A 141,148-nucleotide genomic window follows, 5' to 3' on the forward strand; every position below is an offset into this window, starting at 1 on the left:
AGAGAACTTGGGAAGGTTGAACACCAGACGGGCTGCGGCGTTCTGGATGAGTTGTAGGGGTTTAATGGCACAGGCAGGGAGCCCAGCCAACAGCGAGTTGCAGTAATCCAGACGGGAGATGACAAGTGCCTGGATTAGGACCTGCGCCGCTTCCTGTATGAGGCAGGGTCGTACTCTGCGAATGTTGTAGAGCATGAACCTACAGGATCGGGTCACCGCCTTGATGTTAGTGGAGAACGACAGGGTGTTGTCCAGGATCACGCCAAGGTTCTTAGCACTCTGGGAGGAGGACACAAGGGAGTTGTCAACCGTGATGGCGAGATCATGGAACGGGCAGTTCTTCCCCGGGAGGAAGAGCAGCTCCGTCTTGCCGAGGTTCAGCTTGAGGTGGTGATCCGTCATCCACACTGATATGTCTGACAGACATGCAGAGATGCGATTCACCGCCTGGTTATTAGAAGGGGGAAAGGAGAAGATTAATTGTGTGTCGTCTGCATAGCAATGATAGGAGAGACCATGTGAGGATATGACAGAGCCAAGTGACTTGGTGTATAGCGAGAATAGGAGAGGGCCTAGAACAGAGCCCTGGGGGACACCAGTGGTGAGAGCGCATGGTGCGGAGACAGATTCTCGCCACGCCACCTGGTAGGAGCGACCTGTCAGGTAGGACGCAATCCAAGCGTGGGCCGCGCCGGAGATGCCCAACCCGGAGAGGGTGGAGAGGAGGATCTGATGGTTCACAGTATCAAAGGCAGCAGATAGGTCTAGAAGGATGAGAGCAGAGGAGAGAGAGTTAGCTTTATATATTTTAATATTTAATTTACTTTAATATTCGATGAGGGTTGTTGACGTCAACCGCCTGTATTCAAAGGAGACAGATGCTATGCTACTAGCCTCATGCCATGAATATGCATAGACATTTTTTTCTCTCAAAGTTGTCGGGATGTCACATAACACAATTTATTTGATCAAATAAACATCACGTAGCAAATAAGCCATTCATTTGTTTGTTGACCAAATTTGAGACGGTCACTGACCTCCATACAAAAACTCATTGCTTTGGTGGGAGAAACAACAAAACGCCACCTGCTGGAGGGAGACAGATTTTCTGCCGAATTGAGCCTCTTTATTTTTCTCTCTGGTGTAGTGTAGAGATGAGGCGGTCTGGTTATAACCAATATTTTAAACTGGGTGGTTTTAGCCCTGAATGCTGATTGGCTGACAGCGGTGGTATATCAGACCGTATCCCATGGGTACAACAATACATTTATTTTCACTGCTCTAATTGCGTTGGCAACCAGTTTATAATAGCAATAAGGCACCTTGGGGGTTTGTGATATCTGGCCAATATATCACGGCTAAGGGCTGCGTCCAGGTACTCGGCGTTGTGTCGTGTTTAAGAACAGCCTTTAGCTGTGGTATATTGGCCATATACCGCCTCGGGCCTTATTGCTAAAATAACCCCTCTTTTTAGTATTGTCAGAGGGGAGGAGAGGCTCAACTCGGCAGAAAACCTGTCTCCCTCCAGCAGGTGGTCTTTTTTTTCCTCGTTTCGCCCACCAAGCCATGAGTTTTTGCATGGAGGTCAATGAGTGTTGAATTTGGTCAACAAAAAATGTATGGCTTATATGCTACGTCAGTTTTATTTGATCGAATAGAAGTTTTGTAACGCTTAAGTTGTTACGAGTGTACTTAGAAGCAAGACACGTGACATCCCGGCAACTTTGAGGAAACAATATATATCGGAGTTATAAAAGTTGGGTGCATTTTGGCCCATTCCTCCTGACAGAGCTGGTGTAACTGAGTCAGGTTTGTAGGCCTTCTTGCTCAAACACGCTTTTTCAGTTCTACCCACAAATTTTCTATAGGATTGAGGTTAGGTCTTTGTGATGGCCACTCCAATACCTTGAGATGGCTGTGCATATTCATGCCATGAAGCTAGTAGCATAGCATCTCTCCATTGAAAACCGTTGGTTGACGTCAACAACCCTCATTGCAAATTCAAAGTAGATTGCAAAAATGTCCAGAATTCTATTCCCAAAATTAGATATCCATAGTGAATAAAAAAAAGAACATCTTCCTGAATCATTAATGAGTGAATACGATTGAACTAGAATTTTAATTTCAAGAAATATGACAGAAATTAGAAATATATATATACACACTGCTCAAAAAAATAAAGGGAACACTAAAATAACACATCCTAGATCTGAATGAATGAAATAATCTTATTAAATACTTTTTTCTTTACATAGTTGAATGTGCTGACAACAAAATCACACAAAAATAATCAATGGAAATCCAATTTATCAACCCATGGAGGTCTGGATTTGGAGTCACACTCAAAATTAAAGTGGAAAACCACACTACAAGCTGATTCAACTTTGATGTAATGTCCTTAAAACAAGTCAAAATGAGGCTCAGTAGTGTGTGTGGCCTCCACGTGCCTGTATGACCTCCCTACAACGGCTGGGCATGCTCCTGATGAGGTGGCGGATGGTCTCCTGAGCGATCTCCTCCCAGACCTGGACTAAAGCATCCGCCAACTCCTGGACAGTCTGTGGTGCAACGTGGCGTTGTTGGATGGAGCGAGACATGATGTCCCAGATGTGCTCAATTGGATTAAGGTCTGGGGAACGGGCGGGCCAGTCCATAGCATCAATGCCTTCCTCTTGCAGGAACTGCTGACACACTCCAGCCACATGAGGTCTAGCATTGTCTTGCATTAGGAGGAACCCAGGGCCAACCGCACCAGCATATGGTCTCACAAGGGGTCTGAGGATCTCATCTCGGTACCTAATGGCAGTCAGGCTACCTCTGGCGAGCACATGGAGGGCTGTGTGGCCCCCCCAAAGAAATGCCACCCCACACCATGACTGACCCACCACCAAACCGGTCATGCTGGAGGATGTTGCAGGCAGCAGAACGTTCTCCACGGCGTCTCCAGACTCTGTCACGTCTGTCACGTGCTCAGTGTGAACCTGCTTTCATCTGTGAAGAGCACAGAGCGCCAGTGGCGAATTTGCCAATCTTGGTGTTCTCTGGCAAATGCCAAACGTCCTGCACGGTGTTGGGCTGTAAGCACAACCCCCACTTGTGGACGTCGGGCCCTCATACCACCCGCATGGAGTCTGTTTCTGACTGTTTGAGCAGACACATGCACATTTGTGGCCTGCTGGAGGTCATTTTGCAGGGCTCTGGCAGTGCTCCTCCTGCTCCTCCTTGCGCAAAGGCGGAGGTAGCGGTCCTGCTGCTGGGTTGTTGCCCTCCTACGGCCTCCTCCACGTCTCCTGATGCACTGGCCTGTCTCCTGGTAGCGCTTCCATGCTCTGGACACTACGCTGACAGACACAGCAAACCTTCTTGCCACAGCTCGCATTGATGTGCCATCCTGGATGAGCTGCACTACCTGAGCCACTTGTGTGGGTTGTAGACTCCGTCTCATGCTACCACTAGAGTGAAAGCACCGCCAGCATTCAAAAGTGACCAAAACATCAGCCAGGAAGCATAGGAACTGAGAAGTGGTCTGTGGTCCCCACCTTCAGAACCACTTCTTTATTGGGGGTGTCTTGCTAATTGCCTAAAATTTCCACCTGTTGTCTATTCCATTTGCACAACAGCATGTGAAATGTATTGTCAATCAGTATTGCTTCCTAAGTGGACAGTTTGATTTCACAGAAGTGTGATTGACTTGGAGTTACATTGTGTTGTTTAAGTGTTCCCTTTATTTTTTTGAGCAATGTATATTTTTTTATGTTATATTTTGTTGTACGTATTTTGTAATTTCTTGTTTATAAATTGTTGTATTTTTTATTTATTTAACGAGGCAAGTCATTTAAGAACAAATTCTTATTTACAATGACGGCCTACTGTTAGACATGTTTGATGTAGGGATGTAAGTTGATAATTGTATATAATTAAACAATTGATTGCAATAATGAAATGCATCCACCAAGCGGGAAAGGCGGTAGCGAGACAGCCCGTCGGTCCGCTAGAGGATAGAGGTGTATTTGTCAGTATATCCATAATCTTTGGTATTGTACTATCATGAACATATTTAGAAATATCAGTCATATTTATATATTCACGCGTTTCTTCACCTCATTGCTTGCGAGTAAGTTTTGTTTATTTCAGGTTTGTTAACATTTTACCTTCAGGCATTTGGTTAGACTGCTCGTGAACTTTTGTCGCATAGTTCTGACGTCATAGCAGGGTCCTTCAGAACCGCCGACCCCACGTGAGTTTATCGGATTGATGGCAGCATGTAAACTAAACTAAACTAACTGCTTCCAGAGTTTTGTCGTATTTTCATCTACATTCATTCGTTTTATTAGGATTAAACACTGGTGGGTTTATCAACTACGTCAGGTAAGAACGATATCTTAAACCAGAGAGTTGTATACCTGCTAGCTAGAAAAATAAATCATAACATAAATAATCTGTAGGATTTAAGGGATGTGAACAGCTAATTGATGAACTACTGTTGTGCCGCTGCCATGTTGTACCCATATGCCCATTGACAAAACTGTCTAGCTTTACATCATAAATAGTCCCCACCCTTACTGGAGCAGCCTTACTCCTTTTCGCCCTCAGGGACCACCATGGCAACATTTCGGAAGAAGATAGACAACAGGATCCGTGTCCAGATAGATAATGGCGTTTCCGAGCAACACCGCACCATGTTCGTGGTGGTCGGGGACCATGGCAGAGACCAGGTAAAAATGTCTACTTTAACATGTACATGATTAAGACATTGATATCAGCCCAGAAGTGTTTCTCATCTGTAATCCATGTTCAATTTAACTTCATCCAGGTAGTCATCCTGCACCACATGCTGTCCAAAGCCGCAGTCAGAGCCAGACCATCTGTCCTCTGGTGCTATAAGAAAGAGCTGGGCTTCAGCAGGTAAATAATACCCTACACGATGCCTTGAGTTATGTTTACTTGTCTTTTTAAGGATTATTAACCTGGTCCCCGATCGTATCATGCTCTATTTAGGCTATAAAACAGAAGGCAGTGCTGTGTCATTAATTAGTGTTGTTACTTTGATACTCGAGCTTCGAGGCATGCAGCTAACTTCGACGCAGTGTATCACATCAGAAGTACGTCGATGCTTCGTTTGATCACATGCATTTTCAACCCGTGTGTCTATGGAACGCTGTTTGGGTCTTTGCATGTCAAAAAAAGATACACGTCAAATAACACTATTTGACGCGTTAACACGGTTCTATTATATAATGTTGTGTGTTCTGAATTTGCACGTGCAGGCCAGGCGCCATCAGTAACACTGTCAAAGCTGGACGAACAATATCTGCAAACACCGGCCACGAACTGTGTGTTTACAATCCCACCTTGGTAATAAGTAATTTGTTCGACCACAACTTCTGGGGTAGCTAGCTTTGTCTTGGCACCTAGCCAGCACCAATACAACCAGCCTGAAAACAATGACCAGTAGAAACTGCAGTCATTTTCATTATTCTTAGCAGTGATTTAGGAATCATTGTAAGTATTAGCTGTTCACCTCTTGAAATTGAACTTCAGTTCATGAAAATAAATAGCTAGCCTGCTACTTAACCCTGTTGCCCAATAGCCTCATCTGGCTAGTGATGCTCGACCGGACCAGGTTTGGGGCGGCAGGTAGGATAGTGGTTGGAGCGTTGGGCCAGTAACAGAAAAAGGTTGCTGCATCGAATCTCCGAGCTGACAAGGTAAAAATCTTTATTTCTGCTCCTGAACAAGGCAGTTAACCCACTGTTCCCGGTAGGCCATCATTGTAAATAAGAATTTGTTAAATAAGTTAGTTAAATAAACGATAAATAAAAATGTGTTGTAATACATATAAGGATTAGGCACAACAGTGGAATTTGTATCATTTTCGAAGTGATCCAGAAGGTAACAATTGGTGGAATCATGCCATATTTAGACTAGATAATGTTAAACAAGGTTGGAATGTGAAGCAATGAAATGGGGTATCAGCTCTTATCGTGGGACTGTGACTCTGTGAAATCACTTCCCCAGTCAGCTTATTGTGTGTATTGACATTCATATTGTACTGTACAGCTTTAGCTAAGGATTGGGTATCAGTCTACTCAATAACCAAGACATTTTTCCCCAATGTCCTCCTCAGAGTTATCAGACTCCAAAACATCCACGCAGTATTGTTTTCCTCGGGAATAGTGTTCAATACACATAGGTTGACAATAAATGTGGCTCAATTCAGTTGTTTCAGAGTCCCGTAATAAGAGCGACAATGTTATTGTTTTCTGGGTGTCACTGAGAAGACTGATACCCCATGTCATTGATCCACAATCCATAGGTAAGGCTGTACAGTGAAATAAAAATAAGTATGCCCCAATGCAATTCTAAAGTATAATACATCCAGTGTGATTTCAACAGATTTTTGTCTTTTGATTTATATAACAACATTCCAACCTCGTTTAGCACGATCTATTCAATTATGGCATAATTCTACTATTTGTATTCATTTGCATTGCTGGTCAATGACATAATTTTATTTTGAAGGCTAACCACAAAGTCCACAAAGTGCTTAATCCCTATTTTGGCTAGCTTCACAACACATGAATTTAAAATGATTTGAAATTATTGATATGAATCGGCTCATGAACATATGAACTTTGCAATTATCAAGGGATAGGTTAAATGAAGGCTAAGTCTGGCATAAGCTTATTACCACATTTTACAATAACTCTGTTCCGTGGTCTTAGGTAGTCTCCGTATAGGCCCTCAATCGTGACACTGCTGCCCAGTCGAAGCGCTTGTGATCACCATGCGCCTTCGGAAAAGCACCCCCCCCCCCCCCCCCCCCCCCATGCCTCCAGAAGATGCTCTTCTGGAGGCATGCAGCCACAGGCCAACATTAGGGTATAATGACTATTTGCCTACTAGCCAAATAAAGTGCAGAACATGCAACTCATCATTCCAACATATTCTTACATTTAATTAATCCTTCATTCAGTTCAGTCAGTATGTCATCCATTCAGTCATTTGTCTGCGTTGCAGTAGGAACTAAATCAAAGACAATAGGACAGTCTAATCCAAAAAAAATAATGTGCGACTCAAAATTATCGAGCTTCTCCAATGTTCTTTAGCCTATGACTTTAAAAATGAAATGTATAATTTAGGCCTATCCAAATAAAAAAACAGCTTGTAGGCTATCATTTAGGGTACTGGTGTCTTACGGAATAATTTTGTAAGTCTATTTATTTGTGTTTGAAACTTTTTATTATAGGCCTCCTCCTCGCTCATAGGCCTCAAAATACATTTGAATGAAAATAGTTGGCTGATAGGGAAAACAGATCTGGCAATAAGAATAGGATATAGATAGTCTTGACCGTTTGGTACCCCTTGGCTATTTGGCTCAGGACCGGTTATAGCCAAGACTTTATCAATATTTAGTTTTGTCTCATTTATGGATATGGCCTCTGCGTGATGGGGTTGTGCAACGCAAATAGCTAAAACAAGCCTACATACAGAGTGGAATTGGCAAATACAAAAGTCAAAATGCCTAATATAAGGCCTACAGTCCGTGCTCCCAAATAGTGGGAAAGTGTGATTAATTAAGTTACATGATCACCACAGTAGCCCCGTGTGGCTATACAAATAAATTATGCAATTATATGGCCATTAAATAACTCAACAGCATGGCATATTTAGATGGTAAATATGATTTAGGCTTACTCTGCTATCTATTTTGCAGCTCAGGCGGTTATTCTAGACAAGGCTCTTCTGTGTCTTATAATAGCATTCTCACACAAGTCATTTGCCTTGGGCCCTATCTTGGCAGCTATTTGGCTTCATAGTGGTGACCAGTGCTCTGGTGTTGTGCCTGCTGACTTGAAGCGCTCCTAATTGGTATCGTGGTTGTGTAGCCGGCAGGAGCTACGCATCATCAATTGTTTCCCTCAGATAATTTTTTTTTAGAGTAGGATAGCAGCCTACACAAGAAATAACTAATATTGATGACCATCTAGATGTCACCATTACTTACTTAGATACATACAGTCAACTACTCAATGAGGAGGGCGTAAACGGCAACAACACTGGGACACAGTGCCCTTCACTCCCGCTTGACAAGCACTACTGTCCGGCAATGATGTGGGAAGCCAATATCAGTGACCGTCTCAGTAAGCACACTCATGCAACAGTACACCCATCCTCATCAATACTTTAATCAAATATACACAATCGGCAGTTTTTTATAACTGAAAATTCGAGAAGTATTTGTTGTGAAATACGACTCAGACTTATCCTCTGGCTTAAAAACAACAAGTCCAAACTCTTGCGTTACATTTAGCTCAATTCAACACAGCTCAATCAACCCTCTAACCACAGAGCTACCCCCTTCTCCCGTGTGTTGCAAAATGCGTCATCCCACTGATTTCGCTGTGGTTCCGGAGCTTTTCTTCGATTTAAGCTGCTTTCAAACACCGACCTCTACTGGTAGCTTAGCAGGTAGAGTTGGTAACTATGGAACGTTCAGGGGTATGAGGTCGAATCCTGTTAAAGGCACACTATTTTCAATACAGTTGTGTGAAACCACACCTTCTGCACTGCTGTTCAAATAATTAGTTTGATTTAATATAGTATAAGCTTCTGTCTTAAGCATTCAAAATTACGCCGTAGATTCAGTTTTTTGAAAGATAGGTACTGATAATCACATGTTGCTATTTATTGCTGACCAGTAGATGTCATTAATGTGCATTGTAAACTAGTGGCGCACCGATATTTTCCTTGCAAAAAAAAACCGATGCCGATATTTAATTTTTGCGGCCTTTTAAGCATTCTAGTACAGTTAAATAGTTACACACACAGACACACATGGACGCAGCGGTCTAAGGCACTGTATCTCAGTGCAAGAGGCGTAAAAACAGTCCCTGGTTCGAATCCAGGCTGTATCACATCCGGCTGTGATTGGGAGTCCCATAGGGTGGTGCACAATTGGCCCAGCGTCATCTGGGCCATCATTGTAAATAAGAATTTGTTCTTAACTGACGTGCTTAGTTAAATAAAGGTTACACACACACACACACACACACCACACTGACCAAAAAGTTATTTTGTTGGCATTTACGTATGTCCCCATTACCAGTAAAACATAATCAAAACCTATTTCTTTCACTTACTTGCTGTGCTGTTTCATTGTTCATTTGTTCAGCCGTTTCATTCTCAACCAGGATTGACAACAATATTTGACGTCAAATAAGCTTGTTGACCAATCAGGGCCTGAATATGACTGCACGTCACATAATTTAACGTGTTCATTATTTTTTAGCGTAGTTATTACACTATCACTCGTATTTCATATGTCGCAACGATTCATCGATACGTATGCTATGATGCTGTAAAGTTGTCACGCGCACCTACAGTGCTGGTCATTAAAAAAAAAGCTGGCTGGCTCATGGATGCAAACAATGTTCTTCCCCAAAAACATAGCAAAACGACAATCTGTTTCAGTAGCTATAGTTAGCTAGCTAGCTAACTATATAGCTAGGTGTCATCTAAAATAACCCAAATTTATAAGACGATTCTTATTTGATTAATGGTGGTCGGACCCATCTGTGAAGCTATCCACAATAAGGATTAGCCACAATAGTGGAATTTGCGGTTAGCCTTAAAAATAAAATGATGGTATAATTCTATTTGTATTAACCTCTCTGGGCTAGGTGGGACGAAATCGTCCCACCTACACAACAGCCAGTGTAATCCCGTGGCGCGATATTCAAATACCTTAGAAATGCTATTACTTCAATTTCTCAAACATATGACTATTTTACACCATTTTAAAGACAAGACTCTCGTTAATCTAACCACACTGTCCGATTTCAAAAAGGCTTTACAACGAAAGCAAAACATTAGATTATGTCAGCAGAGTACCCAGCCAGAAATAATCAGACACCCATTTTTCAAGCTAGCATATAATGTCACATAAACCCAAACCACAGCTAAATGCAGCACTAACCTTTGATGATCTTCATCAGATGACAATCCTAGGACATTATGTTATACAATACATGCATGTTTTGTTCAATCAAGTTCATATTTATATCAAAAACCAGCTTTTTACATTAGCATGTGACGTTCAGAACTAGCATACCCACCGCAAACTTCCGGTGAATTTACTAAATTACTCACGATAAACGTTCACAAAAAACAACAATTATTTTAAGAATTATAGATACAGAACTCCTTTATGCACTCGATATGTCCGATTTTAAAATAGCTTTTCGGTGAAAGCACATTTTGCAATATTCTGAGTAGATAGCCCAGCCATCACGGCTAGCTATTTAGACACCCACCAAGTTTAGCCCTCACCAAAGTCAGATTTACTATAAGAAAAATGTTATTACCTTTGCTGTTCTTCGTCAGAATGCACTCCCAGGACTTCTACTTCAATAACAAATGTTGGTTTGGTTAAAAATAATCCATAGTTATGTTCAAATATCCTCTGTTTTGTTTGTGCGTTCAAGACACTATCCGAAGGGTAAATAAGGGTGATGCGCCCGACGCGTTTCGTGACCAAAAAATTCTAAATATTCCATTACTGTACTTCGAAGCATGTCAACTGCTGTTTAAAATCAATTTTTATGCCATTTTTTCTCGTAAAAAAAAGCGATAATATTCCGACCGGGAGTCGTTGTTTTAGTTCAAAGACAGAGAAAATAAAAACATGGGGTTGCCTCGTGCACGCGCCTCAGTCTCATTGTCCTCTGATAGACCACTTACCAAAGGCGCTAATGTTTTTCAGCCAGGGGCTGCAAAGACATCATTCAGCTTTTTCCCGGGTTCTGAGAGCCTATGGGAGCCGTAGGAAGTGTCACGTTACAGCAAAGATCCTAAGTTTTCAATAAAGAGAGTCAAGAAGCCCAAGGAATGGTCAGAGAGGGCACTTCCTGTACAGAATCTTCTCAGGTTTTTGCCTGCCATATGAGTTCTGTTATACTCACAGACACCATTCAAACAGTTTTAGAAACTTTAGGGTGTTTTCTATCCAAAGCCAATAATTATATGCATATTCTAGTTTCTGGGCAGTAGTAATAACCAGATTAAATCGGTACGTTTTTTTATCCGGCCGTGTAAATACTGCCCCCTAGCCCTAACAGGTTAATTTGCATCACTGTTAGTGACATACTTTTATTTGGAAGGAAACCGCAAATTCCATTATTGTGGCTAGAGGTCGACCAATTAATCTGAATGGCTGATTTAATTTGGGCCGATTTCAAGTTTTTATAACAATTGGTAATCGGTATTTTTGGATGTCGATTTGTATTATTTTTTAAACACTTTTTTTTTATTTTACACCTTTATTTAACTAGGCAAGTCAGATTAAAAACACATTCTTATTTTCAATGATGGCCTGGGAACGGGGGTTAACTGCCTTGTTCAGGGGCAGAACAGCTTTTTACCTTGTCACCTCGGGGATTCGTTTTTGCAACCTTCCGGTTACTAGTCCGACGCTCTAACCACCTGCCTTACATTGCACTCCACGAGGAGCCTGCATGGCAGGCTGACTACCTGTTATGCGAGGGCAGCAAGAAGCCTAGGTAAGTTGCTAGCTAGCATTAAACTTATCTTATTAAAAAACTATCAATCTTAACATAATCACTAGTTAAACTAGTAATATCATCAACCATGTGTAGTTATCTAACGTGTCCTGCGTTGCATATAATCGATGCGGTGACTGTTAATTTCTCATCGAATCACAGCTTACTTCGACAAACGGGGGATGATTTAACAAGCGCATTTGTGAAAAAAGCACTGTCGTTGCACCAATGTAAACATCAATGCCTTTCTTTAAAATCAATACACAAGTATATATTTTTAAACCTGCATATTTAGTTAATATTGCCTGCTAACATGAATTTCTTATAACTAGGGATGTGACGTTGTGTTACTTCTCTTGCATTCCGTGCAAGCAGTCAGGGTATATACAGCAGTTTGGGCTGCCTGTCTCATTGCGAACTGTGTGAAGTCCATTTATTCCTAACAAAGGCTGTAATTAATTTGCCAGAATTGTACATAATTATGAGAACATTGAAGGTTGTTCAATGTAACAGGAATATTTAGACTTAGGGACGCCACCCGTTAGATAAAATACGGAACGGTTCCGTATTTCACTGAAATAATAAACGTTTCGTTTTCGAAATGATAGTTTCCGGATTCGACCATATTAATGACCAAAGGCTCGTATTTCTCTGTTATGTTATAATTAAGTCTATGATTTGATATTTGATAGAGCAGTCTGACTGAGCGATGGTAGGCAGCAGCAGGCTCGTAAGCTTTCCTTCAAACAGCACCTTCGTGCGTTTGCCAGCAGCTCTTCGCAATTCTTCAAGCATTGCGCTGTTTGTGACTTCAACCCCCGAGATTAGGCTGGTGTAACCGATGTGAAATGGCTAGCTAGTTAGCGGGGTGCGCGCTAATAGCGTTTCAAACGTCACTCGCTCTGAGACTTGGGAGTGGTTGTTCCCCTTGCTCTACATGGGTAACGCTGCTTCGAGGGTGGCTGTTGTCGATGTGTTCCTGGTTCGAGCCCAGGTAGGAGCGAGGAGAGGGACGGAAGCTATACTGTTACACTGGCAATACTAAAGTGCCTATAAGAACATCCAATAGTGAAAGGTATATGAAATACAAATCATATAGAGAGAAATAGTCCTATAAATCCTATAATAACTACAACCTAAAACTTCTTACCTGGGAATATTGAAGTCTCATGTTAAAAGGAACCACCAGCTTTCATATGTTCTCATGTTCTGAGCAAGGAAGTTAAATGTTAGCTTTTTTACATGGCACATATTGCACTTTTACTTTCTTCTCCAACACTTTGTTTTTGCATTATTTAAACCAAATTGAACACGTTTCATTATTTATTTGAGGCCAAATTGATGTATTGATTAAGTTAAAATAAGTGTTCATTCAGTATTGTTGTAATTGTCATTATTACAACAACAACAAAAATCGGCAGATTTAATCGGCAGCGGCTTTTATTTGGTCCTCCAATAATCGGTATCCGCGTTGAAAAATCATAATCGGTCAGCCTCTAATGCAACATGAGCTCATGAAGTGTTTGATTAGATTTTCCATCACATTTGCATTGACGTCAAAGTGATTAGAGGGACAATAGAGTGCTGAGTACCAGGCAGTTAGCAAGTTTTGTAGGCTCCTAATGACCATCAGTAGCATCAGAGCTTGGAGAAACCTAATTACCTTGACTTAATGGTCATGTGAAATTTGACTGCCTTCATGACTTGTGACCGGCGGTGTGGCGGTAATACTGTCACCGTAACAGCCCTAGCTGTAACGTAACAAAATGTGGAAGAAGTTAAGGATTCTGAATACTTTCCGAATACTTTCCGTAGCTTATATTCAACACTGTCCAAAAATGCTTACAAAAATGCAATGCCCTCATTGCGTTTTATTTTTTATTTAAGACAAGTTGGCAAATTTCACATACCAATTTTGCTGGTGTAATAAGGCTAAGTTAAATAAATAGTAGTATGGGGAATAACACTAGTGTTCTTGCGGAGATGAGCACACTAGTAGCGTTCTTCCCCATCATTTTATTAATGTCAATATTTTTGCCCGTTGTTGCATGTTTTTTTTTCTAATGACTTACATTAGCTATTGTGAAAGTCAAAATAATTTAAACAGAAAATCTCCTGAAGACAAGATGACAACCTAAATCTGCCCCTACACCAACCCAAATTGTCTTTCAAAGTATTGTCCCCCGACTAGAATCAGTTCCAAACTTGGGTTCACAATCTGTTTGGGCAAAATAATGTTCCTAGTTAGACAAATCAGTTCACCCTTCCAAAGTTCCTCCTGAATGCGGCCTTTTCACTCTTACAGCCTAATAAATCTATTGCTAAATTGTCAATGTCCAAACGAGGTGAATAATGTATCCTATGGATCTGGGCTCATGCAAGTGGTGGATTAAATCACTAGTATCACATGCTGTGAAGTACACTGACGAAACAAAAGTAATAGGCCAGATTTACCAACAACGAAGAGACTGCCTACAGGGAGGAGGTGTGGGGCCAGGTAAATAACCTCTCCCTCAACGTCAGCAAAATAAAAAAGCTGATTGTGGACTTCGAGGAACCAGGCATCCTCGTCAACAGGGCTCTGACATTCAAAAAAGGCGTACACATCTCAGAGGAGCTGAAATGGTCAAACTACACGGACACCGTGGTGAAGAAGGCACGACAGCGACTCTTCAACCTCAGGAGGCTGAATAAATTTGGCCTGTCCCCGAGGGCCCTCAGTGTTCTACAGGAGCACCATCGAGAGCGTACTGTCGGGCTGCATTACAGCCTGGTACGGCAACTCCACCGCTGACCCCAAGGCACTACTACAGAGGGTGGTACACTCAGCCGAACGTACCATTGGGTTCACGTTGCCTGCCCTCCAGGACACCTACAACACAAGAAGATCATCAGGTACCTCAGCCCCCCCCAAGCCACGGTCTGTTCTCCCGCTTCCATCCCTCAGATGTAGAATTGCAGGCCCATATGCTCTGATTTCAAAATGATTTAGAGGCACAGCTGAGAAGTTAACACACTGAATATGAACTGGGTTCATTAGAAAATAAAAGCAGTACTTGTTTCAATGCATGAGAAATAAGAGGTGTGAGAAGGTCAAATGCGCGTGTCTTACGCCCAATGTGTGAGAGTTTGCAGCACTAATTGTCATGGCCAGATGGTACACGACCAGGCTAGAGAGGGAAGTCTTGCAGTAGGAATGTTTTTGAAGGGAGTTAATTCATTTTGCTCTTTCGTCTTTTAAACAGCAACCGGAAGAAGCGCATGCGTCAGCTCCAGAAGAAGATCAAGACGGGCACTCTGAACATTAAGCAAGATGACCCCTTTGAGCTGTTTGTTGCTGCCACTAACATCCGCTACTGCTACTACAACGAGACACACAAGATTCTTGGAAACACTTACGGCATGTGCATCCTGCAGGTGAGACATGCTTGTTGTTCTTCTTCTTGTTGTCCTGGCTGTCAACACCCGACATCTAACAATCCTTGTGTTCAACTCTCCAGATTTGCACTGAACATTTTTGTTGTTGTTGTCTCTCGTTCTCTCTCACACAGGACTTTGAGGCTCTCACTCCCAATCTCCTGGCTCGAACTGTGGAGACTGTGGAAGGAGGAGGGATCGTGGTAATTCTTCTCAGGACGGTCAACTCACTCAAGCAGCTGTACACAATGACTATGGTAAGGCCCCATAGATGTTTTCAGTGAACTGTGTACTCATGTATTCTTTAATCCTTGCTGGGTTAGAGCCAGTTTAAGACTACTGTTGTCTAAATATTGCTGTTTTACAGTGCATCTGGCAAGTATTCAGAACCCTTGACTTTTTCCTCATTTTGTTATGTTAGTCTTATTCTAAAATGGATGAAATCGTTTTTTCCCCCCACATCAATCTACACACGATACCCCATAATGATAAAGCTAAAGCACGTTTGTAGACATTCTTCTAATTTATTACAAAATAAAAACTGAAATCACATTAAAATGTTTATTTAATTAGGCAAGTCAGTTATTAAGAACTGACTTGGGGCTCCCAAGTGGCGCAGTGGTCTAAGGCACTGCATCTCAGTGCTTGAGGCGTCAATACAGACACCCTGGTTCCACGCTGTATTACAACCGGCCGTGATTGGAGTCCCATTGGGCAGCACGCAATTGGCCCAGCGCTGTCCAGGTTTGGCCGGTGTAAATAAGAATTTGTTAAATGACTTGCCTAGTTAAATAAAATTAAACGTATTTACAATGACGGCCTACCAAAAGGCCTCCAGCGGGGGATGGGATTAAAAATAAAATATAGGACCAAACTTACCACGACGAGAGACACCAGTACAGTACATAGAGACCTAAGACGACAACAGCATGGCAGCAACACATGACAACACAGCATGGCAGCAACACAACGTGACAACGAGGGTGGGGCCTAGGATCGACCCTCTGGGTACTCCCTTGGTGACAGGAAGTGGCTGAGACAGCAGGTGTTCTGACTTTATACACTGTATTCAGTACTTTGTTGAAGCACCTTTGGCAGCGATTAGACTCGGGTCTTCTTGGGTATGACGCTACAAGCTTGGCACACGTGTATTTGGGCAGTGTCTCCCATTCTTGGAGTCCACCAACAGGTGGACTCCAATGAAGTTGTAGAAACATCTCAAGGATGATCAATGGAAACAGGATGCACCTGAGCTCAATTTAGTCTCATAGCAAAGGGTATGAATACTTATGTCAGTAATTTCTATTTTATAGATTTGCAAACGTTTCTAAAAACCTGGTTATTGTGTGTAGATTGAGAACAGAATTGAATCCATTTTAGAATAAGGCTGTAATGTTACAAAATGTCAAAGTCTAGTCTTAGTCTTTATCCTTTCCTGAATGCACTGTATGTTTCTTCCCCAGGATGTTCATTCTCGCTACAGGACTGAGGCCCATCAGGACGTGGTGGGAAGGTTCAATGAGAGGTCAGTGGTCTTCAAATACACTGAACAAAAATATAAACGCAACAATTTTACTGAGTTACAGTTCATATAAGGAAGTCAGTTAATTTAAATAAATAAATTAGGTCAAAAAAAAGTAGGGTCCTCATGCATCGCAATCAGGCTTTTGATTGTGTCCTGTGACATGTTGTGCCACTCCTCTTCAATGGCTGTGCGACGTTACTGGATATTGGCGGGACCTGGAAGACATTGTCGTAAACGTCGATCCAGAGCATGTCTGGTGAGTATGCAGGCCATGGAAGAACTGGGACTTTGTCAGCTTCCAGGAATTGTGTACAGATCCTTGTGACATGGGGCCGTGCATTATCATGCTGAAGCATTAAATGATGGCGGCGGATGAATGGCATGACAATGGGCCTCAAGATCTCATCACGGTATCTCTGTGCTTTCAAAAATGCAATTATGTTCGTTGTCTGTAGCTTATGCCTGCCCATAACAACCCTACCTCCACCATAGGGCACTCTGTTCACAACGTAAACATCAGCAAATTGCTCGCCCACACGACGCCATATACGCTGTCTTCCATCTACCCGGTACAGTTGAAACCGGGATTCATCTGTGAAGAGCACACTTCTCCAGCGTGCCAGTGGCCACCAAAGTTAAGCATTTGCTCACTGTAGTCAGGCCAAGACCCTAGTGAGGACCACGAGCAAGCAGATGAGCTTCCCTGAGATGGTTTCTGACAGTTTGTGCAGAAATTCTTAGGTTGTGCAAATACACAATTTAATCAGCTGTCCAGGCGTCTGGTCTCAGACGATGTCTCTGGTGAAGAAGCCGGATTTGGAGGGCTTTGGCTGGTGTGGTCACATGGTCTACGGTTGTGAGGCCGGTTGGACGTACTGCCGAATTCTCTGAAATTACGTTGGAGGCGGCTAATAGTAGAGAAATGAACAGTCAATTCTCTGTCAACAGCTCTGGTGGACATTCCTGCAGTCAGCATGCCAATTGCACGGTCCTTTAAAACTTGACATCTGTGGCATTGTGTTGTGACAAAACTGCACATTTTAGTGGCCTTTCATTGTCCCCAGCACAAGATGCACCAGTGTAATGAGCATGCTGTTTAATCAGCTTCATGATATGTATGCCACACCTGTCAGGTGGATGGATTATCTTGGTAAAGGAGAAATGCTCTGTCAACAAATTTGAGAGACACAAGCTTTTTGTGTGTATGGAACATTTCTGGCATCTTCTATTTCAGCTCATGAAACATGGGACCAACACTTTACATTTTGCGCTTTTTGCTTTTGTTCAGTGTAGTTTAAATATGGCCGCCCAATTACAACTCGAGGACTATTCAAACAAGGGCTTCCTTGTTCTTTTTAACCTCTCTAGGGTACGTGGGACGCTAGCGTCCCACCTGACCAACATCCAGTGAAATTGCAGAGCGCCAAATTCAAAAACAGAAATACTGATTATAAAAATTCAGAAAACATACAAGTGTTATAGATAGGTTTAAAGATGAACTTCTTTTGAATCCAACCACTGTCAAATTTCAAAAAGGCTTTACGGCGAAAGCATACCATGCGATTATTTGAGAACATAGCCCAGCAGACAAATCATTACAAACAGTAACCAGCCAAGTAGAAGTTACAAGTCAGAAATAGAGAAAATGAATCACTTAACTTTGTTGATCTTCATATGGTTGCACTCAGAAGACATTCATTTACTCATTAAATGTTTGTTTTGTTCGATAAAGTCTCTTTATATCCAAAACCTCCGTTTTTTTGTTTGCGTTTTCTTCAGTAATCCACAGGCTCAAACGCAGTCACAACAGGCAGACAAAAAATCCAAATTGTATCTGTAAAGTTCATAGAAACATGTCAAACGATGTTTATATTCAAACCTCAGGTTGTTTTTAGCCTAAATAATTGCTATTTCAACCGGACAATAACGTCGTCAATATAAAAGGTAAACAAGAAAGGCGCGCTCTCGGGATTGCGAATGAAAAAGCTCTGAGACTTTAGGGTCCAGTCATTCAGACTGGTCTTACTCCCTAATTTTTCAGAATACAAGCCTGAAACAATTTCTAAAGACTGTTGACATCTAGTGGAAGGCATAGGAACTGCAATTTGAGTCTTAAGTCAATGGATACTATAATGGCATTGAATAGAAAACTACAAAAAATAAAAAAAAGTCCTACTTCCTGGATGGATTTTTCTCAGGTTTTCGCCTGCAAAATCAATTCTGTTATACACACAGACATTATTTTAACAGTTTTGGAAACTTTAGAGTATTTTCTATCCAAATCTACCAATTAGATGCATATCCTAGCTTCTGGGTCTGGGTAGCAGGCAGTTTACTTTGGACACGCTTTTCATCCGGAGGTGAAAATAGTGCCCCCTACCCTAGAGAAGTTAAATGACTGACAAGCCATATAACCCTTACTGATACCATATCCATGGTAACTAACTGCCCTCCCCTCCAGGTTCATCCTATCTCTGTCGTCCTGTAAGACGTGCGTTGTCATTGACGACCAGCTCAACGTCCTGCCCATCTCCAGCCACATTGCCAACATCAAGCCTGTTCCTCCCAAGACTCAGGTAAGCACACAATCCCATGCTCCACAGCAATCCTGGGTCGTGTTGATTAGAGCACACTGTAGCAAGGTTCCTTCAGTTTCGTGCCTAGTGAACTTGACTTAAGCCAAAAACTCCATTCATTGACTTCTGGGTTATAACCTGACTAACCCTTTGACCAATCATTTGTCTCCTTCCTGCAGGAGGACAGTCTGTCGCCACGGGAACAGGAGCTGAATGAGTTAAAGGAGTCTCTACAGGACACGCAGCCTGTTGGTGTGCTGGTGGACAGCTGCAAGACCATGGACCAGGTCAGGACATACTCTCATATATAAATCAAGGGGATAGGATATTGTCTTACATCAGATAGCGTGAATCCATCTGCTCTGGATGAGACTGGCATCACATGATAATAGTAGTAATGCCACCTGTCAGAAGACAATTGGGTAAATGGGTGTAGGACAGCATTTATTGACTAGTTGATATCCAAGCTTTGCACCTCTCAGTGGAGATCCTGTTATTCATAGTGTGTGTTTCTTAGCTTATGGTTTGTTGCGGTCTCTCCCTCCAAGGCCAAGGCGGTGCTGAAGTTCATCGAGGCCATCTCAGAGAAGACCCTGCGGAGCACTGTGGCTCTGACTGCAGCTAGAGGCAGGGGCAAGTCTGCAGCACTGGGACTGGCTGTGGCTGGGGCTGTGGCATTTGGGTACGGTTTACTGCTGATTAACCTACCTCATCTCTCACACAAACACTCATGAGTCTTTACACTTTTGGATTGATCTACGTAAGTGTGCTTGTCCCTATGTTGGAGGAGACGCATTTGCAAACAGTGATCTGTGTGGAGTCCCTTAACTCACACTCCATACTGTGACATACTGCTGCTCATAGTGTCCTGTTGTCTTTCTCCACAGCTACTCCAACATCTTCATCACCTCCCCCAGCCCAGACAACCTGCACACTCTGTTTGAATTCATCTTCAAAGGCTTCGATGCCCTTCAATACCAGGTGACCCTTCTCTTTCTTTGTCTCTATAGTCTGTCTGTTTGTGAGTCAACTATATGTTAGACAATGGAAGCTTTATTAAATATATTCCTAACTTAAACATCCCATTCCCAGGAGCACCTGGACTATGAGATCATCCAGTCTCTGAACCCTGAGTTCAGCAAGGCTGTGGTTAGAGTCAACATCTTTAAGGAGCATAGACAGACTATTCAGTACATCCACCCAGCTGATTCAGTGAAGCTGGGTCAGGCTGAGCTGCTGGTGATAGATGAGGCTGCAGCCATCCCCCTTCCTCTGGTCAAGAAGCTGCTTGGACCATACCTGGTCTTCATGGCCTCCACCATCAACGGGTCAGTGGCATGTGTGTATGTGATTCTGGATCCCCCCCCCCCCCCCGGTGCACCATAGCACAAACTGTCTGTGTTCCTGATTTTCCCCTTTTTATCCCGAAAGGTATGAGGGCACAGGTCGTTCTCTCTCCCTGAAGTTGATCCAGCAGTTGAGGCAGCAGAGTTCAGAGAGCCAGCAGAGTCTGTCAGCAGAGAACAGGAGCACCAACACAGCCAGGCTAAATGCAGGTGACCAAGACACCCTTACTACATTTTACATGTACCTTTTAGTCATGTAGCAGACCCTAGGCTTATCCAGACTCGCACTCAATGCGTTCAACTACTGTAGGTAAAACCAACGATCACAGTAATTGCTAATCAAGTTTTCTACAAAATAACTATCTGCAAAGTCAGTGCTAGTATTGAAAGACTAATGCGGTTGTAAGAAAGATTAACAAAAAATACATTACGTTGCATCTGTACCTGTAATGTGTTTTAATTATTGTGTTCCTCCTCTCCCAGCTCGCTCCCTCCAAGAGGTGTCCCTCCATGAGTCCATCCGTTATGCCATGGGAGACCCTGTAGAGAGGTGGCTCAACGAGCTGCTGTGTCTGGACTGTCTAAACATCCCCAGAGTCATCTCTGGCTGCCCCCTGCCACAGACCTGCGACCTGTATCCTTTCATGGTGCAATAGATAATGCTGTTCAGTGGTTATTTCTCAAGCTCCATTCCTCAGCTTTACAGGGCTGCTGTTTGGCTCTAAAACAAATTCAGTATTGTGGTCTTTAGTGGCACGCTATATGATTGTCTTAGTCGTTGCTGCTGCTCTTGTCATCCTTAACCTGTGTTGTACAGATACTATGTGAACAGAGACACACTGTTCTGCTACCACAAGGCATCTGAAGCCTTCCTACAGAGGCTCATGGCTCTCTATGTGGCTTCGCACTACAAGGTGAGCCTGAGCATTGCACACACTAGTAAAAAGTACACAAATACAAAGCATTGATCATCAGGATCATACCGCAGATCCAAAAAGTAACACCTCCCCACATCTCTATCTTTAGATTATGGTAAGTAATATTAACAGAACATGCAAGTCGAGGATGCACTTTGAAGATATTAGGATAACTGTCCAAATGTTACTTTTCCTCTACAAACAAGACGAGTAACGTACAGCAAAATCACTAGCCTATGTCAATCTACTATCCCCCATAGTAGAGAAGTTGACCTATTGTATTGGTCAGCTTGTTGAGAAATAGCCTATTCCAAACAGACTCTGGGACAGTTGTGTGTGACGCTTAAAAGCAATGAGTGATGCAACAAATCAGAGTGTTTAGCTTAACATGTTGATAAACTACTATTTCTTCAAGGCAGTAGGCTACGCCCGAATGTGCTTTCTATAATGCATTTAGTGGGAAAACACTTGTCAGAAGCGCACCACACATGGGAGCGGTTTCATCTGACAGATGAAAATGTCTGTTAGATCTCCTCTTTCTACATTTCTAATATGCAACAACTAGCATGGGTTGCTAATATGACTAGGATTGTGCCTTTGGATACTGGACAATTAAAGAACGTTTATATTAAATAATTGCCTCCATGGATATGGTCTGATTTTGGCTAGGCTACTTTGAAGATATGTAGTAAAACGTTCAGGTGTCAAACAATTAAGTATATGTTTTCAAAATGCATACTGCCTCCAGCTCACCCCTCACTACATATTCGGCGCCAAACCCACTGGCTCCAGGTCATCTATAAGTCTTTGCTAGGTAAAGCCCTGCCTTATCTCAGCTCACTGGTCACCATAGCAACACCCACCCGCGCTCCAGCAGGTATATTTCACTGCTCATCCCCCAAAGTCAACACTTCCTTTGGCTGCCTTTCCTTCCAGTTCTCTGCTGCCAATGACTGGAACGAATTGCAAAAATCTCTGAAGCTGGAATCTTATATCTCCTTCTCTAACTTTAAGCATCAGCTGTCAGAGCAGCTTACCGATCACTGTACCTGTACACAGCCAATCTGTAAATAGTACACCCAACTACCTCATCCCTATAGTATTACTTACCCTTTTGCTCTTTTGCACCCAAGTATCTCTACTTGCGCATCATCATCTGCACATCTATCACTCCAGTGTTAATGCTAAATTGTAATTATTTTTGCCTCTTGGGCCTATTTATTGCCTACCTCCCTACTCTTCTACATTTGCACACACTGTACATGAATAGAAAAATCTTTATTTTCTTTTGTGTGATTAACTGTACGTTTGTTTATTCCATGTGTAACTCTGTTTTTGTTGCACTGCTTTGCTTTATCTTGGCCAGGTCGCAGTTGTAAATGAGAACTTGTTCTCAACTGGCTTACCTGGTAAAGTAAAATAAATAAAGTGGTGTGCTATGCGCTGATGATGCCTGCTTTCTGTTGCCTATGATTTTGCTATTTGAGATGCTGTAGCAGCAGCATTGTGCTCTCTGACAGCGCAAGGCTCTGTAGGTCTATGTATGCTGTACACGTGTGATAAATAAGATGCATAACAAATATACTGTACAAGTTGGCCTATAAACTGATAAGCATGACCAGTCAAATATATTTCCATCAATTAATAGGCTAAAAGCACAATTTCACAATGGGATTTTTTGTTCTCCTGGGTAATTGGCCGGTGCCAATGTTATTTATAGCTGACCTGAATTGTAAATTTACAAAAAAGGAGTTGCCTGGTAATGTTCGTCTTTAAAATCTTGGAACGTTCTCAAACCATTTCTGTCCGTGATATCAGCAACGGTACAGATTCCACATTTGGCCATTGGGGGGGAGCAAAAGTCTGCATTATTGTGAAATAATGGAGTATGGGCATGCCATTTTGATTCTGAAATGCACTGTTTTAAAATATTGCACCAAATAGAGATTGTGTGTGCAATAATGGGTTCAAAGCATAGTTTACGGGATATATCAGTGAAGACCACCTCTCCCTGGAAATAGGAGACACCATATGTCTCTATATACAGTGGCTTGCGAAAGTATTCACCCCAGTGGCATTTTTCCTATTTTGTTGCCACACAACCTGGAATTAAAAAATGTTTTTGTGGGGTTTGACTCATTTGATTTACACAACATGCCTATCACTTTGAAGATGCAAAATATGTTTTATTGTGAAACAAACAAGAAATAAGACAAAAAAACAGAACTTGAGTGTGCCTAACTATTCACCCCCCCCCCCCCCCCAAGTCAATACTTTGTAGAGCCACCTCTTGCAGTAATTACAGCTGCAAGTATCTTGGGGTATGTCTCCATAAGCTTGGCACATCTAGCCACTGGGATTTTTGCCCATTCTTCAAGGCAAAACTGCTCCAGCTCCTTCAAGTTGGATGGTTTCTGCTGGTGTACAGCAATCTTTAAGTCATACCACAGATTCTCAATTGGATTGAGGTCTGGGCTTTGACTAGGCCATTCCAACACATTTAAATGTTTCCCCTTAAACCACTGGAGTGTTGCTTTAGCAGTATGCTTAGGGTCATTGTCCTGCTGGAAGGAGAACCTCCGTCCCGGTCTCAAATCTCTGGAAGACTGAAACAGGTTTCCCACAAGAATTTCCCTGTATTTAGCGCCATCCATCATTCCTTAAATTCTGACCAGTTTCCCAGTCCCTGCCAATGGAAAAACATCCCCACAGCATGATGCTGCCACCACCATGCTTCACTGTGGGGATGAGGTTCTAGGGGTTATGAGAGGTGTTGTGTTTGTGCCAGACGTAGCATTTTCCTTGATGGCAAAAAAAGCTCAATTTTAGTCCCATCTCACCAGAGTACCTTCTTCCGTATGTTTGGGGAGTCTCCCACATGCCTTTTGGCGAACACCAAGCATGTTTGCTTTTTTTTATTTTTTTTAAGCAATGGCTTTTTTTCTGGCTACTCTTCCATAAAGCCCAGCTCTGTGGAGCTTAAAGAGCTTAAACCTTAAAGTGGTCCTATAGACAGATACTCCAATCTCTGCAGCGACGCTTTGCAGCTCCTTCAGGGTCCTTTTTGGTCTCTTTGTTGCCTCTCTGATTAATGCCCTCCTTGCCTGGTCTGTGAGTGTTGGTGGGCGGCCCTCTCTTGGCAGGTTAGTTGTGGTGCATATTCTTTCCATTTTTTATAATGGATTTAATGGTGATCCGTGGGATGTTCAGTTATGGATATTTTTTTATAACCCAACTCTGATCTGTACTTCTCCACAACTTTGTCCCTGACCTTTTTGGAGAGCTCCTTGGTCTTCATGGTGCCGCTTGCTTGGTGGTGTCCCTTGCTTAGTGGTGTTGCAGACTCTGGGGGGCCTTTCAGAACGTTTGTGTGTGTGTGTGTGTGTATATATATATATATATATATATATATATATATATATATATATATATATATATATATATATATATATATATATATATATATATATATATATATATATATATACTGCTCAAAAAAATAAAGGGAACACTGTGTGAAAAAAATACATCACACAGCAACATTTTCTACAATGGTCACCTCTATCATTATTGCACAGTGATGAGCAGCAGAGAGCTGAAACAGTATGACTGTCTCAGAGGGCACCCTATTCCCTATATAGTGCGCTACTTTAGACCAGGGTCAATAGAGTACTGTGACAGCCAGGGTCAGCAGTCTCAGCCTAAATACATCACACAGCTATACTGAGATCATGTGACACTTAGATTGCAAACAGGTGGACTTTATTTAACTAGTTATGTGACTTCTAAAGGTAATTGGTTGCACCAGATCTTATTTAGGAGCTTCATAGCAAAGGGGGTGAATACATGTGCACGCACCAGTTTTCTGTTTTGTAGTTTTTTTAAATTTTTGAAACAAGTTATTTTTTCCACTTCAATTTTTTTTTTTACTTTTTGTGTATTTCCATTACATGAAATCCAAGTAAAAATCCATTAAAATGACAGGTTGTAATTTAAATTGTAAAAACGGAGATGAGGATAAATACTTTATCCAGACAATGAACATTGCCTTACAAAAGTAAGATATCGTCGGCGTATAATGAGAAGACATGATCCGTAGTATGAGCCGAGACATTCTTGTAATTTCTTTCGATTGTCAAATCGCCTGGGCCAGGTGTGCCATAGACAATAAAATTGATCACCTTGCCTGCTACTTCTAGTTATTCTGAACAGAACAGACAGGCATTGCCTCATTACTATGGCTGAGGGGTTGACATAGTATTTTAATCATATTAATGAAATTGGAGCCGAGTCCCATATGTTCCAAAACTGACCAAAGATACACTACATGACCAAAACTATGTGGACACCTGCTCGTCAACCATCTCATTCCACTTGATGTTGGAACATTGCTGCAGGGTTTCCTTTCAGCCACGAGCAATCATTAGTGAGGTCGGGCACTGATGTTGGGCGATTAGGCCTGGCTCACAGTCAGCATTCCAATTAATCTTAAAGGTGTTCGATGGGGTTGAGGTCAGGGCTCTGTGCAGGCCAGTCAAGTTCTTCCACAGCGATCTCGACAAACCATTTCTGTATGGACCTCGCTTTGTGCGAGGGGGCGTTATCATGCTGAAACAGGAGAAAGCCTTCCCTAAACTGTTGCCACAAAGTTGAAAGCGCAGAATCGTCTATAATTCCATTGAATGCTGTAGTGTTAAGATTTCCCTTCACTGGAACTAAGGGGCCTAGCTCAAAACATGAAAAACAGCCCCAGACCATTATTCCTCCACCAAACTTTACTGTTGGCACAATGCATTCGTCCGTCGGACTGCCAGAGGGTGAAGCATGATTCATCACTCCAGAGAACGTGTTTTCATTGCTCTTGAGTCCAATGGTAGCGAGCTTTACACCACTCCAGCCGACACTTGGCAATGACCCAAAACACACCTCTAGGCTGTGTAATAGCTATTTGACCAAGAAGGAGAGTGATGGAGTGCTGCATCAGATTACCTGGCCTCCACAATCACCTTACCTCAACCCAATTGAGATGGTTTGGGATGAGTTGGACCGCAGAGTGAAGGAAAAGCAGCCAAGAAGTGCTCGGCATATGTGGGAACTCCTTCAAGACTGTTGGAAAAGCATTTCAGGTGAAGCTTGTTGAGAGAATGCCAAGAGTGTGCAAAGCTGCCAAGGCAAAGGGTGGCTACTTTGAACAATCTCAAATATAAAATATTTGTATTTGTTTAACACTTTTTTGGTCACTACATGATTCCATATGTTATTTCATAGTTTTTATGTCTTCACTCTTATTCTACAATGTAGAAAATAGTATAAATAAAGAAAAACCCTTGAATTAGTAGGGGTCTAAACTTTTGACTGGTACTGTGTGTGTGTGTGTGTGTGTGTGTGTGTGTGTGTATGACCATTCTAATCAAAAGCTTTTTCTGCATCGAAAGAGAACTGCCCAAGGAGCTTGGGTTTGTGATGAAGCATGTGAGATATGTAATTGATGACGGATGTTATTTGAGGATTACACACCCACTTTGGTCCAGATGTACCAATTTGGCTAAGTGAGTTTCGAGACGGGATAACAGAATTTTTGAAAATGGTATATCTCTATTTATCAAAGATAGGGGGGGCGATTGTGAGAACACATAACGACAAAATAAGTGCTGTATGAACATTTGAACAGTGGACCTAATTGGTTCCAAAATGTTAAATAGACCTCAGGAGAAATACCATCCCGACCAGGTGATTTGCCTTTATTCATGTTATCCAATGCCATGTTGAGTTCATGGAGAGAGAGAAAGCCGACTTTCTCAGCTGAGAGAATACCTTTATTTATTTATTTTTAATGACTCCATCTGACTTGGTGTGGATTTATAATCAGAGGTGTACAATAGTTGTTTTTTTAATACAAACTTGAAAATCTTTGGTTGATTTTAATTTGGGTTTGATAGTAATTCACCTGATTCAGATTCAATAGTTGCTTATTTATCATTACTGATACCTGGTCTGAAAAAACACTTTGAACACCATCATTGTTTACACCTTTTCCAATTCTGATTATCTTTTAATTGTGAACTATTCAGTCCAGATGCAAATGCAGCGTCCTTGTTTTTAATAAAACCTTCGATGGCATCCCATAAAATCAGGATCATTGACAGTTTTTGTTGATCATTATGAATTCATTCAATTCGGTTTCAAATTGTTCACAGAAAGTAGGATTTTGTTGTAAGGAAAAATTAAAGAGCCATCTTGTGACTCTTTTAGGAACTTCTTAAATGTGTATCTGTCAGTAGTAAGCATAATGATCAGAGACTCATATGTAGAATTTCAGTTTTCTTAATTATAAAGAAAATTGAGGTAGATAACAGCGCGAAATCGATTCTGGAGAATGTTTTGTCTGGAGAATGTTTGTTTTTTCCAGCGTTATGAACTCACCAGGCATCAATGAGGTTGTAATAAGAGAATATATGTTGGAGCCTTGGTTGCCTGTGAATTACATGTCTGTCCCAATAACCTGGTGGCTCCTCTATAGACAAACCTTCCTCCTGTCTATATCTGTTTTCTTACCGATTTTGCCCTCTGCTGGTTCCAGAACTCTCCCAACGACCTGCAGATGTTGTCAGACGCCCCGGCACATCACCTCTTCTGCCTACTGCCTCCTGTTCCTCCCACACAGAACTCACTGCCAGAGGTCCTGGCTGTCATACAGGTGAATAAACTGTGTGTGTGTGTGTGTTCGTTCGCTCGCTCGCTCGCTCAGGTGAGAGACTTCAAAGGGTTCAAACTCCTGAATGCCAACTTTTACTCTGGCTACCATCCCTTCATGGAACTCAGGCAGTTTGTTCACACATTTCCCAGGGCAGCCATACTGCAGGAGGACCTTCCAAAGGAGTTCACGGTGTACTGTGTTGACGGCCTTGGAGAGGTCCACAAAGGCCATGAACGTGTCGTTTCTATTCACAGCACTTTTCTTGCAGTTGGTGTCGACTGAAAATTATGTCCACCATGCTTCTGCTTTTTCTGAAGCGGCACTGGGACTCCGGTAGCAGGTCTTCAGTGATGTGTCGATGAATTTGGTGACAATATTTTCATGTCTCCACATCTCAGAGATGAACAGGAGAACTGCACTGGTACAGAGAGAGCCCCCCCCCCTTTTTTCCCCCCAGTGACCTGATGGCGGCGCAGACCTCAGAAAAGTTGGGTTGGAGATGAAGTAGTCAACTGCATTCGGTTGGCTTAAGAGAGCTACAAAGTGTTCACCCCACCTCTGGAATATCTTAGTTTATTTTATCAGAGTGGACCCATCTGCACTTCTGAGGGGACAGCGAACGCAACTTCTTGGGCTGCGGGTGGTCTTCAGGGCATCTTAAAAGTTGTGCATGTCATATTTGTCAGCACAAGATTGGATTTCTTGTGCTTTGGAGATACACCAATCAATTGTAGATGTAGGCTACTGTGGCTATTTGATCATAATGTAGGCCTACCAGAGTGGCCTACCATCAAAAACAATGGAGAACGACGCATCCCATAACATTTTAACATGGAAATAGCTGTTCTGTCATTCATAACCTGGTTACGGTGTCCACCCACAGTGCTCAGAATGACAAATCACATTTAGATTATGGTAATTCATGTTAACATAACATGCAAGTCGAGGATGCAACGATGTGCGGTCCTTCTTACCGAAATTCTATTGCACACTTTGAAGATGTTAGAATGAATGTGCTTTTCCTCAGCCCACAAGACGAGTAACGAACAGCAAAATCACTAGCCCATGTCAATCTACTGTCCCCACAGTAGAAAATTTAACTCTTCTATTGGTCGGCTTGTCAAGGAAAAAAATTGCCTATTCCAAACAGTCTCTGGGACCGTTGTGGGATGATGGTTCCCAAATGCATAAAACGAGTAGGCCTAGGCTACATACATTTTTTTTTTTTTTTTAAGATTAAAGCAATGAGTCTGACGCATCAGATCAGAACATTTAGCTTAACATTTTTATAAACTATGATTTCTTCACATTATAACCCATTAGTCTAAACCCTGTATAAGCTGGAGGTGGGGTTCTACTAAGCTATATGGAGTTGTTATAAGACGTTCATACCAAGAATAATTTTGGTATTTGATTTAGAATTTTAAGACACCTTGACGTTTCCCCCAAACGTTTTTTGATGCGATTGTATTTGGCCTTACTGCTATTAGCCCATACAAACACATTGACTAACAGATTCACTACATGGAACAACAGTCCCGTCCACCCCCACCCAAGTAAATCTAAAGGAAGTTTGTTCTGAAGTGTCTCATATTAGTGTGTAGACCAAATTGTTTGGACGTTACAGCCAGAAGTTGGCAGATCGACTGTACCAACTATAAACGAGACCCAAGGCGCTTATGGGGGTCGTAGAGCGAAACGAAGAACATCGTGTTTGAGAGAGTCATATTTCTTTAGAAGGGTCTTAATAGTTTGCAGACCAAAACATTCGGCTGCTACAGATGTTTTTGTGAGAAGACCAATTTTTTGGGATGTCTCATGGTCTGAGAAACGCCGCTCTAACGTTCTGCTTTCACCGCAGATGCAGAAGTGCGACATCGGCGGATGCAGTGAATAGAGAGTCATCCAATGCACCAAAAAACCCATCTCTAGCTTAAACTGACCCATTTTTATGGGGGTTTTGTATTATGCTAATTTGATTTCAGTGGTGGCGCAGACATAGACTCTAGGGGGCTAATCGCAGTAATGTGCGCAAGTTACATGCTGACCAAACCGGACGCATGCACATTGATTTTGTTCACCCACACCAGAAGCGATCGGAACACGCAGGTTGAAATCTCAAAACAAACGGAACCGGTTGAAATCTCAAAACAAACGGAACCAATTATATTAATTTGTGGATGGGTTGAAAAGCATTAAACAGTTATGGCAATTTAGCTAGCTAGCTTGCTGTTGCTAGCTCATTTATCCTGGTGTATATAAACATTGGGTTGTTATTTTACCTGAAATACACAAGGTCCTCTACTCTGACAATCCACAGATAAAACGGTAAACCCGAATTTGTTTCTCGTCATCTCTCCTTCCAACAGGCTTCTTTTTCTTCTTTCTTCACGAGCAGTGTGGGTGCAATGATTGAATAACATGTATGTGCACATTTATTTTGAACCAATGCACGCGAGCGGTGTGGCCAGTATGTGACATGCGAGCGGCTTCATGTGACAGACGTGAAAATATCCGTTGGACATTTAGAGAAAGGGGATAACTAATGTGCAACAACTAGCATGGATTGCTGATATGACAAGGATTGTGCCGTTGGCTACTGGACAATGAAAGAAAGTTGATATAAAATAATTGCCTCCACAAATATGGTCTGATTTTGGCTAGGCTACTTTGAAGGTAAGATATGCCTCATGTAGTAAAATGTTCAGGTTTCAAACAATTAAGTATATGTTTTCAAAATTCTTATGGTCTCCGGCTCATTGCAAAGTGGTGGGTGACGCGCTGATGAAGCCTGCTTTCTGTTGCCTAAAGGATTTGCTTTTTTAGGTGCTGTAGCAGCAGCTCTTTCACTGTCTGACAGATTTTCAGCTCAAAGGCTCTATATCTCTATGCTGTACTCATGATAAATAAGATGCATAATGAATATACTGGGCAAGCGGCAATTTAATTCCACAAAATTATGCAAATTAACCAGTAGACCGATGAGCATAACCAGTCGAATGTACTGTATTTCCATCAATGAATAGGCTTAATAGCATTATTTTGCAATGTGATCATTTTTTCCCCTTCTCCTGGACGGTTAGCCGCTCACACCACTTTAAATGATCTGCTTTGAATAATAAATATTGGTCAAAAGCTGGCTATTACTGGCTAATGAAAACCCTGCTCCTCACTTGCCGTTCTACCACACTTTAAATATTGGAAGATTGCAACATCGACCAGGATATCCAGAATCAAGAATTTAACAGCGACCTGCACCTACACACCAAAGTTGCAGTCTATCAGGCAGTGTATCTACCCTCCTTTCTGGATGTGAACCATGAACACTTAACAGCCGCACTTAAAACAGCTGGAGTCCTTTCACACCTCTCTGGGGTATGTGGAACGCTAGCGTCCCACCTGCGGGACACACTATTCAACAGCCAGTGAAGTAGCAGGGCGCCAAATTCAAAACAACAAAAATCTCATAATTCAAATTTCTCAAACACACAACTATTATATCCCATTTTAAAGATGCACTTCTCGTTAATCCAACCACATTGTTCGATTTCAGAAACGCTTTACGGCGAAAGCATAACATTAGATTATATTAGGACAGCGCCTAGACAAGAAAAACCACAACCATTTTCCAAGCAAGGAAAGGCAAAAACCAGAAATCCAGCTAAAATTAATCACTAACCTTTGATCTTCATCAGATGGCACTCATAGGACTTCATGTTACACAATACATGTATGTTTTGCTCGATAAAGTTCATATTTATATTCAAAAACCCAATTTTTACATTGGCGTGTAATGTTCAGAAATGTTTTGCCTCCCAAAAACTTCCGCTGAATGAGCACATCTTTTTACAGAAATACTCAAACGTTGATAAAATATTCAACTGTTATTCAAAGAATTATAGATACACTTCTCCTTAATGCAACCGCTGTCAGATTTCAAAAAAGCTTTACGGCGAAAGCACATTTTGCAATAATCTGAGTACAGAGCTCATATCAAAACAAGCCATACAGATACCCGCCATTTTGGAGTCAACAGAAATGACAAAAATGACATAAATATTCACTTACCTTTGATCTTCATCGGAATGCACTCCCAGGAATCCCAGTTCCAGAATAAATGTTTGTTTTGTTCGATAAAGTTCATCTTTATGTCCAAATACCTCCATTTTTGTTTGTGCGTTCAGTCGAGTAATCTAAATCCACTGTGCTCGCGCAGTGAGTTCAGACAAAGTCAAAGTTATATTACAGTTAGTAGAAACATGTCAAACGATGTATAGAATCAATGTTTAGGATGTTTTTATCATAAATCTTCCATAATATTCTAACCGTACGATTCCTTTGTCTTCAGAAATGAAAAGGAACACAGCTAACTCTCTAGTGAGCGCACGCGATTGAGCTCATGTCATTTTCTCAGTCATCTTATTCCAATGGCTCATTCTCTCCCCATTCACAATAGAAGAATGAAACAACGTTCTAAAGACTGACATCTGGTGGAAGCCTTAGGAAGTGCAAAATGACCCCATTGACACTGGATAGGGAATCACTTGAAAAACTACAAACCTCAGATTTCCACACTTCCTGGTTGGATTTTTTTCTCAGGTTTTTGCCTGCCATATGAGTTTGGTTATACTCAGACATCATTCAAACAGTTTTAGAAACTTCAGAGTGTTTTCTCCAAATCTACTAATAATATGCATATCCTACCTTCTGGGCCTGAGAAGCAGGCAGTTTACTACGGGCACGCTTTAAATCCGGACGTCAAAATACTGCCCCCTTCCCCGATTAAGTTAAATGCTTCCAACGCATATTGAAAGTGACCTGGCAGGACTGTGTTCCGCACTGAGATCCTACATTGAACCAACTGCAAGAGCATTGAGGCGTCCATCGCACACCGCCAGCTTAAATGGCTCGGACATGCCATCCGGATCGCATAGGATCGCCTGCCACGGAAGCTGCTGTATGGACAGCTACAACTTGGCCATTGCTATGCAGGTGGGCAGAAAAGGCGGCTAAAGGACCAACTGAAGACATCACCAAAGAAGTGTGGGATAGACCCTGCCTCCCTCCAGACGGTTACTGCGGACCGTTCCACCTGGCGCGGCCTCCGCCATCAAGGAGTGCAGTTGGTTGAGGGGAAAAAGGACTGAACGTAGCCTGGCAAAGCAACTGGCATATGACAATGCCTGCACCGGCCTTTGTGTCCTCTGTCTGGCAGACAGTGTGCATGTGGCATCGGATTCTACAGTCAGCAAACTCACAAGCAGTAGTAGAAATCATCATCATCATCATCATCGGATACGATGGACTACCTTAAGTTTTGTTTATGTATGTGCGCGTAATGTTCCCCTCAGGTGTGTCTGGAAGGAGAGATCTCTCGTCAGTCCATCCTCAACAGTCTGTCCAGAGGAAAGAAGGCTTCCGGTGACCTCATCCCCTGGACCGTGTCAGAGCAGGTATTGAGAATACAGGCCTAAAGCCTGGAGCCATATGGTTTCCCACTGATAATCTCACACTATTGTCATTGAAAAGTTCTAACGTTGTGCTCTCTGCAGTTCCAAGACCCAGAGTTTGGCAGTCTGTCTGGAGGCAGGGTGGTGCGCATCGCTGTCAACCCTGACTATCAGGGGGTAAGTTCTGTTTTTCCCCCATGTATTTCGTGGTTTGTTAGTTGTGCTTGTGCAGCTCTCTAAACAGACATATTTTGGTTCTGACTTTCCAAAGCGATTGAGTTGTATGTAGGTGTGTTGACTATGTGGGGCTACAGTGTGATTTTCAATTCGATCATAAAGGCCTGATTCACACAGTCTCCTCTGAACAGTTGAAGTTGAGATGTGTGTTACTTGAACTCTGTGAAGCATTTATTGAGGCTGCAATCTGAGATGCAGTTAACTCTAATGAAATTAACCTCTGCAGCAGAGGTAACTCTTGGTCTTCCTTTCCTGTGGCAGTCCTCATTAGAGCCAGCTTGATGGTTTTTGAGACTACACTTGAAGAAACGTTCAAAGTTCTTGAAACTTTCCAGATTGAATGACCTTCATGTCTTAAAGTAATGGACTGTCATTTCTCTGAGCTGTTCTTGCCATAATATGGATTTGGTTTTTCCCCAAATAGGGCTATCTTCTGTATACCACCCCTACCTTGTCACAACACAAGTGATTGGCTCAAACGTATTAAAGGAAAGAAATTCCACAAATTTACTTTTAACAAGGCACACCTGTTAATTGAAATGCATTCCAGGTGACTACTTCAAGAAGCTGGTTGAGAGAATGCCAAGAGTGCAAAGTTGTTATCAAGGCAAAGTGTGGCTACTTTGAACAATTTAAAATATAAAATATATTTTGATTTGTTTAACACTTTCTTGCTTACTACATGACTCCATGTGTTATTTCATAGTTTTGATGTCTTCACTATTATTCTACAATGTAGAAAATAGTGAAAATAAAGAAAAACCCTTGAATTAGTATGTGTCTAAACTTTTGACTGGTAATGTAGTTCCCCAGAGTCAGATGAACTCATGGATACTGATTTTTTTTATGCCTTTGTATCCAGTCTGAAGGAAGTTAACATTGGCTTGCAAAACTACTTCTAACATTAGTGCAATGACTGGAAGTCTATTGGCATCTGCTAGCTAGCAGATACCCATAGACTTCCAGTCATTGCGCTAATACTTGTCAGCAACTTCCTTCAAACTGCACCCCAGACTCTGGGGAAGTCGATAAAAGACCTCATTGCCAAAATCCAGAAGTATCCCTTTAACTGGTTATTTCCCTGTCTGTCCTGGAGATGGGTTATGGCTCCAGAGCACTGCAACAGTTACAGCTGTACTACGAGGGTCAGTTCCCCTACATGGATGAGAACGCACAGACCGCTAACAGCCAGATCACCTCTGTCACCAGCGAGGTAATGCCTCACTCAAACGCCTGGAAACACTTGCACTCACCAACAGAAAAACCGTCCCCTGAACATACACATTCCATGAGTATAAATCACATCCACAGGGAGCAAAGTCATCCAGACTCCTGTCTTTTGTTGTCACTCACATTGACTCCAAAAAGCAGCATTGAGACGGAGTTGATTGTTGTCACACTGTTGGAGGAGGTGCTTTGCTAAGTCTTGTTAATTTATAGGCGGTGAGCCTCCTAGAAGAGGTGTTACACCCTAGGAAGGACCTCCCTCCTCTGCTTCTGAAGCTGAGTGAGAGGAGGGCTGAGAGACTAGAATACCTGGGAGTATCCTATGGCCTCACACCTCCGCTGCTCAAGTAAGCATTATTTACCATAGATTTATATACATAATTGGTGTTTACTGACACTGGGGAAACTCTGCATTTGGCTCTACCATCACCTCTGTTTTTCCAAGTATTACTCATTACTTTTTTTTGTTACTGCACAGGTTTTGGAAGAAAGCTGGTTTTGTCCCTGTCTATTTGCGGCAAACCCCTGTAAGTGGAAAATGTCTACAATTTACTACTTTACATCATTGTGCTGAAATTGGAGTATTCCTTATTGTAATGCTTGGTTTTGTCTTTTGACCCATGGTGTGGTGTTGTCATTCCCAGAATGACCTGACGGGGGAGCACTCATTGGTGATGTTGAAGGAGCTCAACACAGTGGAGGCTCCTGAACAGGGCCAGTGGCTGTCTGCCTTCTGGAAAGGTGAGGCTTGTGTGTGCTGTGTTCTGTCTCTTAGTGGAAAATAAAGTATCATCTGATGTTCTACTCTATTCTCCCTCTGCATTACAACTCACCTTGTCTTTGTTTCTTCCAGATTTCCGTCGGCGCTTCCTGTCTCTGCTCTCCTACCAGTTCAGCAGCTTCTCTCCCAGTATGGCCCTCAACATCCTGCAGAACAAGAGCACCACCAAGACGGATGCCAGCCCCGGTAAGTTCCCCTTCGCTCCCTCCTTCCCTCCCCACAAGTCAAAAATCCGACCACCACTGTCCCTGAGATTATCTAACTAGACCAAAATGGGTGTCCCCACCTGTTGACCGTCTACCCTAACCTTTGAATGTTTTGGGCCAGTACTTTTGAATGATTTGGGCTACAGATGAGTGGTTTTCAATGTCTCACATGCTTTCTCTACCCCAGCCCTGAGCAGTTCTGAGCTGTCTGGTCAGTTCAGCCCCTATGATCTGAAGCGTCTGGAGATGTACTCTAGGAACATGGTGGACTACCACCTCATCATGGACCTCATCCCTGCCGTGGCACGCATGTTCTTCCTCAAACAGCTGGGAGACGTGACCCTGTCCGCCGCACAGTGTGTGAGTAGGACGTTACGTGTGCACACAGACATGCACATACACTCGCTCATTCTCTCCCTCTTTCTCAATGTAGTGTAACTCTTGTCTATCCCCCTCTTTTTATTTTTACTAGTCTATAACCCTGTCTGTTCATCTCCAGGCTCTGTTGCTAGGTGTGGGGCTGCAGCATAAATCAGTGGACCAGCTGGAGAAGGAGATTGACCTGCCCAGCTCTCAGCTCATGGGACTGTTCAACCGCCTCATCAGGAAAGTAGTGCAGGTGAGAAGACACATTTAGTACCCATGAGGGGAAATGTAATTAACCTGTTGGGGCTAGGGGGCAGTATTTGCACGGCCGGATAAAGAACGTACCCGATATAAACTGGTTACTACTCTTGCCCAGAAATGAGAATATGCATATAATTAGTAGATTTGGATAGAAAACACTCTACAGTTTCTAAAACTGTTTGAATGGTGTCTGTGAGTATAACAGAACTCAAATGGCAGGCCAAAACCTGAGAAGATTCCATACAGGAAGTGCCCTGTCTGACAATTTGTTCTCCTTCTGTGGCATCTCTATCGAAAATACAGCATCTCTGCTGTAACGTGACATTTTCTAAGGCTTCCATTGGCTCTCAGAAGGCGCCAGAAAGTGGAATGACGTCTCTCCTGTCGCTGGGCGAAAAACAGCAGGAGATTTTGTGAGTGGTCAGGCTGAGAACAGTGACACTGGAGATGCGCGTTCATGTGAATTCTCAATTTTTTTCTTTCAGCCTTTGAATGAATACAACGTCGCCCCGTTGGAATATTAGCGCTATTTTACAAGACAAATCGCATAAAAATTGATTTTAAACAGCGTTTGACATGCTTTGAAGTACGGTAATGAAATATTTTTAATTTTTTTGTCACGAAATGCACTCGCGCGTCACCCTTCGGATACTGACCTGAACGCACGAACAAAACGGAGGTATTTGAATATAACTATGGATTATTTGGTACCACAACATTTGTTGTTGAAGTAGAAGTCCTGGGAGTGCATTCTGACGAAGAACAGCAAAGGTAATCCAATTTTTCTTATAGTAAATCTGAGTTTGGTGAGGGCCAAACTTGGTGGGTGTCAAATTAGCTAGCCGTGATGGCCGGGCTATGTACTCAGAATATTGCAAAATGTGCTTTCGCCGAAAAGCTATTTTAAAATCTGACACCGCGATTGCATAAAGGAGTTCTGTATCTATAATTCTTAAAATAATTTATGTATTTTGTGAACGTTAACCTCTCTAGGGTCGGTGGGACGAAATCGTCCCACCTACGTAACAGCCAGTGGAATCCTGTGGCGCGTTATTCAAATACCTTAGAAATGCTATTACTTCAATTTCTCAAACATATGACTATTTTACACCATTTTAAAGACAAGACTCTCGTTAATCTAACCACACTGTCCGATTTCAAAAAGGCTTTACAACGAAAGCAAAACATTAGATTGTCAGCAGAGTACCCAGCCAGATATAATCAGACACCCATTTTTCAAGCTAGCATATAATGTCACATAAACCCAAACCACAGCTAAATGCAGCACTAACCTTTGATGATCTTCATCAGATGACAATCTTAGGACATTGTTATACAATACATGCATGTTTTGTTCAATCAAGTTCATATTTATATCATAAACCAGCTTTTTACATTAGCATGTGACGTTCAGAACTAGCATACCCCCCGCAAACTTCCGGTGAATTTACTAAATTACTCACGATAAACGTTCACAAAAAAACAACAATTATTTTAAGAATTATAGATACAGAACTCCTCTATGCACTCGCTATGTCCGATTTTAAAATAGCTTTTCGGTGAAAGCACATTTTGCAATATTCTAAGTAGATAGCCCGGCATCACAGGGCTAGCTATTTAGACACCCACCAAGTTTAGCCCTCACCAAAGTCAGATTTACTATAAGAAAAATGTTATTACCTTTGCTGTTCTTCATCAGAATGCACTCCCAGGACTTCTACTTCAATAACAAATGTTGGTTTGGTTCAAAATAATCCATAGTTACGTTCAAATATCCTCTGTTTTGTTCGTGCGTTCAAGACACTATCCGAAGTGTAAAGAAGGATGACGCGCACGACGCGTTTCGTGGCAAAAAAATTCTAAATATACCATTACCATACTTCGAAGCATGTCAACCGCTGTTTAAAATCAATTTTTATGCCATTTTTCTCGTAAAAAAGCGATAATATTCCGACCGGGAGTCGTTGTTTTAGTTCAAAGACAGAGAAAATAAAAACATGGGGTCGCCTCGTGCACGCGCCTCAGTGTCATTGTCCTCTGATAGACCACTTACCAAAGGCGCTAATGTTTTTCAGCCAGGGGCTGGAATTACATCATTCATCTTTTTCCCGGGTTCTGAGAGCCTATGGGAGCCGTAGGAAGTGTCACGTTACAGCAAAGATCCTCAGTTTTCAATAAAGAGAGTCAAGAAGAACAAGAACTTGTCAGACAGGCCACTTCCTGTAAGGAATCTTCTCAGGTTTTTGCCTGCCATATGAGTTCTGTTATACTCACAGACACCATTCAAACAGTTTTAGAAACTTTAGGGTGTTTTCTATCCAAAGCCAATAATTATATGCATATTCTAGTTTCTGGGCAGTAGTAATAACCAGATTAAATCGGGTACATTTTTTATCTGGCTGTGTAAATACTGCCACCGAGCCCTAACAGGTTAATCGTGAGTAATTTAGTAAATTCACCGGAAGTTTGCGGTGGGTATGCTAGTTCTGAACATCACATGCTAATGTAAAAAGCTGGTTTTTGATATAAATATGAACTTGATTGAACAAAACATGCATGTATTGTATAACATAATGTCCTAGGAGTGTCATCTGATGAAGATCATCAAAGGTTAGTGCTGCATTTAGCTGTGGTTTTGGTTTTTGTGACATATATGCTTGCTTTGAAAATGGCTGTGTGATTATTTTTGGCAGGATACTCTCCTGACATAATCTGTTTTGCTTTCGCTGTAAAGCCTTTTTGAAATCGGACAATGTGGTTAGATTAACGAGAGTCTTGTCTTTTAAAATGGTGTAAAATAGTCATATGTTTGAGAAATTGAAGTTATAGCATTTTTGAGGTATTTGTATTTCGCGCCACGCGATTCCACTGGCTGTTAACTAGCTGGGACGCAAACGTCCCACCTTGCCCGGGGAGGTTAACCTCTTGGGGCTAGGTGGGACGCTAGCGTGCCACCCGTGGTGCACTCCATCAACAGCAGGTGCATTTCAAGAGCGGCAAATTTGAATCCAAATAAATGTCAAAATTCAAATTTTTCAAAAATACAACTATGTTACACCATTTGAAAGATAAACATCTCCTTAATCTAACCACGTTTTACGATTTCAAAAAGGTTTTACGGCGAAAGCATAAATTTAGAGTATGTTAGGACAGTACATTTACAAGAGTTGTGTGTAATGTTTTGTCAAGTCAAAGACAGGGTCACCAAAACCATAAAACCAGCTAAAATGATGCACTAACCTTTTACAATCTCCATCAGATGACACTCCTAGGACATTATGTTAGACAATGCATGCATTTTTAGTTCTATCAAGTTCATATTTATATACAAAAACAGCGTTTTACTATGGCATTGATGTTGAGGAAATCGTTTCCCTCCAATAACCGGCAGTCAAGTCAGCGTCAGAAATTAAATAATTAAAATTAGAAAACATTGGTAAAATATTATATTGTCATTTAAAGAATTATAGATTTACATCTCTTGAACGCAATCAACTTGCCAGATTTAAAAATAACCTTACTGGGAAATCACACTTTGCAATAATCTGAGCACTGCGCCCAGAAAAATACGCGTTGCGATACAGACTAGACGTCATGTTGGGGAGATCTAAAATCGAAAATACTATGTAAATAATCCATTACCTTTGATTCTCTTCATCAGATGTCACTTCCAGGTATCACAGGTCCATAACGAATGTAGTTTTGTTCAAAAAAGCTCATTTATGTCCAAAAATCTCCGTCTCGTTAGCACATGATGTAAGCCAGCCGGACTTCTCGTCATGAACGAGGGGAAAAAATATATTTCCGTTCGTTCAAACATGTCAAACGTTGTATAGCATAAATCATTAGGGCCTTTTTTAACCAGAACATGAATAATATTCAAGGTGGACGAATGCATACTCTTTTATAACGTATTGGAACGAGGGTACCCAACATGAAGTAGCGCGCCAGGTGTCTAATGGGACATCACCGTTCCATGGCTCTTGTTCGGTCAGATCTCCCTCCAGAAGACTCAAAACACTTTGTAAAGGCTGGTGACATCTAGTGGAAGCAATAGGAAGTGCCAAAATATTCCTAAACCCCTGTGTTTTTCAATGGGATAGGTTTAAAGTCAATACAACACATCAGGTATCCACTTCCTGTCAGAAAATGTCTCAGGGTTTTGCCTGCCAAATGAGTTCTGTTATACTCACAGACACCATTCAAACAGTTTTGGAAACTTTAGAGTGTTTTCTATCCATATATAATAAGTATATGCATATTCTAGTTACTGGGTAGGATTAGTAACCAGATTAAATCGGGTACATTTTTTTTATCCAGACGTGCAAATGCTGCCCCCTAGACCCAACAGGTTAATTAAGATTTTAAATGTTTTATTTCTTACTCTACCATTCTATCCATCCTGCTTAGCTATAAGTAGCGAACCAAGAAAAGCTATTGTATGATGAAATGTCCTAAAGTTTTTCATGTCTCATACTTACTGTGTCTCAGACAATGACAGCTTGTTGACTCATTATTACCTGTTTAGTTTTTTTCACCATGTTTGTGTGCTGTTTTAGTTCTTCAACAGAATCCAGGAGAAGGCCATTGAGGCAGAGATGGTTGTATCTAAAGACATCTCCATGGAGCCCACGGTCAAAACCCTCAATGATGATCTAGTACGGAACTCTCCTCCGTTTTATGAATGGCATAGATAGACCATAATATGCAATGGTACAGTGAGTATATGAATGCAACATAGATTAAATGGGGTTTTTTTCTCCCCAGGATGAGGCAGCCAAAGAGTTCCAGGAGAAACACAAACAGGACATGGAGAAGGTCAAGGAGATGGACCTGCAACAGTACCTGATCCGAGGAGATGACGAGGAATGGGACCAGGTGTTGAAGAAAGCAGGAGAGACAGCTGTTGTCAGCATAAAGAGGTAAGAGGAGAAACATATAGAATCCTTGCTGTAACAATGTAATATGCTACCTTCCGCTCGGCCCCGAAGGGGCTGGATGGGTATTAGCAGTGACTTAGTAGAATTACACCATATTGCTTACGCCTTACAGATCTGCAAACATAAAAGGGTTAGGGCTATGGGGAAGGGCTAAGATTTTTATGGTGGGGCCACCCATATGAAAATGTTTGCATGGGCTACTGTGAATTGCTTTGTTATAAAAGCATTTTCTAAATGGCATTTATTATTTTGGCTCATGTAACAATGTCTGTTCTCCAACAGTGACAAGAAGAGGAAGTATGAGCAGCCGAGGCCAGACAAAAACCAGGGAGGAGATACACGACACGGCAAACTGAAGAAGGCAAAGAAGGGAGGAGGCAAGGAGAAGAACAAGTTTGAAAAGAGGCCGTTATAGTGTAAATTATAGTTTTTATATTAGCTTTTAAGATTTTTATTAGAAATTGTTTTTTTTTTCAGATCCACTTTACTAGTTAGTTTCATTAAAAACATTTCTATTTCGTTTTTATATAATTTAGTTTGTCTTATGGACAGAAAGAAGCCTTTGCATGGAAGGCTGGGAGACGTGTTGTATAGTGTTTGTGTTTTTTGGGATGTCACTTCTTGTCACTGGGGCAGCAATGCACAAGCTGCTGGGTCAGGTCTTAGGTTGGGTTTAAAGGTAGATTCACGAAGTAAACCATGGTAATGGGTCAATTTCCGCAACAACCAGGAGCGCTGAAGCGTGAGGCTTCTCCGCTGTATTGTTCCCGTAGTTACCCGTGCGAATGCCACACATACTCTGTTCGACTGTGAGAGCAGTCTTGCATCATACTCGTCTGAATGGGCACGTTCGAGCAGCCGCTTTAAAAAAAAAAAAGTTTTGCATTCCGGGATAGAAGTTGTCCGACTTGCACCTAATTGTTGATTGCATGAACTTTACAAAAATCATGTGTTGAAAGGTCATGGAGTTTTGACTGCAAGTTTCTGCAGTTTCTCTAACTGCTGCCTGCATTGTGGGACGTTCTATTGTCAACCAATCATTAGGGTGTTTTTGTTTGACCAATGATGTGAATGAAACAAACCAATTTGCCAATAGTAGAGCGAGAGATGAAATATATACATTATATTCCCCAAAATGTTTTATTTAAGGCTCACTAATTGATTGTACAATGTGTACACACACTCTGTGTGTGATATGGGGGTTCAAAATGTGTTCATCTCGACATTATAAAGAAAGCCTTTTATAAACACTGCAATGTTGATCAGACCTTGCTGTTGGAAAACCACAGTGTCTGACTTTAGGCTGTCGCAGGTGCACCTCCCCCGTCTAGTCGGTTGCTTCTGCCTCACTGCCCAATATCTGCGGTGCTGCTCGTGGCAGCTTCATCACGCTGAATCTACTTTTAAAATTTAAAGTCAGTCTCAATATGACCTGCCAGATCCAGACACTTAAAAACCACTTTAGAAAAGAACAAAACATTAGCACCCCATTAGATATTTCCCCCAAAAACAAACTGAACATAATTCATAATGGTTTGTTTGTTTTGGAGTTCAAATAGGTTTCATTATTTCAGTTTACTATAACAACCTTAGAATACAGCAGTAGGACTGTGCTTTGACCAATGGCAGTGTCACCTTTCTCTGTGCATAGCCCTGTACCCAAGGGTTAGATGGAATGGGACAGAGTTCCATCCATAGAATGAAAATTAGAATCATTCTAGACTTTCTTGTGTACCCACCACCTGAGGATAGGAGACAGCATACAGTGGTGACAGTTCCACCCATAGAAATATAATAATTATTTGGTTATGGTTCCACCGCCTAGTCCAAATCAATTTATCACCTGCCTTTTCCTGTACCTACTGTAACCGGCTCATTTAATCCAGTACCAACAATATATTGAGTTGCTTACATTCAGATGAGTTGGAGTCTGCAAGGATCAACATACTTAAAGATGATTCATTGAATGATGAGCATACGTTTTACATAATATGACCCAGATCTGATTCTTTTGACCGTTATGTCACCTTGCCTCAATCTTCAGTGAATGGAAAACGTACCTGCCTTCTGTTCTAGTATTTGTTTGCGGAGAATAAGTTTCGCATGGAAAGTAAAGTAGCCTACATGATACCTTTATACTTACTGGAAGACAAGTAAAAGCAACTTATTAAAGCAGCATGATGTATGTTTTATTGATAAACTACTTTACTAATACAAAATGTCTCCCTTTTGTAAATGACTCATGGTCCTGCATTCTTCATCTATTCTGAGAAGCACGTGGGGGGGGGGGGGGGCTCTGCTGGAATCACTAATCTACATCTCATAACTACTCAAATGGTCAAGATTGGTTATTCTGATCCCATAGATGTCAAGCAGCGCGTCATAACTGGAACAGCGTTGGCCGTAGCTCGAGCCACTTCTGGTGTAGCTGCTGCTTTAGGTCTGGGGCGAAGGTGCAGTCTATCGCCTTCTGGGACAGAGTCCACATGTCCTCCTGACTGAGGTTGAAGGTAGAGGCTGCCAACTGGTACTCCTGAGACAGGTCCGTGCAGAACACCCCCTTGTCGTCTGTCTGAAAACAAGAGTACTGTCACACTCCCACAAAATAAGTGTGCAACTCTGACTTGCAAGTTAAACAGAAGTGTTGAATTAATAGTTAAACGTTTATGCATCAGACACATTTCGGGCAAACACTTACACAGATCACACTAGGGTGTCCCATTTGGTACCAGTACAGGAAGTGATGTTGAGAATACGATGACACTGTCTGACCCTTGACATTAGAGGTTAGGCATAGTTCTGCGAGGAAAGGTTTAGGAAAAGTACAGTATATGAAAGCTTGGACAGAGGCAACATTAGCTACCACAAGATCAATACTAAACAGTTTATATATATACACTTTAGCCTTGATCATTTAAAAAATATATTTAGATCAACAACAAAAAATCTAGCTTTACAGTGGACAATAAATAACCCTTTTAGAGCAATCACTAGACTGTCCTTCCTGCCCTGAACATACTATTCTTACCCAGAGGTGTGTTATGCTTCCGTACTGTATCAACCAGGCTTTGTGACCCACCCACTTCAGGGTGTAAGTAAGTCCCATGACCAATCCTGTCAGGTGGAATGTTTAGCAGCAGCTCTGATTCGTCTGCCTGAGATGGCACCTGGAACATTGCATTTGTCAAAACTAATGAAAAACTTATCCATACATCATTTGGAATTGCTTGAATCAGTTAAGTTTTGATGCTACCTACCTCGGACAGGTGTAGAGAGAGTTTTAGTCCACAGTTCTTGGCTTTTTGCAAGGCGGGAAGGAGATCTCTGCCATGGCCCACCTTGGAAATAAGAAACATTTTACATTTCAGTAATTTAGCAGAAGCTCCTATTCAGAGTGACTTAGAATCAGTGCATTTATGTCATCTTGAGAAACGTGTCAACCATAAGCAAGCAAGGCACTGATCCACTACTGACCGTAGGATCTCCACTGAGGTCCAGCCCCACCACCAGACCATCGGTAGACAGCATGAAGTCCTCTGCCAGTTTAACGGTCTCCATAGCAACCTCGGCCCCATTCCTACGGTCAACAGCTACCAGGAACCTAAATGGGGGAAAATATATTATGTTACTTAAGGTATCAATGTTTTCATTGTAAGTTACTATAACTTTTTATAGCTATTACCATACCAATTTCTACCAATATTTACATTTGAGTCATTTAGCATTCGCTCTTATCCAGATAATTAATACATTTTCATCGTTTTTTTTGTACTGGTCCCCTGTGGGAATCAAACCCACAACCCCAGCATTGCAAGCGCTATGCTCTTAACCGCCACACGAGGCTCTGTCCTTGATTGTTTGGAAACAGTACTTCAGCATTCATAAGTAAAGCAAGCATTACAAATGCATTGAAAACATACCTGACTTCAATGTCAACTCCCTCATTTTTACATTGACGGATGGCCTCGATGACTGTTTCCACATACCTTCTCTTTGTCATTCCTAAGTTATACAAAACAAATGTAAGCGAAGCCCTGCATATAAGCAATCCAATCCAGTGTGTCTAGCATGTGGCCTTGCCTGTGGTCTTCTCCTTTCGTGGGGTACTTCTCAGTTCTAGATATTTTACTCCATCAGCTGCAAATTCCCTGATGACATCTTTGGCAACCTAGAAACAAGGACAGATTTTTTTTTAAACGTGTTCAATGCTAGATTGGCTCCAGGCTCCATCGAGTCAATAGTGTTAGGTTTATGGGTGAGATTGTTTAAGTTAGTGAAGCTGCAAATAAGTGACCATAGACAATGGAATTTACCATAAGAATGTCCTCCTCTGTATCTACTAACTGATGGATGACTTTGAAGACCTGGAAACACCTGGAGAGACAAGATGACAGGTTGTTGTGAGAGTAAAATTACAGGTCATCATTGTCCATAAAATTACTTCTTATTTGTATTAAAATGTCAGCTGGTATATACCCAACTTGATACATTTCTGAATGTAAAGGTGTAAATAAATTGTTAAATTCCTGCATAAAATGGGGAATACGCCAACTCTTGGCACATTAGTGTGCTTACATTGTCTAATGCACTCAGTGGTAAGGGTATGGAATTCTGGGTAATCCACAGCAGATCTATGGAAAATTGTTGTGGACGAGTTAAGAATTGAATGCCCTGGGATAAAAACTGACATTATGTTGTTATAATGTCTTAATTCACATTTGTATCATACTGATAACAACTACTGTTGACTTGGTGTCAAATAAGACATTTTACAGGGCTCCAGACTAACGTTCTCCCCTGGTGGCACTTGTGCCACAAACTTTTTCAGTTGGTGCACCAGCCCATGAAACATGAAAAAAGAGAAACAGGCCGAAAAGATTCTCATCCATCTCAGGCACAGAACAAAAGATGTAGTCTAAATTGGAATCAGAAACAGTGACATTCATACTAGCCCAGATGCCATTAATGGTCTCCTAAGGAAGCATTTCAGCTGCAGTCAATACTCATATATATCCCACTCGAAGATTTCTGCACAATTCTACTCAAAGAACAGGAGGATCCATATGAATACTGGTTGAGACTGAATCGAGCAACAGACACTGCTACAGAAGGCCTGAAGGAGCAGGGTAAGGCAAAGGATGATCTCAACACAGACATTACTCACATGTTCATCATGAACTGTCCAAGCAAAGAACTAGCCTTCACATTCAGAGCCAGGACTATTGACAAGTGGTCTGCACAGTACAAGATGTGCTAAACGACTACCACGTTGAGATGAGCTTCAAAGCAAATGCAAAAGTGCATAGAGAAACGAGTGAGAGAATCCCAGTGAACAGAATCAAGGTTACTTTTACTTCAGTCTGATTCGCAGATAAACAGGAGCCACAGCCACAACAAGAGCTCAGATCACTGTTCTAGAGCAGGAGTTCCCAAACATTTTCACTCAGGCCCCCCTTCCAGCATTGGGGAACATTCTGTGTGCGCGCACGCCACGTCTAGCACTGTTCATGACACAAACTGTTAAGACCCTTCTTATTGGCGAAGAGAACATTTTGCAGGTTTAAAGCTTATTTCCTGCAATTCTACACATTTTGTCATGGGGTGCAGAGTAAATTATTGCAGTTTTAAAACCAATTTCCTAGAATTCTACACATTTTACCATGTTTTATGTGAGCTCATGGGATATTTGAGTGGGCTAAAAAACCTCGCTAAAAAACAGCTGACATGGGCTAGTTGATCTGGACATTTCTGCCAAGTTATAAATAGCTCTCGAAGGTATGCAATGACTGACATGACGAGGTAAACTGATGATGCACTACCCCTCGCACACCTCACCGTTACTCTAGAGAGTAATTGATATGCTAGAGAATGTCTTGCTGCCTGGCCCAGCTCAGTCTAACTCGGAAAAGGACTGCTAGTAAACTACACAAGATGAACGCCTGAATGCCACACCATGCTCTGTGTGCCATAATGCTACTCTGCCGTGAGAACAGGCGGTGTTTCAGGTGTCATTCAGCTGACCATTCAAGGCGCAACTGCCCGGGAGATGAAGAGAACCACGACTCCGTTGGAGCAGGGAAATTAACTGGTCTGCGCTCAGGAGAGGACAGTGCAAATCATAAGATTGAGACTCCCATCACCACCATTGATGATATGGAAGATCGTGAGTCACTATACCAGCTTGACAGCAACAGTATCCCAGACCACAAAACTGTCATTTTTCAAGGGGCAGAGGGAATTCAGAGGACTGACAGTTTATTTTACACACCTGTCTCTGTCGAAAATGGCCCTACGCTAAAGTGGATCAATGGCATGCACTCTGAGTGAGGCAACCGAAGCAAGCCTGTTACAATCCAGTCATTCCATGAAAATATATTTGACTGATGGTGTCATTGATGGCTGTGGTGGTCATCAAGTTACCCCTAAAGCAATGTATGACCTTGACGTATCATTCCTGCACTTGTTGTACCAGGTCAAGCTGATGAGATGATACTAGGGAGCAACGGCAAAAAGAAACAGTTACTGGAGACTCATGTCCTTGCCTGACAATAATTAAAGTGAAGAACACTGTCAGTTTGTCACTTCTTTCCAATTCAGAGAGGTTGAGATGTGAGTCTGTGTCAGACAGAGTAGGTATAGTCAAGCTCAAGCAAAGGGTTACATTACAGCCACAGAGTGAACATCTTGTTTAGGGCAATTTACCTGCGTCTGCAGTTATATCATTAAGCAGCACAGTGATCATTGAACCCACTCAATCCAAGTCCAGACCAAAACACATACTGGTAGGAAGGGTTATCACTCCATTATGGGTAGATGGTTCTATCCAATTGAAAATAGTCAATCTTACAAACGAGACAATCATTCTGAGGAGAAATGCAAAAATCGCTGATGTGTCTCCTTGCATTACAGTAGAGGACTTACCAGAGTCTGACAGTATCCAGTCTAATGTGCACTGCACACAGAGCTACGACACCCCATCAAGAACAAAGGAAGAGATGCACACCTAGCTGCACTCAGTGGAAATGTTTGCTACTCGACAATCGATCTCACGACAATCGATCTCATTAAGGTTCCTTTACACAAATAAGACAAAAGGTACACAGGGTTTTCATCACCCTTTGGACTCAGTAGGTTACCGCAGGACCTTTTGAACAGTCCAGCGAGGTTCATGCACATGATGATGTCCATATTCGGTGATGAGAACTTCACAAGCCTACTGTGCTACCTTGATGACCCAATGGTCTTTGCCCCTACTGAGCAGCTAGCTCTTGAATGCCTCCAGATGGTGTTCTCTGTCAACACACAACCTGAAGCTGACTCTCAAAGAGTACCACTTTTTTAGAAGATCTGTCAAGTTTCATGGCCACCTCTGTGAATTTGGTGTGCAAACAGATCTCAAAGCACACTGTTTTACAATCAAGATATCTGATATGGCTTTGAAATACGAAGAGCGTGAAATTCGGTATCGGCCATCGTGAGTGCACCAGGCCTCATTGCAAAGTTTTTTAGGACATTACATTTACTGTTAGATTAATACATGGCTGCTAGCAGTAGATGTTATATTTAGAATTAGTGATCTAGCTCATGTGTTTTGAGTTTTTCACTTACACAGGTGGTGAATTAGGCCTACAGTGAGGGGGAAAAGTATTTGATCCCCTGTTGATTTTGTACGTTTGCCCACTGACAAAGAAATTATCAGTCTATAATTTTAATGGTAGGTTTATTTGAACAGTGAGAGACAGAATAACAACAACAAAAATCCAGGAAAACACATGTAAAAAATGTTATAAAATGATTTGCATTTTAATGAGGGAAATAAGTATTTGACCCCTCTGCAAAACATTACATTTTTTACATTTTAGTCATTTAGCAGACGCTCTTATCCAGAGCGACTTACAGTAGTGAATGCATACATTTCATACATTTAATTTTTTATTCATTTTTTGTACTGACCCCCGTGGGAATTGAACCCACAACCCTGGCGTTGCAAACACCATGCTCTACCAACTGAGCCACACGGGACACATGACTTAGTACTTGGTGGCAAAACCCTTGTTGTTGGTAATCAGAGGTCAGACGTTTCTTGTAGTTGGCCACCAGGTTTGCACACATCTCAGGAGGGATTTTGTCCCACTACTCTTTGCAGGTCTTCTCCAAGTCATTAAGGTTTCGAGGCTGACGTTTGGCAACTCGAACCTTCAGCTCCCTCCACAGATTTTCTATGGGATTAAGGTCTGGAGACTGGCTAGGCCACTCCAGGACCTTAATGTGCTCCTTCTTGAGCCACTCCTTTGTTGCCTTGGCCGTGTGTTTTGGGTCATTGTCATGCTGGAATACCGATCCACGACCCATTTTCAATGCCCTGGCTGAGGGAAGGAGGTTCTCACCCAAGATTTGACGGTACATGGCCCCGTCCATCGTCCCTTTGATATGGTGAAGTTGTCCTGTCCCCTTAGCAGAAAAACACCCACAAAGCATAATGTTTCCACCTCCATGTTTGACGGTGGGGATGGTGTTCTTGGGGTCATAGGCAGCATTCCTCCTCCTCCAAACACAGCAAGTTGAGTTGATGCCAAAGAGCTCCATTTTGGTCTCATCTGACCACAACACTTTCACCCAGTTGTCCTCTGAATCATTCAGATGTTCATTGGCAAACTTCAGACAGGCATGTATATGTGCTTTCTTGAGCAGGGGGACCTTGCGGGCGCTGCAGGATTTCACTCCTTCACGGCGTAGTGTGTTACCAATTGTTTTCTTGGTGACTATGGTCCCAGCTGCCTTGAGATCATTGACAAGATCTTCCCGTGTAGTTCTGGGCTGATTCCTCACCGTTTTCATGATCATTGCAACTCCACGAGGTGAGATCTTGCATGCAGCCCCAGGCCGATTGAGATTGACAGTTATTTTGTGTTTCTTCCATTTGCGAATAATCGCACCAACTGTTGTCACCTTCTCACCAAGCTGCTTGGCGATGGTCTTGTAGCCTTGTGTAGGTCTACAATCTTGTCCCTTACATCCTTGATCTTTGGTCTTGGCCATGGTGGAGAGTTTGGAATCTGATTGATTTGATTGCTTCTGTGGACAGGTGTCTTTCATACAGGTAACAAACTGAGATTAGGAGCACTCCCTTTTAGAGTGTGCTCCTAATCTCAGCTCGTTACCTGAAGAAAAGACACCTGGGAGCCAGAAATCTTTCTGATCGAGAGGGGGTCAAATACTTACCGTAATTTCCAGACTATTGAGCGCACCCACTGAATAAAAAAAAAAAGTATTATTTTGAACATAAATAAGCCGCACATGTCTATAAGCCGCAGGTGCCTACCGGTACATTGAAACAAATTAACTTTACACAGGCTTTAACGAAACACGGCTTGTAACAAAAATAAATAGGCTTTAACGAAACACGGCTTGTAACAAAAAATGTAATATTAGCAGTAAGCTTTAGTTGTCTTTTTGCACTGAGTCAATTCCTCACGCTGCTGTTTCCAACGTCTTATCATCGACTCATTAAGACCAAGCTCCCGTGCAGCAGCTCTATTTCCTTTTCCAACAGCCAGATCAATCGCCTTCAACTTGAATGCTGCATCATATGCATTTCTCCGTGTCTTTGCCATGATGAGGGTGACAAAATGACTACCGTAATCAGAATGATGGGAAGTTTGAGAGCGCTCGATTTAATCTAAACAGTAAATAAAAAAGTTGTTTGACCTTAACCCGTTAGGCAATTTCAATGGTCTAATGAAAGCTTCATGCCGCCAAAAAACTGAGCACGTCACACAATTTTTTTTAAATTGAAAGCGGGAAAAATCCATATATTAGCCGCGTCATTGTTTAAGCCGCGAGGTTCAAAGCGTGGGAAAAAAGTTGCGGCTTATAGTCCGGAAATTACGGTATTTCTCTCATTAAAATGCAAATCAATTTATAACATTTTTGACATGCGTTTTTCTGGATTTTGGGGTTGTTATTCTGTCTCGCACTGTTCAAATAAACCTACCATTAAAATTATAGACTGATCATTTCTTTGTCAGTGGGCAAACGTACAAAATCAGCAGGGGATCAAATATTTTATCCCCTCACTGTAGATGAAACAACTTATTTATTGAATACGATCTCAGTAGTCTATTAGACCGCTTAATAAAGCATTGTGAATGACCTTGTAATGACTTGATAAGATAATGACTCAAATGTATTCTATAGTGTGAAACTGCGGAAATTTATTTTTGGGTGCCACCAAATCATGGGCTGCTGCCACCAACTGAAAAAGTGAGTGGCACCAGTGCCACCAGGGGAAAATCTAAGTCTGGAGCCCTGCTATGATGGAATAACACTTTCAAAAGAAGATCCAAGTTTAGCCACTGGCTAAAGCGACGACACTTCACAGCCTGAGCTAACAATAACCAGCTAACATACAATACCAGTCAAAAGTTGGGACACACCTACTCATTCAAGGGTTTTTCTTTATTTTTACTATTTTCTACATTGTAGAATAATAGTGAAGACATCAAAACTATGAAATAACACATATGGAATCATGTAGTAACCAAACAAAGTGTTCGTTTATAAGTAGCCACCCTTTGCCTTGATGACAGCTTTGCACACTCTTGGCATTCTCTCAACCAGCTTCATGAGGAATTATTTTCCAACAGTCTTGAACGAGTTCCCACATATGCTGAGCACTTGTTCGCTGCTTTTCCTTCACTCTGAGGTACAACTCATCCCAAACCATCTCAATTGGGTTGAGGTCGGGTGATTGTGGAGGCCAGGTCATCTGATGCAGCACTCCATCACTCTTCTTCTTGGTCAAATAGCCCTTACACAGCCTGGAGGTGTGTTTTGGGTCATTTTCCTGTTGAAAAACAAATGATAGTCCCACTAAACGCAAACCTGATGGGATGGTGTATCACTGCAGAATGCTGTGGTAGTCATAATGGCTGTGCCTTGAATTCTAAGAACATCACAGAGTGTCACCAGCAAAGCACCTCCACACAATCACACCTCCTCCTCCATGCTTCACCGTGGGAACCACACATGCAGAGATCATTCATTCACCTACTCTGCGTCTCACAAAGACACAGCGGTTGGAACCAAAAATCACACAGGGTTAATGTCCATTGCTCATGTTTCTTGGCCCAAGCAAGTCTCTTTTTCTTATTGGTGTACTTTAGTAGTGGTTTCTTTGCAGCAATTCAACCATGAAGTCCTGATTCATGCAGTCTCCTCTGAACAGTTGATATTGAGATGTCTGTTACTTGAACTCTGTGAAGCATTCATTTGGTCTGCAATTTCTGAGGCTGGTAACTATAATGAACTTATCCTCTGGGTTAACTCTGGGTCTTCCTTTCCTGTGGCGGTCCTCATGAGAGCCAGTTTTATCATAGCGCTTGATGGTTTTTGCGGCTGCACAACATTTTTCAGATTGACTGACCTTCATGTCTTAAAGTAATGATCGTCTGTCATTTCTCTTTGAGCTGTTCTTGCCATAATATGGATTTGGTCTTGTACCAAATAGGGCTATATTCTGTATACTACGCCTACCTTGTCACAACACAACTGATTGGCTCAAACGCATTAAGAAGGAAATAAATTCACAAATTAACTTTAAACAAGGCACACCTGTTAATTTAAATGCATTCCAGGTGACAACCTCATGAAGCTGGTTGAGAGTACGCCAAGAGTGCATAGTTGTCATCAAGGCAAAGGGTGGCTACTTGAAGAATCTCAAATATAAAATATATTTTGATTTAACACTTTTTTGGTTACTTCATGATTCCATATGTGTTATTTCATAGTTTTGATGTCTTCACTATTATTTTACAATGTAGAAAATAGTAAAAATAAAGAAAAACCCTTGAATGAGTAGGTGTCCAAACTTTTGACTGGTAGTGTACACACTGACGAAACCTGACTCTGTCACGCCCCGATCTGTTTCACCTGTTCCTATGATTGTCTCCACCCCCTCCAGGTGTCGCTTATTTTCCACTGTGTATTTATCCTTGTGTTTCCTGTCTCTCTGTGCCAGTTCATCTTGTTTGTTTTCCAAGTCAACCAGCGTTTTCCCCATTCTTCTGCTTTTTGCTATTTTTCCTGTCCTCCCCGGTTTTGACCCTTGCCTGTTTCTGGACTATGATCTGGTTTTGACCTTTTGCCTGTCCACGACCATTCTCTTGCCTACTCCTTTTGGATTAATAAACATTGTAAAACTCCAATCATCTGCCTCCTGTGTCTGCATCTGGGTCTCACCTTGCGTCATGGTAGTACGAACTGCCCATGACAGACCCAGCAGACTTGGACCAGCTCTGCCACGCTGTCTCCCTGCATGGAGCCACCATTGGGAGACATTGAGTTGTTACAGGGCCTTTTGGAAGGGCTCAGTTCCTTGACGGAACGCCACGACCATGGGTTAAAGGATATTATTGAGCAAATCAGGGAGTTAGCTCAAAGGCTGACTGCCACCCTTGAAAAACCCCAATCACTCAGTAATTTTGTTCCTCTCTGTGGTGAGTTTGTACAGCCTATCCCGGAGAACCCCGCATACCTCCTCCGGAGCGTTATTTGGGGAATCCTGGTACCTGCCGGGGTTTTCTTTCTCAGTGCTCGCTTATTTTTGAGCTACAGCCATTTTCGTTTCCCTCAGACCGATCGAAGATAGCGTATATTATTACGCTAATGTCGGGAAGGGCGCTCTCCTGGGCTACGGCAGTTTGGGAGCAACAATCTGCCATTTGTGGTCATCTGGAGGAATTTATGGCAGAGGTGAGAAAGGTATTTGAGTCTCCGGTATCCGGGAGAAAGGCGGCCAGTAAACTGCTGGACTTACGTCAAAACTCCCGTAGTGTGGCAGGCTACGTGGTTGATTTTCGCACGTTGGCCGCCGAGAGTGCCTGGAATCCAGAGTCTCTTTTCGATACTTTTCTACACGGATTATCTGAGGAGGTAAAGGATGAGCTAGCTGCTCGGGAATTGCCGGTGGACCTCGACTCCCTTATCGCCCTAACCATCAAAATCAATGGACACCTAAGGGAACGTAGGAGTGAGAGGAGGTCTGGTCTCGGGCACTCTCGTGCACCCGCTATGGCTCGTTCACCTTCGGGGGAATCCGGAAGTTTCCAAAGGCAGCTTTTCAGAGAGGATTCGAAGCCACCCGAGTGCTCTCGGGAATCTACGATGGGTGAGTTGGATACTCCTGAGCCTATGCAGTTGGGAAGAGCTAGGTTATCAGTTGGGGAATGCTCACGGAGGACGAACAGTAACGGTTGTCTATACTGTGGAGGGGCAAGACATTTTATAGCTACCTGCCCTATTAGGAAACCCTTGTCTCTAGTGGGTACCAGCACTATGGTGAGTCAGACTGGGAGTTCCCTAATTCCCATCACCCACACACCCTTTTTTGGGCTTGTGCTGTGGGGAGCCTCTCTCTCTGTTCCCATAGATGCTAGGACACTGGACGGCCGCTCTATAGGGGAAGTCACCCATAGTACTGTGCTCGTTCAATTACGGGTTGCTGGTATGACCTCCTGGATGTGTTCAGTAAGGCACATGCTACTTCCCTTCCCCCGCACCGTCCTTATCACTGTGCCATTGATCTTCTCCCAGGCACTACACCACCTTGGGGTCGGTTGTATTCTCTGTCCGGACCAGAGACCAAAGCTATGGAGGAACACATAGAGGAGTCTCTGGCCACTGGCCCCGTCCATCCGTCTGCATCTCCTGCTGGCGCAAGGTTTTTCTTTGTGGAGAAGAAGGACAAGACCCTGCATGCTAAACCGTTTTGTGTTCATTTACCTTGACGACATTGTGTTTTTTTCCCGATCTGCCCAAGAATATGTACTTCATGTCAGACAGGTCCTTCAGCGCCTCCTGGAGAACCAATAGTTTGCGAAAGCCGAGAAGTGTGAGTTCCACCGCTCTACTATCACCTTTCTGGGATGTGTCATTGCTGAGAGAAATATTCAGATGGCTCCTGGAAAGGAGAAAGCAGTGGTGGATTAACCTCAACCAACGTCCAGGGTGCAGTTGCAACGGTTGCTTGGTTTTGTTAACTTCTACCGCTGTTTCATTCGGGATTACAGCAACTTGGCGGCCCCCCTCTCGGCACTCACCTCTCCCAAGGTACCGTTCAAATGGTCTCCAGCTGTCGACAAAGCCTTTGTTGACCTAAAGCATCGGTTCACATCGGTTCCTCATCCATCCGGACCCCTCGTGTCAATTTGTGGTGGAAGTTGATGCTATGGATGTTGGAGTGGGGGCCATCCTGTCCCAGCGATCTGCCCAGGACCAAAAGCTTCATCCCTATGCCTTCCTGTCTCAATCCTGCAGAGAGGAACTACGATGTAGGCAACCCAGAACTCCTGGTGGTTAAGATGGCGTTGGAAGAGTGGAGGCACTGGCTGGAAGGAGCAGAACAGCCATTCTTGGTCTGGACCGAACATAAAAACTTGGAATATCTCCGTACAGCCAAGCGCCTCAAATCCAGGCAGGCCCGGTGGGCCCTCTTGTTTACCAGATTCAACTTCACCATTTCCTACCGCCTATACAGTTCCTCTGCCACACTCTCAACCTCCAAAACATTCTTCCTACCTCATGCCTTGCTGCCACTGTGGATTGGGGTATTGAGAACATGGTTTGCGAGGCGCAACGCTCCCAGCCTGGACCTGAAGGGGGTCCAGCTAACCGGCAGTTTGTCCCTAACCCAGTCCGGTCCCGGGTCCTGGAATGGGCTCATTCCTCCAGGCTGACCTGTCATCCAGGGTCCCATCGTACACTAGCCTTCCTCCGACAACGTTTATGGTGGCCTACAATGGTTCCTGACGTCTCTGCCTTCGTCGCCGCATGCACTGTGTGTGCTCAGAACAAGACTACATGGCAAGCTCCTTCTGGCCTCCTTCAGCCACTACCAGTCCCTCATCATCCCTGGTCTCATATCTCTGGGCTCCCTCCGTCTGATAGCAACACTGTCATTCTGACGGTAATCGATCGGTTCTCCAAGGCCGCCCATTTCATCCCTCTCCCCAAACTACCTTCTGCCAAGGAGACGGCCCAGCTTATGGTGCAGCATGTCTTCCGGATCCATGGACTCCCGGTAGACATGGTCTCCGATCGGGATCCTCAGTTCTGGTCTCAGTTCTGGAAGGCATTCTGCACCCTTATTGGGTCGTCGGCTAGCCTGTCATCCGGATTCCATCCCCAAAACAATGGTCAGTCGGAGCGAGCCAACCAAGACCTGGAAACCACCTTGAGATGCCTGGTCTCAACCAACCCCACTACCTGGAGCCGTCAACAGGTCTGGGTGGAGTATGCCCGGCACACCCTTCCCTGTTCTGCCACGGGACTCTCCCCTTTCGAGTGCTCCATGGGGTATCAGCCTCCAGTCTTCCTGGAACAAGAGCAGGAGGTCAGCGTACCCTCGGCCCAGATGTTTGTCTGCCGCTGTCGACGTACCTGGAGAATAGCCAGGGCGGCTATTCTCAAGACCTACTCCAGGTATCGTCGACAAGCAGACCGTCGCCGAACCCCAGCTCCCCGTTACCGCATTGGGCAGAGGGTATGGCTTTCCACTCGGGACCTGCCCCTGCGGGTAGAGTCCCTCCCCCCCAGGTAATCGATGGCCAGCCAGCATATACGGTGAGATGCCTCCTGAGGGTTCGACCATGGGGCAGGGGTTTCCAGTACCTGGTTGACTGAAGGGTTATGGCCCGGAGGAGAGGTGCTGGGTTCCTGCTAAAGACATCTTGGACCCAGCCCTCATCGCCCATTTCCACCGACACCCCGGTCAGCCAGGTATGCGCCCAGGTAGAACGCCAGGCGTCCTGGGGGGTCACGCCCTGATCTGTTTCACCTGTCCCTGTGATTGTCTCCACCCCCTCCAGGTGTTGCTTATTTTTCCCAGTGTATTTATCCCTGTGTTTCCTGTCTCTCTGTGCCAGTTTGTCCTTTTGCCTGTCCACGACCATTCTCTTGCCTACTCCTTTTGGATTAATAAACATTGTAAGACTCCAACCATCTGCCTCCTGTGTCTGCATCTGGGTCACGCCTGGTGTCATGAAAGACTCTATGCATGTGAACAACGTTGGATGTCCAAGCTTTGACATGAAGTATGTTCCTAATACAAAGAATGTAGTATCCGACCCATTGAGCAGAGAGCATTTCGTCCACTCATGTATCAGCCATCTCCTTGTGGCAGAGCCTTCTGTCTCTCCTAGATCAAGTCAACGGAGTAGTAAATAGAACTGTACAAGACACCTTCAGAGTCAGCAACAACTGCCAAGCCGTGTTGAGCCCACCAGATGAAGACTCAATTCAAAAGGACCGTTGAGGGCACCTCACCTTCATCACATGGTTTCCTCACCTGTCAAGAACTCTCTGCTGTCTTGGATGCACACTGCACTGATGGCCTGAGTCAAGCACTGGGAACAGGGGCATCCATCCCTCAGCTACAGCAGGAGGACCACACCACTGCTCTACCTCAGAGTAAGCTTTTAAGCCTGCAAGAGCAAGACAGAACTGTGAGTAGAGCCATATACTACGTTAAGAAACATCAAAGACACTACCAGACATGAGCGTGTAGCTGAGCCCCGCAGAGTGATTAAACTACTGAAGCACTTGAACAAGCTCAACATTCGTGATGGCATACTGCACAAGGAGAACAGAGACCATAAAATTGACAAAAAGCTCTTCCAATATCTAATTCGCTGAAGCAGCAAGTTCTCAATGGCCTCCATGATACAGTTGGTCACCAAGGGCACTCTCAAACACTATATCCCTAGCAAGACAACAATTATTTTGGACTGGGCTGGAGTGTGACATTGTGAATCATGTGAAGAACTGCCATCGATGCATTGTTGGAAAGACTCCTGAGCCCCATGCTCGTGCGCCACTTGAAAACATCCACACTTCAGAACCAGTGGAATTAGTTTGCATTGACTTTAGGACCACAAAACAGTGACAACAAGTCTATAGACACTTTAGTTGTAACCAACCACTTCTCAAAAATGGCCCATGCATTCCCATGCAAGAACCAGACTGCAAAGCAAGTTGCTCGTCGCCTGTGGAAGGACTTCTTCTACATATCTAGATTTCCAAAGCATATCCACTCCAACAAAGGGACCGATTGTTCAAAGCAGACTGATAAAAGAACAGTTGGAGATGGCTGACAGAGAAATAACACACTACACCCCATCATCCTATAAGAAACGGGGTTACGGAGTGTTTAAAGAGAACCCTCTGTGGTATGGTCAGAGCTCTGCCTTGAAGTCCAAAGCCAAGTGGCCGCAAATGCTACAAATGCTGAACAACTGCACAGAGCATGAGACGACTGGTTTCATGCTGTTTTATCTCATGTTTGGGAGAATCCTACAACTTACCGTCAACGTCATGTTTCAGCATGTCCTCGCAGACAAACAGTGGAGTTTGTGTCCCACTTGAAGAGAGACCTGAATGAAGCAGCCCAGATCGCTCAAAAGCACAACCTCTGTGAACAGACACGTCATGCCAAGCTCTACAACCACAAGGTAAAATGATCACCGTTGACAGTAGTAGACAGAGTGATACTAGCCAACAGAGGTGAAAGGAAGATTGCAGACAAATGGGACTCAACCCTATATGAAGTGATATCAGTGAAACCAGACATCAATGTGTACAGAATCAAGGATCTACAGACAGCCAAAGAGAATGTTGTTCACAGGAATCTCATCCTCTCTGTAAGCTTCTTTCCACCGGATGGAGAATTCAACTAAAACTCTGAGGGCAATGAAGCCAGAGGAAGACTCCACCTGCCTGGACTCTTCCTCTGATTGCTAGCCTCCTTGTTCCCTAAGCCACCTCTGGATTATTGCCTTTGATTTCCCTCACCATACCTCCCTCTGGAATACCTATCGGATTTGACTCACCTGTGGCCCGGTGTAGCTCCCGCCTCCCCCTTGCTTATTCGCCAGATACAGTGAGGGAAAAAAGTATTTGATCCCCTGCTGATTTTGTACGTTTGCCCACTGACAAAGAAATGATCAGTCTATAATTTTAATGGTAGGTTTATTTGAACAGTGAGAGACAGAATAACAACAAAAAAATCCAGAAAAACACATGTCAAAATTTTTATAAATTGATTTGCATTTGCTGTGCTGGTTATGGCTACCTGTATCACCCCCTCCACCTACAAATCATCTTGCTCTATGGCCACTATACTTGTGTACTGTCCCCCTAAAGCCAATGAATCACAGGGTGTCCCCCAGGGCTCTGTTTTTTACTCATCATCATCTACATCCTCCCCCTTGGTCAGATCCTCGTCACTTTGACCAATGCTATGCTGATGACACCCAGATATACCTCAGCACCAAATCCCTCCTCAATCCACCTCTGACCCACATTGAATCCTGCCTCTCTGCAATAAAAACATGGATGCAACAAAACTTCCTCAAGCTCAACAGTGATACAACGGAACTCCTCAATGGCACCAAATTCACTCTCACCAAAGCTGGCAACCACACCCTCACCATTGGCAACACCACTGTTTCTCTCTCCATGCACACATCCTTGGCATCATCCTGGACTTCACCCTCCTCTGCTTTCACCACCACATCAGACACTGTCAAACCCTCATTCTTCATTGCCAAATTCAGGTCCTCCCTTTCCAGTCCTGCCGCTGAAATCCTCGTACATGCATTCATCTCCTCCCGTCTTGAGTACTGCAACTCATTAAGCCATAGCCGTGGGAAGTGGGGGAGCTGAAAATTCATAATAATAAAAAAAGAATCGTCCTGTATTATTGGACCGATATAGCAGTCTGTAGAGCGGGCACATTCCTCCCCCCCCATTGGCGATCGCAGCACCCCCGACCCCCGAACTACTTCCTGTGGCTATGCCTTCTCCAGGGTTGCTCCTAGGTTCTGGATCTCCCTCCCTCCAGCCATCTGTGACTCCGAGTTCATAACTATCTTTCAGTCCCTCCTAAAACCCTACCTCTTTGACAAGGCCTATCCTTAACCCCCCCTCCCCATTCACTGATACATCACACTCTTCCCCTTCTTTGAGCCCACTCCTCTCTTTATTCATGTTTTTGTTTAGTCTGATGTTTTTGTTTAGATTTTTTTTTAAATTGTAAAGCGACTTTGGGTACTTCAAAAGCGCTATGCAAGTCCCATTTATTATCATCATCATCGGAAGTATACCTGATGACGATGAGGACTGTGATACACAGATAGTGAACTTGCTCATGCAAACCGCTGAAAATGATGAACAAGAGTTACCTGATGAATTACCTGATGCAGTTGAGAATACTCATCCAGATGATGAACTGGCCAGCGACCTCAGTGATGTAGTGATTTACCAAGATAGTGACGTCACCCACTCTTCTGTGGACAGTGTAAATTACTTTTCCATCTCTGAGCCTCCCCAAGATAATGACCACTCAAAAGTAAACAATGACAAACCAGAGCCTGCAGTTTGCACTAAGCCACAAAGCATTAAATCTGCTTCAGCCAAAACAAGATTTGGAAGAAACATTAGAGCTCCAAAAAGGCTTATCTGTGAAATTAATGACCAAGTCATAGATGATTCCGCATCATCAGTTAGCACTTTGTTTTCCTTTGTCTGAAATGTATTTTCATTGTTGAGAAGTTCAAGAGAATAAGCAGAAGCCAAGATAATGCGAGACAAGTGTTTTCCAAGTACTTAATACCCGTGCGTCAATCTAAGTAACATAAGCCTTCCCTGTAGCTCAGTTGGTAGAGCATGGTGTTTGCAACGCCAGGGTTGTGGGTTCGATTCCCATGGGGGGCCAGCAAAAAAAATGTATGAAATTGTATGAAATGTATGCATTCACTACTGTAAGTCGCTCTGGATAAGAGCGTCTGCTAAATGACTAAAATGTAAATAAGAAAATCCCCATCAAAATCCGTAGATTTAAGCTAGAGATTTCTGTTTTTTATACCCATCTGTCTCAATCCAGCACATCCACCTATGTCGTCGGCCTTCCGCCTCTGCGGTGGAAGGTGGCCGAGCTACAACTGTGTTTGTCAGACCATGAGACATCCAGAAAAATAAGTATTCTCACGAAAACGTCTGTAGCATCCAAACGGGACCACAAGTGTCACAGACTCATCTGAAGGTAACCCATATAAATTAATGGAAGTATGAAGGTAGTTTTGTGCCAACAAAAATAAAGGATTAAATGTGTAAAAAAATATATACAGTGCATTTGGAAAGTATTGAGACCCCTTCCCCTTTTACATTATAGCCTTTTCCTCATCAAAAAAACAGAAATAACTTATTTACTATGAGACTTGAAATTGAGCTCAGGTGACTCCTGTTTCCATTGATCATCCTTGAGATGTTTTACAACTTGGAGTCCACCTGTGGTAAATTCAAATGATTGGACATGATTTGGAAAGGCACACACCTGTCTGTGACCGACTCGATTCGGTCTTATGTAGCAAAATTTGAAATTGGGATTTTTACATTGGATAAAAGTAGACTCAGAGCTAGAAAATTGTACATAATACACTATGGGAAAGTAATTCTACTTTGAAAGTTGATAAACCTCACTTTTGAGAAAATGGCCCTTGAATGTTTTGGTACCTACTAGAGAGTTCTTTTGTCTACACCCATTCAACAGTGTTCACACCCTTTTAAGCTTTAGCCCCACCCATCTCTTTAAGGATTCACATGCTGGTTAGGCTATTTTTATGTTATCCAGAGCGTTGGTGACTGCAATTGTGCTGCTGGCAACAATTGAATTACAATTTTTTTGCCAACGTTTACTGACACCGGCCATATTCAACGGGTGTTGAGCGTTCGTAAAGTTGTCAGTTATTCTGCACTCTGGCACAATCAGATTACAGTGCTCTGAAATCGGAGTAGATAACTTTAGTGAATTTACCAGCTACGTCTAATTGACAGTTGTCGCAGTGACATCATAAACACTCTATTGAAATAGTTACTTGCATAGTGGATTCTTTTGTTTAGACATGTAGCTAGCTAGCTAAACAATGAACCGTGCATCCGGCAAAGGCGGAGGTGTTGCTAACATTTACGATGGCAAATTTCAATTTACAAAAAAAAAAAACAATGACGTTTTCGTCTTTTGAGCTTCTAGTCATGAAATCTATGCAGCCTACTCACTCACTTTTTATAGCTACTGTTTACAGGCCTCCTGGGCCATATGCAGTGTTCCTCACTGAGTTCCCTGAATTCCTATCGGATCTTGTAGTCATAGCAGATAATATTCTAATTTTTGGTGACTTTAACATTCACATGGAAAAGCCCACAGACCCACTCCAAAAGGCTTTCGGAGCCATCATCGACTCAGTGGGTTTTGTCCAACATGTCTCTGGACCTACTCACTGCCACAGTCATACTCTGGACCTAGTTTTGTCCCATGGAATAAATGTTGTGGATCTTAATGTTTTTCCTCAAAATCCTGGATTATCGGACCACCATTTTATTGCGTTTGCAATCGCAACAAATAATCTGCTCAGACCCCAACCAAGGAGCATTAAAAGTCGTGCTATAAATTCTCAGACAACCCAAAGATTCCTTGATGGCCTTCCAGACTCCCTCTGCCTACCCAAGGATGTCAGAGGAAAAAATCAGTTAACCACCTAACCGAGGAACTCAATTTAACCTTGCGCAATACCCTAGATGCAGTTGCACCCCTAAAAATTAAAAACATCTGTCATAAGAAACTAGCTCCCTGGTATACAGAAAATACACAAGCTCTGAAGCAAGCTTCCAGAAAATTGGAACGGAAATGGCGCCACACCAAACTGGAAGTCTTCCGACTAGCTTGGAAAGACAGTACCGTGCAGTATCGTGCAGTATCGAAGAGCCCTCACTGCTGCTCGATCATCCTATTTTTCCAACTTAATTGAGGAAAATAAGAACAATCCGAAATTTATTTTTGATACTGTCGCAAAGCTAACTAAAAAGCAGCCTTCGCAAATGGAGGATGGCTTTCACTTCAGCAGTAATAAATTTATGAACTTCTTTGAGGAAAAGATCATGATCATTAGAAAGCAAATTACGGACTCCTCTTTAAATCTGGGTATTCCTCCAAAGCTCCATTGTCCTGAGTCTACACAACTCTGCCAGGACCTAGGATCAAGGGAGATACTAAAGTGTTTTAGTACTATATCTCTTGACACAATGATGAAAATAATCATGGCCTCCAAACCCTCAAGCTGCATACTGGACCCTATTCCAACTAAACTACTGAAAGAGCTGCTTCCTGTGCTTGGCCCTCCTATGATGAACATAATAAACGGCTCTCTATCCACCGGATGTGTACCAAGCTCACTAAAAGTGGCAGTAATAAAGCCTCTCTTGAAAAAGCAGAATCTTGACCCAGAAATTATAAAAAACTATCGGCCTATATCGAATCTTCCATTCCTCTCAAACATTTTTGAAAAAGCTGTTGCACAGCAACTCACTGCCTTCCTGAAGACAAACAATGTATACGAAACGCTTCAGTCTGGTTTTAGACCCCATCATAGCACTGAGACTGCACTTGTGAAGGTGGTAAATGACCTTTTAATGACGTCAGACCGAGGCTCTGCATCTGTCCTCGTGCTCCTAGATCTTAGTGCCGCTTTTGATACCATCGATCACCACATTCTTTTGGAGAGATTGGAAACCCAAATTGGTCTACATGGACAAGTTCTGGCCTGGTTTAGATCTTATCTGTCGGAAAGATATCAGTTTGTCTCTGTGAATGGTTTGTCCTCTGACAAATCAATTGTAAATGTCGGTGTTCCTCAAGGTTCCGTTTTAGGACCACTATTGTTTTCACTATATATTTTACCTCTTGGGGATGTCATTCGAAAACATAATGTTAAATTTCACTGCTATGCGGACGACACACAGCTGTACATTTCAATGAAACATGGTGAAGCCCCAAAATTGCCCTCGCTAGAAGCCTGTGTTTCAGACATAAAGAAGTGGATGGCTGCAAACTTTCTACTTTTAAACTCGGACAAAACAGAGATGCTTGTTCTAGATCCCAAGAAACAAAGAGATCTTCTGTTGAATCTGACAATTAATCTGGATGGTTGTACAGTCGTCTCAAATAAAACTGTGAAGGACCTCTGTGTTACTCTGGACCCTGATCTCTCTTTTGAAGAACATATCAAGACTGTTTCAAGGACAGCTTTTTTCCATCTACGTAACATTGCAAAAATCAGAAACTTTCTGTCCAAAAATGACGCAGAAAAATTAATCCATGCTTTTGTTACTTCTAGGCTGGACTACTGCAATGCTCTACTTTCCGGCTACCCGGATAAAGCACTAAACAAACTTCAGTTAGTGCTAAATACGGCTGCTAGAATCCTGACTAGAACCAAAAAATTGGATCATATTACTCCAGTGCTAGCCTCCCTACACTGGCTTCCTGTTAAGGCAAGGGCTGATTTCAAGGTTTTACTGCTAACCTACAAAGCATTACATGGGCTTGCTCCTACCTATCTTTCCGATTTGGTCCTGCCGTACATACCTACACGTACGTTACGGTCACAAGACGCAGGCCTCCTAATTGTCCCTAGAATTTCTAAGCAAACGGCTGGAGGTAGGGCTTTCTCCTATAGAGCTCAATTTTTATGGAATGGTCTGCCTACCAATGTGAGAGACGCAGACTCAGTCTCAACCTTTAAGTCTTTACTGAAGACTTATCTCTTCAGTAGGTCCTATGATTAAGTATAGTCTGGCCCAGGAGTGTGAAGGTGAACGGAAAGGCTGGAGCAACGAACCGCCCTTGCTGTCTCTGCCTTGCCGGTTCCCCTCTTTCCACTGGGATTCTCTGCCTCTAACCCTTTTACAGGGGCTGAGTCACTGGCTTACTAGTGTTCTTCCATGCCGTCCATGGGAGGGGTGCGTCACTTGAGTGGGTTGAGTCACTGACGTGGTCTTCCTGTCTGGGTTGGCGCCCCCCCTTGGGTTGTGCCATGGCGGAGATCGTTGTGGGCTATACTCGGCCTTGTCTTAGGACGGTAAGTTGGTGGTTGGAGACATCCCTCTAGTGGTGTGGGGGCTGTGCTTTGGCAAAGTGAGTGGGGTTATATCCTGCCTGTTTGGCCCTGTCCGGGGGTATCATCGGATGGGGCCACAGTGTCTTCTGATCCCTCCTGTCTCAGCCTCCAGTATTTATGCTGCAGTAGTTTATGTGTCGGGGGGCTAGGGTCAGTCTGTTACATCTGGAGTATTTCTCTTGTCTTATCCGGTGTCCTGTGTGAATTTAAATATGCTCTCTCTAATTCTCTCTTTCTGTCTTTCTCTTGGAGGACCTGAGCCCTAGGACCATGCCTCAGGACTACCTGGTATGATGACTCCTTGCTGTCCCCAGTCCACCTGGCCGTGCTGCTGCTCCAGTTTCAACTGTTCTGCCTGCGGCTATGGAACCCTGACCTGTTCACCGGACGTGCTTGTTGCACCCTCGACAACTACTATGATTATTATTATTTGACCATGCTGGTCATTTATTAACATTTTAACATCTTGACCATGTTCTGTTATAATATCCACCCTGCACAGCCAGAAGAGGACTGGCCACCCCTCATAGTCTGGTTCCTCTCTAGGTTTCTTCCTAGGTTTTTGGCCTTTCTAGGGAGTTTTTCCTAGGGAGTTTTTCCTAGCCACCGTGCTTCTTTCACATGCATTGCTTGCTGTTTGGGGTTTTAGGCTGGGTTTCTGTACAGCACTTTGAGATATCAGCTGATGTACGAAGGGCTATATAAGATTCCGGGAGGGCTGATGTACGAAGGGCTATATAAGATTCCGTAAGGGCTAGATTCCGTGAAACATAGGATATTACAGTTTTTGATGTCCCGTTGGTAGGATATTCGTGATCGTACCTCGTCTAGTTTATTTTCCAATGATTGCACATTGGCGAGTAATATTGACGTAACGGCAGCTTTCCTACTCGCCTTCTGTGGGTCCGGACGAGGCATCCGGCTCTTCGTCCTCTGCGTTGCTTCCTTTTGCGAATAATTGGGATGTCTGCCCTGTGGGGTGTTTGGAGAATATCGTGTGAGTCCTGCTTGTTGTTGAAAAAATCTCTATCTAATCCGAGGTGAGTGATCGCTGTCCTGATATCCAGAAGCTCCTTTCTGCCGTAAGATATGGTTGCAGAAACATTATGTACAAAATAATTTACAAAAAAAAACACATAACAGCACAATTGGTTAGGAGACCGTAAAACGGCGGCCATCTCCTCCGGCGCCATCTTGTATACGGGTACAATAACATCTGCTAACCATGTGTATGTGACCAATAAAATTTGATCAGTTGGATTGAGCAGACATTCCCATATATTTTCGATAGCTGCATATTTGACATAAATCAATTTCAATTCATAATATATATATTTAAAAAAAATCTAATAAATTTTAAATGAACAAATCTAAGAATCTCATTTCCATGTGGGTTTTATGCTAGCTAAGCTTCCTTGTAAAGAGATCTTTAGGAGTGCTGTTAATATCCCTTTAATGATTGAACATTCATCTATACTGTGTCCCATCATTGCAGCTAGTCCACTAGTCCGTCATGTGCTGGTGAACGGGACCGAGAGATCACATGAGCACATACATCAGGGGTGTCAAACACATTTCATGTTGGGGCTAGTGTAGGTTGTTTTTTGTTTTCAATTAAGACCTAGACAACCAGGTTAGCGGAGTTCCTTACTAAGCAGTAACCTTAATTCAAATCAAGTACAAGGGAGGAGCGAAAACCCGCAGACACTCTGCCCTCCGTGGAATGAGTTGGACAAGTGCCATACATTATATTGTATGACAAGTGCCATACAATGCACTATGGACTCAGAAAAAGAAACAAACAATCAATTCTGTCATACGTACTCATCCAGTGTCCTCCGCTGACCACTGCGAATAGCAGTCATGCCGTGTTCGATGTTGAGATGTGGCTTTCGAGCCACGAGTTTCTCGATGGTTGAGAAGCTGACAGAGCCATTGAGATGGGCATGAAGCTCCTGGGTAGAGAAGAGAGGAAGACACTCAAGAAGTTAGAGTACAAACCTGTTGGACTGAAATAAAGTTGAAGTCGGAAGTTTACATACACTTAGGTTGGAGTCATTAAAACTAGTTTTTCAACCACTCAACCACAAATTTCTTGTTAACGAACTATAATTTTGGCAAATCGGTTAGGACATCTACTTTGTGCATGACAAGTCATTTTTCCAACAATTGTTTACAGACAGATTATTTAACTTATAATTCACTATATCACAATTCCAGTGGGTCAGAAGTTTACATACACAAGTTGATTGTGCCTTTAAACAGCTTGGAAAAATTCCAGAAAATGATGTCATGGCTTTAGAAGCTTCTGATAGTCTAATTGACATAATTTGAGTCAATTGGAGGTGTACCTGTGGATGTATTTCAAGGCCTACCTTCAAACTCAGTGCCTCTTTGCTTGACATCATGGGAAAATCAAAAGAAATCAGCCAAGACCTCAGAAAAAAATTGTAGACCTCCACAAGTCTGGTTCATCCTTGGGAGCAATTTCCAAATGCTTGAAGGTACCACGTTCATCTGTACAAACAATAGTACGCAAGTATAAACACCATGGGACCACGCAGCCGTCATACCGCTCAGGAAGGAGACGCGTTCTGTCTCCTAGAGATGAACGTACTTTGGTGCAAAAAGTGCAAATCAATCCCAGAAACACAGCAAAGGACCTTGTGAAGATGCTGGAGGAAACAGGTACAAAAGTATCTATATCCACAGTAAAACAAGTCCTATATCGACATAACCTGAAAGGCCGCTCAGCAAGGAAGAAGCCACTGCTCCAAAACTGCCATGAAAAAGCCAGACTACGGTTTGCAACTGCACATGGGGAAAAATATCATCGTTTTTGGAGAAATGTGAAGCACGGGGGTGGCAGCATCATCTTGTGGGGGTGCTTTGCTGCAGGAGGGACTGGTGCACTTCACAAAATAGATGGCATCATGAGGCAAGAAAATGATGTGGATATATTGAAGCAACATCTCAAGACATCAGTCAGGAAGCTAAAGCTTGGTCGCAAATGGGTCTTCCAAATGGACAATGACCCCAAGCATACTTCCAAAGTTGTGGCAAAATGGCTTAAGGACAACAAAGTCAAGGTATTGGAGTGGCCATCACAAAGCCCTGACCTCAATCCTATGGAAAATTTGTGGGCAAAACTGAAAAAGCGTGTGCGAGCAAGGAGGCCTACAAACCTGACTCAGTTACACCAGCTCTGTCGGGAGGAATGGGCCAAAATTCACCCAACTTATTGTGGGAAGCTTGTGGAAGGCTACCTGAAATGTTTGACCCAAGTTAAACAATGTAAAAGGCAATGCTACCAAATACTAATTGAGTGTATGTAAACTTCTTACCCACTGGGAATGTGATGAAATAAAAGCTGAAATAAATCATTCTCGCTACTATTATTCTGACATTTCACATTCTTAAAAGAAAGTGGTGATCCTTACTGGCCTAAGACAGGACATTTTTACTAGGATTAAATGTCAGGAATTGTGAAAAACTATGTTTAAATGTATTTGGCTAAGGTGTATGTAAACATCCGACTTCAACTCTATGTATAAACTGCACTCCACACTATTCTACGGTATCTTAGTCACTTTTACATATTGCATCACCCATTTCATATGTATTCTTGTATTCTATACTACACCACTGACTGTTAAACAGCAATCTCCAGCACATCAGAGGCTGCTGCCTAATCCATTCCTTATAGATTAAGAATCACTGGCCACTCTAAGGAAATGTCTCTATCTTGCATTACTCATCTCATATGTATAAACTGTACTCTATACTATTCTCAGGTATCTTAGTCACTTTAATTGTGTGTAAATATTGCATCACCCATCTCATATGTATATACTGTATTCTATGCCAATTTCACCTGCTAAACACGTGTATGTGACCAATACGTTTGATTAGAATTTTTCATTTTTTTCCCCCAGTTTTGCCCAAAGGATTGTTGTTCGTGTCCGCCTCCTTTTCAAAAAAGCCTGCCTTGGGGAAGGGACAGGGGCCAGAGCAAGAAGCCACAGATAGAACAATGAGCCAAATATTAATGTAAAGCATCCGGTTGGCGTTTCACTCACTACCAAATATGGTGATGGAGGAAGCCCAGTGGCTGGCAGTGGGAGAAGATGGAATGAGATGGATTTTGGCCGACATTCTGCGAATTTTCTCATTGTACGGAACATCTCCATACAGTTTCCTGTTTCAAAAACTAGAATATGTAACAAACAGAGTGGACTGTGTTTTGTTCGACTTTACCCTTTGAATAAAAGTTTCAAAAAATTGTTTAGAAAGAGTGCAAGGGCGATTGGAGTTACTGCACACGCGCACTTCAAAGTAGGCGTTCCTTAACGGAAATATGCAAATAAATGCTAGAATGCACCAATAGGATCTCACCAGCTCATGCTTGGCTTTGCCTACCTTGCCTGCTCTGCCTACTATGATTAATTTGTTCTCATTGGAGGCTCTAGTCTAGGTTTAGTTATAAAACTCTTTGACGGAGCACCGCCCAAAACACTTATTGTAGTCTTTTAGAGACTGGAAAAAATTTGTTTATTTGTATATTTAGCAATGAATCCACCGATAAGAGGCTGAACGTTTAACTCAGCTTCTCCAAGCCGGCTAACGTCAGCTAGCTAACATGAACGTTTAAACTTAAAAAAAAAAAAAAAATCAACTTAATTGTCTTGTCAAAAATCGAATATATTATAGACGGCTACTTACCACTTTTGGCAGCTGTCGGTAGAATAAATCAGCCTCCTTCTCCATTCTAATTGTTTTATTCAGAAATAGATGTACTCAATGATCTATGAACCTGTGCGATCATCACTTTCTTTCTGGTTGCTTCCTTTGTTTTCAGTGCTTATTTAATCGTCGCACCACTAAGTTGCAACAGTGAAACAATCCCCTCTTTTTCCTTCTTCTTCTTCTTCTTCCTCCTCCATCTTGTATAATATTATGGCGGTCCGCAAACAAACGTTAAGGGTGTATGCCGCCACCTACTGTACTGGAGTATGTAGTCAATCACAGTTTACAGACGAAATGAATAAAGAAAAACATTTAAGCGAAACTAAAACCTCCTATCGAATCCTGTACTACTAAGAGTCCTACTAACTTTAACAATCCCAGTCAACTTTTTCAAAACTTTTTCAAGTGGAATGATTTAATCATAACGGCAGCAAAGTAAAAACAACTTTAAAGGTACAAAAAAAGGCTTCTCGTTCCACATGCATGGTTCCCTTCAGCTTTCATTTCTGAACTGTTTTCACATGTACATGTTACATTTTTATTATTTCTATACACTTGCCCTTAGTTTATCTGTTACAAAACTTTTTTCTCTCCAGAATGGCTTCTTCTTTTCCCTATGTATCCATGCAATCTCAATCTCTCTGTCATGTTACACATCGTCCTGAAATGTTGAATTCAGTAACTATTTAGTGGAGGATTTATTCTGCTTTCCAGTTTGATAAATGTGAGATGAACACTTGTGGCAATAAGAGAGGAGGATGTGTAACAAAAACAAACAAATGTATAAAACATAAAAAAAATTCAAAGGCAAGTGTGTAGAGGCGGCGTGAAGTATCTGTGGGGATAGCCCTGTGTTCTGGAGGCATTTTGGCACAGATCGTATTTAACTGGGGTAACAATCTTACACTGTATGGGTAGAGAGCAGGGACACGGGAAGTGTATTGCCTGACTTGGGGTTGATTCACACTAGCCGAGCCAATCCGAACTGCACCGGCCAGGCTACGTATCCGTCATCTTTCCTGTAACTGTGCTGGAAAGGACCGTGTGAAAAGAAAATATCAGAGCCAGCACGGTATTGTTATGGTCGGCACGATTGTGTGAAAGGGGTATAGTACCTCACAACAGTCCCGGATGGGTTTGTTTGACACTGGAGTACACACTGTAGTCGGCTAGACCGATAAAACCATTAATGTACTGTGGAACAGACATACAGGCAACCCTGAGGTGTGTGTGTGTCTGTGTGTGTGTGTGTGGGGGGGGGGGGGGGGGGGGGGGGGGGGTGGAAATGCCAACATGTGGCAACATTTCAACAGAATGAGAAATTATAAAACAAGTGAACTTTAACACAATCTTATGTAAATCAAAACATTTTTATAAGAGAGGAAGGAGGATCTCTGAGGTCTTGATAATATCAGGCTTTGGTCCCAACATGAAAGAAGAGCAATCCTTGTCCGTCCTATTTCTCCCTCACCATCCCCCTCTTCCTCAATGAAAGGAGAGCCATCCTTGTCCACTTCCCCTTTCACCTCCTCTTCCTATTCCATCACAGATAGAGCTCCTTGGCTAGGATATGCTGCAGTTTCTCCCTGAGGACTCTAAAGCATGGTCGCACCAGGGGGTCCAGGGTCCAGCACTGCTTCATGACTTCATATACCACCTCAGGACAACCGTCTGGGGCATCCATCTTGTAGCCCTTCTCCACGCGTGGTACCACGTCCTTTAGAGGCTGGGGCAGGAGAAGGGGGGATGAACAGAAGATGAGACAGGGGAGTATCATTTGCAGAAATATAATACATTTAGATTAGGAATTACTTTATATCTATTTTGCATTACATTTATTTATATGGTGTCATGATCACTGCCAGAATGTTGACACAACATTGAAAGGAATAGTATTATACTGGACCATAATAGCACTGTCCACATTTCAAATTTACTACATTGACTCTTAACTGCCAAATTCATATACTCTACAGCTGTCACAATTTGTAACACACCTGCCCAATCAGTTTTATTCACATGGCCGTTTCTAGCTTTTTGCGATTCAACTCATTTCGTCATGGGGCGGAGAGAAAAATTTACAGTTTTAATGCAAATTTTACTGCAGTTCTAAATATTTTCCCATGGGATGGTGAGAAGATGTTGCCATTTTAAAGCTAATTTCCTGCAGTTCTAAACATTTTGCCATGACTTATGCCATGTTCATATGATATCTGAGTGAGAATGACGAACAAAAATCAATGGGGGCCCCCTAGATGTCATGGCCCCTGGGCATGTGCCTTGTGTGCCCGGTCAGTATTTCGACCATGATTACTACAAGGTTTAGATAGCTGGCTAGACTAACTTACCTAGCAATCTATAAAATGTTAGCTGACATGGGCTAATTTGAGTGACTGTCGGTGACTGACATATAAGAGGAAAAGCGCTGATGCACTACCAACTGTCAAAATTGCACGTTGTGAATAAAACTAACAGTAAGTTGAGTGACTGACTTTCTAAAGGCAAAAATATACTTACAATTCTGGGGTAAGGCACTCGTCCGAAGGAGTAGATCTCCCACAGCAAGATCCCATAGCTCCACACGTCTGACTTGGTGGAGAATTTCTGTTTATCAACAGACAGCGGGAAAGACAGCCTTTCCGTAAAGCTTATTTTAATGTGTCAAACATACAGTATATTATAGATATAGTGGAAATCAGCAGTACAATAATATTTCTGTACCTTGAATCACAAATCGACCCCTAACCCCTACTCCCTGTAGATCTCAGAGGATTGGACAGGTGTAAGTAATATGGTGGTAGCGCCATCTTGCCATCTGATAGGCTAGGTGGAATTGCTACCATATTGCTTACAACTATCCAATCCTCTCCGATTTAAACAAGTTCCTAAAGGGTTGATTTCAGATTCAGGGTATGCTCCTAAAGACAATAAGGAAAGTGACTCGTGAAACCGATGTCAGTGTTCTAGTTCAGCTGTATTGCTTCATCCCTCTCTGAGTAAAACTCAGGGTAAACTGTCTTTACCACGGCTCAAACCTGGGGCCCTCTGCCTCGCTAACACACGTGACCACCCTCCTTGACAACGTACAAACCAGTTGACCTATAGAAAAGGATCCAATTCAGTAGCACCATTGGCGACATTACTAGCTTGCTGTGGATTGAGCTTACGGCAATTCTTATCTCCGTTACACTAGCCTACCTTTTCCCTCAGGGCCTCTGGTGAGGTCCACTTGATGGGCAGTTTGGCTGTGTCCTGATTAGACGAGGCCTCCTTGGTCAGGCCGAAGTCGCTGACCTTGGCGATGTTATCATCTGACACCAGAACATTACGGGCCGCCAGGTCTCTGTGGACAAAGTTATTGGCCTCCAGATACTCCATGGCCTCACACACGTCACTACAGAGGAGAGGGAGGGGAACGGTTGATATTTAAAGAGGCATTGACAATGTTGATTAAAATGGACAACGTTACATTTCCAACTGGCCGCTATAAGCCCCTGTCAGCAAACTTCTGATAACATTCAAGATGTAGGGATAAATCATTATCATGCTCACACTGAGAACTTGAGTAGGGAATCCCCACCCAGCACTGTCCGACCTCTGGAGCGTAGGTAGTCCACTAGACTGCCCTGAGGAGAAGGGAAAATAGATAAACAGGTCTTCAAAGCTCTTTGGTTCTTTATTTATATATCTATCTATTAATGCATTACCTTTATTTAACTTAATCATAGGAGCCACCTACCTTGGCCATGTACTCAGTGACGATAAACAGGCTTCCCTTTTCCTCAACGATGACACCTAGCAACTGGACCAGGTTATTGTGTCTCAGTTGCCTGCAGTAAACAAGGAAAACAATTAAACAATGAGGCCGGAAAGCAATTGCTTGATAGATGGATAACGTAATGTTATGACTATAACTACTGTTCCCTGAAGGAGGGAAATGAGGTACAACATACTATGGGTAGTCACACTCTTGTGACTTTGATTGAAGAACTAAAATCATGCCTCACAAGGTCAATAAAAACCGCACCTCACTGGAAGCCCTGCCTTCCACAGGTGATATGGGTGAGGCTCAGATTTATTCCTTTAATTTACTATCGCTCTTCACCGAGCCCAGGAACGGGCGTGCGGGGCCAAACATGTGTGTTGTACCTTGTTTCCCTCCTTTAGTGAACAGTAGTTATAGTCATTACGTCACGTTCCCTTTCAGTCAGTCAACTTCGGTACAACATACTATGGGGAAATAGAATCCCGGCCTAAGCCGACCTCAACGGATACTAAATTAAATTCAATCCAACTTGAGTGACTCCCCTGAAGTCCACCTTTTTTGTGTGCAAATGTTTTCACCACGGCCTGTCGGTCCAGGTTGTGGGGCCGACCTATTTATATACAGACAGTCTTTCCTGAGACATTGTGCATTATGTCCATTGCGCTGCACACAATTTAAACTCAATCTTGAATGATGCATGCCATGATATGCCACAGATAAGGGACTGTTGATATTGCAACCACACAACTCAAATGCCGGTTCACCAGTATGAAGGAAATTGGGTTACTGTCAAAAATGATTTAATAAATTGAAAGAAATAGATAGAGGACAGGGCTTGTGGGCCCCCCACCTGCGGGGGCTGCAGGGGTGCCCAGTACGCCAGTGGGAGATGCTGCTTAGAGAGAGATATCTATCTATCGTTAGAGAGAGTGAGCCCCCCGCCGCGAGCTGGATTAGCAAAACAGGCAAAAAGTTGGTCACATAACCGGATATTCCGTGTCCATTCAATGTACGTGCGTAAGTTCGTACTGGACACCGGGCATGTAACCTCCGTTGCCATTCAGAAGCAAAAGGAGGTGAAAAAAGGGAAATAGCGCAAAAAACTAAAGACCTGTAAATGCAGCTTTCGGGGGGTGAAAGCTGCATTTAGATGGGACGAACTGAGTACCAAAAGGGTGTACAGATAATGCGTGGAGGTCCCCAATACGTTTAGATCTTGTAGGAGAGGATCTTCAGATCCACCGACTCAAGAGGCTCAAAAGGAGCCACACACCGCGCCTCCAAAACCAAAACCAAGTCCCATGTGGGCGCAATAGGTTTAGAGACCGGTCTGAGATGGCGCACACCTTTCAGGAACTGTACGACCATAGGCTGGGCCCCCAATGTGGTGTCGTCAATACCCACAACACGCTGAAATAGCAGCTATGTACACTTTTAAAATGGAGAATGCCCGCCCCTTCTCGAAAAGCTCCTGTAGGAACATAAGGATGTCCCTCACACAGCACTGAAAAGGAACCAGCCCTATCTTGGAACCAGAGCTCAAACGCTTGCCACTTATACGCATACAGACCCCTTGTGGCGGGCGCCCTAGCGGACTGAACAGTAGCAATAATGTTCGGAGGTAACCCTCTAGCCATCAGATTGGCCCTCTCAGGAACCAAATCTCTGGCTTTGCTTGCCAAACCTGCTTTCTCCACTCCATCCAACTCCAGGAATATAAAATAGGACAGGGGTTGCTAGTAAACTTAATTAGCCATGAGGCTTTTCGTCTAAGCTAGGCTAGCTAGCCTCTTTGACCACAGCACAGTCCGTTTAGAATAACCAAGCGACTTAACGCTATGAATACTAAGCAAGAGAGCTACCCCAGTAACTCCACCGTTAACTCTGCGAGTTAGTTAACCTGGCTAGCACGCTATGCATCGCTTGTTAGCTAGCCTGGTCTCGAAAGTCTACGTAGGACCAGATCCTTCAGCAATAAGTCTGGGAAGAGAGGCAAACAGTGCTTAACCATGGCAGACACAGGCGGTGGGAGGATACCCACCGCCTGTGTCTGAGTCGCCTCCCATAACCGGCGACAGAGTGCACAGGAGCCGGGAGACATTTGACCTGACCAACGCCTCAATCCATCTCTGCGTCCCGCAACTCAGACGATTTACGGGCACCCGGGAGAGAAAGTAATTATCAGAAACACCAAGCCCCCTAAAGAATACTACACGATTGTCAAGAGAACATACGCCGTGGACTAGTAGGCGAACAGTGCCAGCCGTCCCCTAGTCCCGCACACAAACTGATTCGAGTGAGGGCAGCCAGAGTATGCACCGAGCCGAGACATACAAGACAACAAAAGTGAGTATCTTTTTATTCATTTGGGCATTGTCACGAACCCGAATACAGCTTGTTAGCCTTCGTCGTTTCCTTAGCCATCTAACTTATTGCTATAGCCAGGCCAAGCAATCCGGAGAATAACTAATTGTTCGTGATTAGGAAACTATGAGAACCATACAAACTTCAGCACACAATGTCCAGGAGGTGAGCATGCTCTACCATGAAGGGGCAGTTTAGTTGGCGCAACGTAAGACAGTCTCTTGTTCCAATTGTTAGTTTTAGTAGCGTGAATCATTCCTGCTTACATCGAGGTAAAATGCGGAATAATTGAAAGAATCCGAGCCTCACGCTTATCACCTGTGGAAGGCGGGGCTTCCAAGAGGCGCAGATTCCATTGGCCTTGTCAGGAATGATTTTCATTCTTCAATTGAAGTCACGAGAGTGCGACTACCCATAGTGTGTTGTACTGAAGTTGACTGACTGAAAGGGAACATGTAACAGAAGTTTGGTTCGGGCTCTGACTTACGTCATGACTGAAGCTTCAGCGATGAAGGCCTGTGCTGTAGCATCGTGTTTGATACACTTCACCGCTACTTTGGTCCCTCTGTAGTCTCCCACCTTCACATCTGAGGGAAAGAGAAACGTGAGTGAGAATGAGAGAATTTACTAAGCCATATTCACACACTCCAAGAGAACCAGAATGAGGTGGATTAAGCTAGAGAAGACTGCCTAGAACAGGTTACAACAGAGTCGTCATCGATAAAACCTATTTAAACACAGCTACAGACACTCGTTTTCACAAAGCCACTTGCCTCCAAACTCTCCTTTCCCTATGGACTGGTGGATATTGATTTCCTTCCTGTTGAGAGCCCAGCCGCTCCTGGAGAACTCATCCTGGGCTGCCACAGTACCCTCCTCCAGCTTCGGCTTGATCAGTTTGGTGCAGAGACCGTCTGCATCTTTGGTATAGTGCTGAGGACAGGGAGAGAAGACGTGGGTTAATAACATAGGCCAAGAAAGGGAAAAGATTGCCAATATTGATGACATCATCAACATTTGGGATAACTGAATACATGAAAATGGAACAAAATGCATATGGGTCTTCGTTTCAAAGGTTCAATTGATACAGTCTATTTTTAATGGACTCATTCAGCATACTAGCCGTAACCAACAGAGGGCAGCATGGTTAAAAATATAATCAGAGGTCAAGTTTTAAAAAATGCATGTCAACAACACCGCGTAGGCTTTCAAATAATAACTGACATCCTTTTTTGAGACCAACAAAATGACTCCAACACTGAGTTAATGTATAGTGTGTCGCCAGATGGATGAAGGAAAAGAGAGGGTGGTTTTGAAAGTAAAACCCGGCTGCCGGTGTCTTCAGGTGAAATGATCTGGAGCCTGCCGCTGTCACTTCCTCTTTGTCACATCCTGTTCAGTGTATTTGTTCCAGGAACTGTGTGTGTGGCTCTGATGAGGGAACAGTTGCAGAGGCCAGAGCACCTAGAGTAGCTAACAGGGAAATCAACTCTGTATACACTTGGTCACACCATTTGTATGGCTCACACACTCTGGATGTAAAACAATAGACAGCTTTATTTGACCAAGAAGGGAGAAATCCCAGACCCAGATTAATGAACTGCTTGACTAAAAAGCATGCTCAATAGAGAATCTTTATTGAAGTCCAGCAATAGACCTAATCTGTGTCTGGGAAACTGGCCCGAAGATACCTATTTCATTTATTTCTCTCCCCCCCCCCAACCCACCTCAACAAGCTGCATGAGGTTCTCGAAGAACGCCTCCTCGTCGATGCTGAGCTTTCCCTCCTTGTAGACAATGCGGTAGTGCTCCACCTTGCCGTCGCAACTCACACACAGAGTATAGTCCCCAGGGTAGTTGGTGCTCTCCCTCACAAGGTACAGACCCATCTCTGGGGGGATCAGGAGACACTCAGCCTGCTCCCTAGTTATCTTACCATGGAACCATCTGTAGGGGTGGATGGGGATTAATTTACGAGTTTACATCAACAATTGTCACAAAGTGCTTTTACAGCACACACACTGCAATCACTAACACTAATATGTCTAAAAAGATCCTTGGCAAAACAGCTGATCTGATTGGTAAAAAGACCAATTAGTGAAAAAAAGATACGTGTGCAGACACACAAACACATACTTTCTTAGAACTTAGGCATGTGGCTGAATGCGGGAGATTTCTAGATTCAGCAGGAAACCGTGCAGTGCACACACAGCACTGCAGAGCTGAACACACACACACACACACACACACATTTCTAGCTTTTTGGGGGCCCTAAGCTAAATTTAAAGCCAATTTCCTGCAATTTTGCCATGACTTATGCCATGTTCATATGACGTGCCTTGCGTGCCAGGTCAGTAACTTGGCCATGATTACTGCTTAAGGTTTAGATAGCTGGCGAGACTAACTTACCTAGAAATGTATAAAATGTTAGCTGACATGGGCTAATTGAGTGATTGACAGTGACTGACATACCAAGAAAAAAACTGCTAATGCACTATTCAATTTTGAAATTTCACCTTGTGTATTCTACTATCCTATCCCCCCCCCCCTCCCCCGGCAGTACAGACACAGAAGAGCACTAGCTACAATTACAGGGCTGCAGTCAGACAGAGCCAGGACTCAGCCCAGCCCCAGCTCAGCCCAACTGTGGTTTATATTCACATAACAGTGGCTTCACTGCCACGACAAATAGCCCATCTGTACTCTACAACCACACAGAAACATCCTGAAAAACAAACACTTTCAAACAGATTTAGTATAAGTCTGAACTGTAAACTGCAACTCATGGTGTCACCTAACCTGAGCCCTTTCTTATTTGTTTCATAGAGTGCTTTCACCTTTATGTTATACAGGTACTTCAGACTGTTTTTATGCTTTAATTGTTGAGAGCTCTTACAAAAACACATTCCTATGTATGTATTTCAATACCTAGAAATGGCATAATAAACTTGAACTAGAGCCAGGGCTCTCCAACCCTGTTCCTCAAAAGCTACTGTCCTGTAGGTTTTCAATCCAACCCTAATCTAGCACACTTGATTCAAATAATTTGCGGGTTGATAAGCGAAATCAGGTTAGTTACTGGGGTTGGAGCAAAAACCTACAGGTGGATAGCTCTCCAGGAATAAGGTTGGCGCCAGGTAGTAACTTCGGGGCGGCAGGTAGACTAGTGGTTAGAGCGTTGGGCCAGTAACCGAAAGGTTGCTAGATCGAATTACCGAGTTGACGAGGTAAAAAAATCTGTCGTTCTGCTCCTGAACAAGGCAGTTAACCCACTGTTCCCAGGCCGTCATTGTAAATAAGAATTTGTTGTTAACTGACTTGCCTAGTTAAAATATATATATATTTTTTTTAATTGACTATTAAACCTAAAAAGGTACTCCTGACTCCCATATCTTTATTGTGTTACTACACTACTGGTAAGTAATGTAACAACACAACACAGGCAGTGCATTTATGGGAAGTAATTTCAGTACAACGGAGTGATGAGCAATGTTTTAAAGGATTCAGTCTGCTTTAACCAGGCTACGATGACTGTACTGTACTGACGGCATTAGACTCAGCTTGCCCCCTTGCTTCACCCCTTCCCTCTTCTGGACATAGTTAGCTGGGATGGTGCCTTCTCGACCTGCTGTGTTCTTGGCTTTGTACCAGTTAGGGTCCTGGAACAGAAAATGTCATAAACTCTGTGTATCAGATCAGGATTGACTGAGTAAATACTGTACAGAGGTAGAGAAAATTACTGAAACAACAACCCAAAAGTTCATCCTTTAAAAAACGCAACTATTTTTTGAACTACAGTACTAGTCAAAAGTTTGGACACACCCACTCATTCAAGGGTTTTTCTTTAATTTGACTATTTTATACATTGTAGAATAATAATGAAGACATCAAACCTAGAATCATGTAGTAACCAAAAAAGTGTTACACAAATCAAAAATATTGTATATTTGAGATTCTTCTAAGTGGCCACCCTTTGCCTGGATGACAGCTGTGCACACTGTTGGTATTCTCTCAACCAGCTTCATGAGGTAGTCACCTGGAATACATTTCAATTAACAGGTGGGCCTTGTTAAAAGTTAATTTGTGGAATTTCTTTCCTTCTTAATGCATTTGAGCCAATCAGTTGTGTTGTGACAAGATATGGTATACAGAAAATAGCCCTATTTGCTAAAAGACCAAGTCCATATTATGGCTAGAACAGCTCAAATAAGCAAAGCGAAACGACAGTCCATCATTACTTTAAGACATGAAGGTCCGCTACAGGAATGGAAGACCCAGAGTTACCTCTGCTGCAGAGGATAAGTTCATTGGAGTTACCAGCCTCAGAAATTGCAGCCCAAATAAATGCTTCAGAGTTCAAGTAACTGACACATCTCAACATCAACTGCTCAGAGGAGACTGTGTGAATCAGGCCATGGTCAAATTGCTGCAAAGAAACCACTACTAAAGGACACCAATAATAAGAAGAGACCTGCTTGGGCCAAGAAACACGAGCAATAGACATTAAACCAGTGGAACTCTGTCCTTTGGTCTGATGAGTTCAAATTTTAGATTTTGGGTTCCAACCGCCATGTCTTTGAGACGCAGAGTAGGTGAACAGATGATCTCCACATGTGTGGTTCCCACTGTCAAGCATGGAGGTGGGGGTGCTTTGCTGGTGACACTGTCTGTGATTTATTTAGAATTCAATGCACAATTAACCAGCACGGCTACCACAGCATTGTGCAGCAATACACCATCCCATCTGGTTTGCGCTTAGTGGGACTATCATTTGTTTTTCAACTGGACAATGACCCAACACACCTCCAGGCTGTGTAAGGGCTATTTGACCAAGAAGGAGAGTGATGGAGTGCTGCATCAGATGACCTGGCCTCCACAATCACCTGACCTCAACCCAATTGAGATGGTTTGGGATGAGTTGGACCACAGAGTGAAGCAAAAGCAGCCAACAAGTGCTCAGCATATGTGGGAACTCCTTCAAGACTGTTGGAAAAGCATTCCAGGTGAAGCTGGTAGAGAGAATGCCAAGAGTGTGCAAAGCTGTCCTCAAGGCAAAGGGTGGCTACTTTGAATCTAAAATATATTTTAAACTAACACTTTGTTTGGTTACTACATGATTCTATGAGTTATTTCATAGTTTTGATGTCTTCACTATTATTCTACAATGTAGAAAATAGTCAAAATAAAGAATAACCCTTGAATGAGTAGGTGTGTCCAAACTTTTGACTGGTACTGTATGTTCTTTTTATATGTAAGTGTAGAAATTTCAAGAAAAATGACAGAAATTAGAAATATATATATATATATATATATATATATATATATATATATATATATATATATATATATATATATACACACTGCTCAAAAAAATAAACACTAAAATAACACATCCTAGATCTGAATGAATGAAATAATCTTATTAAATACTTTTTTCTTTACATAGTTGAATGTGCTGACAACAAAATCACACAAAAATAATCAATGGAAATCCAATTTATCAACCCATGGAGGTCTGGATTTGGAGTCCCACTCAAAATTAAAGTGGAAAACCACACTACAGGCTGATCCAACTTTGATGTAATGTCCTTAAAACAAGTCAAAATGAGGCTCAGTAGTGTGTTGCCTCCACGTGCCTGTATGACCTCCCTACAACGCCTGGGCATGCTCCTGATGAGGTGGCGGATGGTCTCCTGAGGGATCTCCTCCCAGACCTGGACTAAAGCATCCGCCAACTCCTGGACAGTCTGTGGTGCAACGTGGCGTTGGTGGATGGAGCGAGACATGATGTCCCAGATGTGCTCAATTGGATTCAGGTCTGGGGAACCGGCGGGCCAGTCCATAGCATCAATGCCTTCCTCTTGCAGGAACTGCTGACACACTCCAGCCACATGAGGTCTAGCATTGTCTTGCATTAGGAGGAACCCAGGACCAACCGCACCAGCATATGGTCTCACAAGGGGTCTGAGGATCTCATCTCGGTACCTAATGGCAGTCAGGCTACCTCTGGCGAGCACATGGAGGGCTGTGCGGCCCCCCAAAGAAATGCCACCCACACCATGACTGACCCACCGCCAAACCGGTCATGCTGGAGGATGTTGCAGGCAGCAGAACGTTCTCCACGGCGTCTCCAGACTCTGTCACATGTGCTCAGTGTGAACCTGCTTTCATCTGTGAAGAGCACAGGGCGCCAGTGGCGAATTTGCCGATCTTGGTGTTCTCTGGCAAATGCCAAACGTCCTGCACGGTGTTGGGCTGTAAGCACAACCCCCACCTGTGGACGTCCGGCTCTCATACCATCCTCATGGAGTCTGTTTTTGACCGTTTGAGCAGACACATGCACATTTGTGGCCTGCTGGAGGTCATTTTGCAGGGCTCTGGCAGTGCTCCTCCTGCTCCTCCTTGCACAAAGGCGGAGGTAGCGGTCCTGCTGCTGGGTTGTTGCCCTCCTACGGCCTCCTCCACGTCTCCTGATGTACTGGCCTGTCTCCTGGTAGCGCCTCCATGCTCTGGACACTATGCTGACAGACACAGCAAACCTTCTTGCCACAGCTCGCATTGATGTGCCATCCTGGATGAGCTGCACTACCTGAGCCCCTTGTGTGGGTTGTAGACTCCGTCTCATGCTACCACTAGAGTGAAAGCACCGCCAGCATTCAAAAGTGACCAAAACATCAGCCAGGAAGCATAGGAACTGAGAAGTGGTCTGTGGTCACCACCTGCAGAACCACTCCTTTATTGGGGGTGTCTTGCTAATTGCCTATAATTTCCACCTGTTGTCTATTCCATTTGCACAACAGCATGTGAAATTTATTGTCAATCAGTGTTGCTTCCTAAGTGGACAGTTTGATTTCACAGAAGTGTGATTGACTTGGAGTTACATTGTGTTGTTTAAGTGTTCCCTTTATTTTTTGAGCAGTGTATATTTTTTTACAGCAAGTAGACTCAAACTGTAGGTACCTTACCTTAGTCACCACGATTATGGTTAAGACATCTCCTTTGTTGAAGGGCAGGTCCTGCTCTGTGGTGCCCTTAAAGTTGTATTTGGCCACACACTCTGTGCCCTGTGGCCATGTTGGTGTCTGAGGGACAGGAGTGGTTATCATTATGAAAAGAAATGAGGAATTGATATTGCCCCAACTCAGCAATAAACCAGCTCAATGATAGGTGGTATAGTGTATCTCTATATTCGACATGAAGCAGCCATATCTGTTTATCATCTCCTGGTCTCACCTGGGGTTCAGACATCCTGAAGGGGAGGAGGCAGTGGGTCTCCTCTTACAGGCCTCACACACCGAACGCTACCATCCACACACCCACACACACACACACACACACACACACACACACACACACACACACACACACCACCTGTGGAGAGAGAAGAAGAGACCATAACAGGCAATACAGTGGACAACCTAAGTAGACAGTCATCGCCTAAACACAATAATCAATTGGGACATTCAGTACACCAATCCACAAGGTCAAATATGGAAATGTGAAAGCAAAAAAGTGAAGTACAATTTTATTTCGACCATGATGTTTCTCATGTGGGTGGTCAGATATATTTATTTATAGATGGAGTACAAATATTGAATCATTACAAGAATGGGTTTGACAAGGTCCAAAGAGAGAGAGAGAGAATATAAATAACACTCGGTTACAGCCGGTGCCAGAAAGCAGAAGTAACCGTTTTTGTATATATTTTTTTCCATCTCACTTTCACAACTGTGGGGAAGCAAGTTTCCATTACGATGTCACAGCAGCAATAGGTTGGGCTGCTCATTGCCCACCCTTATTGCGTAACTATTATGAAAGGGTTCTTAATGTTTCGTACACTCAGTATATGGAGTATATTTGAAAAAGTCTCAAGTTGATTCTTTCAGCCCTAATGAGTATACTGTAGAGCTTAATATAGTTCTCCTAAACACTGAGAATGTAAACTAGTGGTAGGATCATTACAGGATTCTCCTCAATCTTTATTTTCTCTTCTGGATTAGAAGGCATTGACCATAAGGAGGGAAGCATTTACAGTAAAAAGTATTTATTTTATATTTACTGCGGTCAGTCAGTTACAACTTCTTTCATTATAGTTGATGCAGTCAGTGACATATGGTTGTATTGACTTACAGCAAGTATTTCCACGAGACCTAACAAATGAAAAGTAGCAGAGCCACATGACATGAATGGTGAATGCATGGCTCATGGATGGTGTCATCATCCCCGAACCCATTGAAATAGAATCACTAGAACGGGTAGTCTGAGGGACTTTTTCCTGTTCTTGTTACTCTATTTCTATGCATGAGTGGTGAATGCATGGCCCATGGGTGATGCCATCATCCCGGGACAAATCACTTCCTTTCAGCAAGGGTCAGTTGCCATGGATGAGTTCTGGGCCGTGTTCCTTAGGGAACCAAACAAAAGAAAACACTCAAACAGGGTCCTGGTCCAATAAGAAACACTCATTTTCATTTCCCGTTGTGAAGCGTTTTTAAAACGCTTTACATTGCGCACACAAATGAACATGACCCTGACTGAGTAACTAGCGTCTTGTGCCACAACATGAGGTCACTTCCTCCCACGGACATGTCACAGAGAAAACCCATTACAGTGCTGAGCGGACTGTTGATGGTGAACTTCCTGCCTGACAGAGAGCCCAGACTGTGATTAATCCTACACTAGGGTGGGGTCGCTGAGAAAGAGAGCGAGAGAGAGAGAAACAGAGAGCGAGAGAGAAACAGAGAGAAAGAGTAAGACAGAGCACAGACAATGACTGCACGGCATTAGTATTACAGCTAGGCCACAGCAACTGATAGTAAGAGAGAAAGTAAGGCCTAACACACTTCCCTTTGAAAACACACATGCTCCCTCCATTGTTACTACGTTACAGATAGACACATTTTTAACAGAATGACGTAAATCAGGTCAAGGCAGTTAGTATGTGTGTATGTTTTTGGCTTTACTATTCTCGAGGGAACCAGAAGTCCTCACAAGGATAGTAAAATAAAGAAAATGCGGACAAGTGGGGACATTTCGGCGGTCCCCACACGGAAAAATGCTATTTTAGGGTTTAAGGGTCAGGTTTAGGGATCATTTAATGGGAATAGGAATTTTGAATGGGAATCAATTGTTTGGTCCCCACACAGACAGTAAAACAAACATGTGCACCGGGCTCCCGAGTGGCGCAGCTGTCTAAGGTACGGCATCTCAGTGCTAGAGGCATCACTACAGACCCTGGTTCGATTCCAGGCTGTATCGCAACCGGCCGTGATTGGGAGTCCCATAGGGCGGCGCACAATTGGCCCAGCGTCGTCCGGGTTAGGGTTTGGCCGGGGTAGGTCGTCATTGTAGAATTTGTTCTTAACTGGCTTGCCTAGTTAAAAATAAAGGTAAATAAATATCTTTGGAGCAGAGGAAGAAACAACATATTTGAAGGGATCCTCCCGGTCTTATGATCTCTGAACTACCATGACCAATGGGCTCAGGCTGTTCAGTTCCACATGCTGTGGAAATGTGTGAGGCACTTGCACACAATTTCTACATACATGTACAAAGAAATAGATGAAAGAGAGACTGTCAGAGCAGAATATCGAAACAACTGCTTAAGTTTGTGATAATACATCTCATGACGATGAAACATCAATCACCAGACTTTTGCAGTGCAGAACTACAACAAGAAGAAACCCATCAATCAACTGATGCTTTGAAGTCAATAAACACAGAAATATCAATTTGATTTATCTATGTTTACATTTAGATTTATCTGTATGATAATACAGCTGGGTTTTTTAACTGATAGATAGCCACAGGATGGGTCTGGTTAAAGACCGCAGTGGAACAGTGTCATCACCAACTATGGAATAGGTCAACAACAAGGACCACGCCTGCCTGGGATGGCACTTTTGATTTCCCTTTTTTATTTTTTATTTTATTTAACCTTTATTTTAAGCAACAGCTCAGCGTATAAAAGTCCTTGAATAGGCCAACATCAAAGTAGCAGCAGGCTACCAGCCCAGCGTGCGTGAGTGAATGGAACATAATTGAGCATGTCTTGGTGTCACATTTAACAGATAAGGGCTATAGCCATTTCCAGAAGGCTCCCTCTTCATCGAACCACAGCCTTTCCATTTTCAGGAAGCAGACAACACAGTCTTTGTGAGCTATTCCAGTTCAGTTTCTACTGTGACCCCTGTCTTTCTGAATAGTCAATCAGCCCTGATCTGATACAGTCTGTGGGTAAGACACACTTTAGTTCCAGAGGTCTGTAATGTAAGGAATTCTCTGATTGTTGCAGGCTACATCTCTGCTAGCCTGGGTTCCTGACTGACAATTCAGCGAAGTGAACCCAGGTTATGTCCTTGCTGAAAGACACCACCAGAGTCCAGCACACAATGAGGTTTCACACAGTGTGTTGGTCTATAGCCTACATGCTGCAGTGCAAGCCGTACAAAAGGGTAGTAGAGTACAAGGCCAGCCGTGCGTGACATGTGCCTGAGGCTACATCAGGAACCAGGAAGTTAACTTCAATGAGAACCTGTCTCAGCATGGAGACATGATGTGCTCTGTGATACTACTGTTACAGACTACAAAGGCACAGCTAACGAACACTACTGTACATAAACCAGAGACAGAAAGGGCCATGCACTCCAAATCACAAACCAGTGGTTAACACAAACCAGTTGGGAGCCTAAGCACGGAGACATACTGTGCCCTGTGATATTGGTACAGACTAGAGCCACAGCTAAATACACCATGAAGCATACAGCCCTATGATACTGACACAGAGACACTGAGGGGAAATGTCGTCCACACCATCGCACATCAACTGCACTGTTTCTTTTTCCTTATCAATTGTATTTATCTTGCCTGGAACTTTCCTAAAATGACCCCATGAGGGATAATAAAGTCATGATCTTATTTTATCAACTGAAAAACATAAACAAGTGGAGAACAGCCTTGCAAACACCTATCCCTTCTGCTATTAATTCTCATCCAATTGGGTTCAAAGCAAAGCAAACAGGTTTTTCATCATTTTCCGTCATGATGCTAAATGACTTATGCAAGACGAGTGGTGTGTCTACTCTAGTCTAAACTAATGTATGCATGTAGAGGAACAATTGTTTCTAGGCTGTCTTCAACAGCAGCCAGTAGACCTAGCAGCAAGACGAGACAGGTAGACAGGTATGAAGGTATGGAGAATTCCCTCCTCGGACCATGGAAGATGTCTGCCACACCCTTGTTGCAGTGAGTGCACTACCCTCACTGAACTCACTAAGCTACATAAAAACACTGCAGAACTCGCAGACAAAAACAACAATGCATAGACAACTATAATTATATAATGATATTAGGCAAGGTGAGTGATCTGTCCAGATTATTTATTTAGTATCACAAGTAAAATTATACTATTATGCTGAATACTCAATCATTAGCCTACATACAGTATCTAGGCCTAATTGCATCAAACACTAAAATAGCCCTGCAACAGAAAGACTACATAATGGCTAACTGTGGACCTTGCAAGCTCTCACATTAGACCAGAGATGTGCACAAACATAATACCCCATAACCACCATGCTCCCACTACCAGCCCTGCCCCATGGCTTGCATCCCAAATGGCATCCTATTCCATAAATAGTGCGCTACTTTTGACCAGGGCCCATAAGGCTCCAGTCAGAAGTAGTGCACTATGTCGGGAATAGGGTGCCATTTGAGATGCCAAAAGTAATGCACTATGTAGGGAATAGGGTGCCATTTGAGACGTAGACCATGCCTCAGTAATTATCCCTGTCTCTCTCTCTCTCCCTTCCTCCCTCCTCCAGCTGTGTAGAGGGTCTCAGTAGCCATCCTCATACTGTCTGTCTGTGTGTGTGTGTGTTCAGCCATGTAGGGTCTCAGTATCCCTCCTCCTGTTTCTGTCCCTCCGGGGCTCCGTTTGGTTGAGGATGCTCTGTTTGATTACAGCCCGATACTTTGATGCTGCTGTTAGCTGCTGCTGCCCTGCTATCAGGCCTTTACAGCAGCAGCAGGGGAGAAGCCAGGGCCAAGGAGTAAGAGATGGAGGGAGGGAGAGAAACCGGAGACAGAGATAGCCTGGAAGAGTAAGGAAGATAGTGTTTAGTGTGAGAGCGTGACACAGGCTTGGGATGCTTTTGCTATGCCCCCATGCAGCAGTTAGCCTGGTGCAGGGAAGCAGCAGGGCCTGGTACAGTAAGGGAGATAGTTGTGCGAGTGTGCCACAGGGCCATCCAGCTGGGTCTGACAGACGAACAGAGCCTTAGCCAGGTACACTATAAGCGATGCAGATAGTGAGAGAGCCACTGGTACAGTGAGTGAAGGAGTTCTGAGAGGAGAGTGTGCCAGAGGGCCATCTAGCTGGGTCTGACAGACAGACAGGCTGACAGGCTGCAGATGTTCATATAGAGCCACAGAGCAGGAAGTCAACAACATAGACACCACCTCATCCGCCTCAGGGACAACAGCTAGATCCGGCTACAGTCAGCAACACCACTAGTTTCAGGTCCTCCCCGTTTTCTTCCGTTTAGCGACTAATGAACACCACCCAGAAATAGTGGTTTTATTGTCGGTTTTACAGTTTTGGTTGGATGAATTCAGATGAGTATACACAAGCAACAAAAGCATGTTGTTGTTGGGTTTTACAGTCAAGTTTTGAGAGGCTCGTAAAAGTAAAGTTGATGAGGAGTCAAACAGTCTCCCTTTCAGATCAACAGGAAGGGAAATACATGGCTGTCATTTCAGAGCTGTGTGTACGTCCTTCAGAGCAGCAAGGGAAAATCCCACTGCAAATGACAAGGGTTTGCATCCAGACTAGACCCGACCCGTTTCAGTCAGCTTTGAATCTGCCAAGTCTGCTAGGCCTAATCTCAGCCAAACCACACGATCGCATTACTTAGTGCACAACAGAAAACATTTCTCAACAGAAAACAAAAAGTTCAGTTGGTTCCTCCCTGTTTCGGTCCTGTTTGGTGCCCAATGAACACAACCACAGGAGAAGATATTGTTGACAAAAGCCTGTTAACCCCACTGGCTACAACCAGCGGATCGACATATTGTTCAAAAGCATTGAACATCTCTCAGTTAGAGAAGACCCATCATAAAATAGGCTAGTTTTAAATCTGTAGCTGTGGGGTACAGTAGGAACATTTGTTTAAAATGAGAATTACAGAATGGGCCTTTCTGGAAATAGTGTAGTTTGCTGGTAAAACAAATCAAATGGTCATTTTCCTACAGTAGAAGATGATAAAGGGAAAAAACAGCTGTGGCAATAGTGTGTATTTATGCATGTATGTCTTGTCAGACACCTTTGATAAAGATGAGCAAAAATAACTGTAAAAATAAATAATTAAAATACTGAGCTATTTTGTATGCTCATAAAAAATTGGGGAATTATATTATTTGATACTAACACAATTGCTCAGAGAAAGAGATTTTGTTTAACAAGTAACATATTTTTTTCTCAAAAAGGTTGGGGTCAAAATTATTGACACCCCTGTTTTCAATACCTCACCTTGTGAGGATAACGGCACTGGCCCTTTTTCTCAAATGTTTTATGAGTTGTATAACACATTGGGAGGGATCTTAGACCATTCCTCCATACATCCTTCGTCTGGGCTTATGGACTGCCTCAAACCACAGGTTTTCAATGGGTTTTAAGTCTGGAGACAGGTGGCCATTGCAAAATGTTGATTGTGTGGACAATTAACAATCTCTTTCGGGATTTTGATATGTACTGCTTGGGGTTATTGTCTTGCTCGAAGATCCATTTGCGGCCAAGTTCCAGCCTCCTGGCAGAGGAACCAGGTTTTTTGGTTAAAATGTCCTGGTAGGTACTGGGTAAAGTTCATGATGCCATTGACTTTAACAATATAATATACAATATTAATTCCTCATTTTGTAGAGCATGCAATATAGCTCAGTGTTTTAATTATTCATTTTATACTCATTTTTATCAAGGGTGTCAATAATTTCAGACCCCACAGTATATATGTCATCTGTATGTCATGTACTGTTGCAAAGCATATTTCCCTATGGGATGTTAGAAGTATACTACTCTATTCTAAAACAAAGTCATTAGGAATGTTCACCATCTGACCTGGATATGCCTGCCTGATGATGTAGGGAAGACACAGCTGTGCCAATACTAGACTTAGGCTTTGTAATGGTAAAGCAAAGTGAGTCACATTAGGACAGTTCACTATTTGACCTGGCAGAGAGGTGGATATAATTACACTGCATAATCACCAGAAACATTCCACTGGCAGGGAGGGCATTACACTACAGGCAGCATTATCACTATCAGCATGGGCAGCATTGAGCATACCCCTCACAATCACTACATAGCCTGGAGCCCAAACCGATATGCTCCCATTGATATTGCGAAGTGAAACAAAGGTGAAACGGAGGTTATCAGTTTGGCTTCTAAGCTAGCCACTATAGGCAGTGTGAGAAAGCCTATTCTTGCTACCTCCAAAGTGCTAATAACTTTTGGATACACCACTTGACGAAGCTAGGCGCTGCGTCACAGCCATGCTCAGCCAGCAAGTCGGAGTAACAGTTTTACTCAGTTAGGTCCATCCAGCTCCATTCTTTCTTTCACTGGTTTGCCATTCTCTGTTCTCTGAGTTGTGGAGCTCCATCCGGCTACAGTGGAGCTCTCTGTGTGTGAGAATTGTGACTATGCATGCTGGCTATTGTCCATAGAGAGGGTCAGTGACAGAGGTCAGTGGCCTTACTGAGCTGAGAGAACTACTGCCTTGGCCCAAGGGGGGCATTCTGTCTCTCTGACAGATGTACACACATACACGAACACGCATTCACCCACAGAATTTCTGCCTTGGCCCAAGGGTATTCTCTGAACTTGAGTTAGATTCCTGTGAGTGTTGTTTTTTAATGCAAGCTCTAGTGAGTAACATTTTGCATGTATTTATTACAGCATAATTAACTTGAAATGTTAAGGTTGCCAAAGAGCAATACTCCATCATCCACACAGACATGTAAGCAGTCAAAGCCCTATTTCAGCCAAGTCTTCCAAAGCTGCCCATCCATCCATCCCAGCATATATAACATGTTTTTGGCTTGGCGATGCTAAAAGCTCAGTGACACCCTCTTGAGAAGCAGCCAGGTCACCATCTGGGGGCTCAGCAATACCCTCTGCCACTCCATTTTGGCTCCTTGTACCCGCCTGAGCTACCAGGCATAATGCTGCCTTTCTGTGAGCCCAGGGAGAGGACAGCAGAGGCTGTTTGGTGGTTCTGACACAGTTGCACCCAGAGTGCCAGAGGAAGTGGCGAGAGAGAGAGAGAGAGAGAGAGAGAGAGAGAGAGGCAGATAGAGATCATGACTCTTTCCATCATTACATTCCTAAGCGCACAATCTCAGAGCAACAATACTGAGTGTGTGTGCAATCCTGGTAGTTATGGCATGATGCTCACCAATTGGCTGGCTACAGTCAGAACAAGTGGTCCTCATCAGATACTGAATCTCTACGGTTTGAAACACTGCTTGCCTAATCAAAGGGTGTGCCTAAGCATTGCAATCACACCAATACCTCACACCATGCAAATAGATCAAGATGACAAGAAGGAAATAGCCTAACTGTTGACAAAGTTCAAGGAACTGAAGCTCAGTCAGTTTATGTGACTCTCATTAGGCAAGCTACTGTACAAGACAGTGGGTGCTTCCCGAATGGCAACCCATTTCCCACATAGTGCACTACTTCTGAGCAGAATCCCTGTTGGCCCTAAAACTCAAAATAGTCTGACCATCCCATCCCTCTACAACTATGAGAAGAAGCAGCCATAATACCTGTGATTTTGGAAGATGCAGAGTGGGTTAGAACACACGATGCAAGCAGCTAGATTACTAAAATTCGAGATCCCCTCGTGATTCTGGATCTGTCCATTTGTTTGTTTGAATAACATAGGGCAACAACAGTCGTGCAACAGCTTACCTATCAAATGGAACTAAATGTCAATAGATGCATCCTTATTGATAGAACGCAGAGGCAGCCAGCGCGTGGATGGAATAGATGTCAGACAGCTGTAATCTACATTCGCTTCAGTTAAAACGATTTCAACATGATGATGCAGTCAGTGTTCTTGATCTTGATGAAAACAACACGACGGCGTCTCAACCATAGAGCGAAATGTAAACCGCTGAATTAACTCAACTCGGTCACAAACTAGTGAGATCAACACACAGATTTTCTCTAAATTCTCCAGAATGTGAAAAGTTGAAAAATAATCCGCAAGCTTCAATGGTTATCCTCTGCTCTGGTCGGCCTTGTTGTAATATGAAATACATATAGTCAGCCAAGAGGAGCAGTGGTGCACAACATTCAGACCGCTGAATATAGAAATGTATCGCGTTTATTATTGGAACATTGTTGCCTCTAACTGTTCTAGATGTTAAATTTCTATCTGCAACGTTCTGCACGTTCCGCCCATATACGTTATAGTTCCGCCCCACCTTGATCCCTTGCAGTACGCATGCGCATATTCTTCAAGCGCTCCGGGCAGTGTTGGTATGTTCGCAGGTTTCTTTCAAATTGGGCTACTTTGAAAACGATTTCGCGGGTGAAAATGTATTGGTCGCGGGTTTTTGTGATATTTCTAAGGTGCACCGCGGCCGCCATGGTATTTCTCTTAAAAAACATGTATTTCACTATGACCTGCTGCTGACTGTCAGGCAGTGAGGCAGGCTGTTGCTGAGTGAGTGAGTGAGTGGTGTGGAGGGCTGAGTGTAGAGCACAACAGCTATTGGCTGAGTCACGTAAACGGAGCAGCACGCGCGCACGTTTTGACAACTATTTTACCAGTTGTAGGTGGTCAATGTAGATCGTGTTTCCAACCCTTTCTCCATAAAATATATGAATATGCACATCAATAAATAAAGGAGACAAAGCACCGGAAAACGACTTTAGGCGCATTAGAGAAAATCGGTCGTAGGTGGTTTAAACTGCATTCTAATGTTGACTTTGCTTAAGGGATCATTCTATGAAAATGGTGGCTTTCCTGTCCGGCCTTAATCACCAGAAAAAAACACTTAAAATTGTGAGATAATGACACACTTTTTTTTAGTTTTTTTGCTTTGATTGAAGTGTTTTATTATTAACAAAACATATGTAACATGGTTATATTGCAAACGTTTTTTTAAATATATTGTAGAGCACGTTCAATACCATGAAATTGTCTTGTCCCTCTGGTCAGGAGTCATGGTTTTAGTGACATTTTTCTCCCTCTTTAAATGTCATAATACAAAGGAAAGTATTATAGTTATTTAGTGGACTACTTAAAAAAACTAATATCAAATAAATATTACAAATAATTTAATAAAGTAATAGCTGTCCCTCAATTTCATGTCACTGGTGTTAAAATATATAAAAACCACCACTTTGAAAATAATGCAACATCCTTGCCAAATTTGTCCTGTGTCAAAGGTTCATTGGAGACGGGCCTGTTTTGAAAAGCATATGCTGTGTTTGCACTCTCTCTTCATATGTTAACAATTTTATTTTTATTTATTTTTATTTCACCTTTATTTAACCAGGTAGGCTAGTTGAGAACAAGTTCTCATTTACAACTGCGACCTGGCCAAGATAAAGCAAAGCAGTTCGACACATACAACAACACAGAGTTACACATGGAATAAACAAGCATACAGTCAATAATACAGTAGGAAAAAAGTCTATATACAGTGTGTGCAAATGAGGTAAGACAAGGGAGGTAAGGCAGTAAATAGGCCATGGTGGCGAAGTAATTACAATATACCAATTAAACACTGGAGTGATAGATGTGCAAAAGATGAATGTGCAAGTACAGATACTGGGGTGCAAAGGTGCAAGATAAATAAATACAGTATGGGGATGAGGTAGTTGGATGGGCTATGTACAGGTGCAGTGATATGTGAGCTGCTCTGACAGCTGGTGCTTAAAGCTAGTGAGGGAGATATGAGTCTCCAGCTTCAGTGATTTTTGCAGTTCGTTCCAGTCATTGCCAGCAGAGAACTGGTAGGAAAGGCAGCCAAAGGAGGAATTGGCTTTGGGGGTGACCAGTGAGATATACCTGCTGGAGCGCGTGCTACGGGTGGGTGCTGCTATGGTGACTGAGCTGAGGTAAGGCGGAGCTTTACCTAGCAAGGACTTGTAGATGACCTGGAGCCAGTGGGTTTGGCGATGAATATGAAGCGAGGGCCAGCCAACGAGAGCATACAGGTCACAGTGGTGGGTAGTATATGGGGCTTTGGTGACAAAACGGATGGCACTGTGATAGACTGCATCCAATTTGTTGAGTAGGGTGCACCACAAACTTTTTTCTCAACGTAATGTTATATAAAACTCTCAACAATTATATCAAAAAATACTTATTAGCATTTAATTACTGTTTCAATATTGTAATCACATAATATGGCTTTCCTTTTGATAGATATGGCGAAATTAGGTGCTGCTGAAAAGCCAAGACTCTACAGACAGTGCAGGGATACTGACCCACACCGCAGCGCAGCCTACCTTAAACAAAAACACCAGACTTACTTAAAGAATTTAGAGTAAAAAAGAAAATTGTTGAAGGATGTCACATAAACTGAAAAAAAAGGAGCGAAGGAAATGGCGGGTTAGACAGGCAAAACACAGAGATTGAGACCAAGAACGACAGTGTTGACCCATCCACTCCAGACAGTGAACCCAGTACTGCAAGGTCAGAGTTAAGAGGAAGACATATGTACTCTGTATCTAGAGAGTTAGAGAGCTTTTGTTTACCTGGCCACTGTTTCAAATGCTAATTATTTTGCATTTGTGGCACAAAACCAAAGCATTGATTGCTGTCATACCTTGCGTACCTGGTATTTTTTATTTAACCTTTATTTAACTAGGCAAGTCAGTTAAAAACAAATTCTTATTTACAATGACGGCCTAGGAACAATGGGTTAACTGCGTTGTTCAGGGACAGAATGACAGATTTTTACCTTGTCAGCTCGGGGATTCAATCTAGCAACCTTTCGGTTACTGGCCCAATGCTCTAACCACTAGGCTACCTGCCATATTACTGTGTTGCATATTGGGGTTCTGGCATCAGAGTTGCCCAATTTAATTGAATATGGTTTTTGTATCTACCTAATTGTTGCATTCATTAGTAAGCATTTTAAGGATATGATCATTAAATTGATGACTCAACCTCAATTATTTCTAATGTTAGAAAAAAAATCACTAGTTATAAATGGAAAAAGTTTGACAATAGAACTTTACACATGCATGTTTAAAGTAAATGATTACTATTCCAAACAATTTCTTAGTATTATCATTAACCTTTTCTGTCTTTGATTATATATGCAAGTATCAAAAGTAAATGTAATTGATAAAATGTATTTATGTATTAAAAGTAAAAGTATAAATCATTTCAATTTTTTTATATTAAGCAAACCAGATGGCACCATTTTGTTTTTTTATTTATTTACGGATAGCCAGGGGCACACTCCAACACTCAGACATAATTTACAAACAAAGCATTTGTGTTTAGTGAGTCCTCCAGATCAGAGGCAGTAGATGACCAGGGATGTTCTCTTGACAAGTGAGCGAATTGGAGCAATTTCCTGTCCTGCTAAGCATTCAAAATGTAACGAGTACTTTTAGGTGTCAGGGAAAATGTATGGAGTAAAAGGTACAGTATTTTCTTTAGGAATGTAGTGAAGTAATAAAAGTTGTCAAAAATAAAAAATATTAAAGTATACATACCAAAAAAATGACTTAAGTAGTACTTTTTACTTAAGTACTTTACACCACTGCTCAATTGATCATTTCCACACTGCCACATAGGGCTGCACGATATGAGCAAATAATCAAGGACATATTTTTAACCAAATGTTGCAATTGTCATTTGATTTGTGAATTAGAGCAAAACTGTTGGAATCATGGAAATAGAATGACTATTCTAATTATATAGTTAGAATATAAAATGTGCACTTTGAATACAGTGTTGTTTGAGATGACAATGAAATAAAATTCCAGGGAGTTATTGTGACAGGGTAGGAACAAAGTGTTGTTAGTGTTTCCTAGGGGACCCTATAAGCTTTGGCTATATTGAATGTTTTCTCTTAGCTAATCAAATCAAATCAAAGTTAATTTGTCACGTGCACCGAATACAACAGGTGTAGACCTTACAGTGAAATGCTTACTTACAGGCTCTAACCAACAGTGCAATTTCAAAAAAAATAATAATAAGGTGTTAGGTGAACAATAGGTAAGTAAAAAAATAAAAACAGCAGTAAAAAGACAGTGAAAAATAACAGTATGGAGGCTATATACAGGCAGGGGCGGAAATCCCGGGGGGGACGGGGGGGACACGACCCCCCCATCCTGGGAAAAATATGATTTGTCCCCCCCAATATAACACTGAAACATAACTATGTCATTTAAATAATATTAATAATACGCAATGAAAGCAATTGTGCTGATTATAGACACTTAATAGCGCGTTTTTAAGTTTCAAAAGATTGCGACCCCCCCACCCTTTGCCTCACAATGGTTTGATCCCCTGCCAGTTCCTTAGTTGGCAAGGTAACAGAGGGGTCGTATCTACTGTCTGAAAGGCACTCAATGAACGTAACTGACGTGAGGTTAATCCAGTCAATCGCGCACACACACCAGCTGAATATGCAGAGCTAGCGCTCAAATATTAACTATTAAGCTAGCTAGTACCTATTCCATTTATGTGGCCTCGTCAAAGATGGAATCTTTGCTATCGTCAATTTATTCCAAGATCAGCATGCAGATGATGTAAGTTAGTGCTTCAAAGTCCCTGTGATAAGGTTAGCGATAAACTGAAGTCCAAACTGAACAGAACTACACTCTCTTCTACCATTGTCTTAAATATATTTAATGGTCTCGTTGCAAAAGCTAAATTGTCGCAAGGGAACTTTTATTTATTTATTTTATTTCACCTTTATTTAACCCGGGTAGCAAAGATTATAGCAAACACCACTGAAACGGAATTGGTACTCGCTAGCTTTGCAAATTCAGCTATTGTTGGAAGCCAGCCAATATGAAACAAACTATTAAAATTACAAAAGGTTGCAGCATATGTTGTGTAAATGGTGAACTCATACAGCTGTCAACTCTTGTCATTTTAATCCGTTTCACATTTGCTAGCTACCTTTTAGATCGAAGCCCAAATAGAATGATAAAAGATAAGATGATAGAAGCCCATCTCCTACTGTAAATAACCTACACACTGTGTGTGTGTGTAGCCAGCCAGCCAGCCAGCCAGCCAGCCAGCCAGGTAGAAAAATGGCAGAAAAATAAAAGACGGACATCAGAGTATTTTTCAGTACACCAAAACGCAAAGTAAGAACCCTAGTAGCCTAATATCTCAAAGACTAGTTGATAAAATGTTCATAAGAAAGAAATGAAATTCTAATGGAAATGTTTCACAATGACGTCATTAGGCAGAGCAGGCAACAGATGGCACACAGACAGCAGAGTTGGGGACAGATATGCAGGGACAGACTGGCAGAGACAGGGAGTCTTAGGTAAGTTTGTTGAGTCTTTGTTTGGCAACATTATGAAAGGTTCTCAATTTTTTTGACTTGTAAAATAGGAACATAATTGGAAAATGCCATGGATACCCCCACTCACAACTTAAACTGGTGACTGAACTAAGATTTGTTAAAGGCAATGGTATTGCTGTTGTGATTAGTTGTGTAGTTTTGGGTACCGGTAGTTAGGAGTACGGCAAACACCTTATTTCTTTGGTTCCTCAATATACATTTTACCATATTACAATGTAGGTTATGTGTTACAGCACTACTTTTGGTGTCCCCCTCAGGAATTGCTCTTGAGAAAATTTCATTTAATTGTCCCCTCCAAAATTGATATCAGATTTTCGCCCCTGTATACAGGCACCGGTTAGTCGGGCTGATTGAGGTAGTATGTACATGTAGATATGGTTAAAGTGACTATGCTTATATGGTAAACAGAGAGTAGCAGTAGCGTAAAAGAGGGGTTGGCGGGTGGTGGGTGGCAGGACACAATGCAGATAACCCGGTTGGTAGGTGGCGGGACACAATGCAGATAGCCCGATTAGCCAATGTGCGGGGGCACTGGTTGGTTGGGCTAATTGAGGTAGTATGTTACCTACTTCATGTAGCTAACATATTCTTGCTTTGCATATTCCTCTTTGATTTAGAAGATACTGTTGCACAAACAACATGCTGATTTAGGTCTACACCATCACTGGTGTTATCAGGCTGTATTAGCTAGCTACGTTTGCTCCTACTCAGTACATTTCCCTGTAGCTCAGTTGGTAGAGCATGGTATTTGCAACGCCAGGGTTGTGGGTTCGATTCCCACGGGGGGCCAGCACAGGAAAAAAATTCAAAATAAAAATAAATAAATAACATTTTAGAAATGAAATGTATGCATTCACTACTGTAAGTCGCTCTGGATAAGAGCGTCTGCTAAATGACAAAAATGTAAATGTAAAAAATTTAGCTATTAGCATTAGCGGCTAACAATTAGCGTCTCACAAGATTTAGGGCAACTTGCTAAGAAAAGACAAACTAGCTGTTTGCTGATGTAAGAAACACAAACTAATAGTGTTATTATAGAACGCTAGTTGATTTATATTAAGAAGCAAAGTGAAAACAGCATTGTTGTCATCAACATGATTTGCCTAGTTAAATAAAGGATAAATACAAATAAAAAAAATGTGCTGCATTGACCATGCAGACTGAAAGCAAGTGTCTCGTGGTTGAGGAACATCAAATGCGCCCCTTGAGTGACAGGGGGCATGGCTAGGTCTGTGTGGAAAGTGGCACAGAGAGAAAGAGCGGAGAGAGATGACTCAAGTAGCGAAGTAAACTATAAAAATTGACATTACACATGGCGTATCACATTTAACAAACCAAACATTGAAAAACCCAAACTGGCCCCTACATCAATACCGGTGTATCATAAAATACTGTATACCGCCTAGTGCTAGACAGTATATAATTTAGAAAAGAAAATGAAATGTACAATAAATAGTATGATATTAGGATGAGAGAGAATGCAGTATATATACAAAGTGAGTAAACAACAGTATATAGTATAAACAGTATATGAAGTGACCAGTGTTAAATGTCTCTATATACATGGGGGAATATTTTCGAGGTGCATGGAAGAGTACCCGAAATGTAGCCGGCTAGTGATGGCTGTTCAACAGTCTGATGGCCTGGTGATAGAAGCTGTTTCTCAGTCTCTCGGTCTCAGCTCTGATGCACCTGTACAATCATTGCCTGTAAATGGTAGCAGAGTGAACAGACCGTGGCTGAAGTCCTTTTTATATATATTAAAGACATCCAGCGATTTAAAAAACGTTTTTTATTTATTTTATTTAATTATTTTTTTATTTTTTATTATTATTTATTTTCATATATATTTTTTTTCTTGTTGATAAGTGATATCCCAAGTACACTACATATACAAAGGTAATGTGGACACCCCTTCGAATGAGTGGATTCGGAAATTTCAGCCACACCGTTGCTGACAAGTGTATATAAAATCGAGCACACAGCCATGCAATCTCCATAGACAAACATTGTCAGTAGAATGGCCTTACTGAAGAGCTCAGTGACTTTTAACATGGCCCAGTCATAGGATGCCACCTTTCCAACAACTCAGTTTGTCAATTTCTTTGCACTGCTAGAGCTGCCCCAGTCAATTGTAAGTGCTGTTATTGAGAAGTGGAAATGACTTAGAGCAACAATGGCTCAGCCACGAAGTGGTAGGCCACACAAGCTCACATAACATGAGTGCTGAAGCACGTGGTACATAAAAATCGTCTATCCTCGGTTGCAACACACTACCAAGTTCAAAACTGTCGCTGGAAGCAACGTCAGCACAAGAACTGTTCGTTGGGAGCTTCATCAAATCGGTTTCCATGGCCGGGCAGCCGAACACAAGCCTAAGACCATCGTGCGCAATGCTAAGCATCGGCTGGAGGGATGTAAAGCTCGCTGCCATTGGACTCTGGAGCTGTGGAAACGCATTCTCTGGAGTGATGAATCACGCTTCACCATCTGGCAGTCCGACGGACGAATCTGGGGAATGCGGATACCAGGAGAACGGTACCTGCCCGAATGCAAAGTGCCAACAGAAAATTTTGGTGGAGGAGGAATAATGGTCTGGGGCTGTTTTTCATGGTTCGGGCTAAGCCCCTTAAGTTCCAGTGAAGGGAAATCATGACGCTACAGCATACAATGACATTCTAGACGATTCTGTGCTTGCAACTTTGTGGCAACAGTTTGGGGAAGGACTTTTCCTATTTCAGCATGACAATGCTCCTGTCCACAAAGAGAGGTCCATACAGAAATGGTTTGTTGAGATCGGTATGGAATAACTTGACTGGCGTGCACAGACCCTTGAACTCAACCCCATCGAAACACCTTTGGGTTGAATTGAAACGCAAACTCCGATCCCGTCCTAATCGCCCAACATCAGTGCCGACTTCACTAATGCTCTTATGGCTGAATGGAAGCAAGTCTCCGCAATAATGTTCCAACATCTAGTGGAAAGCCTTCCCAGAAGAGTGGAGGCTGTTATATCAGTAAAGGGGGGACCAACTCCATATTAATGCCCATGACTTTGGAATGAGATATTCGACGAGCCGGTGTCCACATACTTTTGGTCTTGTAGTGTATAAATACAGTAAAGTACACACACTAAAGGGTAAAAAAAAAATGTATTGAGGAAAATAGTGTTTTTTAGACACAACCGCAAACTTCAAGGAGTAGGGCATTCAAGGAGTTGGTCTGATGTGATGTCATCGGCCTCCTTCCTTGTTTGAGGAACAATAGAGAACAGTTGTGCTATGCATGTTATACCAGGACCACCTATTGAAATGTGCCTTTTGTTAAGTAAATGTATACCAGGACCACCTATTGAAATGTGCCTTTTGTTAAGTAAATGAGGTGAAAAGGAGACTGGAGTAGGATCTTAAGTAAACACTAAAATAACTTCAAAGGCCCAGTGCAGTCAAAAACCTGAATTCCTGTGTTTTTAAATACATTACCAGTCAAAAGTTTGGACACACCTACTCATTCAAGGGTTTTTCTTTATTTTTACTATTGTCTTCATTGTAGAATAATAGTGAAGATATAAAAACTATGAAATAACACATATGGAATCATGTAGTAACCAAAAAAGTGTTAACCTCTATGGGCTAGGTGGGACGCTTCAATTTCTCAAACATATGACTATTTTACAGCTATTTAAAGACAAGACTCTCGTTAATCTAACCACACTGTCCGATTTCAAAAAGGCTTTACAACGAAAGCAAAACATTAGATTATGTCAGCAGAGTACCAAGCCAGAAATAATCAGACACCCATTTTTCAAGCCAGCATATAATGTCACCAAAACCCAGAAGACAGCTAAATGCAGCACTCACCTTTGATGATCTTCATCAGATGACAACCCTAGGACATTATGTTATACAATACATGCATGTTTTGTTCAATCAAGTTCATATTTATATCAAAAACCAGCTTTTTACATTAGCATGTGACGTTCAGAACTAGCATACCCCCCGCAAACTTCCGGGGAATTCGCTAACATTTTACTAAATTACTCACGATAAACGTTCACAAAAAGCATAACAATTATTTTAAGAATTATAGATACAGACCTCCTCTATGTACTCGATATGTCCAATTTTAAAATAGCTTTTTGGTGAAAGCACATTTTGCAATATTCTAAGTACATAGCCCAGGCATCACGGGCTCGCTATTTAGACACCCGGCAAGTTTAGCACTCACCATAATCATATTTACTATTATAAAAGTTTGATTACCTTTTGTTGTCTTTGTCAGAATGCACACCCAGGACTGCTACTTCAATAACAAATGTTGGTTTGATCCAAAATAATCCATCGTTATATCCGAACAGCGGCGTTTTGTTCGTGCGTTCCAGACACTATCCGAAATAGTAAAGAAGTGTCACGCGCATGGCGCAATTCGTGACAATAAAATTCTAAATATTCCATTACCGTACTTCGAAGCATGTCAACCGCTGTTTAAAATCAATTTTTACGACATTTTTCTCGTAGAAAAGCGATAATATTCCGACAGGGAATCTCCTTTTCGGCAAACAGAGGAAAAAATCCCAAAGGCGGGGGCGGTCGGGTCACGCGCATAAGCCCAGTGTCCCTTGATCGGCCACTTGAGAAAGGCGATAATGTGTTTCAGCCTGGGGCTGGAATGACGACATTCTGTTTTTTCCCGGGCTCTGAGCGCCTATGGACGACGTGGGAAGTGTCACGTTAGAGCAGAGATCCTTAGTAAATGATAGAGATGGAAAAGAAGTACAAGAAATGGTCAGACAGGCCACTTCCTGTAAAGGAATCTCTCAGGTTTTGACCTGCCATTTGAGTTCTGTTATACTCACAGACACCATTCAAACAGTTTTAGAAAATTTAGGGTGTTTTCTATCCATATGTAATAAGTATATGCATATTCTAGTTACTGGGTAGGAGTGGTAACCAGATTAAATCGGGTATGTTTTTTATCCAGCCGTGTCAATACTGCCCCCTAGCCCTAACAGGTTAAACAAATTCTTCAAAGTAGCCACCCTTTGCCTTGATGACAACTTTGCACGCTCTTGGCATTCTCAAAGTAGCCACCCTTTGCCTTGATGACAACTTTGCAACTTTGCACGCTCTTGACATTCTCTCAACCAGCTTCAGGAGGAATGCTTTTCCAACAGTCTTGAAGGAGTTCCCACATATGCTAAGCACTTGTTGGCTGTTTTTCCTTTACTCTGCGGTCCAACTCATCCCAAACCATCCAAATTGGATTGAGGTTGGGTGATTGTGGAGGCCAGGTCAACTGATGCAGCACTCCATCACTCTTCTTCTTGGTCAAATAGCCCTTACACAGCCTGGAGGTGTGTTTTGGGTCATTGTCCTGTTGAAAAACAAATTAGGGATGCACCGATATTACATTTTTGGCCGATATCCGATATTTTCCTTGCCAAAAAAACCTTGATACCAATAACTGATGTTTACAATTTTAGTGGCCTTTTAAGCATTCTAGTACAGTTAAATAGTTGAAACACACACACTGACCAAAAAGTAATTTTGTTGGCATTTACGTACAGTTGAAATGGGAAGTTTACATACACCTTAGCCAAATACATTTAAACTCAGTTGTTTACAATTCCTGACATTTAATCCTAGTACAAATTCCCTGTCTTAGGTAAGTTAGGATCACCACTTTTTATTTTAAGAATGTGAAATGTCAGAATAATAGTGGAGATAATTATTTATTTCAGCTTTTATTTCTTTCATCACATTCCCAGTGGGTCAGAAGTTTACATACACTCAATTAATATTTGGTAGCATTGCCTTTAAATTGTTTAACTTGGGTCAAACGTTTCGGGTAGCCTTCCACAAACTTCCCACAATAAGTTGGGGGAATTTTGGCCCATTCCTCCTGACAGAGCTGGTGTAACTGAGTCAGGTTTGTAGGCCTCCTTGCTAGCACACGCTTTTTCAGTTCTGCCCACAAATTTTCTATAGGATTGAGGTCAGGGCTTTGTGATGGCCACTCCAACACCTTGACTTTGTTGTCCTTAAGCCATTTTGCCACAACTTTGGAAGTATGCTTGGGGTCATTGTCCATTTGGAAGACCCATTTGCGACCAAGCTTTAACTTCCTGACTGATGTCTTGAGATGTTGCTTCAATATATCCACATCATTTTCTTGCCTCATGATGTCATCTATTTTGTGAAGTGCACCAGTCCCTCCTGGAGACAGGAGACAGAACACGTCTCTTTCCTGAGTGGTATGACGGCTGCGTGGTCCCATGGTATTTACTGCACTGTCGGAACTAGAAGCGCAAGCATTTTGCTATACTCACATTAACATCTGCTAACCATGTGTATGTGACCAATAAAATTTGATTTGTAGAGCGGACCCACTGTAACGTGATCCTTCAGATCTTCACAGGAGAGTCATGACAATGTCAAGCAGTGAAGTTTCAGCTCTGTCTGTCCGTGGCCTCTCTTCCTCAGTGCGCACTGTCACTGTGTCCGTTTCCATCTTGTCCAGCTGTGTCTGTAACCCTGTTTCTTGTCTGCATCAAAGTAGTGGTTCTTGTATCTAGCATCAAGCATGGTGGCGACACTGTAGAGGCTCAGAGAGAATGCCACTGAAGAAAGAAATATACATACAAGACCTTCCTTTCTATCTGTTACTTTAGTTCCACACACATTGTGGAACTTTTTCTCAAGGCATTTTTTAAAAAGTGGACTCTTCTTTGAACATGATGAAGATAAAACCCCTCCTTTTTTTGAATTTGGGGTCCACTGGGAGTTTGGGGTCCGCTCGCTCACAGCCTCTAGTAGAGTACTTTTCCAAGTTAACCCGACGGTCTGTGTTGGCATTTTTGTTGAGCAGGCGTTTCAATGCCATGACAGGGTATGACGCCTGCTGCAGACGTAGTTGAGCTTTTTTCTCGAGTCAGTTGTTCTAATGGAGCTAGGAGTATTCATGTTTCCAAGTTTCAAACATGTTCTCAAATGCCATTGAAATGGCAGCAGCTGTATAAGAACCAGCACATTCTTGAGCATGCGAAACGGCTTTCCTCAGTACGAAGTCATTGTCGACCCATTGTGCTGTCAGACTCATAATGCTCGTGGGGCTGACATCACTGGCCCAGATATTAGTCGTGAAGCTAATAGCAGTGACGCCCATAGCAAATAGGTCATGGATGTGAGTTTCAACAACACTGTGTAACTCCGGTAGGGAAATATCAGAAAAATAGCACCTACTTGGTAGTGTGTACCGGTACTCGACCAGTTGGCGAAAGCCAACATCAGAGAACGATTGAATGTCAAGGGCAATGAATTCCATTATCTTGGCGCTTAATGAATTTCGCTTTTGAGTTGTCTCGCTGAAATTTTCTTACTCTTTCAAATGACTGCTCAACTTGTTGACTGATCAATCCACACAGCAGACATTGTGGGCTAGGTTAGGAATACTGTGTTCCAAGGGTAGCGCTATATTTCTCGTGGTGTCATTACGTCAGCTTTGACCTCGGTTTTGCACATTGGCGTTAAACTAGACATCGGGCCGATGCTGGCTTATTTAGTTAATATCGGCCGATTCCGATATGCTTACCGATATATCGTGCATCTCTAAAACAAATTATAGTGCCACTAAGCGCAAACCAGATGGGATGGCGTATTGCTACAGAATGCTGTGGTAGCCATGCTGGTTAAGTGTGCCTTGAATTCTGAATAAATCACTGACGGTGTCCCCAGCAAAGAACCCCCACACCATCACACCTCCTCTTCCATGCTTCACGGTGGGAACCACACATGCGGAGATCATCCGTTCACCTACTCTGCGTCTCCGAAAGACACGGCGGTTGGAATCAAAAATCTCAAATTTGGACTCATCAGACCAAAGAACAGATTTCCACTGGTCTAATATCCATTGCTCGTGTGTCTTGGCCCAAGCAAGTCTCTTATTCTTATTGGTGTCCTTTAGTAGTGGTTTCTTTGCAGCAATTTGACCATGAAGGCCTGATTTCACGCAGTCTCCTCTGAACAGTAGATGTTGAGATGTCTGTTACTTGAACTCTGTGAAGCATTTATTTGGGCTGCAATCTCAGGTGCATTTACCTCTAATGAACTTATCCTCTGTAGCAGAGGTAACTCTGGGTTTTCCTTTTCTATGGCGGCAGTTTTATCATAGCGTTTGATGGTTTTTGCGACTGCACTTGAAGAAACTTTAAAAGTTCTTAATTTTCCAGATTGACTGACCTTCGTCTTAAATTAATGATGGACTGTCGTTTCTCTTTGCTTATTTGAGCTGTTCTTGCCATAGTATGGACTTGGTAGTTTACAAAATAGGCCTATCTTCTGTATACCACCCCTACCTTGTCACAACACAACTGATTGGCTCAAATGCATTAAGAAGGAAAGAAATTCCACAAATGAACTTTTAAGAAGGCACATCTGTTAATTGAAATGCATTCCAGGTGACTACTTCATGAAGCTGGGTGAGAGAATGCCATGAGTGTGCAAAGCTGTCATACAAAGGGTGGCTACTTACAAGAATCTCAAATATAAAATATATTTTGATTTGTGTAACACTTTTTTGGTTACTACATGATTCCATATGTGTTATGTCCTAGTTTTGATATCTTCAGTAGTATTCTACAATGTAGAAAATAGTTAAAATAAAGGAAAAACCCTGGAATGAGTAGATGTCTACACTTTTGACTGGTACTGTATATTTCTGCACTATGAGGTTGAAATAATACTGTGAAAATGACGATAATGCCCTTTTAGTGTAAGAGCTGTTTGAAAAGACCACCTGAAATGTCAGCCTGTTTTCATGGGGTGGTTTTGGGCTGCCTGGTGACATCGCCAGGTGTTAAATTAGTTTATACACCAATACGAAAGAGAGTTCCAAACATCTCTGCCAGTAACAGCTATTTTTTTGCTTTCTCCTACCCACTCAGACCACTCCCAGACAGTCCTTGCAAAATTATTTACCATTTTAATTGATAACAATCACAGTAAGGTACCTAATTGTTACCTAGAAATTGAGTTAAAAATGGCTGCATTGGAACGTTACATTGTTTTTCTCTGTCTTTCAATTTAGTTTTTTGTTTGTTCATCCAACCAATCAGAAAATAAACAGAGGTGTTAAGGGTGATTGACATGGCTGCAGGCCAATCAGGTTGTGAGGGCCAGCCTTTTTTACACTTATGGCCTGACATTTAAATCCAAATATTTTGCAAATTGTCATTAGCAACAGTCATTACCACCACAAAATGTATCGGTAATAGAACCCGACAGTGGAGGTGTCATTAATACCCATAAAACCTAGCGGTCAAACATGGAAATGGTTCCAATCTTTTTTCCACCATTAATTTTGCCCATAAGGATTTTAGAAACACTTAAAATAAGGGCTGTGTTTCGTGTTGGCTTACCCTGGTGTGACGTTTTGATAACCATGTAAATCTCTCTTGGACAAGGCGACTTTCAGCAATTTATCCGACTCTATTTACTCTCAGATTCGAAAATGCTAATTAGCATCAAAGAAGACATCATGCAAAACTACAAATCCCTGCAAGCTCCTGACACCTTTGCTAACAGGTATTGTGTCAATTTAAAACTTGCACAAGACCGTTTACAGAATTGTCCATTTAAAGAAATGTAGCCAATTTATTAATTTAGCTAACATTAGAAAGTTAATCCAGAGATGCTTACTTTTGTCTCGATTCGGCAGTCTCATCCAGAAGCCACATCATTGCATTTGAAGTTCTTTATGATAGCCACATTAGCATTTTCTTTTTGGGGGGTAAATACAGGCGAAAATATTGATAACAGTCACCTTGTCCTAGAGTGATTTACACTGTTATCAAAATGTCACGCCAGGGTAAGCCTACACGAAACACAGCCCTTATTTTAAAACTTTTTAAAATTAATGGTGGAAAATCGATTGGAACCATTTGTCTGTTTGACCGCTAGGTTTTATGGGTATTATAACTCATACTCTGGTACTCTATTAGCTGGCTAGGCTAGTCAAGAAAATATATTTATAAAGCCCTTTTTACATCAGCTGATGTCACAAAGTGCTGTACAGAAACCAGGCCTAAAACCCTAAACATCAAGCAATGCAGGTGTAGAAGCACGGTGGCTAGGAAAAACTCCCTAGAAAGGCCAGAACCTAGGAAGAAACCTAGAGAGGAACCAGGCTATGAGGGGTAGCCAGTCCTCTTCTGGCTGTGCCAGGTGGAGATAACAGAACATGGCCAAGATGTTAAAATGTTCATAGATGACCTGCAGGGTCAAATAATAATAATCACAGTGGTTGTCGAGGGTGCAACAGTTCAGCACCTCAGGAGTAAATGTCAGTTGTCTTTTCATAGCCGATCATTAATAAAGAATATCTCCACCGCTCCTGCTGTCTCTAGAGAGTTGAAAACAGCAGGTCTGGGACAGGTAGCACGTCTGGTGAACAAGTCAGTGTTCTATAGCGCAGGCAGAACAGTTGAAACTGGAGCAGCAGCACGGCCAGGTGGACTGGGGACAGCAAGGAGTCATCAGGCCAGGTAGTCCTGAGGTATGGTCCTAGGGCTCAGGTCCTCTGAGAGAGAAAGAAAGAATGAGAGAAAGAAAGAAAGAAAGAGAGAGAATTAGAGCGAGCATACTTAAATTCACACAGGACACCGGATTAGACAGGAGAAATACTCCAGATATAACAGACTGACCCTAGCCCCCCGACACATGAAATACTGCAGCATAAATACTGGAGGCTGAGACAGGAGGGGTCCGGAGACACTGTGGCCCCGTCCGACGATACCACCAGACAGGGCCAAACAGGCAGGATATAACCCCACCCACTTTGCCAAAGCACAGCCCCCACACCACTAGAGGGATATCTTCAACCACCAATTTACCATCCTGAGACAAGGCCGAGTATAGCCCACAAAGATCTCCGCCACGGCACAACCCAAGGCAGGGCGCCAACCCGGACAGGAAGATCACGTCAGTGACTCAGCCCACTCAAGTGACGTACCCCTCCTAGGGATGGCATGGAAGAGCACCAGTAAGCCAGTGACTCAGCCCCTGTAATAGGGTTAGAGGCAGAGAATCCAAGTGGAGAGGGCGGAACCGGCCAGGCAGAGACAGCAAGGGCGGTTCGTTGCTCCAGTGCCTTTCCGTTCACCTTCACACTCCTGGGCCAGACTACATTCAATCATAGGACCTACTGTAGAGATGAGTCTTCAATAAAGACTTAAAGGTTGAGACTGAGTCTGCATCTCTCACATGGATAAGCAGACCATTCCATTAAAATGGAGCTCTATAGGAGAAAGACCTTCCTCCAGCTGTTTGCTTAGAAATTCTAGGAACAGTAAGGAGGCCTGCGTCTTGTGACCATAGCATACGTAGGTATGTACGGCAGGACCAAATCGGAAAGATAGGTAGGAGCAAGCCCATGTAATGCTTTGTATGTTAGCAGTAAAACCTTGAAATCAGCCCTTGCTTTAACAGGAAGCCAGTGTAGGGAGGCTAGCACTGGAGTAATATGATCAAATATTTGGTTCTAGTCAAGATTCTAGCAGCTGTGTTTAGCACTAACTGAAGTTTTAGTGCTTTATCCGGGTAGCCGGAAAGTAGAGCATTGCAGTAGTCTAACCTAGAAGTGATAAAAGCATGGATTAATTTTTCTGCATCATTTTTGTACAGAAAGTTTCAGATTTTTGCAATGTTACATAGATGGAAAAAAGCTGTCCTTGAAACAGTCTTGATATGTTCGTCAACAGAGAGATCAGGGTTTAGAGTAACGCCGAGGTTCTTCACAGTTTTATTTGAGATGACTGTACAACCATCAAGATGAATTGTCAGATTCAACAGAAGATCTCTTTGTTTCTTGGGACCTAGAACAAGCATCTCTATTTTGTCTCAGTTTAAAAGTAGAAAATGTACAGCCATCCACTTCCTTATGTCTGAAACACAGGCTTCCAGGGAGGGCAATTTTGGGGCTTCACCATATTTCATCGAAATGTACAGCTGTGTGTCATCCACATAGCAGTGAATGTTAACATTATGTTTCCGAATGACATCACCAAGAGGTAAAATATATTGTGAAAACAATAATGGTCCTAAAACGGAGCCTTGAGGAACACTGAAATTTACAGTTGATTTGTCAGATGACAAACCATCCACAGAGACAAACTGATATCTTTCCGACAGATGAGATCAAAACCAGGCCAGAACTTGTCCGTGTAGACCAATTTGGGTTTCCAATCTCTCCAAAAGAATGTGGTGATCGATGGTATCAAAAGCAGCACTAAGGTGTAGGAGCACAATGGATACTTTCTCATAAATGTCATCTCTCAATACACGCAGTGATTCACCTGGTTTGCACACTCTCTACCTCAACTCAATGCCAATGGCAGCTGCATGCTCCGATGCTGGCCCGTATGCCGAGTCCACCTCCCCCACTATGCCTGAGTTGTCCCAATGGGAAGACCTAGGGTTCTTCTGGACCACAGCCACAGCAGCGCCCACTAAACAGAATCTCAGCTGGACTGACATTGTCCTTTCTGACCAGTGATTAGCTCTAGCACAGCTCTCAAAGCAATGTAAGAGCTCTTTCCATGAGCCCAAACCATCAAACTGACCTGGTCGTAGTGTGGAGATCCTCTCCTTCTGAGTAGCGTATTCGTCCTCACTGTCAGATGAGATATCATAATGTACACACCGGGGCTGCCTGCTATGGGATCTGGATCTTGCTCGCCTGGAGCAAGATTTCATAACAGTACATTTCATTACCTTCAGTGGGCAGAGCATCACTCTGGATATATCCATGGCTGTCCTGCGACTGTGAGCGGTGATTTTTCACAGGAGGCATGGCTGGAGGGGAGGTCAGAGCTACTGGCATCCTGTGTGGGTAATGGGAGTAAACAGCATCTACAGGGGTACTCGCTGCATAGAGTATGTGGTTGGCAGAGTTGAAAGGGTTAGTGCATGGAGTATACAGCATTTCAGTAGTTGGTTGAAACACATTTCCAGAGATAGCATTTTTAGGTGATCATCTATCATGCCAGCTGGCATAGTTTTGTTTGTGACTTAGCTGTGATTCAATTCCACTGTCACCCACATTTCCGTTTTTCACATGAGACTTGAATGGATTAGTTTCTCTCTTTGGCCATTGAGACGTCTTTGACTCACAGCATGAGTCAGCCATATTAGCTGCGGTGGGCTCCATATTAGCTACCCCTGAACTTGGCATAAATGGATTGCAGTTACTGTTTGCATTTGCAATATCAAATTCATTTATTTGTGATTGCCTTTCTTAATTTACTGTATTTAGCGACATGAATGGGTTTGAGTAGCATGTCGATTCCTCAGGCAAATTATTTCTCGTAATTACAGATTTACTGTGTGTAGCCGCCATTTCACTGCTTTAGCTAGAATGTCAGCCACTACTCAGACAATGATTAACTTTGTCAGCCCTTAGCTCGTGAAAGTCCAATTCTATTTTTTTCTTAAATGTTTTATTTTTTCCCTCTTTGATATTCCGGTAGAATGTGAATAACTCACCGATTCAGGCAGGATAAATCCCGGGCGAGCCCCCAGTTTTACCTTTCCTGCCTCGCCTCCAGACCGTAGTCGGGACTGATCAAGGGAGCCTTCACTTGCTAGCTCCAGGGCAATTTACAGATGCTCTGGGGTAATTCCCACATTTGGGGATCTTATCCGCTGCTAATGATGATGAGTTAGTCTGGAATTCCACTGAAGTAGTTAACTTTTATTAAAACTTGTACATCATTTGAGGTAGTCCGAATGACAAAATAAAATAGTGGGCTAACGTAGCAAAAAGAGCGTGGCTCACAGTACAGCTTCATCCCCGTCACACACAATTGCATTCCAAAAAACGAAAGTTAACTTATTACGTTACCCATAATGCACTTCGGTGTTTTAAAGCTATACCCCTACTTTACCAACAATAGTCAGTGTCTCTACCTCGGAACTGCAGCTCAATTTCTTTCTTTCTCTCTCACTCACACACACCCACACACACACACACACACACACACACACACACACACACTGTACAGTCGTGGCCAAAGGTTTTGAGAATGACACAAATATACATTTTTACAAAGTCTGCTGCCTCAGTTTGTATGATGGCAATTTGCATATACTCCAGAATGTTATGAAGAGTGATTAGATAAATTGCAATTAATTGCAAAGTCCCTCTTTGCCATGCAAATGAACTGAATCCCCAAAAAAACATTTCCACTGCATTTCAGCCCTGCCACAAAAGGACCAGCTGACATCATGTCAGTGATTCTCTCGTTAACACAGGTGTGAGTGTTGACGAGGACAAGGCTGGAGATCACTCTGTCATGTTGATTGAGTTCGAATAACAGACTGGAAGCTTCAAAAGGAGGGTGGTGCTTGGAATCATTGTTCTTCCTCTGTCAATCATGATTACCTGCAAGGAAACACATGCCGTCATCATTGCTTTGCACAAAAAGGGCTTCACAGGCAAGGATATTGCTGCCAGTATGATTGCACCTAAATCAACCATTTATTGGATCATCAAGAACTTCAAGGAGAAGCGGTTCAATTGTTGTGAAGAAGGCTTCAGGGCGCCCAAGAAAGTCCAGCAAGCGCCAGGACCGTCTCCTAAACTTGATTCAGCTGCGGGATCGGGGCACCACCAGTACAGAGCTTGCTCAGGAATGGCAGCAGGAAGGTGTGAGTGCATCTGCACGCACAGTGAGGCGAAGACTTTTGGAGGATGGCCTGGTGTCAAGAAGGGCAGCAAAGAAGCCACTTCTCTCCAGGAAAAACATCAGGGCCAGACTGATATTCTGCAAAAGGTACAGGGATTGGACTGCTGAGGGCTGGGGTAAAGTCATTTTCTCTGATGAATCCCCTTTCCGATTGTTTGGGGCATCCGGAACAAAACTTGTCCGGAGAAGACAAGGTGAGCGCTACCATCAGTCCTGTGTCATGCCAACAGTAAAACATCCTGAGACATGTGTGGGGTTGCTTCTCAGCCAAGGGAGTGGGCTCACTCACAATTTTGCCTAAGAACACAGCCATGAATAAAGAATGGTACCAACACATCCTCAGAGAGCAACTTCTCCCAACCATCCAGGAACAGTTTGGTGACGAACGATGCCTTTTCCAGCATGATGGAGCACCTTGCCATAAGGCAAAAGTGATAACTAAGTGGCTCGGGGAACAAAACATCGATATTTTGGGTCCATGGCCAGAAAACTCCCCAGACCGTAATCCCATTGAGAACTTGTGGTCAATCTTCAAGAGGCGGGTGGACAAACAAAACCCCACAAATTCTGACAAACTCCAAGCATTGATTATGCAAGAATGGTCTGCCATCAGTCAGGATGTGGCCCAGAAGTTAATTGACAGCATGCCAGGGCGGATTGCAATGGTCTTGAAAAAGAAGGGTCAACACTGCAAATCCTGACTATTTGCATCAACTTCATGTAATTGTCAATAAAAGCCTTTGACACATATTAAATGCTTGTAATTATACTTCAGTATTCCATAGTAACATCTGACAAAAATATCAAAAGACACTGAAGCAGTAAACTTTGTGGAAATTAATATTTGTGTCATTGTCAAAACTTTTGGCCACGACTGTACTGTACTCACATACTGGAGAGACTTGGGTCACTCTGTTTTCCTGAATATATAATCTGGGTCTGTAAGTGTTGAACATCCAAAATATTTTCAGAAAATAAAGCTCAAGCACCAAGGAGATAAGATAGCATGTGTGTGTTACATAAATTGCATAGTTTATTTACCAAAAAGTAAATTTACTAAAAAACATCCTGCAATTTGACATACCAGGTATCAAGCAGAAAATTACTAAAAATAATTTTGGTGCCCATAAATATTACAAACTAACAGTATCATATTTGTGCTCATATATATTATGTTAACTAATAGCAAAGAAAAGTTTTTGGAATTGGCCTAATCAAGACCAAATTAAATCTTTGTAACATGATACCCTTTGGATTTTAGAATATTAGTGTACTAGCTAGTACACAGTGCAGGTTTAAATCATGACCAGAGGGACCGCCTAAGTGCCAAATTATTCTAGGTAGATTTAAAACAGCATAATTCTGCGGTTCTGGTGAGAACTGCCAAAATGCTTCACAAACTCATCCATGTTGAGGGAGCGTGCCCTCCTTGACTCAACACTGAGAATTCCCAAGGTGACTTAACCTGTCATCAACCATTGTTGTCCAAGATGGGTTTTAATCAGTTTTAAAGCTGAGAAGCTTCTCTCGCAAGAAGCACTGCTGACTGGTGTAACAACAGAAATATTACAAAGTCGAAATAGCTCATGGAAGACCTCCTTTATAAGTTTCTAGAAACACAACAAGTCAAGGAGAGTCCCTTCCACTTTTCTCTCTCTTATAAAGAAGTCGTTTGGTTTGATGAACCTCATGTTTGAGGTCCTCTAAATCTGACTCAAAGGTCTGAGCAAAGGCAAACAGAGGCTCCTCATTCAAGAATGTTGTACTCTTTGGGTTGAGAGACTGGACCCCTTGCATTATCTCGCAATTCTTCTTTGAAAAACACCTCTGGAACTCAGCTGTGAGACTGTCACCTGATAAAAGATTGGAAGCTCTCACCATCACTTTGGTCACTATTTTTCTGTCCTATGGTGCTCATCATCAATGAGTCTTGAAATCTTAAACTTGTTTTAGGCTGTCTTTTACACACTGTTTGTACACTTATTTTGCAGTGCTCTGCAATCTCTTCAACCTCTTTCCATAGTTCTCCAAAGTAACCCTCACTTCTGTAGTCCTGTAATGTGTCTGTAAGGGCACCTACTAGATCCACAGCCCTTGCTAGGTCAAGAAAACTTGATTGGAGCATGTCAGAAAGACATTTGGCATCACCAAGCACTTTACAAAAGGTAACCAAAAGCCCTATGAAATGTAAATCTATCTGAGAAAGAAGGCCCCTTGCCTCCACTGATCTATCACCACTATTTTCAAGCGTGATATCCTGTTGCACTCTCAGAACTGCTGGAAGCCTGTCCCTCAGATTACGGCATGCCATGTATCTGCATGCCCACCTTACATCCATAAATCTCTGTAGTTCCCTGGGCTGCTGCTGTGGATACAGCTCTTTCTGAACTGCAAGCCACTTGAGATGAACGTACGAGCCAGATACAAAGTTATAAAGATTCTGCAGGAGAGCAATAAAGATTCTGCAGGAGAGCAAAAAAGTTAACTGCCTCAGGGTACTAATTTTACAGGATCGACAATAACCAAATTCAAACAATGTGTATTACAGTGCACATAAAATGCAGATCTTGCACTGTTTTTAATCCGTGCAGACACACCAGAATGCTTTCCGCTCATGACGGATGCACCGTCATAGCCTTGTCCAACAAGAATATTTCTGTAGTCCAGACCATGTTTTTCAAGGCAATCAATTATAATTTCTGTGAGACCTGTTGCGTCTAAGCTTTGAGCTGACTGAAAGTGTAAAAAGCTTTCGTGGATGGCCCCGTTGTAATAGTACCTCACAACTAAAAACATTTTTTTTTCTTTAAATCTTTAGTTTCATCTGTAATTACACTAAAAACATCACTTTCTTTTACTTCTCTTATTATTTCACTTTGTACCATCTCAGCTCAGCCCTCAAGAACTTCCTTCTGGATTTGGTGGCTTGTGTACTTAGCATTGCCACATGCAATCCACACACATCCTTTTCTTTATGAGAGGGTCATGCTTTGCTATTTCTTCTAAAATTGTCAAAAAATTCCCCTTGTTGTGAGAGTCATCAGACTCTCAATGACCTCTGCACTATATTTTGAGTGGCAGTTAATAGGATCACATCTGCAATTGTTTTAATGTAAGTACATTTTCCTCCACTTTCTTTTTCCGGTCCTCGTTTATGACATCTAACATTGATGAGTTGCTGTCAATAGCCCTTTTATGCTGATTCCAAGCATACATAGCATTGATATGATGCTCTGCCTTCGAATGGAGCTGAAACCCAGAATCTTTAAACAGCGCCTTTTTCCAGATACAAAAACCTGACTGTGATGTGAAGGCAGATTCAGGTGTATTGGGCAGGGAAAAATGCCTACAGGTGAAACAATAAGTAGAATCTTGATTTACAGAATATTCAAGCCATGAATTGTCCTTATACCAGGAGCTTTTGAAAGCCCTTTTCCTAGTACCATGCTGAGTTCTGGAAAAGGTTTTCAAACACAGCTGTACAGGACCCTCTTCTCTGGTCTGAAATACACGTTAAATAATGTGTCATATCTCCATGGAAATGTATAATTAAGGGATCTTCAAGATTAGATACTAACAGCTGCTAACTAAAATGTGTAGTTTAAAGTATAGGCCTGGCCTACCATTGGGTCCTTTTGGAATAGAAGTCTGATATCGCTCCCTTTCTTTTCATGTTTAATTGACCCTATGCAAAGATAAGACAGTTTATGGTTACATCTAAGCATCCAATTACCCACATTTTACTCCAATCTCAGTCTTAATTACAAATCCCCAGTAGTGAATGCATACATTACATAAATTTCATAAGAATTTGTTCTTAACTGACTTGCCAAGTTAAATAAAGGTTAAATGTGGAAAAGTCAAGGGTTCTGAATACTTTCTGAATGCACTGTAGAATGATGTCAATACTGATTTCAAAAGTCGAACAGGCAGGAGATGGCATGCATGAGCAAGATAAAACATTGTGCTAACAAAGATTTGAGTCGAGCAGAGGAAGGGTGCCGCGAGAGCAGGCCAGCCTCTTGCGCACAATTTGAGCTTGCGAGCAAGACTTTGAGCGAGCAGAACTGCATTTCCACATGCAGTAAATTATTTTGAGAGCAGAGATATTTGTTCGCCTGAAGAAATACTCACTACATGTCAACACGCACAAATATGATGCATCCCCACACGGATGTCTTTTCTCCTTCTCACAGCGATTTTCCAGTTTGCACTCCCAAATCAATTTTTATCACTCGACTGCTTACTATAATTTCATAACGGGGAAATTCTAGTCACTGGACATAGCCTATAGCAGTCTACTGAAACTCCATTGGTCAGGGTTTTTGGACCAGTCACGGCTTGACTGCGCTGTAATCAGATTTTTAACCATAGAGATGAAAGGGACGGTGAAAGCTTAATAATTAATGTCTGACAAAATAAATATATAAGTTCAATTTAGTTTTTCAGTAGATAAATTATCTAACCAACTAGCTAGCTAATAAACTATGATATTGAAGTCGTTTTTTATTTGGTTTTCTGTTATTAAAGCAGGCTATTGATGAGGCAAGCTAGGTCAGCCAGCTAGGAAGCTAACTAGTTAACATTAGCTAGCTAACTAACATTTATCCAATTGGTTTAGCCAAAGCTGCTATCTATTGGTTAGAAAGATAGTTCTATACTGAATGTATGTTATAGTCCTTGCTAAAAAAATATGAGTAGTGTAGGTAAAGGAATTAAGTGAATCTATAGGAGAAGCTCTCCTCGAGGTGGGTTGGGCATGAACTGACATCATGCTGTTCAGTACTGAGCAGTGTTGCCAACTCCTCAGTAAGGAAAGTAGCTATTGGCTGTCCTAAAAGTTGCTAGAAGTCGCTAAGTGACGGCATCCCCTAATTTGCATAATTGGCCATGTGCATGTAATTGTGATGGACGCTGTAGGAGAGAGGAATAACGTCATGGGAGAGACAAAAAGTGAGTAAAAAACACCCTAAATATGTTTTTCTTCTGTCGATTCTTGTTTTGTTTTTTTTATGTCACAATTCCAACCCTCCTCCTTTATCCGGGCTTGGGACCGGCAAAAGTGACCCAAAAGAGACATTCTGGCGGAGTTTATTTTTTTGTTTTTTTGTTTAGTTTTTTACATTTACATCCCACCCTGAATGTAAGCCAGGGTGGGATCAGCCAGCGGCGGCTTCCCGCATGCGCGATTCATTTGCAATCTGGACGCGGAGGGGTGAACATCTCCTGCTCTGACTGCAGCTGGGAGAGACTGCTGCGCGAGGACTGGGCTGCCTGTGAGTGCTTTGGGACAGGGGTGGGGCCCATGGCAGCACCCGCTGCTCGTTGAGAAGAGTAAGAATGATACATGCTTTCATGTCAGTCTCCAATAACACCAGAAAAAGTCGCTAGATCGTCGCTTTTTTGAAAATGTGTCGCTAGAGGGGTCTGAATACTCGCTAAATGTAGCTAAGTTGGAAACACTGGTACGGAGCCATGCTGACTCACAAGTGGCGTGGATTGACGCATGGCAATTCTATAGTAATGAAGTAATGCGGAGACTCATGCATGACAAACAAAGTCCCTGTGCATAGAGTTTTATGGTTTGTTTCACTTTAAATCATTGGTTTTGGTCTGACATTTTTAAAGTGAAAAATCTGAGTTTCAGCAACACTTGTAACCATAGAATTGCCCTACAGCTCGGCTCAACCCCACGTCTTGTTATCACTTATTTGGCTAAATGATTAACCATAGTTTCCTCTTTTGATACAACCACTGCAGTCTTAAAATAGACTGTTACCTTGAATGCAACATTAAGATGTTAAAACATTTCAACTCCAATGTCTGTGACATTTCCTGACATCTTATTTCCCTCTCTCTTTCACACCAGTTGTTCTAAGGAGACAGGTCAGTGTGTGTAGAGAACACATTTACCAGGTGGAGTCAGGCTTATACTTTATCGCCCTGGACCGCTACACCAACAAGGCAGAGGAACTCAAGTTTGGACTAGTGAGTCACCAACTCATCTTATGCCTTTCACATCTCGGCACATACTTTTGGTCATGTAATGTATGTGGACACCTACTCGTCGAACATCTCATTCCAAAATCATGGAGTTGGTCCCCCCTTTGCTGCTATAACAGCCTCCACTTTTCTGGGAAGTCTTTCAACTAGATGTTGGAACATTGTCCTGCTAGAGCTGCCCTGGTCAACTGTAAGTGCTGTTATTGTGAAGTGGAAACATCTAGGAGCAACAATGGCTCAGCCACGAAGTGGTTGGCCTCACAAGCTCACAGAATGCGAGCACTGAGTGCCCGAAGCGCGTAAAAATTGTCTGTCCTCGGTTGCAACACTCACTACCGAGTTCCAAACTGTCATTGGAAGCAATGTCAGCACAATAATTGTTAGTCGGGAGCTTCATGAAATTGGTTTCCGTGGCCGAGCAGCCGCACACAAGCCTAAGATCAGCATGCACAATGCATAGCGTCGGCTGGAGTGGCGTAAAGCTCACCGCCATTGGACTCTGGAGCAGTGGAAACGCATTCTCTGGAGTGATGAACCACGTTTCACCATCTGGCAGTCTGACGGACAAATTGGCAGATGCCTGGAGAATGCTACCTGACCGACTGTATAGTGCCAACTGAAAAGTTTGGTGGTGGAGGATTAATGGTCTGGGGCTGTTTTTCATGGTTCGGGCTAGGCCCCTTAGTTCCAGTGAAGGGAAATCTTAACGCTATAGCATACAATGACATTCTAGACGATTCTGTGCATCCAACTTTGTGGCAACAGTTTGGGGAAGGACCTTTCCTGTTTCACCATGACAATGCCCCCATGCCCAAAGTGAGGTCCATACAGAAATGATTTGTTGAGATTGGTGTGGAAGAACTTGACTGACCTGCACAGAGCCCTGACCTCAACCCCATCGCACACCTTTGGGATGAATTGGAACGCCGACTGCGAGCCAGGCGTAATCGCCCAACATCAGTGCCCGACTTCACTAATGCTGTTGGAAGCAAGTCTGAATGGAAGCAAGTCTCCACAGCAATGTTCCAACATCTAGTGGAAAGCCTTCCCAGAAGAGTGGAGGCTGGTAGCCTCTCTGGGACGCTACAGTCCCACCTGCGGGACACAGCCAGTGAAATAGCAGGGCGGCAAATTCAAAACATCAAATCTCATAATTCAAATTTCTCAAACATACTACTATTTTACAGCATTTTAAAGATACACTTCTCCTTAATCGAACCACATTGTCTGATTTCAGGCTTTATGGCGAAAGCAAAACATTAGATTATGTTAGGACAGTGCCTAAAAAATAAAAGCCACACAGCCATTTTCCAAGCAAGGACAGGTGTCACAAAAACCAGAAATACAGCTAAAATTAAGCACTAACCTTTGATCTTCATCAGATGGCACTCATAGGACTTCATGTTACACAATACATGTATGTTTTGCTCGATAAAGTTCATATTTATATCCAAAAACCCCATTTTACATTGGCCCGTAATGTTCAGAAATGCTTTTCCTCTGAAAACTTCCGGTGAATGAGCACATCAATTTATAGAAATACTCATCATAAACGTTGATTAAAAAATTTAACTGTCATTCAAAGAATTATAGATAAACATCTCCTTAATGCAACCGCTGTGACAGATTTCAAAAAAGCTTCACGGGGAAAGCACACTTTGCAATAATCTGAGTACTGCGCTCAGAAAACAACAGCAGGCAATACAGATACCCGCCATTTTGGAGTCATCTAAAATCATAAATAGCATTATAAATATTCACTTACCTTTGATGATCTTCATCAGAATGCACTCCTAGGAATCCCAGATCCACAATAAATGTTGTTTTGTTCGATAAAGTCCATGATTTATGTCCTCTTTGTTAGTGCGTACAGTAAGCTACTCCAAATGTAGGAAGTGTGCCGAAAAGTTCACAACGAAAAGTAAAAAAAAGTTATATTTGCGTTCGTAGAAACATGTCAAACGATGTATAGCATCAATCTTTAGGGCCTTTTTAACATAAAAGTTCAATAATATTCCAACCGGACGATTTGAAATGTCTTCAAAAATGTAATGGAACACAGCTACCTCTCACGTGAATGCGCGCAATTGAGACCATGTCCTTTCCTGAGTCAACAACTTCCAACTTCCTTTGTTCGCTCTCTGTTCACCATAGAATCCTCAAACAACTTTCTAAAGACTGTTGACATCTAGTGGAAGCCTTAGGAAGTGCAAAATGAACCCTAAGTCACTGTATATTGAATAGGCCCAGTCTTGAAAAACTACAAACCACTTCCTGGTTGGATTTTTTCTCAGGTTTTTGCCTGCCATATGAGTTCTGTTATACTCACAGACATCATTCAAACAGTTTTAGAAACTTCAGAGTGTTTTCTATCCAAATCTACTAATAATATGCATATCCTACGTTCTGAGCCCGAGTAGTAGGCAGTTTAATTTGGGCACGTCATTCATCCGAATTTCCAAATACTGCCCCCTGTCACTAAAAAGTTAAAACCACAAAGGGGGGACCAACGCGATATTAATGCCCATGATTTTGGAATGAGATGTTCGACAAGCAGGTGTCCACATACTTTTGGTCATGTAGTGAATTTATTCTGGGGAACAGTCTATGTATGTTAGCAAAAACTTCCTGAGAACCTATTTTGTTTAGGCGTTAGAGCTGTGTTTCTTAATCTTGGTCCTCGGGACCCCAAGGTGTGCACGTTTTGGCTTTTTCCCTAGCACTACACAGCAGATTAAAATAATCAACTAATGATTAGACAGCATGCCAGTTTAGTGGAGTCTGCCCCTAGCACAGTCAGTGTAGTCAGCTCAGTTCATCTAGGGCTGGATGACTTGACAGAGAACTTATTTGCGAAGGGGAGTGCCTTGTAATGCACCAGAGAGAGTGTACTTTGTTTCAAAATACAGCACTGAAGCAAAGAACATTAAAATAATAATTAAAAAGAATTGGGGAATCATCCAAAGTGATACGCTACTATGCAAAGTCTTTCCAGAGCCAACAGTCATAAGCTTTAAGAGATGTCCTACCCAAAATGACCAATTAGTCCACAGCTAACTTCCTGGTGACTCTCAACAGACCTGGCTAGACCACAAACCCAGGGACTCTTTTAAACGCAACCATTGCAGAAATATTGCACAGAAAAAGTATTTTGGTTGACACAGCTTCTAAAATTGAGTCTCAAATCAAGTATTTAATTAACTGCAAAACCACTCACGTCCTCTACAGATTGGAATGTCCACAGTGCAAGGTGTTCTACATTGGACGGACAAAGAGACGGCTTCTGCTTAGCAGAACACAAGTACGCCATACAGGTAGTCAATGAAGACTGCCCCATGGCAAAGCACTACAAGTCCTTACCCAATGCCAACCCGGCTTCCCTACAACCTATGGGTATTGATCATGTTCCGGCCTCAATTAGAAAAGGGGACCGTCTCTTAAACAGCTAAACCAAAGGGAACATTTTTGGATTTACAAACTAGAGGCCCCTAAGTACCCTAGTTTAAATGAAGATATGGATTTCTCTCCTTTCCTGTAGGATCGTGAGTGGTCCCTTTGCTCTCATCTAGTGGACATGTTACTATATTGCCCTCAGCTATGTTTAGACTGTTGTGGTCCATGTTTGCTGTGTTCTAGTGTACTATAAAATAGATGGCTCTCCTATTCTTAACACTTTGACACATCATATTCAAGGTTAGAACTACCTTTCTAGGGGTTCTGATGATTCTAGCCTTGAGATGCATTTTTGATAACATATCTACAGTATTTCACTTTTTAATGTGTATAGTATTGCTTACTAGGGGTTGTCCAATTAATTCTGTAACCACTCTCTCTTCAAATCAGGGTTGATTGGAAAAAGCGGTTCAAAAGCGGACATTGTATTATCATATCTTTGTACTCCCTGACGAAGGCCATGCAGCCAAAACACGTCAGAGTTTTAAAACTTTGTTTCCATTGAACATGCCATACAAATAAAGGCATTTTAATTAATTGGTCCTCCACTCTTTTTGATGACTAGAATTTAGATAGTGACTAGTCATTAGATAGCTAGTTAGCAGAAAAGTAGATCAATAAAGAATTTTGTATAACTTACAAAATAGTAAAAATAAAGAAAAACCCTTGAATGAGTAGGTGCGTCCAAACGTTTGACTGGTACTGTATATAAAATCCAAATCAAATTTTATTGGTCACATACACATATTTAGGAGATGTTATTGCGGGTGCAGCAAAATGCTTGTGAATTAAAAAATTACACTTTGAATAATTATATAATACATAGATCAATAATTAAATACATTCAGATATAGATACAATTAATACATTTGTCCGTTTTTTTGTATTTCCTTGCTCATTTATTTAATTGTGTGGGTTTATTTCTTAATGTATCTTTTTATGTGTTCATTTATTTATTCATTAATTTAATTCTAATTACAGCAGGTTTGGTCCTTCATAGTAATGAGCCTTGCTGTTGGAAAACCACATCACCACAACAGTGTCCGACTTCCGGCTGTCGCAGATGCACATCCTCCGATTTTACTCCTCCACTTTCATCTGCAGTCGGTTGCTTCAGCCTTACCACTCAAACAAGCCCTGTGAAGAAGCAGAGATACTTTTGAGGAGATGGAAAACTCCATTGGAATGGTATTACCGCCCATTGTGTACGTTGCCCATAATGGGCCGCGCGGTGCATTTGGGGTGATTCTGGGACAAGGAGAGAGCTCCTTTTAAGGAGTGAATGGGAGTCAATTGGTCGCTAGCTCAAAAACCCAACATTAGCATGTATTTCATGAATAAGAAGTACATTACAAATATTTTGAGACGTGATATCATTAACTTGTCTGTAATATAGTATAGCTTTGTAATCGTGACATTATGTACTTTAGAGGAAAATAGGCAGGTTTGTCGACTCAGCCTGACAACTTCAACGCGATTAGTCGACAGTCTGCTGGATGGTGCCTTATACGTTGATATTTATTTATTTAACATCTCTGGTTAAAGTATTCTGTGCATCCCCGGCCTCATTCACATTGTAGCTATCGTTTTCTAGTCGGAGGCATTTGGGAGTTGAAAAATCACTTCCGGCAAGTAACTTGGATGGTAAAGGTTAGAGGTAGCCTTGTTCAGTTCTCAAAACATTCACATTGGTGGGATATATCCGAGCACATTCTGCATTGACCTCGCCTGCTTCAAAGTGTTTAAAGAGGAGGAATTCAAGACTTTACTGCTCCCTCTTCCAAGTATTATCAAATCTTTGGTACGATACATAGCTAGCTACTTACACGGTTTTGAACGTTTGCTTGCTAGATAACGTTAGCGAACCTCAGTTTATGCGTTAGCTCGGTGCCACCAAATATAGGACAAAGTTGCAAATCGAACCCAAACGTTAGTACAGACAAATAATACGAACTAGATTTAATGCGACTTGTTAGCTAGGTGATGTGAAAGAATGGGTTTTAGTAAATAAACGAGTTATCAACCACGCTCAATTGAGGTTTTCATGTGAGCACTGGAGCTTGTTTCGGTATTTTAATGGGAGGCGGGCTGCGTTGGAGTGCATCTAGTGGGCGACACTTGCGAAGAAGGCGGAGGTGCCGGCGACCTGCTAGGCTTGGATGGAGTCGCTTGCCGGGTACGTCTACAAAGCGGCCGCTGAGGGCCGAGTCCTGACGCTGGCCGCCTTGTTGCTCAACCACTCCAAGCCAGAGACACGATATCTACTGAGTTACGTGACCCATCTCGCCGGCCAAAGGTCAACTCCTCTCATCATCGCAGCTCGAAACGGACATGACAAAGTTGTGAGGCTGCTGCTAGATCACTACAGGGTGGATACTGAACAAACTGGCACAGTCAGATTTGATGGGTTAGTATTCATGAATTTAATCATTCTGGCCGTTCACCACCACCATGGCAGCCTGGCAGCACACCAGCTCCTTAAATTAAATTGTGTGTTGTGTCAATTGTGTGTATTTGCACTTTATGTTAGTATAATTGTGGGAAATTAAGGTCTTTAATACACTTCCATGTGCATTTGATGATTGATTAATTCTACCCATCTCCTCTCCTTCAGGTATGTCATTGATGGGGCCACTGCTCTGTGGTGTGCGGCTGGCGCAGGACACTTTGAGGTAGTCCGCCAGTTGGTGTGCCACCAGGCCAAAGTCAACCACACCACTGTCACCAACTCCACCCCCCTGAGGGCAGCCTGCTTTGACGGGTGTCTGGACATTGTGAAATACCTGGTGGACCACCAGGCCAAAATCGGCATCGCCAACAAGTACGACAACACCTGCCTGATGATTGCTGCCTACAAGGGCCATACGGACGTAGTGGGCTTCCTGCTGGAGCATGGAGCTGACCCCAACTCCAAGGCCCACTGTGGGGCTACCGCCCTGCACTTTGCTGCTGAGGCGGGCCACCTGGACATCGTTAAGGAGCTGGTGCGCTGCCAGGCTGCCATGGTGGTGAACGGCCACGGCATGACACCGATCAAGGTGGCGGCGGAGAGCTGCAAGGCGGAGGTGGTGGAGCTGCTGCTGTCTCATGCCGACTGTGGCCCGCACAGCCGCATCGAGGCCCTTGAGCTGCTGGGTGCCTCGTTCGCCAACGACCGGGAGAACTATGACATCCTCAAGACCTACCACTACCTGTACTTGGCCATGCTGGAGCGCCACCGTGATCTCATCGCCAAGGAGCTGCTTCCGCCCATCGAGGCCTACAGCGGCCGGGGCGAGTGCCGCACCCTGCAGGAGCTGGAGGCAATACGGGCAGACCGCAACGCGCTGCACATGGAGGGCTTGATGGTGCGTGAGCGTATCCTGGGCTCGGATAACATCGACGTGTCGCACCCCATCATCTACCGGGGAGCTGTGTACGCCGACAATATGGAGTTCGACCAGTGCATCAACCTGTGGCTGCACGCTCTGCACCTGCGTCAGAAGGGCAACCGCAACACGCACAAGGACTTGCTGCGCTTCGCCCAGGTCTTCTCCCAGATGGTGCACCTGAAGGAGCCGGTGGGGGCGGAGCCAGTGGAGCAGGTGCTACACTGCAGCGTGCTGGAGATCCAGAGGAACATCGCAAGGGTGGAGGCGGCGCCTGAGGCAGAGCTGGACACGGCCATGGACAACTATGAGTCCAATATGTTCACCTTCCTCTACCTGGTGTGCATCAGCACCAAGACTGTGTGTGGCGAGGAGGCACGTGCCCATGTCAACGAGCAGATATACAACCTGATCCAGCTGGATCCGCGTTCACGGGAGGGCTTGTCCCTGTTGCACCTGGCCATCAGCTCCAGCACGCCTGTGGACAACTTCCACACCAAAGACGTGTGCAGCTTCCCCAACGCGCAAGTCACCAAGCTGCTGCTGGACTGCGGTGCGCAAGTGAACGCGGTGGACCATGAGGGCAACAGTCCTCTGCACATCATCGTCCAGTACAACCGGCCTATCAGCGACTTCCTGACGCTGCACGCCATCATCATCAGCCTGGTGGAGGCGGGCGCCCACACTGACATGACCAACAAGCAGAAGAAGACGCCACTGGACAAGAGCACCACGGGTGTGTCGGAGATCCTGCTCAAGACCCAGATGAAGATGAGCCTCAAGTGCATTGCGGCACGTGCCGTGCGCCAGCACCAAATCACCTTCCGCAACCAGATCCCTAAGACCCTGGAGGAGTTTGTGGAGTTCCACTGATGCACCTTGCCAAGGACACTTTTTAAACCATTAGAAAACTTGTTCTTGTGTTTTTTATATTTTTTTAATGTTCTAATTTTCTATCAAATCAGAATGGTGCTTGCTGCTGATGATGATTAGGAACAGTCGGATGCATTTTGTTTTTTACAACAATGGTTCCTTTTTTCTGTTTTAAGTATGAATCACAAGTACCTGCAGCATCACCCATATTCTCATTCTCCCATATCTCTCCCACTGAAGTGGTATGGTCTGTGGCTGTCATTGTGACACAGTGGGTGTCACTAGCAGAATGAGGAAATTGTCAGCCTGCTTTGAGCTTTCACTTTCCCAGAGTGTTCCAAAGAGAATACCTGGCAAAGCCAAGCATCCACACAATGGTGACAACAGCAGGACCTTTTGGCTGCTTGTAGTGCATGGACCCAATTGTCCCAGACTCCCAGCTAGGTTCGCAACCATGAAAAGTAGCATTACTCTATTGATTCATTTTGCAGGTTTCCTTTTGAAGTGGTGTTGTTTGCAGTGATTATTAAGGCCCGTTGTTTGAGCATGTGAATGTGTGTCCGTGAGAGAAGGGGAGATGAAAAGGTAGTTGTTGAATTTAGAACTTTGTACTTAAGAGTTGGTTTTTTCATATCCAATATAAAAAAAGTTTATTTAAGAGGTGTGATTTTGTTTTGTTCTTAAAAATATATGTATAATGAGCTTTCTTTTACATGAACACTGACTGGTAAAGATGTGCCTTTTATATTTTGGAATAATTAGGCCTAGATATCGCTTGTCACCAATACGTGACTTGCTTGGCTTCTGTGTGTGAAGACTCCACGGCTTTGCTTGAGCTTTGCCACATAATGGCCGTTTTTAAATGGATTCTGCTGGTATTGATGTTTGAGCATGTCTTCCATTCTCCGTCTTTTGTGTGTGCGTTCGCATGCTAAGCGACTGAGAGAGGGACTGTGGAGTGTTCGTGGCGGTGTTGAATGTAGGCCTATAGCCTAGGCTTTTCCACTCATGCTTGCAACCTGTCGTTTGTCCTTAACTAACGATTCTACTGTCTGTCATTTTGTGTGTTCGAATCGGATGATCAGAGATTTAAAGCTGAGAATGAAAGGCGATTTGATTCAAGATTTTCATCCAAGTAAATCATAGCGTGGTGTTGTACAACTGAAAATGCTATATTGATTTGACCAGATTTTACTTAACTGTGTGACCATATGTTTTTATTTTGGGGGGCTTGAGTGGAGATTGTATGTGTTTGAGGTGAGTAGTGGACTGAGATGCAAATTAGCCTAAAGACAGTTTAACTCAGTGTTTCTTCATCAGTTTACGTTTGTCAGAAATACTCATGCATTGAAGACATGAAAGATATTGCCTTTGTACACTTGCTGCAGATACGAAGTTGGTGTCATATGAAAGCTCTGTTTCCCAATATTTCATTGGCCTCTTGAGATTTGTCTTTCCCCTTAAGTTAATACAATTGATTTAATCCGATTTAAAGTTTGATTCAAGTTTATTTAATCAAAGAATGCTGTCCAAGTGCAACTATTTCTGTTGTGGGACTAGTACACAATTTATATCAGTCAATATGTAGGCTATCAAAAGTGAAATGTTTACCTTGATATTTATTAACTTTTTATTTTTCTACTTGCATTCATTTCCTATTTCTTCAGGTATAATTACCAAAACTGTTTTTACTGAGGTATATGTCCCTTTTAATGACATAAACTGCTGAAGTGTCCACACAACCAAATGTTTTGACATTGGTCCAAAAATGTAATGTGTAAATGTAACATTTTCTGACATGCCAGAGGGTAGTGCCAAAATTGGTCCAATGTCGCATGCAATGACCCACAGGTCACGCATACAGATGGCTTCTGGATTGAGTCAGCAACAGCGGGCTTAAATCTTAACTGATAATTCCACACAAACACACACAACTGTCATTGCATATGGAATCTGACCAATTCACCCTGTTGCTATACAGAGATTGCTCAATCGTTAGGATTTTTCAATTTCATGTTATATGATGGAATGTGTGATAACACTGGTAGATCTTTTCTGATGGATATCATAGTCACGGTGCCCTATTTTGGAGTATTTTATTTTAAAATATTTTTTACCTCTTCCCAATTTTGTGATATCAAATTACGATCTTGTCTCATTGCTGCAACTCCCCAATGGGCTTGGGAGCGGTCCTCTGAAACATGACCCGCCTAACCGTGCTTCTTAACACCTGCCAGCTTAACTGGTAAGCCAGCCGCATCAATGTGTTGGAGGAAACACCATCCAACTGACAAATGAAGTCAGCCTGCAGGCACCTGGCCTGCCACATGGCGTTGCTAGAGTGCGATGAGCCAAGTAAAGCCCCTCCGGCCAAACCCTCCCCTAACCCGGACAACGCTGAGCCAATTGTGCGCTGCCCTATGGGACAAAACTGTCGTAACATTCAATTAATTTCATTAATTCTTGCACCATGCAATCAATGAATGATCAGTTCTTAAGATGTCTTTTCCTTATCTACTGTCTGCACCATGATCTATTTAGCCTGTGTGCATCTATGACAGACAGTTGTTGGTGGGAGCAGGTCTCTGGAGTCACTGGAGGAGTGTTTATAGATCCTGCTGTAGAATCTATTGCGGCCAGCAGTTCTAACGAATGAGTCACTCAGAAAAACAATTCATGACTCGAGTCAGTAGAAATGGTTGTTTTAAAATAATAAATTGTTTGCAAACGGCACATCACTAGCCAGTGGAAGGGCTCAGCACAGCAAGATTGGTGTGCTTTTTGGCCAATAGCGAAGTTGGATAAGGGCACCGAGCTGGCACCCACATTCTCATGTCTGGGGTGTGCTGGGGGTCCCTGAGAGATGGGGCTGAAGCAGGTTCACACTGTCGCCATGGTTACCGCTCCTCTGGCGTCTTCCTGATAGCTACTTGCTCCTCCTCATCCTCCTGCCTGTTGAAGAAGCCCAGCTGGGAAAGAGTGAAACCCAGGGGTTAAAGCAAAGAAAATCAGTCAATCTCAGATTGATTGTCTGTGGGGCCAAGTTAACCTCCCCTTTCATGTAAAAAAGTTATGACCATCATGTTGTTAGGAAAAGAGGACTGTTAAATGATCTTTTGTGCATGTATTAAACTGAAAGGTTGACCAATTCCAGTCCTTTTCTATATATATATATATATATATATATATTTAAAGAATCCATATGACGGAAATCCGTCGCAGTGACAGAGAACTTGAGCCCCTGGAAACCAAAACACTTAACCAGGCAGCAACATACTGGTAACCTTTTACAGTACTTTTTAAAAATGTATATTTTTTTCTTTCTGCAAGGCAAAACAGTTTAGAAATGCCTGAGAGCATTTCACTATCTTTCAATTATATCAGTGTTAAACCATTTCATAACAGTGAAAGTGTAGAGCGCAGGTAATCAACTTTATAGATGTACAGAGCCTTCATAAAGTATTCATAACCCTTATTCCACATTTTGTTGTTACAGCCTGAATTCAAAATTGATTAAATGTAGTTTTTTTCTCACCCTTCTACACACACACACACAATACCCCACAATGACAGTGAACATGTTTTTAGAATTTGTAGCAGATGTATTGAAAATAAAATACAGAAATTACAAATTTACATAAGTATTCACACCCTAGTGAATACATGTTAGAATAACCTTTGGCAGCGATTACAGATGTGATTCTTTCTGGGTAAGTCTCAGTGTTACACACCTGCCATAGATATTCAAGCTGATTTAAGTCAAAACTGTTAAGTAGGTCAGTCAGGAACATTCAACGTCGTCTTTGTTAGCAAGTCCAGTTTATATTTGACCTTGTGTTTTAGGTCATTGTCCTGCTGAAAAGGAAAATCGTCTTCCAGTGTCTGTGGGAAAGCAGACAATCAGGTTTTCCTCTAGGATTTTGTCTGTGATTTGCTCTATTCTGTTTCTTTTTCTCCTAAAAAACCTCCCTTGCCGGTGACAAGCATACCCATAACATGATGCAGCCACCACCATGTTTGAAAATATGAAGAGTGGTACAGGGATGTTCACAAATCTTTGAGGTAGAGGTCAAGTCTTTTAGGGCCAAGTCTAAGTCAAGTCTCAAGCACCTTTTGGCTATGGGTTAGGTCTATAAACCTAGTCAATTATTTGAAGAGACTTCCTTGGTCATTAGCCCATACTTGTATGAAAGAAATCACATCAGGCACTATTTCAATCAAAATAAATGTCCTTTTAAAATGTAGACAGTTTACATTAATAAAAGTAATTGTACCAGATATGAAAAAAAAGCAAACATAACATTTTTAAGTGCATGGTATTTTGTGGCAGACATTGTCTATATTTCACTTCATTCTGTCACACAAACAGAAAATCTGTAGGTGAGGGAAGATAAATAACTATGAATGTAAACCAAAATGACTGACAACTGTTCAATAACTGCAATACTAAAGTGTCCTGTATATCAAACGTAATGGTCTTTATGCCTAAAATATACTTACTGACCTGGACACTTAACATGAATACAATTTCCTGTAATAAGTAGCAAATGACATCCTGTGCCCTAAGAGAACATTTCAGTTGCAGACAGGTTACATTTCAGAAAGATCAAGTTTATCAGCGTTCTTGCACTGAACCCGGCATGATGAGGGCACATGACTAAACACCCTCCACTGGGACACCGGTGGCAGGCACAGCCAACGCTGTCATTGCTACCTGCTTGAGCCTTGGAAAGACTTTAGCATGGATTCTCCAAAAATTCAAGCAATCAACATCATTTTCTACAGAAGGTACTTGAATGTAGCGAATAATCTCTGCTCTGACAGATGATTTTATGTTTCCTTTCTTCTTGCTGATCTTGTTGCAGTAGCCAGAGAACATTCTGGAGGTTTTGGCAGGTGGTTGTTCTCCATTACTGCGTTCCGTAATGGTGACTTTCCGTGCCTCAGCCAAAACAAAAATTCATAAAATAATGTATATGATCAAGAATATAACAGTATACATTATACATTTAAAAAAATCATTATTATTTGAATGCAAGTGGCATAGAAAACATTGCAATGCATTGTACCTACCACTCAGACTCTCCTTCAATTCAGCCTTATCTTCATGTGGTATGAAGACATCATGATCAAGCCAGAACAGGCAGAAAGGTGGGTCCAGCTGTGCAGCCATTATGTATACATTGTCACCAAATGGAGGTTTTGTTGCCTGGTAATCCAAGTGCTCCATTCTGACATTCACAAACACCCCCTGGAATCAGCGTTTGAGTGACTGCTGCAATGCTTTTACTAGACTGACTAGGTGACGACTTGTGCTCAGTATACTTTGCAGATGATAGTTGAGTGACAGTACACAAGGAAGGGCAGCACTGAGAATCACCACATTCTCCCCCTCCCCCTGGAAATGATCAGGTCTTGCAGTAGGGATGCACAATATATTGGTGAGCATATCGGAATCAGCCGATAGTAGCTAAATATGCCATCATCGGCCCGATGTCTAGTTTAACACTGATGTGCAAAACCGATGTCAAAGCTGACGTGCATACCTATATAACGTAGGTAGATAACGTAATGACGCCACTAAAAAAAATACTGCACTACACGTGCAACACAGCATTCCTAACCTAGCCCGCAATGTCTGCTGTGTGGATTTATTTTGAAGTTTCAAAGATAGATAACAAAAAAGGCCATATGCAATGTTTGTGCTGCTATTATTTCCAGAGTGGAGAAAGTGAAACCTTTCAATACCACAAACCTAATTACTAATTTGAAAGTGCATCACCCCCAGACGTTCAGCGACTACTTAGAACAAAAGTTGAAAACTAAGCGCACACTTCCAACAAGTTCAAGTCGAGCAGTCATTTCAAAGAGTAAGACAATTTCAGCGAGACAACTCAAAGGTTAAATTTATTAATGCCAAGATAATTGAATTCATTGCCCTTGATGTCACGGCTGTCGAAAGGAGCGGACCAAAGTGCAGCGTGGTTGTAGTTCCACATTTTATTTAATCCGTGAAACTTTGCAATACATAAATAACTGAATATGACAAAACAACAAACCGTGACGCAGAGAGAAACAAACACTACTCAAAATATAATAACCCACCAAAACCCACGAAGAAAAACCCCTACTTAAATATGATCTCCAATTAGAGACAACCAGGACCAGCTGCCTCCAATTGGAGATCAACCCCCCCCCCAAAAAACATAGAAATAGAAAACTAGAACTAAACAGACCAAAACACCCCCTGTCACACCCTGACCTACTCTACCATAGAAAATCACATCTTACTATGGTCAGGACGTGACACTTGACAATCAACCGTTCTGTTGTGGATGATGTTGGCTTTCGCCGACTGGTCGAGCACTTCGAGCCCCGGGACACACTACCAAATAGGCGCTATTTTTCAGATGTTTCCCTACCGGAGTTACACAGTATTGTTAAAACGCACATCCATGAGCAACTTGCTCTGGGAGTCACTGCTATTAGCTTCACTACTGACATTTGGACCAGCGATGTCAGCCTCATGAGCATGTTGAGTCTGACAGCACAGTGGGTCGATGAGGATTTTGTACTGAGGAAAGCCGTATTGCATGCTCAAGAATGTGCTGGTTCTCATACCGCTGCTGCCATTCCAATGGCATTTGAGAACATTTTTGAAACTTGAAGACACTCCTAGCTCCATTCGAACAACTGGCTCGAGAAATAAGCTCAACAACTGCATCTGCAGCAGACGTGATACCCTCTGCCATGGCATTGAAACGCCTGCTCAACCAAACTGCCGACACAAACCGTGGGGTTAAAACTTGCAAAAGTACTCTAGAGGCTGTGGGCAAGCGATTTGGTGGCATTCTCTGAGCCTCTTTACTGTGTGTCGCCACCATGCTCAATGCTAGGTACAAGGACCGCTACTTCGATGCAGACAAAAAAAACAGGGTTTACGTGAAATGTTACAGACACAGCTGGACAAGATGGAAACGGACACAGTGACAGTGCGCACCGACGAAGAGGACCCACGACAGAAGAGGCCACGGACAGACAGATGAAACGTGATCTGACAGTCACAGGGAAACTTCACGGCGGGGGGCGTCTGCCTGCTTGTCAGGGACCAGTGGTGTAAATCGATCCTGATAAGAGAGAGACTCTGTACCCCCGACATTGAACTGCTTTCTGTGTCACTGCGACCTTACTATCTGCCCCGTGAGTTCCACCAATTGTTTGTTACCGTTGTGAACATTCAACCGAAAGCTAATATAACAAAGGCATCAGAGATTATTTATCATCTGTCACAGAAACTGGAATCCATCTCCCCTGACCCACCCAAATTTATTTTAGGGGATTTTAACAACTGTACCTTGCAAAGTCCTGCGCACATACCACCAGTATGTGAAATGTCACACTAGGAAAAATAGGACTATTGATTTGTGCTATGGGACAATACGAAATGCGTTCTCTGCCACCACCAGACCTCCCCTGGGGACATCGGACCACAATGTGGTCTACCTCAGGCCAACCTACTGTCGGCTCCTGGAGAGGGAAAAACCCACAGTTAAAACTGTCCAGATCTGGAATGACAACAGTATCACTTGTCTCCAGGGGTGTTTTGACAGTACTATGTGGGAGGTATTTGAGGACAGCAGCTCTGATCTTGATGAACTCACAGATGTTATTTCAGACTATGTAAACCTCTGTGTTGAGGCAGTTGTGCCTACTAAAACCTGTAAAATCTTCCCTAACAATAACCCTTGGGTATCAAAACATCTAAAATCACTACTTGATAGGAAGAAGGCAGTTTATGCTGAGGGTGATAGACAGGCTTTATGAGATGTACAACGTGAGATCAAAAGAGATTCCGGTGGACAAGGAGGCATACAAGCAAAGGGTGGAGAGGACCCTCTCCTCAGGAAATGCAAGGGTGGCCTGGCAAGGGATTAAATCCATGGCTAGTGCCCCCCACATAGGCAGGGGAAAAACCATGCTGACCTTGGGGGATATGAGGGCCAGGACATGGCTAATGAACTGAATGTTTTCTCAAGATTTGAATCAGACAGCGTTGTGTCGGAGGTAAAACAAATGGAAGCATCATTACAAATGTTTGAGAGTTGTTAAACAGTCTGATGTTTTAAAGTTGTTCAGGGGATATAACGAATACAAAAGCCCAGGCCCAGACAAAATAAGTAGACATTAGTTAAACCACTGTGCTAAACAATTGTCTGGTGTTTTTACAGACATTTTCCAATCCTCAGTCGACCAGCAACACGTGCCAGTATTGTGGAAAAACTCAATAATTATACCAATTCCTAAAGCATATAATTCCGCTGTGCTGAATGACTACCGCCCTGTCACCTTGACATCCTTAGTAATGAAATGCCATGAGAAAATTGTGAAAAGTCATATTCTCAGTGTCACCCAGAAGCTTCTCGACCCATTTCAGTTTGCCTATCAGCCTAGTAGAGGAGTTGATGATGCCAATCTTAACCTCCTTAACATGGTCTATAGACATCTAGAGGGTGCCAGATCCCATATCAGGGTTCTGTTTGTTGACTTTTCTTCTGCCTTCAACACAATCCAGCCTTACATTCTGGCACAGAGACTCATTAGGGACTTCTCCTTAGATGGGGGGCTGGTTTTGTGGCTGTTGGACTTCCTGAACCAACGCACACAGCGAGTCAAAATAGGTCCCCACATATCGGATATACGCAATACCTACACAGGCTCTCCTCAGGGATGTGTTTTGTCCCCACTCCTGAACATCTTCTACACTAATAGTTGTACTAGTTCCCATACTGACAGACACCTTGTTAAGTTCGCTGATGACACTGCCTTGATCAGCCTGTTGCATGATGACGAGGAACATCATGGCCCGGTCCTAGATGACTGTAGAGTGGTGTGAGGAATCACATTTGGTCCTCAATACCGACAAGACCAAAGAGATGTGCATAGACTTCAGGAAGCGTACAACACCTACCTCTGCAACATCTATCAGAGGTCAGAATATAGAAATTGTAGAGGAATACAAATATATGGGTATCCTTTTGGACAATAAGCTTCACTGGAGTAAATGTAGACCTGATCTACAAAAAGAACCAACAGAGACTGTACTTTCTCAAAAAGCTGGGATCTTTTAATGTAGACTGTACTATATTGACTCTGTTTGACAAATCTTTTATTGAGAGTATTTTAACTTTTTCTATTGTTTGTTGGTTTGGCAATGCCACTGTCAGCCATAGAAATATGATGAGAAGGATTATCACCACAGCAAGCAAGGTACTTGGAGTCAAACAGTCAGGCCTGGATGAGATCTTTAAGGTCAGGGCCCTCCGTAAGGCTCACAAAATAATTTTAGACCCAAGCCAACCCCTGTACCTGGACTTTGAACTACTCCCCTCTGGGCACAGGTATAGGGCACCCCTCAGCAGGAAAAACAGAACAAGACAATCATTTGTGCCAGGTGTGATATCCCTCCTAAATAGCTCGGGCTAATGTTCCTATCCACCCAGTAAGGCCAGCAGGCTAGTCTTTTTTTAATGTTTTATTTCTTTATTTCTTATAATTATTATTACTTTATTGGTATGTAACTGTTATGAAAGTTGTATTGTCAATTTTGTTTTGTATTTAAACGCCACTTTAAATGTGTACATGACACGGCAACAAAATTTCCCCTTGGGGACAATAAAGTCAGTAAGTAAGAAACTTCACTGCTCGACATGTATGATGAAATCCTGGTTGACAATGAAACGACTGAACAAATTAACGAAACAGCACAGCAAGTGAGTGAAAGAAATAGGTTTTGATATGTTTTACTGGTAATGGGGACATACGTAAATGCCAACAAAATAACTTTTTGGTTAGTGTGGGTGTGTTTCAACTATTTAACTGTACTAGAATGCTTAAAAGGCTGCAAAGAATTTCAATATCGGTTATCGTTATTGGGTTATATTTGGCAAGGAAAGATCGTATCAGCCAAAAATGTCATATCGGTGCATCACTATCTTGCATTATAGCCTCTGTTATGGCCTTCTGCCTGGGGTGGCCCTGGCTGTACACATGGACACCTGTGGTGGTCAAGAATGAGTCAATGCTGCTCTGTCCTTCTGTCCCTGCGCTGGCCACCTTTGCTTTGCAGAATTCAGTGAACCTGCAGATGAACAACATGATGGATAGTTGTTGCTTACTTGATATGGAAGTATAAGGACACAAACATATATGGTCGATGGGATTTTGCATGCTTTGAACTAAGTTACTGTTTCATACTAAGTTACTTCCTAGGACCAGCCTACAACAGAAAGTATATTAAATCTCAGAGCGATATGCATATTGCCGAGATTTAACTAAATAATCTCTGATATCAAGTAGGCCTAGCTATCTGATAACCCACCTCTTTAACCTTTCAAGAAATATTCGACAGTAATACATTTCCAGTTAGCTAAAAGATGGCACAAGAAAGCTAGCTATATCAAGTTGGCATCACATTTGTTACGGATACAGGAGGGCCAAAGGGATTCGTAACACATTGTAACGTTGTATCCTGCCTGTTTGGCCCTGTCCGGGGGTATCATCGGATGGGGCCACAGTGTCTTCTGATCCCTCCTGTCTCAGCCTCCAGTATTTATGCTGCAGTAGTTTATGTGTCGGGGGGCTAGGGTCAGTCTGTTACATCTGGAGTATTTCTCTTGTCTTATCCGGTGTCCTGTGTGAATTTAAATATGCTCTCTCTAATTCTCTCTTTCTCTCTTTCTGTCTTTCTCTCGGAGGACCTGAGCCCTAGGACCATGCCTCAGGACTACCTGGTATGATGACTCCTTGCTGTCCCCAGTCCACCTGGCCGTGCTGCTGCACCAGTTTCAACTGTTCTGCCTGCGGCTATGGAACCCTGACCTGTTCACCGGACGTGCTTGTTGCACCTTCGACAACTACTATGATTATTATTATTTGACCATGCTGGTCATTTATGAACATTTTAACATCTTGACCATGTTCTGTTATAATATCCACCCTGCACAGCCAGAAGAGGACTGGCCACCCCTCATAGCCTGGTTCCTCTCTAGGTTTCTTCCTAGGTTTTTGGCCTTTCTAGGGAGTTTTTCCTAGGGAGTTTTTCCTAGCCACCGTGCTTCTTTCACATGCATTGCTTGCTGTTTGGGGTTTTAGGCTGGGTTTCTGTACAACACTTTGAGATATCAGCTGATGTACGAAGGGCTATATAAATAAATTTGATTTGATTTAGCTAGCTAGCCTAACTGACCTTTCGCGTTGAGTTTTCAAATGTCGGATGAAGTTAGATGTAGTTGCGCCAGCATCTTTAATGTTAATTCCACAAGTTTTGCAAACAGAATTTCGTTTTTTGCCACTGGCATTATACTGCAGGTTCTTGTAACCAAATTTAATAAGGAAAGCCACACCAGCTGATGACATTGTTGCTGATTATGATTGTTAAGCTGTAGTACTACAGTGATGTACAAATGACCGCAAAAATGTAAATAAAAGACTCTTAAAGAGCATCTTGGAAGTTAACCAACCGGTCAATCGCGATCGACTTGTCGATCTCCAATGCATTTCTAGTCGATCGCCAAACATTTCTGTAAAAACCCAACGATAAAGCCTTGTGTTCCTATTTCTCAGGATGTTGGTGGTAGGTGCAGCCAATTCAGCTACCCTGCGCGCCGGGTAGACAAACTGTTACCATTTCATGTGTCTGAAGGTACAAACTCAACCTTCTCAATGGGCCTGGAGAGGAAATCAATTGCACTGTGCTACCGCTGGCCAATTAGATTGCTCAGATGACTGAGTCTGCAGTAACTTAGCAGGCAAAAAAAAAAGCTACAACAAAATTGATACTGTGAGATTAAAACGTTTAAAACCATGACTAGAGAGAGACTGTCATCAAATACAGCAAAGAGCTGCTGTTTTTATGAGTGAGTTCATGTTTAAGTTCTTACTCAGCACTGTATTCAACACTTTTATAAGCCATAAAATGCGCATTATTCCTATTTCCACTCAGAGCTACAACAAGCAGTGCAGCAGGAATGAATGAGTAGGAAAGTGTATCTATAGGCTTGCGTTGTTATTAGCGGCTTGGGTCTTTTTTAATTTCAAGGAATATTTCACTTTCTCTGTTCATATGAGTAACATGAATTTGAGCATGAGGCAGAAATAATGCGGTGCGACTCGAGATTCCCGATCAGCTGGAAGACGGTGTCCCTTTTTGGTCAGTGTCGGAAAAAAGTGATCACAACTTAGCAATTTTGTTGCTAGATTTAGCAACTTTTCAGACTAACCTGGCACCTTTTTTTTCCAAACAGCACCTAGCAACAAATTGAGTTACTTTTAAAAATGTATTTTGAACTTTTAGCAACTTTTGAAAAGTGACTCGAACGCTAACATGCACGCATTTTCCCTCTAAATGACACAAAACTGATTCGCCATCAGATTCTCTGTCACACACTCAGTCACAACACACGTGCCTGGCTGCAAAAGTGCGTTGTGAGTGACATCAGCAGCAGGCGTTCAGCTCGTGCACAGGCAGCAGCAGGCCAGCAGGAATTTCAGCAAATTGCAAATCATTGTTGGCTTACTGCAGCAGCATTAGTAGTACGGGTTCGACGAGCCAAACCCAATGAATATAGTTAGTCACGAATGTTTGATCTTGAACAGATTTTACAACATCAATCGATGTCTCAATCAAAATTGTACAGCCAGAAGTACAGAAAAGAGTGGGAGTCTGTACCTGAACAAATATCAAATCATATTTTTCGCTGAGATGGCCAGTCAATTTGAGTAACATTATTATGAATTCTAAGTAAAGATGCAGTTACGTTATCACGCAATGACATCACGTCATTTAGCAACTTTTAGCAACAAATCAACCTGCCTCTAGCTTCTTTGGAATAGGGGGCGGTATTTTGACGTCCGGATGAAAAGCGTGCCCAAAGTAAACTGCCTGCTACTCAGGCCCAGAAGCTAGGATATGCATATAATTGGTCGATTTGGATAGAAAACTCTAAAGTTTCCGAAACTGTTAAAATAATGTCTGTGAGAATAACAGAACTGAAATGGCAGGCGAAACCCCAAGGACAAACCATTAAAAAAAATAAAACTATTCAGCATACCACTGATTTCAATGGCTGGCACTTTTATAATAGGGTGAAATCGTCCCCGATTGCAGTTCCTAGGTCTTCCACTAGATGTCAGTCTTTAGAAAGAGTTTCATGCTGGTTTTTGTAAAAATGAGGGAGAAGTTGTAGTTTCTAAGTGGCTCCCATGTTGGCTGTAGTGTTTCCAAGCGCATGGCCAAGAGAGCGCGTTCTTTTTGTTTATCTCCAGTAAAGACAATAACGATTCTCCGTCTTAAATTGTATCGTTTGTGTATTAGGGTACCTAAGGATTGATTATAAACGTTGATTGACTTGTTTGGATAAGTTTATTGGTAACGTTTGGGATTCATTTTGTATGCATTTTGAAGGAGGGAAACCGAGTGGATTATTGACTGAAGCGCGCCAGCTAAACTGAGTTATGGATATAAAGAAGGACATTATCGAAAAAAAGGACCATTTGTAATGTAACTGGGACCTTTTGGAGTGCCAACAGAAGAAAGTCTTCAAAGGTAAGGCATATATTATATCACTATTTCTGACTTTCGTGTCGCAACTCCCTGGTTGAAAATGATTTGTTATGCATTTGTGTGCTGGGCGCTGTCATCAGATAATCACATGGTTTGCTTTCGCCGTAAAGCCATTTTGAAATCTGACACAGCGGCTGGATTAACAACAAGTTAAGCATTATTTTGATGTATTGCACTTGTGATTTCATTAAAGTTTAATATTTATTGTAATTTAATTTGAATTTCGCGCTCTGCATTTTCACCGGATGTTGGCCAGGTGGGACGCTAGCATCCCAATGATCCGCAGGAAGCTAGCAACTTTCCCTGAAAATTAGTTGGCAAAACTTAGCAACTTTGTCGCTATATTTAGTGAGTATTCAGACCTCTAGCGACACATTAAAAAAAAAAAAAGAAAAAAAGACTAGCGACAAATCTAGCGACTTTTTCTGGTGTTATTGGAGACTGACGTGAAAGCACGTATCGTTCTTACTCTTCTCAACGAGCACCGGGTGCTGCCGTGGGCCCCACCCCCATCCCAAAGCACTCACAGGTGGCCCAGTCCTCGCGCAGCAGTCCCTCCCAGCTGCAGTCCCTCCCAGCTGCAGTCAGAGCAGATGTTGTTTACCCCTCCACGTCCAGACTGCAAATGAATCGCGCATGCGGGAAGCCGCCGCTAGCTGATCCCGCCCTGGCTTACATTCAGGGTGGGATGCAAATGTAAAATGTTCTTTGTCTAAAATAAATCACTGCACAAAAATAAATCACTGCATTTGACTCACACAGCCTCAGTCACTTACTCACCTTGTCCACTATGTGTGTGCCTCTGACATAAGCTAAACATCTAGCTGGCTAGCTCATCATGTCTCAGTCTAAACTGTACACTCAAAAATACAGAAAGGAGTGGGAATCAAACCCTGAATTCAAAGGCTGGTTGAAGCCGTTTATTGGAGATGATACACGGGCATACTGCCTGTATTGTCAGGTTGATTTCTACGCCAAACTTAGCCATTTAAAAAAAAACACATGACAACTCAAAAACATACTGAAAAGGCAAAGCCTTATAACAGTTCCACCCAAAACAAGCTGCCATTTATGGTTAAAAAAATTGACTCTGCAAAAAAGGCATTAGCTATCGCTGAAC

General features: G+C 42.6%; 4 protein-coding genes across 5 annotated transcripts; 2 read left to right on the top strand and 2 right to left on the bottom strand.

The window, feature by feature from the left end:
• The first annotated feature begins 4,189 nt into the window (after positions 1–4,189).
• Positions 4,190–43,726, top strand: nat10 (N-acetyltransferase 10). The gene is made up of 27 exons (XM_014147631.3): positions 4,190–4,368; positions 4,594–4,715; positions 4,814–4,905; positions 14,807–14,978; positions 15,113–15,235; positions 16,442–16,503; positions 18,965–19,079; positions 19,259–19,366; positions 19,628–19,761; positions 19,967–20,060; positions 20,172–20,407; positions 20,511–20,635; positions 20,909–21,059; positions 21,243–21,339; positions 27,923–28,039; positions 33,391–33,492; positions 33,592–33,666; positions 34,823–34,939; positions 35,167–35,300; positions 35,432–35,480; positions 35,598–35,694; positions 35,807–35,920; positions 36,128–36,300; positions 36,440–36,559; positions 41,127–41,225; positions 41,335–41,489; positions 41,790–43,726. Exons 2-27 carry the CDS (start codon positions 4,602–4,604, stop codon positions 41,920–41,922), a joined length of 3,108 nt encoding a protein of 1,035 aa, XP_014003106.1. The 5' UTR covers positions 4,190–4,368; positions 4,594–4,601; the 3' UTR covers positions 41,923–43,726.
• On the bottom strand, positions 43,672–70,518 carry mapda (N6-Methyl-AMP deaminase). Of its 2 annotated transcripts, none has more exons than XM_045696839.2 (10): positions 70,238–70,518; positions 67,340–67,470; positions 45,821–45,881; positions 45,588–45,675; positions 45,428–45,509; positions 44,982–45,108; positions 44,765–44,845; positions 44,536–44,674; positions 44,206–44,306; positions 43,672–44,075 (listed from the first exon to the last, which is right to left on the bottom strand). In XM_045696839.2, exons 1-10 carry the CDS (start codon positions 70,280–70,282, stop codon positions 43,968–43,970), a joined length of 963 nt encoding a protein of 320 aa, XP_045552795.1. In that variant the 5' UTR covers positions 70,283–70,518; the 3' UTR covers positions 43,672–43,967. The 2 variants fall into 2 exon arrangements, with proteins under 2 accessions (XP_045552795.1, XP_014003110.1); XM_014147635.3 differs by having other exon boundaries at positions 43,672–44,079.
• A 140-nt stretch (positions 70,519–70,658) lies between these two features.
• On the bottom strand, positions 70,659–92,820 carry LOC106573028 (tyrosine-protein kinase CSK). Its single transcript, XM_014147633.3, has 12 exons — positions 92,362–92,820; positions 83,625–83,762; positions 83,357–83,473; positions 79,938–80,050; positions 78,119–78,338; positions 77,165–77,324; positions 76,879–76,978; positions 74,001–74,091; positions 73,814–73,887; positions 73,460–73,655; positions 72,779–72,865; positions 70,659–71,987 (listed from the first exon to the last, which is right to left on the bottom strand). Exons 2-12 carry the CDS (start codon positions 83,637–83,639, stop codon positions 71,805–71,807), a joined length of 1,356 nt encoding a protein of 451 aa, XP_014003108.2. The 5' UTR covers positions 83,640–83,762; positions 92,362–92,820; the 3' UTR covers positions 70,659–71,804.
• Positions 92,821–123,260: 30,440 nt separating this feature from the next.
• LOC106573030 (protein fem-1 homolog B) lies at positions 123,261–127,895 on the top strand. Its single transcript, XM_014147638.3, has 2 exons — positions 123,261–124,573; positions 124,781–127,895. The coding sequence occupies exons 1-2, from the start codon at positions 124,326–124,328 to the stop codon at positions 126,405–126,407; spliced, it is 1,875 nt and encodes a 624-aa protein (XP_014003113.1). The 5' UTR covers positions 123,261–124,325; the 3' UTR covers positions 126,408–127,895.
• Positions 127,896–141,148: the final 13,253 nt, after the last annotated feature.

Source organism: Salmo salar, chromosome 16 (genome assembly GCF_965601325.2).
Source record: "Salmo salar chromosome 16, fSalSal1, whole genome shotgun sequence".
In the NCBI taxonomy this organism is placed as follows: Eukaryota; Metazoa; Chordata; class Actinopteri; order Salmoniformes; family Salmonidae; genus Salmo; species Salmo salar.

What these genes read in the sequence shown, in the direction of transcription:
- LOC106573028 (XM_014147633.3), bottom strand. An exon ending in CCATAATCGTGGTGACTAAG is followed by an intron (nt 80,051 to 83,356) that starts GTAAGGTACCTA and finishes TTTCTGTTCCAG; the next exon opens with GACCCTAACTGGTACAAAGC. An exon ending in GAGTGCCTTACCCCAGAATT is followed by an intron (nt 71,988 to 72,778) that starts GTAAGTATATTT and finishes CTCCTGCCCCAG; the next exon opens with CCTCTAAAGGACGTGGTACC.
- mapda (XM_014147635.3), bottom strand. Translation starts at nt 70,282, where the DNA reads ATGGAGAAGGAGGCTGATTTATTCTACCGACAGCTGCCAAAAGTG. An exon ending in GGAGTTGACATTGAAGTCAG is followed by an intron (nt 45,109 to 45,427) that starts GTATGTTTTCAA and finishes TCCCCCATTTAG; the next exon opens with GTTCCTGGTAGCTGTTGACC. An exon ending in ACCTCAGTGGAGATCCTACG is followed by an intron (nt 44,846 to 44,981) that starts GTCAGTAGTGGA and finishes CTTATTTCCAAG; the next exon opens with GTGGGCCATGGCAGAGATCT.
- LOC106573030 (XM_014147638.3), top strand. Translation starts at nt 124,326, where the DNA reads ATGGAGTCGCTTGCCGGGTACGTCTACAAAGCGGCCGCTGAGGGCCGA. An exon ending in GGCACAGTCAGATTTGATGG is followed by an intron (nt 124,574 to 124,780) that starts GTTAGTATTCAT and finishes CCTCTCCTTCAG; the next exon opens with GTATGTCATTGATGGGGCCA.
- nat10 (XM_014147631.3), top strand. Translation starts at nt 4,602, where the DNA reads ATGGCAACATTTCGGAAGAAGATAGACAACAGGATCCGTGTCCAGATA. An exon ending in TCATCAGGAAAGTAGTGCAG is followed by an intron (nt 36,560 to 41,126) that starts GTGAGAAGACAC and finishes GTGCTGTTTTAG; the next exon opens with TTCTTCAACAGAATCCAGGA. An exon ending in GCTGTTGTCAGCATAAAGAG is followed by an intron (nt 41,490 to 41,789) that starts GTAAGAGGAGAA and finishes GTTCTCCAACAG; the next exon opens with TGACAAGAAGAGGAAGTATG.